Source organism: Aquila chrysaetos, chromosome 14 (assembly GCF_900496995.4).
Source record: "Aquila chrysaetos chrysaetos chromosome 14, bAquChr1.4, whole genome shotgun sequence".
NCBI lineage: Eukaryota > Metazoa > Chordata > Aves > Accipitriformes > Accipitridae > Aquila > Aquila chrysaetos.
In genome coordinates, this window is record NC_044017.1 from 6,333,343 (window position 1) to 6,442,238 (window position 108,896).

Genomic DNA, 108,896 nt, shown 5'->3' on the forward strand with positions numbered 1-108,896 from the left:
GGTGTTCATTCCTATCTTATGTTCTGCCAAAACACCAAGGTCAGCAAATTTCACACTTCAAAGAATTTTGACTACAAAGTTAAAGTGTGCATGTGTGCAACATTACCTCTGCCTGCTCTAGCAGACACCTCCATACTCTTCTTTCGTAAGTAGGAGTTTCCTGTGTCTCTTAAGCAATTATTCAAGACATTTGGCAAAAGAGTACCCCTCATGCACATTTTTACAAGCATGTAAGCCATAGCCATGTGATGCCATCTAGCATCCTCTTTTACGCACCCACCTCTGAATCAACAGTCTTCATTTATCCTCCAAGTGCTAACAGTCCAAAAAGGTGATAAAATTCGCCTTGCTGATGCAGCAGTGATGGCCTGAGGAAATGAGGCATCCTGCATCTCTCTTATGACCAGATATCCAGAGGCCAAGCAGAGGAGATCATCTATATACATTGCCCTTCCTCACATTCACAGGTTTGCTCCAGCTAATCCTTTTTGCCATTCAGTACATCAATCTGCAGACAAGTGCAGCCTAAGGAAGAGCTTGTGTACATCCTGCGGAGTGGCTGGTATGTTGATTAACTCTTCATTTCCTGGTTTTCAGAAATTAGAGTTTTGCTGCATCCAGGACTCTGAAAAGTCCTGAAGGGGCACAAAGTCCTAAGGCATGTGCTTAAATTTTGAGTATCAGGATTGACAACGTCTGAAAAAAAAAGGAAAGGGGAAAGAGATTGCCCTTGTATGCTTTATGACTTGAGTTCTGATAGATGGTAGTTCGTTTTTCTTTTTCATACAGTTTATTTCCTTCCCACAAAAATGATTGTGTCCCAGTCAGTGTAAAACTGCAATGTAGTTGCTAGAAAAAGAACAAATATCTAATGTATGCCATTAAAAATTCACCCAGAAGTTGCTAAGTATTAAAAACTAAGTCCTTGATTCGGTTTTAATGTTCGGTGACCTTCATTGCTTCAACAGTATCAATGGTTTCTAAATACAAAAAAGTTAAATACACACATCAGACAATGGACAGTGGATGTTTTTCTGAGTGCAAACCTGAGCTTGGCTGAGTGGAGCTCACTGGGTGAACCCGGTGGGTTGGAAGAGGGTATCTACCCTGCCCGGAGCTGCAGACCGCCTGGAAGCAGTGCAAACATGATTCCTGTTTCAGCGCTGTGTCTCAAGCTCAATGACAGGGCTCTGGGGTGTGCTGACTGCTGAGTTACGGCAGACAGTGAGCCAGGCTGAGGCTGACATCACTTGAGTTGCTCTGCTGAGTATCCACAGAGGCTCCCGGTCAAACTCTGCTTGGCAAAGGAATGGCCGGAGCCAAGGGGAATCACAGTCGTCCTGGCTGAGGTCCTGCCTGCAGCCTTCACTCTCCTCATCGCACAGAGGTACATCGTGCGTGCCCTGAGACTTGGCCATGTGAAAATTATGACAGGTCAAGAAAGGGGTTTGAATGGTCAAGAAAGTATCCCTGTGCTAAAACTATGGTAACTGTAATTACCTTATTGTTCACGTACTGGGAAAGAAGTTAACAGGAAGGCAAAAAGTCTTCAGAAATGAGACAGAAATTTCAGGTTACATTCACCCAACAAGTGAAAAAGCTTCACGATGCTGTTCTTGGCATATGACTTAGGTGTTGACCACAAATAAGACAGACAGGACGCTGTTACAATATCTATGTGTAAAGTAGATGAAACTCACAATCAGTGAGTTTACAGACATGTCTTTAGAGTTAAGTTGAATTCCCTTCATGTTTAGGAGAAAGGAAGATAAATGAACTGTGTGGTCATCTCAGTAAAATCCCGCTAGATTCGTTATGTGAAGATAAACCCTTAAGAGAAGCTGTTTTATTTGAAGAAAAGAAGATTTTGTTGGAGAAGACTCTGAAGTACCCAAACTTGAAAATGAAATTCGTTAAACTACACGGGGCAGTGTCTCTTCAAACTGCTTAATCACAGCTAGTAGTGTGTGTTGGAATGAAGGACGTGGCACAGAGGAGACAGGAGAGTGGCTCATCCTACCTTTATTTTCTTTTTAATGTTTTGTTTTCCTGTGACAAAAATATATATTTAAATAATTTCCTCAGGTAAACTAAACAATGGTAAGATTGAACAAATGGAAGTATTATAGGCATTAATATTGAAAAATGTGCAGTGGAGGGAGTTGGCAGGAAGGAAAAGATTAAATAAGCTGAGAATCTGGCTAGACTTATTATTATACCTGTACCATGCTACTCAAGGCATCTTTCCACCAGAGTGAATGATTACTGGTATGCGTCACTGAGAGTGCTGTAGGAGAAAGATTACTGAAGAGTCTATTTCTCAGTTCCCAAGACAGTTTTTCCCCTGCCCTCTCAAATTAAAACACCTTGCAGGACATGTATGGCGTCCTCCTCCATTCCACAAAACACGCAGGTAATTTTTTCACTGAACGCACTGCATCCGGGCCCCGAGAGCACCGCCCGGCCTGGCTGTCCCTGCCCAGCCGCCCCCACCTTGCCCAGGGCCCAGGACCCCATGTCATCTCCCCCGGGGTCCTCAGCCCCTGCCCTGGCTGCGGGGCTCTGCCCTGCTGCCCCATGGGGAGCAGCCGGCCCACGACACCTTCCACAGCTACCCAGGACATTTCCCAAATAGCCATGGCCGAGATGCCATCATATTTCACCCCACCGTCAGAATAATCTCTCCTTTTTCTGTTCTCCAGTTGCAGGTACCCTCTATAAGCCTCACAAATACCTCACCCCAATCAATATCCTAGGTTTGCTTCTTGCACTTTAACTCGCCTTCCTCATCCCATCTTAATTCTTCCTTAGCTCTTCTCACCAGCTTTCCATAAAAATCTTTCTACTTCCTAGAAACCTCAGTTCTTCCCTACTCCTTTTTCCTGAATTCTACCAAAAAACCCCCATATTCATCGTCGCACTGTGTCAACAGAACATGAAAAATCCTCCTAGAACAGATCATAGTTTCATAGTAGTTTCATAAAACTGTCATGCACACAAACTACCTCTAGAGGACTCTGTTAATTGCAAGTCCTCTAAGTAGAGGACTTAAGTAGTAAGGTAGACCTAACATATTTGATAAACTTGGACCACAAACTGGGAATGATCTTCATTCAAACCATTCCTTGCAGTAGGCTGCCATGTGGAAAATAATGTGTTAGTGCACAATAATGAGACATACAGGCTAGAATAGGAAAAGTGTGTAAAATTTGAAGTGTGACTGGGTAGAAGAAGCTGGGAATAAAAAAATACAAGGGGAAGAAAAGGCTTTGAGTTAGGACTCTAGAAAGTCTTAAGTGCCTCAATGCAAATTTAGATTCCTAAAATTCCCATTCAGCTATCGCCTATTACTGTAAAAAAAAAAAAAAAGGTTGGTAGCTAACTGGAGAATTTAGTATCCCACTGTCGCCTAGGCACCTAAAGAAAAAAATACACCACCTTGTCTGAAAACACCCAAAGCACCATGTCTTCAAGAAATGAGCTGCTGAGAGTCTTTCACTGTGCGCAAGGTGGGCATACCTTAAGCTAGTTCACCAGAGGAGCATATCCCACACGTTCTCACAGTACGTCTGTTAAACGTGACGGCTACTGAACTTCAGAAGGCGGCTAGTGGAGAAAGTTTACCATCTCTCAAGGCAGCAATTCAGAAGGTACATCACCTGCATGGCTGGGTATCAGCTGAAACCTTCTAGGCAGATGTAGGTGCACGTTGGATTTATGGTGATTGCACACCACTGCCTGTTTATGCACGGACAGTAATCACCTGTCTGCTTCAGCCAGACTGCGGGCTGTCCTAAACCTCCTGCATCAAGTCATGCTGATGGGGAACAGCTAAAATGCTCTTGGTCCTCTCCTAGTAAATCCATGCATGTTTTAGGAAAGTATTTTTGTCTCCAAGCTATATGATATAAGGCGAGGAAGGAGGAACCAGGCACCAATGTGGGTTAACGAATACCTGCTATTGCCAAGTGAGGCTTGCAGCAAGTAATTAAAGATTAATTGAGCTCTGGAAGGAAGTAAGAGGGAAAGAACAAGACACTGTCTAGCAGACCGGGTGATGTCCCCACCCTCACAAAATAGAAAACTTGGTTCTAGCTCTTGTTCCAAGAGCTGCATGTGTATGTAAACAGGTAAGCGACCAAAATCCAAGTGTTTCTGCACACTCCATACACATCTCCCCTCATCAACTGATGAGAATCTCCAACATTTTCTCACCCAGTTAGCATCTACTTTGATATAAAAACCAGCTTCAGCAAGAGATCCTTTGAAGGCATGCTGAACAGACTATGTTAGGGCATTTGAAGAAGGGCATGGGGTATAAAACTTCTTGGGCACAGAAGGGACTGCACTTCCACATCTTGCTTTCTGAGTGCTCCAACTATGCACATGTGCTCATCAACTTGTTTTGCCTTTTTGCCTCTAGGCCTGACCCAAAGAGGCTGTGACTGTCACATTGCTAGTTTTAAAAGTCTTCTCTTCATCATTAGTGTTAATTAAGGTTTACCACACTAAAGCCTTGATATCTCCATCTGCCTCCGGCAATGCCTACTTTAGCAATTAGTGCAGCCCAACAGGAGCAGATCTGCAGAAACAGAAGTCAGTACTGAGGGCCTGACCTCCACATTTTACACGTGTTCAGGTTTTCCTTCAGACTAGCTCTAGCCTGATCCTATGGACTGAACTCCCATTAGTGACTGCAGCACACTGAAGTACCCTTAAGACATTAAAAACTGGATTTACGTATTGATTACTTTTTTTTTTTTTAATCTGGTGTACACAGCATGTATGCCCACATCAAAACTGTTGCAACAACATTTTGTGGTTCGGGAAGGAAAGTTGGCATCTTGGTAAGTCTCTGAACATGCATGTTGAGAGCCAGAAGTTTTCCAGAGCTTATTGCCTGTGTACTTTGGAAAAAAATGGTGTCTCCCTGACTGAATGGAACTCCTAAATGAAGATTAGGTGTCCTAATGTGCAATGGTCATCTCCTCCGCAGAATTTGCTGGCATGTTTTATATCAAACACAAACTGAAATTTTCCTCCTTGCCACAAAGACTGCACAGCATTTATTTTGGAAAACACACAGTTCAAAACCTTGCAGGGAAGAGGAAGAAAATCAGGAGGATCTGATGTAATCTGTAGCCATTGCACTGATTCCACGGGCACGATAGGATGCGTTTTTTCAGTGAACCCGATCTCTTCGCGTAAGGTACCTTCAGGAAAGCATACTCCCGCCTTACGTTCTCACTGGAATTCGGTGTCCTCTTGTTTTGGCACACTGCAGGACACCACTCATGAAAGAGCCATCCCCCGGACCCCCCCATGGGAGTTCGCGTTCCACTCGCTGCAGCCCCCCGAGGTCCCCCGGCAAGGGACTCCCCCGAGGAGGACGCCGCTTCGCAATTTTAAATGCATCGTCTTCGGCGGCTTGCGTGGCAAAAAGTGCCTTTAATTTCAAAAGGCAATCTTTCAAAAGCTTCTTGTAACTTCCCTTCTATTTTAAAGAAGAAAAAAAAAAAAAAAAAGAAAGAAAAATAGGCTGCTTCTGGTCAGAGGGGGTCGGGACGCCGCTCCTGGGTGAGGACCAAGCCAAAGGACATCCCGCGTGGGCATCAACATCAGCCGAGAGCCGGCGAGCGGCCCCCGACTCATCCTCGGCGGCCTGGGGGCGGCGGGAGGCGCAGGGGAATGGGGACGGGGGAGGCGAGGAGGAGGAGGAGGAGGAGGAGGAGGAGGAGGAGGAGGAGGGAGGCGAGCTTCCTCCCTCTGCGGCACGCACCAGTAACCGCCCGGGTCGGGGGCGGGAGCGGCCGCAGCCCCGCCGCCCCCTCCGCGCCCGGCGGCGGGGGAACCGCGCTCCGCGGAGCTCCGGCTCGCACTCCCCCCCCGCCCCCGCCTTGCCGCCGCGGAGCAGCAGGCTGAGGTGAGCGGAGGGTCTCCCCGCTTCTCCCGCCCGCCGCGGGGCCGGGCGGCCGTTGGGGCGCCGGAGGGTGAGGCGGGGGGGAGCGGGCGGCGGGGCCTCTCCTCAGGGGAAGGCGGGAGGGAGCGGGGAGGGAGGCCGCTCTGCGGAGCGGAGCCGGAGGTTTTGGCTGAGGAGAGGGAGCCCGGCTTGGGGCCTCCCGCAGGCCCGGCCCTGCTCGGCCGGCTGCAGCGGCACCCCGCCGAGCGCCCGGCCGCCGGGCCCGGGCCTGGCTTGCGGGCACAGCCGGGGTGAAAGGCCGCTTTTCCCCCGGGCCGCCCGTCCCGGTGGGAAGGGGTGTCCGGGGCAGCAGGCCTCCGCCGCCGCCCGCGACCCTCCGGTTACGGCGGTGCCATCCCTAACCGAGAGGGCCCCGCGGGTGGATGACAGCCCTACCTTCGGCGTGGGCACAGCTCCGTACTCCGAGGACGGAGTAAATCTGAGAGAACGAAGGGAAAAAAGCGATCGAAAAGGGCCGTCTCAGCCCGTACGTGCTCTTTCTGCCTCCAGTGAGATGCCTGGGTGGCTTGTGGCCTCCCCTCAGCTTCACGATGCACCACTGCGAGGTCACTTTCAGTTGAAGCAGCGTGAAACTCTATGGATATTCCTGACTAAACATATTGGTCAAGGAGAGTAAATGTATGCAGGGGTTTGGTTTAACTTTTTTGGCTTTAAATATCAGGGTTTTTTATTAAACCCGTGCATCTGTGAGTTAAAGACCCTTATTGCATGTGTGCTTTTTCAGGCTCCTTTTGCTTGACACACAGATTGGTAGTTTACAAAATTCATGTGCTTTCTATGGAAAGAAGTTTCTGCTGTATCAAATGGATAAGCATATGTTAGGCTTAGATCTTTGGGAGACGGATTTCATGATGTACAACTTAACAGTTCCTTTGACTAGGAAAAATATCCAAATAAAAGTTTTCAAGGTGTTTTAAGGAATTCAAGGCGTGAACATTTTGGACAGTAGTCAGTATTTGAGCATTTTTTAAAAATCTAAGTCCTTACAAATGAAAGTGTACTTATACACTGTAAATGGAAGTAAGTCTGCAGTATATTAGAAATAGCTCTAAAGGAGATTAGCGGTGTATTTTCTTACTACTTGAGAAGTCAGAGCAGTGCAAAGTTCAGTGGTAAACCAGGCAGATCTATATTTAATATATATCAAAAATGTTAAAATACATTTCTTTGAAGGCAGCACTTGCTGGAGGCCCTGGTCGTGGAAAATGAGGTGGCAAAAATGTCATCCTTGCAGGAGATGACTGCAATGTTACAAACACCCCACAGTATCTTTCTAAATTAAAAAAATGTGGCAAGTGATGGCAGAATCTGGGGCAAGATGTAGTATTGCTGTAACGTGTGGCCAGTGAGTTTAAGGTTAAAGATCCAAAAGGCAAGTTGTAGTGCCAAGTATTTTGGAAGATTGCCTTCCAGGGTGGCTCGAGCCAACAGGCAGGAGGGCTCACTGTCCTGTGTTCATGTTTTAACTTCTCTGTTGAAGCTTCCAACACATTGAAATTAATTTTATAGATCAGTGAAACCTTGTGCTGGGCCTAGATACGTTCTTTGAAAGGTTGATTTTCAACCTTTTTACAGAAGTGGGGAAGACAGAAGGGTGTAACTTTTCCATATGTGGATAAAGTAAGAGAGAAGTTGTGGTTCTCTGTGGGTATGAAAAGACAGGAATTTTCTCCAGCTTTCCCTTTGTGCGGGAGTAGATGCGGGTGTGGAGAACGGGAGAGGCTGGTAAGAGTTGGACCCTGGGTTGCTGAAGTGAGTGATCTGAGACTGATCTGGGTCTCTCTGACACTGGCTGGGGTAGGGGTTTGGTAGCTGAGGACTGGGGGAAGTGCTTGGGTCTGTGCTGTGAAGCAGAGGTGTGTCCCATGGTCATGATTTTGGAGTGCACGCTGAGTGTGCTGACTGCAGGAAGACACCTCTGCTGTGGCTGTTCAGGGCCAGACCCCCATTTCTCCCTGTCAGAGGTCCATCTTTTTGGAGCGTGAGTCTGCTATGTGCCTGGGTTTCCTTTAGGAGGAATGTGGATGCGCAGCCTGCTCACCTCCCAACGCCGAGCCAGAATGTAGCCAGCGTGCATATGGAGAGCAGAGCTCACGGAGGGTACCACAGAGTAGCTGTCCCAGGGGTTGCCCTGACCATAGGTTGGATGTATTTACTGGGGTGCATCAAACACAGTGTAACCAGCCGGTCAGAAGAGGTGATTATCCTGCTGTATTCAGTGTTGGTGCGGCCTCACCGGGAGTACTGTGTGCAGTTCTGGGTCCCACAGCTTAAGAAGGATGTTGAGGTACTCGAATGTGTCCAGAGGAGGGCAACCAAGCTGGTGACAGGGCTGGAAGGAATGTCCTGTGAGGAGTGGCTGAGGACTTTGGGCTTGTCTAGTTTGGAGAAGAGGAGGCTGAGGGGCGACCTCATTGCTCTCTACAGCTTCTTGAGGAGGGGACGTGGAGAGGGAGGTGCTGAGCTCTTCTCCCTGGTACCCAGTGATAGGACGCCTGGGAACGGTTCAAAGCTGCACCAGGGGAAGTTTAGACTGGACATGAGGGAGCATTTCTTTACCGAGAGGGTGGTCAAACGCTGGAACAGGCTTCCTAGAAAGGTGGTCAATGCCCCAAGCCTGTCAGTGTTTAGGAGGCATTTGGACAATGCCCTTAATAACACGCTTTAACTTTCGGTCAGCCCTGAATTGGTCAGGCAGCTGGACTAGATGATCATTGTAGGTCCCTTCCAACTGAAATAGTCTGTTCTGTTCTATTCTGTTCTATTCTACCTATGTCTGCTAATATAAGGGATATTAAATGAGGCCAGGTTTGTAGGAAGATCTAGTGTATTTTGTTATATCAATTCATATATGTGGGAAAAGCAAACAAGCTTTTCGGCACAACAACCAACATAAAAACCTACATAAAACTGAGAGCTTGTAATTTGTGAAGGACGTGGTCCTTGCATCAGTGCATATAACAACATTGGTATTTGCATGGAAGTAGACATATGTTGTGATTAGTGGTAGACATGTTACCACTTATACTGGAAAGGGCAATGTTAAAAATGCAGGCGAGAGGTGAGGTTCATTGCAAGTTCCTAGGAGGTGAATGGAGGAAAATATTAAGGGGGAGGCTTAATATTAAGAATGTGAAGAAACTGAAAGCAGACAGAGGAGGTCTGACAAGATGGTTAGGAGTCTACAGCACAGATCTACAAGAAGACGTTGAGGGGGCTGGGCTTGTTTAGTGTGGTGAAGAGAAGGCAAAGTGGCACTCTAATAGTGGCCTACAGTTACTTTGAGAATAGTCACAAATATGTCAGAATCGATTTTTTCTTGGTAACAGCAGATACTTGGTGAGATACTGGGAAAAATGTTTTCACCAGGAGGAGAGCACAGCCGTGCAACAGGTTGCCCAGAAAGATCATAGGCTGTTCATCTTAGAGCTGCACAAAAGCCACAGGTGATGTGAGCTAGTGTTGGTGATAGCCCTGCTTTGAGCAGAAAGTTGGACTAGATGATCACCAGAGGTCCCTTGTGAACAGCATTTCTGTGAGTCTATGATATACAATGTAGAGGTGCCTACAAGAGGAACAGAGTGTATGATCAAGTATATATTGTGTGAATGTTCTTCGAGAGGTATGTATCTGTGAGTGACCAGGAGGATGAGAAACTGAAGCGTGTGTAGAAGGGACTGAAAAGCCAGGTAGGTATAAACATGGAAGATGGCGGTAAGACAGAGGCAGCGTAGGGGACTGAAATATTAAGAAATAGTAACAGGAAGAGCAGGTTTTTGGAGAGGAGTAGTAAGGATGAGTGAGGAAATAGTGTAGTTTTGTATGATGGAGGGAAGGATGCACCTGCCTGGGGCCAGAGTTTGAAGCAACTGAGCAGGAGCAGGGAAATGGGACACACCGAGCTGGGGAGTACTGGGAAATGTGGTGAGGCAGGGAAATAGGCAGCGGTTATTGGTTGCCGTGAAGAAAAGTATTTGGGCATGCATGGTGAAGTAGGCGATGTACACAGGCCGTGAGGTGCTTCATGGGGATGAAGTGTTTGGGATCGGTGGAGTGAGGCAGGAATGACAGGCAGGCATGGTGAGGTTGTACGGTTACATGGTTGTAAGAGGTGGTCTGGTGCATGGTGATACCAGATGGAGGTGTGCTGGTGTGATGAGCGAGGAGAGCATCTGGAAGCGGCGTGCGAAGGGTGTATGACTGCGTTAGGGTGAGGAAGGTGTGTGAAAACGCCTGGCAGGAGGTTGGTGTGCAGGTGTTGGGAGGGTACGGAGCTGCACTGGAGAGATTGCGTGGAGCTAGCAGCTGAGGCACGGGAGGGCAGAGATGCGCAGAGAGAAATGGCATATGTACCGTGTGCTGATGGTGGGGGGTGACAGCTGTCACCACATCTGGGAGATGAGTAGGTGAGGCTGGAGAAGGGCGTAAAACAGCGCGGGGGCAGAGGAGCGTACCGTCGTGGTAGAGTGAGAAGGGTTTGTGAGTCAGGAGCAGCAGGGAGGAGGGACAGGCAGGGTGGCGGGTGGGGAGGCACGTTGGCGCAGTGGAGTGAAATGGGTCTATAGGGTGCCATGTATAGACTTCTGCGGTGAAGTGCGGGGAACGCGGAGAGAGAAGACGTACGCTGCGTAGCTGTGGCGAGGGTCCGTACGCGTAGCAGCGTAGCCGAGGATATGTTCGTTGAGGCGGGTAACGCGTGAGGACGGTAGAGGGTGCGTAGGTACAGGCGCACCGGGACCCGCGGGAGAGGGCTAATTGGCACGACGCTGCCGGGGGAACGCGGAGCCGCTGAGGGACGAAGACAGGGGGACGTGGACGGGGTTTGAGCCGAGCACGGAGCCGGGCCCCCGCCGTGGGACACGGGTGCCGCCCCGCCCGCCAGCCCGCCGCCTGTGCCGGGGCGCCGCCGCGGCGGGCCGGGCGGAGGGGGCGCTGCCGGGGCCGGGCGCTCGGAGGGCGGCGGGGCGGGCCCGGGGCGGCGCGGCCGGGCCTCACTCCCGCCTCCCGCCCCGGCAGGCCGCGGCTGCCATAGAGACGCGGAGGACGCCGGTGCGGAGCGGAGCCCGCGGGACGGAGCCCGGCCATGGTGAGCGGCGGGCAGGGCGGGGTGGTGGTGGTGGTGGTGGTGGGGAGGCGGGGGGGGGGGTGCGTGGCGGCCCGGGGCTGAGCCGCGTCTCTCTCCCGCAGCCCTTCACCGAGCGCGCCTACTACCCGCCGGCGGCGGGGGGAGCCGGGGCCGGCGCGGGGCCGGCGGCGTTTCCCGCCTTCCAGTTCCGCGGCCGCCATGAGGGCCCGGACTGGCGGCGGCTGAGCGCCGTGGACGTGGGCCGGGTGTCGCGGGAGGGGGACGTGGCGGCCCTGCAGGAGCACCTGGAGCACGTCACCTTCTGCAGCGCCGAGCGGGAGCGCTGCCCCCACTGCCAGGGCCCCGCCGACCCGCTGCTGCTCAAGCTGCTGCGCCTGGCCCAGCTCTGCACCGAGTACCTGCTGCACTCCCAGGAGTACCTCAGCGCCCAGCTCGGCAGCCTGGAGGAGGCCCTGCGGGCGGCCCAGGCCCAGCGCGACCAGCTGGGCAAGGAGGTGGCCCAGCGCTCGCAGGAGATCAAGGGGCTCAAGGAGGAGTGCCGGCGGAGGAAGAAGATGATCAGCACCCAGCAGATGATGCTGGAGGCCCGAGCCAGCTACCACCAGGTGAGAGGAGAGGTCGCTGCGGCCCCGTCGCCCGTACCCTGCCGGCTCCCAGCCCGCCGGGGACGGGCGGCAGAGCAAGGTTCCCGCAGGGCAGCAGAGCCCCCGCTTGCTGGGCAAGAGGCTGGAGCTGCAAGGACCGGTGACCCTGCAAAAAGGGAGTGCATCGCTGGCAGGTGCTCCGCTTCCCATCTGTGTTTCACAGATGTTTGGGAGAGCGCTACATCGTCTTTAACAAATCCTCTTTTTACTAACAAGGGCTCTTTATTCCTGGATTCGCTTGTGACGCATCTGAAGCGTCAGATACACACACACACACACAAAACCTGTGATAAACGTGTTACTACTTTCTGTTGTTGTCTTCCCTTGCCTCTCAGCTACATGGTCAGAAAACACAAAGGGCAAGTACATCAGAACTGGCGCTAAGCAGTAACCTACCTGTCTGCACGCTGTCACTTTCCTGCAGTAACGTTCTCCAGGCACAAAGTTTCTGCTTGTGTGTGTGACTCAGAAGTGACTCAAGCATGACAGTAAACAGCCTCAGTGGGGTAGCTCATCCCTAACTCCACAACAATCTGTTCCTTAAGGGTCTTCCCTAAGAGCCTTAGTACATTGCTGTTCTGACTCTCTGTGTCATGGCACTGTTTTGGGGGGAGGGGTTTTTGTGTTCTGGGCGTAATAGTTTGATTTAAGTATTTTTCAGCTTCAGCATTTTGCAACAGGTCTCAGGAATGCGGGCTGCAGCTTCAAATGTAGTCTGAAGTCTAGAGAGTATAGTGGACACAGACTTGACATGATTTCAGGCTAGCTCTTTGTGTCTAATGTTTAAAGTTATAGTTTTCTTTTTTTTCTTTTTTTTCTTTTTTTTTTAATTCTTGGGATACTAGCAGTCCTGATTGTTAAAATTCTCCTTAATCATGGAACAGTTGCAGTACAGAACCAATGCGAGTTTTCTTATAGTATGTACCAACTTATTCCACAGTATAATACCCATTTCAGCAGGCCGGCAAAGTTTAATTTTTTCAGACATCAGCTAAGTTGGCTCAAGCGTTTCTGTAAGGGAAAAGATACCTTATGCCCCAAGAGCGGAGCTATACATATAGTAGACTTCATGGGAACCTTCTCTCAATGCGTTCATTTGAGTGTTAGTCTTAAGGACAAGCTGCTAATGTTGTATCATCTTAAAAAGCATTTATGCAATTTACAGAGCAGTTTGTCTGTCCTGTGTTGCAAAAGAAAACTGATTGCATGCATAATTTTATGTGTCAACTTAAGTAATTATCATACCGTGACTGCCAGTTAAATGTTACCAAGTTTTCCTGAAATATTTGTAGGATACAACTGTCTTAGTGGAAGCTGAAGAACATGGTAGTGAACTTGGCTCATCACTAATCTTCTGTTCAGTAGCATTTACAATAAAGCAGGAATGGAAAGCCATTTCCCATTTCTAGTTTAATTTCATATAAAGTAAACATCTGCCTCCCCTCTTTTTTCCTCTCTGGTAGTAAATTCTTGTCTCTAGAAGTTATTTAGGTTCCCATGGGAAAAGTGAGGTCAGGGAGTGATGTTGAACAGTTCCTGCAGTTCCTACAGTGTTTTCAGGATTCTGTGTGAATGCCAGAGATAAACTCTTCCTAGGGTTTGTAAATGCAGGGCAGCAGTGTGATCAGTAAACACTAATTTTGTATTATTTATCTGTACCATGATCTTGGCTGATCTGCAGTGCCAGCTAATAAGGGTTTTGCTGGTGTTCCTGAAAGGGTAGTTCAGGTTTCATCCCCTTTAAGTTTTGGCAGTTTAGCAAACACGCCTGTAAGTAGTTGCTTGCCTTTTTTAGTGGGGGCATACTTTATGTCTGATGTAACCATGCTTTGGAATTCAGATTTAATGCCTTTAACCCACCACCAATTAAGCTCAACCACACTACTATAAAATGGTACTGGTACCTACAAATTTAAGACTCGTTGGTCAATATTTTCATCTGACTAATACAAACTTAATTTTAAATAATAATTTTTAATCTTACTTTCTCATGCACAATGAAGGCATAAAGTGCATATTGTGTCTAACACTGTGAAAAGTAGTTGCAAGAATAATGTTACATAATTCAAAACCTAAATATTGCCTGTGTTAATCCTGTCTCCTGCAGTAAGAGCTTTCTTCTACTACCAGCAAGTCAAACTGACATGAAGTTTGTGCTTGAATGGATAACATTATTTCACAGCCAATTTCATTTCATAAATCATGTGCAATCTGTTACACTGTAAGCTCCCTCTTGGTTGGCAGCAATGCTTTGCTACCATACTCTATCTCCTTACTTTTGTTTTATGTTAGCACTTTTTTGCATTTGTCCAACAAAATTTGTCTTAATAATTCATGGCTTTAGTGTTTGCTGAAAGATAACCGTGTTTAATAGCCTACCTGACATATCAGTGGCAGTATTTTAAATATTAGATGAAATCTGGGAATTTGATTATGTGACAAGGTCTTGAATCTTTTAAGTCAGTCTTTTACAGTCATATCACACTGATGAGGAAAAAGGACTCAGCTGAGTATTTGTGGCTTGTTAAAGTATATTTATTTGAGAAAAAAAAAAGTATAAGAAAGAAGTAACAAGCAACCCTACCTAAAGTGATTAGGAGCTTTGATTCACAGTCTTACCAGTATGTTGCAAAATCTGTGGATGTAGTTTCTGTCCTTGTACTACCCATCTGTTTTTAATACTCTGAACATTAGTTGAATGTACTTTGAAGTTGAAGAAAAATATCTTTTAAAATGGGTAGGATCCCAGTTTGACTTAAAATATAACTTAAAATACAAATTAAAAAATAATAAGTAAATTATAGGAACAGTAATTTAAACAGTTTTACACTTCAGAAGCATGCTAGGTAGCACAGTAATGTATGTACGTACCTTTTCTTGCAAAATTGTGTATTGTTACCTTATTTTGGTTGAAATGTCTGACCTTTTTACATATCTATGGTCCTTCTAGTATTGTCATCTTACAACTTGCTTATGTATATTCAAATCCATCTTTATTGGTTTTTTTTCCAACTGTATGGTGCTCTCTTTTGCTGTGACATAAGTCTTAAGAATACCTGAGCAGCTGCTTGGCTGGAGCTGGTGTGTATTTTGCTGAATAGTGTTGTCTTACCTTCTCCTTGTACTTCTCTACCTACCTATATTCATCTCTTATCTGCGGTTTATATCTGAATTTAAACTTACTTGATCAGAGTCTTTTTTGTTCAGAGTTTGTATGGTGCTAGCACAATGGGAGTCTTGCCCATGAGCATCACTGAGAGACATTAAATAACACAAATAATAACTTTACAGAAATTTGGCATTGTGAGAGTTTTAGTCACTATTCTTGTGAAATGGAATTTTATTAGTTACCTACTTTTGACATCTGGACAAAACCTAATAACCTTAACCACTATACTTACCAAACAGATGTTACTAATAATAACTAAAATGTTTTTATCTGGTTTTTGTAGTGTCAGTTTTGTGAAAAGGCTTTTATGAACTACTCCTTTTTACAAAGTCACATGCAAAGGCGTCATCCTTTGGAAGAATCTCAGATTGGTATGTAATTTAATGTTATAAAAAAAAAAGATAAATAGTTTAGAAAAGTGTAAATATAGTGAGGATGTGCAGTCCATGCTTTTGTGTAACTGGGAAGAATGATTTTCGCATTCCATTTTTAGGTGGCAGATACCAATTTGTGTGAATGCAAGCAACACTGACTGACAAAATGTATTGGGCAACATATGTTTGAGTCTCCGAAAAATAATTAACAAAAAATTGTATGCCATATTTACAGTACTTTTTCAAACTAACATTTTCATTGAATACTTTAGTCAGCAGCAGAGTTCAGAGCACAGTTTCTCTTCAGGTATGTGTGTTGTGAAGGTGTGGGTAAAAGGAACTAGTTGCCCTAAGGAAAACAAATTTTGTGAATATATGTGAATTATCAGTACAGAAATAATCCAACTCGCCTGAAATCAGATTGAATAGGATCAGGCTCTTCTGAACTAAACTAACTGTAAAATATAGTGAGAAAAAGAAACTGTCAAGAATAATTTAAATTCATGTATCATTATAATCTTGGTTGCTATACCACTTATTTATATACTTTTGTCTCTCTTAATTGAAAAATGTTTAGTTTGAAAAACATTGCTCTCAAAGGTTGTTTCGTTCATCTCTAAATTCCCTCCTTCCTGTTAGGCTGCATGCTTATGATTTATTGCTAAGGACTAACAAGTATTGACAAATGGCAGTGATTAGAAATGAGTTAGGAAAAAAGAGCATTTGGGAGGAGAAAGAGTGGGAAGAATCTAGCAAGGTCTGAACTGTAGCTTGTCAGACAAATAAAACAGCAGGAACAGTGAGAAGGGTCTGATTAAGCGTCTGAGAAAGTGTTAATATATTGGAAGAAGAAAGAAGCTCTTGTGCACTTTACACTTGATAAAAATCATAGTGGAAGATGCTGCAGAACCAGTTGAACTAATTATCATATAAAGAATTCGTCTGAAATGGCTGAGGGAAATACTCCATGCAGTTATTTCTGAAATAATATTCTGCATTATGCTCAGATTCCCAGATGATGGGCTAGTAAATCCTTGGTAAATTGATAAAATGTTTCACGATTAAAGATTATTATAATTTTTGCATATATTAACATGTTTTATTACAGTGACATTCCCTCTGACTCATTCCAGATAAATAGTGAGTTGTATTCCAAACGGACTTCTTACAAAAGTTATTTAGAATAAATTAAACTTAACCAAACTGAATAATTGAGGTTCACTTTGTCCTTCATACATCCTTTTTTGAGCCTGTGTTGCTTAGATTCCTTTGAAATTAAGAGTATATAATACTTCTTCTTGTAAATATTTCATAAACTATTTCACATTTCAGTAGTATCAGTATTTTTCAGTCTTTGAGGATAATGTTAGCAGTCCAGAGAACATATGTATTTAAAAGCGTCTTTGGAGAATCATGGTAGTGGAAGGGAAAATGGTCTACGAGAGTCACACTTCATGAAGATGTTATTGAAACATTATAGAAACACATTTGCAGTATCCCATTTCCAGAAATCACAACAAACATTTTTAAAATCTGTGTTTCTTTCAAACAGAACAGAAGAGGAAAGCAAAGACAGACAAATTGCAGGATGAGATTGATAAACTGAAGGAGCAGTTGCAGCTCACCAAGTCCCAGTTAGAGGCTGAACAACAGGCTAATATGGTCAGGTTTTCTAAGGTAATATGTAGTAAATAATATGAACCTCTCAAAACAATTAGTACTTTGAACTGTGTTCGCTCGTTTTTTAACTGGAACAGAACAGCTTGCATGCCTGGCAGCCATGGTGCTTGGGCATTAGATCCTATCTCCCCCTCGCCGCCTCATAATTTTGAACATCTGCGTTCTCCTTCCTTTTGTTTTAGACATACTTTAAATGAATACTTAAGACAACACTTCTTTTAGCACTTCCCAGTTCATAAGTGTGGCCTGTTATTGGAGCAGGTAAAATTGCCTTGCTGTGGTGAAGTATAAGCTATTTTTAATATTATGATTTTTTTAATGATTAAATGTTTCTTTTATATGTCTGATTTTATATGTGGCTTCATAAACTGAGTAAGATTTATTCTTTGCTGTGAGCAGCTTTACTGTCTAACAGAGGTGTAAAGCAGTCAAGGAAGAGAGATTGATAAGAAACAAAGCAATCTAGACCTTGCATGTTGGTCTTTAAATGCTTAGAATTTGGTTGACCAGAGAGCCAAAGAAGAAAGTAATCTTAGCTACTGCTGTGTGAATAAAAAGGCTTAAAACAGAATGAATTAAAAGCAGTAATTGTCTGTTTGTAATCACATGCAAGGCTATAAGATGATATTGAGTCTTGTGGTAGTGCTTACTAGCTCATAAAGAGAAAAAAAAGTCTCTAAGTTACCTGGTTTTGTTTTTTTAAAAGCTTGGTTATTTCAGATCATCTCACAGGTTTCACTTCTGTTTAAATACATACAATCAGATAATTTTCTGTCAAAATAGGGATGGAAATTTTTTTAAAGAGGGGGGGTTTTGTGATTCACGAAGGAGAAAATTCTTCGCATAAGAGACAAGATACTTCTAATGATTCATTTAGATGTTGATCTTGGTATTGCAGTTTGCCCTGTATCACATTCAAAAGCAGCGGTTTGCGGCTGTTAACATAACCTGTGAGAACCTTGTCTTAATATATCACCCAATATTCAGAACTTCTTTGTGGAGTTTGAGCACGTTCAAACATAAATCCGACCGCTAAGTTTGGAAAGAAACACTACATTTTTAATTTAAAGGGAATCAACAAAACATCGCCATCATTAATTATTTTCTTCCTTGTTTTCAGAGGAAAAGCTCGTCTCCTGTAAAACATGCAGTGTTTCTTTTCCTGAACACAGCTTCAGACTCTCCTTTCTTCAGTCCTCCTGTTCCCCTCTCCCAAGATCATTCAGCTTCCTGTTTTTTTTCTGTTTTCAAAAGTAACTGGATGACCAAATGAAGAGCGTGGTTAGAGTTTCACCTAGGAGTGCAAGCAGGGTCAGAATAATGAGCCTTGGCCCTATGTGGACATCTGCTAGGTATTCTACTCATTTATTCTGTGCCTCAGTTTTGAGAGGTACATCTATAACATATTTCTCCTGCCCCTGAAGCGTTGTTTTTCTTATGAGATGGAACTTGGAGTATTCATAACTGCGCAGCATAGATTTTTTTGGTGCCTTAGGGGCCTATTTTGAAGTCACTTGTCTTAGCTGAGACTCCTAACTACAAGGGGACTGCCTGAAATGTCCTGAAGCTACAGCCTGCGGTGTTACACAACAAGAAGCTTTCAAAGCTTCTGTGTTTTTTCTGGGATGTCAGGGAAGATAGAAATGTGAAGTGTGACTGGTGTAGTTTGTCTGCCATGACTGACATACACCGTCAATTGAGGTATCTTCTTGTCTTTTGATTGAAAGAGCAGGAGATCTTTCCCCTGTGTTTTTCTAGGAGAACCACTACTGGAGGGAATTTGGATAAAAACTGTCATGCTTCCAATTCTTGGTGCCTTCTACTCCTTTGAGGTGAAAGGATACAGAAGAGCCTATTCTTCATAAGTCTATGATGATTGCTTGTTATAGTTAGTCAGAGAACAAATTCAGAGTGAATGCTGTGATGGAAAGATGTAGGGGTTGCCTAAAAAGTGAGTATATTCTAGACAGTGAAGTGCAGGACTTTGAACAAGTTGAGGACTATACAAAAATGAGTGACTAGGTAATGGAATGGTAAAAGTAATTTAACAGATAAAGTAGGGTAAATGTATATGGGGAAAAATATTTCTAAATTCATCTACAAAATGATGGTTTCTGAGCTGAGTGTTATTACTGAAGGGCAAGATCTTAAGGTTGTGACACATAGTTCCAGGGAAATGTCAGCCCAGTGATTAGTAGCAGCCAGCAAAGAAAATCAAGTATTACAAATTATTCTGAAAAATCACGATGCAAGCCACAGCCTAAATACTGTGTGTAGGTCTAGTCCCTTCATCTCAAAAAGGATACGATAGAATTATAAAAGTTATGGAGATGGGCTCCAGGGATGATCGTCTGTATTTAGAATGACTGAGCATGAGTCGTCAGTCTGAAAAAGAGACAACAGCTTGGTGGGGATGGAGGCTGAGATACTGGTGTCTGAGAAGTCATGAGTGACACAGAATGAATAGGTATCAATCATTCACTCTTTTTTCCAGTTCAGGACCTAGCATCTATCAAATGAACCTAGCAGGAGCCAGATTCAAACAAAAATAAAGTACCTGGATCTTCTTGCAACTTGTAGTAGACCCTGGAGCTCATTGGCAAAAGGTGTTGCAGTTGCTAAAAGCTGACACAGCCACAAGAGACCACTGCAAAAGTATATTGGGAGAAATGTATCAAAGGTTACTAAGTTTACAAAACTGTATCAAGCTGAGGAAGTCCTCTGCGCTGAAAACAACTGGCAGCTTGGAGACTATTAAGGGGAACGTGCATGTTTGCTTGCCCTGGTATTATCCTTTCCCACCAATACGCTTATGGTCTCTGTGAGAAACAGGATGCTGAACTAGGTGGACCTTTGATATGACCAAGAAAGGTCATTCATGTGTTATTCAATGAAAACTAATGAATTACAAAAACTGCTTGAAGGGTACTTGTTTTGCTAGCAAAATATATAGTTTGCTACCCCAGAATTCCTCAGAAACTGGTGTTCTTCCATGTTTTTTGATGTCACAGTGTTGGCCACTGAAAGCGACTGCTTCCCACACATAGATTGGGTGTTTGAATTAGTATTGCATGTAGGGAAAAATAACAAATAATGTTTTAAAAATAATTTCAGGAATGTGAACAGCAAAAATCAAAAGAAGAAGAAATTCTACAATCATTTCACAGATGGAAAGAGGAGGAAAAAGAGAAATTGGCTGATGAAATAGGAAAAGTGAAACAGATGTTTATGAAAGAGCTTAAGGAGTTATCTTCAAGAAATTCAACATTAGAAAATGTAAGTGATTTAAATTTTCCAACATTTTAAGGCATGAGTCCCTTACAGTAAATGGTAGTGAACTTCACATATTTGAAATGTGATGTCATCTTGGAGGTCTTATTACAAAACTTTAAAAACAATGGTTGAATGATAGCCATAATTGTATCTTTGTATACTGGTACTTTATTAACATAATTTCAGTTCTTTTTTTAATAGCATTGTTTTGGATGAACGAATTATGTGTTCAGCAACTAAGTCAGTTTTTTCTTATTCCTCAACCTATGAGTGCCTGTTTATAGATTAGTAGATATTGTTAATTGTTGCTGTCTGTTAGGCACCCATTATACTAATATTCTCATAACTGGCATGGGGACTAACCTCTTCATTATAGTCCTGACAGCAGAACTGCATACATTTTCAAAAGATGCTCTGGAAATGCTTTCCAGAGTTTTGACTAGAAAGAGAATTGTAAAAGCGTAGGTGGGTCAGAAAGCAAATACGTAAGCCATTACCAGAGCAGCTTATATTTTGTAGCTGCTAGTTCCTGTGTATATTTGCAAGGTATATTTGTGTTAGATGTATATATTAATTATTACATGGAATTTGATAAATGCTTAATTCATGAGAAATGTGAGAAGTGTCTGATGCAATCTGTGTAGTTATGTTTAAAGAAAATTTTGTATTAAATGCAGTTTTAGAAAACAAAGTCTGTATACACATTCAGGTCTTCATTTTTCCCCCCCCTCCTTTTAGCAACTGTTAGAATTACAAAAATCCAATATGCAACAAAAATCCAATTTAGGGACGCTGAAAGACAGCCAGGAATTTACAGAAGAGAAACCTCAGAGTCCTCAGGATTATCACAATGTGGTTAAACTTCTTGAAAAACAGGTAACACTGTAACTTAATGTATTGCTTTTGACAGACTACTTGTGTTCGTTTCATTTTTTTACATCTCTGAGTAGGATTTTAAATCCGTAAGTAGAATTCTCATCCCTCTCAATGTCTGCAATAGCTGTTTTTAAAGATTTATTACTATTTAGTACAATCTCTATAATGAAAATCAAGGAATTATTTCCCTTATCCTTTATAAATAAATTGTTATTTATTGATTGATCTTCTCATATTCTTTATTATTAAATATATTTAGCTTTACCAAGTATGATTGCTGTTCAATTCCTGAAGGCTCTAACAAGCCATTTATGTCTGATGATCTGTGAGGCCACTCATGGAAAAATTGGAATTTTCCATTTTCCAAGACGAAAAAAAATCTTAAGAAACTTTCTGACAGGATTTGTCAACCTGTGGCTTTTGAGCCATATGAAGCACTTGAGCTTGTCAGGTGCAACTTCTGTATTGGCACTGTATCATCTGACGAGCACAGATGCTGGCGCTAGTGCAAATCTGTTGGACAATCCAAAGTCCCACCTATAGGAAAGACTGAGCTAGGAAGGGCCACTGAGGCCAAGGTCATCGCATCGTTCTGAGATTTGCCTGCATATCCAGGTTGTTCCTATTAAAAAAAAAAAAAAAAAAAAATTAGTTCTGAGGCCTTTGGAAATACCCACAAACCTTTTTAATCCTTTTTTTTTGATACTTTGAGACACGCATTATATATTTCATGGTTCTTGGGATGTGAAGGTTTTTGTATCATCATTGCTGGTATCATCCAGAAGTTTAGTCATTTCTGCTCGAAGATGTGGAAAACTTAGTGAGTTTTACTTCATGCTTTTTATTTCATCAAAGAAAATTCCATTCAGTCTAAAACTCATATATTAATACTTTTTTAATCATCATTACACAAAATACACTGTTAATGAGTGCTTGAAATGACATTATTTGGGGGGAAAAAACCCTGCTCTTACAACTCTTATTGTTAATACACAGAGATGTGTCAAAGTACTTGTGTATTTCTCACTCACAGTCACTATGTATACAAATCAAGGAGCAAATGCATAGTTTCTAGAGTGATTGGTAAGAAAACCACACTCGGATGTATAAAACATGCTGATGACTGTTCTAGGTCTTAAATATGGGGTTACTCAAGTTTCATGTCAATAATCTTTCCAGTATTTACGCTTTATTTAGAAAAATAAAGCTGCATATATCGAACTAAATGTTAAAGTGGTGTTAACAGGAATTAATACTGATTTCCTCTATACAGGAAAGTAAGTGGACGTCTAGAATACAAGCCCTTCATCATGACCATGAGACAGAAAAGGCCCTGGTAAGTGGCACAGCAAACCACTTAAACTAAAAGGAGATTTTTTTTTTCTTATTTTCTTACCCATTCAGTAGTTCTTGATAAGCTGTAATACACCTGTTGGATTAGAAAGCCTAGATAACCAAGAGTTTATTAGAGTGTGTCCTCTTAGATGTATTTATTATCTCTTTATTTCTGGTATGATAGGATCTTGACGTTTCAGTTAAGGCCAGGGTTGAAACAGAATTTTTCATTTAAGAATCTGGCAGGCACCTGAAACTGTATTTCTCTTTTGAAGATCTTACAACTAATTCTGTGAGCCTTGTGTTATACAGTGTTTTTCTGTGTTATGCAGATATGCTGGAGAGTTGAGATATAACTTGCTGACGTGTAGCTTTCATCTATCCCGTACCTTCTGCTACCATGGACCTATGGCATATGTCTCAATCTTTTTTTCTCTTTTCTATCATTTCTTTGCTGCTTTTTCTGTTCTAGCTTTCTAATGCAGGATCTGTTCAGCTTTTCCAGGAAAAAACACCATGGCATTTTATTTTGCATCAGTTTATATATTTTACTATAAAAGGCTTTATTCCTCAGATTTTTTTTATGTCTGCATTTCTTTTTAATCTCTTTCCTGCTTTGTTTCTCTTGCTTCTTTTCCTTTCATTTTCCTTTCATCTGCGTGACCATGTAAGAACTGAGCAGATCATAGTGGTCTGACCAATGCTTCTCCTCCTCTGGCAAGAAAGGAGTGGGGAGGAACCATGGAACGTTCCCCAAAAAGGATGTAGTTAATGATACACCCACATACAATGCAAGAATAGAATAAGGGAGGAGTAACGTAAGTATTACTTTTGGGTTGGTGCACCTAAAATATTGTTCCCTTTCTTGTACATTCAGAGCTAATATATTAGGTTTTTCATGCAAATTCACATCTCATCTCCTTAAAATATCATTATTTGACACTATAACCAAAACATTTTTATAGCGTCGTATGCTTTGTCCTGCAATCTTATTTTTAGGCAATCTCAGGAATGTGTTTGTATGTCGCTTTCTTTGTATTGAGATTTAGGTAGTCTTCCTTGTATAAATGAAAAATGATCCAGACAACTGTTTTGTAATATATGCAAGTCCCAATGAAATCACAGGAGACATTAAGTTTTTGCTGAAAAAAATGTTAAAAATATTTAAGCATGACACTTGCTTGTTTAAACTTTATAGCATTAAAATATTTTATATACTATTAATATGAAGTTACTTTTCTTCTGATTGCTTTCTAGCTACTGTCACAGATTGAGAAGCTTAAATCATCACTGAGAGAAGACCTGAATAAAAATAACACCTTCTACAAGAGGAGGATAGAAGAATTAGGGCAGAGGCTTCAGGAGCAGAACGATCTGATTATTACTCAGAAGAAGCAGGTCTGTTTTGTGAAGCACTCTTGTGTTTCAGAGAGCATAGGACACAGAGAAACATTTTACTAGCATTTGGTCTTTGATATCTCTCTGGTTGCATATTTAATATTCCCAATTGGTAATAATCTTGCTATAGTATTTTGGTTACATTTTGGAAATTATGTTGATAAATAAGAATAGATCTGGAAAAGAGACACAAGAATGTAAACCAGGAATTAAAACACAATTGAGAAGGAAAGGCTGAATAAACCGAATGTTTTTAATAAGTTAAACACAAAGTTAAAAGATTACTGGGTCGCAGTCACCAAAGGCCTCTACAGATGAAAAATTTCTGATAGTGAACAGGATTTAATCTGCCACAAAATAATCGTAATGAGATCTGGTGTTTGAAATCTGAAAATACATGACCTCTCACACTAAAAATAAAGTATCGTATTTATCACTGTGAGAATAATTAATTAAATTATTACCATATGAAATTTAACAAGAGCAAGTGTCAGATTCTCCACCTGGGACAGGGTAGTCCTAGTTATATGTACAAATTGGGTGACGAGAGGCTGGAGAGCAGCCTTGGGGAAAGAGATCTGGGGGTCTGGGTTGATGGCAAGTTGAATACGAGTCAACAATGTGCCCTGGTAGCCAAAAGGGCCAACCATGTCCTGGGGTGCATCAAGCACAGCCTAGCTAGCCGGTCAAGGGAGGTGATTGTCCCACTCTACACCGCAGTGGTGCGGCCTCACCTCGAGTACTATGTGCAGTTTTGGGTGCCTCAGTATAAGAAGGACATCAAACTATTAGAGTGTGTCCAGGGGAGGGCGACCAAGATGGTGAAAGGTCTCAAAGGCAAGACTTGGAGGGAGCAGCTGAGGTCACTTGGCTTGTTCATCTTGGAGAAGAGAAGGCCAAGGGGTGACCTCGTCACAGTCTACAACTTCCTTAAGGGGGGATAGCAGTTGGGGAGGTGCTGATCTCTTCTTGCTGGTGACCAGCTGTAGGACACAAGGAAATGGAATGAAACTGTGTCAGGGGAAGTTCAGATTGGACATTAGGAAAAGGTTTTTCACTGAGAGGGTGGTCGGCCACTGGAACAGGCTCCCCGGGGAAGTGGTCACAGCACCAAGCCTGTCAGAGTTCAAGGAGCATCTGGATGATGCTCTTAAGTCATATAGTTTAGTTTTAGGTAGTCCTGCAAGGAGCAGGGAGTTGGACTCAATGATCCTTATGGGTACCTTCCAACCTAAGATAGCCTATGATTCTGTGAAATTATTTGTTTGGAAATGAGTTGTTTTTTCTTAAAAATATGCTTTTGTTCAAACATAACTGTAGAATTTTTGAGGTGATGGATGGGTGAAGATCTGGGTGGTCTGGAGTTTAGACAATGGCATGATTATGCAGTCCTTACAACCTATTCCTCTATTAGATGGTGTGTTCTTTACAAATCAACATCTGATTTTACACATTTTTTTGAGATTAATGTGAAACCTATACTTAAGAGCTTAAAGAGTTGGAAAGACAAATAATAGCTTTTACATCTCCACCTTAACAAATATGATAGCTGGAGCAATAGAGGACTTACTGCAAGAAATTTATCTAGGACTAAAGTGACCTTTTAAAACAAAACAGTGTGACAACAGATGTAAAATAGGTTCGGAGGGATCCGAGTTTGGTGTTTGTGAAATACAATTGTGAAGATCTGCATTCTCAATCCCTAGAAGCTGGAAGGGCTTGAGAAATAGCTAACACTTTTGTGGAGTCCAAAGTGAATGGACAATGTATTGAGGCACTACTGGCTATAACCAAACTGATAAATAAAAGAGGACCAGGGTCCAATATCTTGTGTCAGCTCCAGCTGACATTGACTGTGTGTCTGTATGGTTTGGGTTTAGCTTCTGCTTGGGGAACTGGAGTGCAGAACATTGTTTTAATGATACAGGATTCACAACTTTCCCGTTTCCTTTAGATCAAATTACAGCCAGCTTGTTTCCTCTATGCTCTCAGTTTTGTTCAGTGCATGTCTTGTGTGTCAAAGAGACAAAACTGTAGAGCAGACAGGAGAACTGTTCATACATTTAAAATCAATGTGTAATTAAGTGTTTTCCTGGAGTGGAGCTAGACTTGCAAAATGAACATGAATTGCTGAAGCAGAAAGTATTGAAACTGGAAGTGCTGAAGTGGCCCATAACCCCACTCTCATTTCACTTTATAGCTTGTAATAACAGGGTGTACAAAGCATGAGTTCACATAAGACAACAAACAGAAATAAGTCTTCAGCATTCATTAAGCATGAATGAAATATACACTAAGCAGTAGAATAGAATTCCACAAAAGTAGTATTTTTATCCCCAAATCATACAATAATTTCTGTTATGGAATAGTACTGAAACTAGGTATTATGTACTAAATGTTCATTTCTAGATATTGATTGCTTACTTTTGTAACTATTCATGTATCTGTCTTTTCTCTTTTAGATAAAAGAATTGTCCACAAGATCAGTTGCAAGCATTAAACCATATGATGGTAAGTACAAACTGTAAGAAAAAGCAGATTTTGTTTCTAATTTCAGCAGCTTGGCTGAAACAAATGTTACAATTCATTAAAAAGTATAGACATCAACTTTACTAACTGAATATTGAAGTCAAATCAGTACTGGCAATTTATTTGTGTTTCACAGGGTACCTACCTGTTTCCATGCCATGAATTGCGAAGTTCATGTTTTGCAGCTGTAAGGACTTCTAATGTACAAAGCTGATCGCTTGAGTAGTGAAGAGATGTGAAATATAGCAACTTGTCCTGGTTTCAGCTGGGGGGGGAAGTGAGTGAGCGGCTGTGTGGTGCTTAGTTGCTGGCTGGGGTTAAACCACAGCACAACTCTATTTTGTATTATGTAAACAACTTTTGGCTTTGCTTTATGAAATGTAATTTTAATTGTTTCTTTATGCTTGACTGTCCTTAGGCTGCAGAACTCACAAAGAGAAAATACTGAAAGAGTAGACAAACTTGATTAGTTTGTCAGTTGAGATACAGACGTTCAGAGAATTTTAAGAACTCTGATATTTTTGTCTGTGCAATGCTTTAACATCTGAAGTCCATTACAAATAGCTAAACCTGATAATAGTGTTTTAGGATGTAGTCCTGTACCACAAATAGTTGATGCTGCAGTTGAAATAAGTTTATTGCAATAGATGACAGCTGAATTAATTCTAATCCCAGTTTGGAAACCATCTTGCTCTATTAGCAAAACGTTTGCTTGAACTGAATCTAACAGTAGGGAGTGGGTTAGTTTTAGGAAAGCATAGTAATAGTATGGCTGTATGGCTTTTCAACTGGAGATGGTCATATTCAGCCATGCTGAAGCACAGGCAAGTATAAGACCATGGCACAGAAGCGAATTTGCTTCTAGGCCCCAAGGTGATCTGAGGAATGTAGAACTGAAGTGATAATTCACTCCAAAGCTACACTCTATACATGACATAGATAAGGTTTGTGCAAATTGGTATGAAGTGTGGATGCAGCAGATCCTCTCTGGGGAATACATGCGTTCATCAGGCTAGGCTTGATTAAGTAGGTTTGGGCCAAGTCGTCTTCTCTGGGACACAAAGACAGCATGATCACATTCCAGTTCAGTGATGATTTAATTTCTAGTTTCTTTTCCTGGTTCTAGAAGTATTTAAAATGTTAAGCATAGATAAAGACATAGTTTTATGTTGTGAAGGACCTTTTTTTTACTTTGTAAATGGTTTGTTTAATTTTTTCCCTGTTAAAGCCAAAAATGACGTAATTTATAAATATGATTAAATATTGCTACATTTAAGAACCTGTATATGTCTGTTATTGTTTACTATAATACATTTACATTATTTTTTACTTTTATGCCACTTCAGTGAACACTACTGTAGAGCATCTTGAAGAATCTAAACCAAGTCTACCGGTGATGCATGGTAAGTTTTTTGATAGGTCCAGATCCAGTACTTTCGAATCTAACAGTCTGTCTTCTCAAATGTGTTGCTTGTCAAATCATAGCTGTAAGAGTAGTTCTATTGAAAGAATGTAATTTGAATTGCTTTGCTGTATGTCAGCACTGAGAATTCCTATCAAGTAATTGTAAAGATGCACTATTGAAAAGGATAAATGAAAACAAAAGAAAATTTGAGAATAATTCCTAGCACGTGTATAGTATTGAAGCACCTTAAGGTAAATGAAACTAATTGAGGAAATAAAATTATGTTTTCTTATAGGAAAATATGCTTATCTGGTATATGCATATACTAGATAGGCACATGCATGTACTGGAATTTGTATAGGGAAGTATGTGAAGATGTTTGTTTATAAGTCTTGAAATACTGTATTTTTCATGTGACTTCAAATGTCAAGGAGGAAAATATAGAAGAAATAATCAAAGTAGACAATCAGCCCATCTAGATAGTTCTTCCAGAGTGTATCTGTAGTTACATATAGATCATTATTTAGTTATTTTAACTCGCTGCATTGTGATACTGTTTAGAAAGGGAAGGAATAAACCTGTTTACATTGTTTTGTACTTTGTGAAAACAGTTGTCTTTTTTTTTTCTCAGTATGCAGAGTAATGGAGAGTATTGTTACCATGCCAATATTCTGCAATTAATGAATTCTTTATTTTCATTTTAAGCAGGAAAGTAATGAAAAATGAACTTTGAGCAAGCAAAACGTTTAAATGTTAAAAACCAGTGTATTAATTTTAATTATTGAGTTATAATTATATAATTTTTTAAATTATTATTTCTCTTAGTTTTAAAACCTGTCAAAGGGAGACAAAATGGAATCTGTCTAAGAAAAATGTACAGAATTTTTCTTTTTCAACAAATTCAAAAAGTTATGAAAAGGCATATGGGGAGAAGGGGCAGTATACAACAGAAGCTTTCGATAACTTGATGAGGATTGGAAAACTGATGAATATGAAGTGTTGATTTCAAAATATTTGTTGTGACAAGGATTACTAAATTAAGGAAAACAGATTTTATTTTTTATATGGTAACATTATTTGAATGATACAGAGATTTCTTTCTAACCTATGCAACGCTAGTAGCTCATTGCTTGAAGCTTTTTAAGTGAAACTATATAGATGAAATGTTATGTGGAGAAAAGTAATAATATATTTAGTATACATTATTAGGAATAGTATTTTAAATAATCTAATTCTTTTTCATTCAAACCAGCTTCATTGCACCAACACAGTAGTGCTGCTTCTGGCTAAGAGATCTGGCAGCAAGTAGCTTAGCTATTGCCCTGAATTTAAGAAACAAGTTTTATGAAGAACATTGCTGCTAAGGGCTTACACACCAAGCTTGACAAGCATTGCTTTCTTAGTGCATTTACTTTCACTTGTACTGAGGAGGAAGACAGTTCTGTGAACATTAGTATTTTCTGTACTCTGACAATTTAAATCACCTCATTCGGATCTTTCCTGATTTCTTGCTGCTCCAAATATGAAGTTCGTGACACCTTGTGAAACCTCTCAAGATAGAAAAAGCTGTTCCTGCAGTTGATATACAAAAGATCCACTATCAGTTTATTATGAAACCTCAAAGAAGGTGTTTCCTTCAGATTCCTTTGCTGATGATTATTTTATTTATTTCTGCAGGTCTCTCTGTCCCCTTTCTTCCCTTCTGGATTTTTTTTAAACTTAACCTACCTAATTTCTGGATATAAAGGTTAGCAGAAGTTATAGTGTCTTTCCCAAAATTTGCAGGACTTCTCAAGGGATTGACTTACATACTGAATTAAGACATCATGGCCGCATCTCGTGCCATTATGAAAATGAAAGCGCTTGCTGGTAACTTCTGTACGCAAATTTATTTAGCACAGAGCATCTCTGAAATCACAAGAGCTGTAGTTTTCCTACCAAACAATTGCCTGCATATGGAATATCTTCCTTCTTTTTTTTCTGTTTGAAAGAAAATCTATTCTGGAAAAGGCTCTCTAATGTGAACTTAAGGACACTTTTCAAAGTTGCTTGGAAGCTTTTGCATCCTAATATTCTGCACATCTTAAATCTGTTCTGAAAAGATACCTGAATTACAAATGAGGTATCTTAGGTGTAAAGTAGTGGAATAACTGTGTTAGCCTGGTGCCTTTGTGTTAACGTTCCTAATTTCTTGTGAGAGCTAATAGTGTGCCTTGAATTCCATCCTGGCTGACCATTCTTCTGTCCGTTTCTAAACTAGCTGTAGGGTTTTGTGCAGATACAACTTAAGTCTTATTTTTAAAGATTACTTCAGTCTCACAAAAAGGATTAATTATGATTTTTTTTTTAAGAAATCATATTTTAAAATCAGGCTTTGGCTCCTATATTACTCTTGAAATGTTGATACTTGTTCAATATTTGATCTTTGTTAGGTGAATAATACTAGGTGGGATTGATGACAGTAGTTAAAAAGCAAAGATATTAATTAGATTGTCCATTAAAACCTATGCCTCAGTCTTCAAACATGGTGTGGACTAAGGCCCAGCTGTCATCAGGACATAGCTGAAGCATCTGAGGAAAATTTAGTCAAAGTAGTCTTCCTAGACAGTTAACAAAGAAAAGCGGCACCTTCAGAGTTTGGTTCAGCTGAAATAAGATCTGAATTGCTCTTTGAAGTTGCTTGTGTCTCTTCGTTGACTGTAGAAGGAGTCTGAGATGACTAGGCTCCTAACTTAGAGGCCTCAGGTAAGTGTCAAAAATTTATCGTATTTAAGAATATTGGTTTAAAATTAATATTTATGCTGCTTATGTGCAGTATATGGCTTCCCATTGATTAGTTAGGAGAAAAATATATGAAGTGCATTAATGCAAAGATGACAGTCAAAATTACAGGTATCACAGATTAAGTCTGACAGCTCTTTGGATGTGAAATTTGAGTATAAATTAAAAGAGTATATAATGACTATAGCCATGGCTTACATTCCTTACATTTTTGAAGAAGTGCAGCAATTTACAGCAAATAAGTTTTACATTTTATCCTGGGTTTTCATATTGCAAGTGCAAAGTGCTTACTGTAGGGTGATACTCCACTATAGATAATAGTAACACTTCTGTTCAGGCTAAAAGTTCTTTAGCATTTCATATTTCAGAGCAAATAGACAGGATTTCTCCTTTAAATGTTGGCCATACTACTGCTTTTCTAATAATACTGTCAGAATATTGGGGGTTTTTAAACTAGTAGATAAGAACAGACAAACAATATATGATATGCTTGAAATATATACAGCCTGAATTCTTCATTATTGTTAAATACATTTTCCTATTCCACCTGCACAGAAATTGTCTCCAGATATTACTTAAAACAGATATTTAATGTTTTGTCAAAGTATGCCGGGCACATAATTTTTCAGTAGTATAATTATCCACTGAAGAAATTAAGGCAACCTGTACTTTCGATATCTCTCATCTATCTGTCCACACATATTAGCTGGCAGAAGAGATATTCTGGAAGGTGTGGGACGACAGACACATAATTGTGGAGGTCATCTCAAGGTTGCTGGCCTTAATGATGGCTAGTATTAATATGGCTGGATTCAGGCCAGTGAGATATAAATACGACCAGCCTGCATTAAGACTGGTGTTGGAAGATGTCATTTAGTTAGGTTCAAGCCTGAGGCTGACAGGAACCATTTTTCTGAGGATAAAGGTAGGGCTCGGTTTGGGACTGAGGCTGGCTGATGACACACGGGGAGGATGGTTTGGAATTTGCCACTGGGCTAGGTATAGGATTTAGCAATAATACTGTTTGATTAGCGTCAGGTGTGGGACTGTTGAGGGGGACTGAATGAATTGGGTTTGGAGTTAAGGTGGTTCATGCCAGCAGAAGAAGAAGGGTCTGGCACGGTCTGCAAAGGGCTGGTATCACCCAGAGACGTCTGGTTATTGCTGAGCCAAGGTTTTACAGAGATCACTAAGCTTGGGTTAGGGTTAGGATTGGGTTTAGACAGACGTCGATTGGAAAAGAGAGTTATGGTCAAGTTAAGAAGGATCAATTAAGGAAGGTAGCAGCAGCAGAGCCTGACTGAATAGGTTTAATATGAAGCTGAAATTTATCTCTATTTTATAGCCAAGAAAGGTGTGGAGATGAAAGCCAGGGTTCAAATTTGTCAATGAACAAAGTATAATTGAGGTTGCAATGTAATCTGGTGTAATTTCCAGTTCAGATGCAACCTCACTTATACTTTGTTCATTGACACAAGGCCTCCTGCCTTGCTTCAGCCTCCTGGAATCCACTTCCAGTAAGGCAAGAACACAGTTGGGGTGTTCAGCTGGAGTGGGGAACTGGGAAGTGAGTAGGAGCAAGTAATTTATTTCTGGGTTTGAGTCCAAAAAGGAAGGTAGCAGTCTGTCTATGTTCAACACTCAGGCCAGGATGAAAGCTGTAAGATCCTTGCCAGCAAGTTTCTGATGTTGAAAATGTTGATGTAGAGCAGTGGTTTAGGTTTAGGGCTGATAATTGACAGGAAGGTAACTGGCTCTACTTAAGTCAGAAGTTGTAGTGATTACTTGTTTAGGGCTAACATTGGATTGTGGCTTGGTGAGATTTTGGGCAAAAAGGTTGGATGAACTAGAGGAGGTTACAATAATGTGGAGTAGTTAGGATTTCAGTCTGCATCAGCAGCATTATTTTAGATTTGAAGTTAGCAAAAACTACTTTGTACAGTTTTGAGGTCTAGTTGGGTAGTCAGACTTAAATGATTCCTAAAAGTAAGTGTGGTAATATTTAGATGCTGGTGATTTCAAGGATGTGCACTAAGGTTAAGAGGTGAGAGGTCTGATCAGATAGCTAGAAAAAGCACATCTTTAGTAAACGTAAGGAGAGGGCTCCTTAAGGGGGATGATCTCCACACCTGTCTATAAACCAGAGGAGTGGTGAACCAAGCCGCTTTTTCTTACATTTGATTCTAACGTGATGGTTAATAAATATCTCTTAGAATATGTGTACAGTAAAGAGAAAGAAAATGCCTGCTTACATTGGAGAAGTTGGTGTTTCCAGATGTCGCACTCCCCCATGTCTTAGCATTCTATCTCCTCTGTCATCATGCAGTGAACAACAATATTGCACGTAACAGTAATACATTTTGGTTTTGCTCTTGCAACTATTCTTTTACTGATTTTTAACTTCCTCTGTTTCTAGTATACTGAGGAAGAGAAGTATGTACCTTTATACCAGATCTGCAGATTCTTTTCACGTCTGAGTTCTGGGGACTGGGCTTTTCCTCTTAAATTAAGTTACTTGACAAGGGCTTGTGCAGAGATGAGTCAGCTCCTCTAAGCAGATTGCATTTGAGTAAAGTACAGGTAAAACAAGTATAAATTAAATCCAGTTACACAGCAACTGGCTTACTGGCTAGAAGGTCCAGCCAAAAAACTCACACACCTCAATGCCCATGCAGCTAAATTAAATTCCCCCAGAACATCTCATCCGTGCTTCAGGCTCTGTCCTCCAAAACAGGCTCACTGCAGGCTTTTGGGAATGATCCCAAACTGTGCCTGAACATTGTTTAGGAGAATGTTGGTGCAGGGCAACAGTGTGCCAGGAGCAGTAGTGTGGAGGATCATGTTCCGGTGCCCAAGAATGCTCTGGCCACTGTTAAATCTTACAGCCTTAGAGACTGAAAGACCAGAAGCCTATTTGTCTCTCAGAGTTTTGCTTTTAAGTGTTTCCATAACATATATTGACATTTGCATCTTGTTAGCATCTTGTGATGGTATAAGAAACATTTTTTTAGAACTTCTTATTTAGTGCAAGTTACATGGGAGCAAATCTTAAAGTCTGGTAACGGGCTTGGAAAAGCAGGTGTGAGGCTGAATATAGTCACAAGTATGGAAAGCATGGAGAGAGCAGCTGCCATAACCAAGTATTTACACCATCAGTTTTAGTCTCCTTCACATGGGGAATATTGGAGATGTGACAGTAAGTGTCACTTAGCTCCAAGTGCTCATTTCTTTGTGTTTACCCATCGCAGTGCATCCATGGTTGTACCTAATTGTACAAGAAGTGCTGAAGCGCTGAAATCTTTAATGCAAAGTCACTTCCTCCCCTTCTACCTATACAGTGTAACAACCATTTATAGTGCCAAAGGTTTCTTGTGAAGGTTGGGGCAAATGTATGTTGGCCCAAAATATTGGCCAATAAAATGTTTTCTCCTATACTGCCAGTAGTTGAATATTTAAAGTATAGTTTGCACATCTCTTTTTTTATCGGAAACCCTAGAAGAAACTAAATTTCTAGTTTTCATTAAAATAAGTTAATTTATGGAAGGTAAATATTAACATTTTTAAAACCTGAATTTTTAATAGTCTACATATAAGCATTTTCATGCATCTCGTATCTGAAGTCTATAAAGTTGTAAATAAACTGTACTTTGGCTTCACTTATGTAAAGCAAATTGTACCTGACAGCCTAGAGAATGATAATTTCAATGTGTTTAGGAAGCTGTTTTCAGCAGAGGACATTTCAAGATTTCTTTAAAGCACATGATAATAATGAATCTCACTGTATTGGAGCACTTGAAGATTTTTTAAATTGGTTTTGTTGGAAATTATCATATCTATCTATATATATATAAAATTTCTGTCTTGCACATATGGACTCAGTAATTAATAATTCTCTGGAATAATGAGTTAACATTTTTTCCATATATTTTTGAGGATTTCTATGTCTGACCATTTCACTTGCCTTTTGTAAACTTTTAGTATCAAATTGCACATAAACAATATTTTTAAATAAATTTAAAAATTAAAATGCTTCTTATGAGAAATGAATGACAGTATTCATTTACTTAATCCTAGGTGGCCTTGTCATTGTAGGTGCCTAAAAACATCCCACCTGGCCTCTGCCTGCCATTCCAGAAGGGCATGGATTTTTCTATAGTTCTGCGACGTATCAGCCAGCCCTGTGCTGATGGCTTAAAACTCTGATATATCTGAGATGACCCTAGACACCCATGTTTGGGCAACTGAATCACTCCTGAAGTGACTATTGTATTAGGGTGTCCTCTACAAAAATGTACCAGCAAGGCAGCGAAGAGGCATGTTGCACTGGGTTTGTGATTGTTAAGCAGGTTGTCAGCAATCAGGAAAGTTGACATCAGTGTATTTTTTTTGCCTAACTTCCCACTCTGGACCTTGACCTTCTTCTGTCCTGTTTGTCTGGTGTTCCTGTTCTTCCTCGTTATTAGAGCAGGCACCCTTGGTGCATATGCTGGAGCCCATAGAGGAGCTTTCAGAAGAGGAAAAAGGTAATGGTTGATTCAGCTCAAAATACAGTGGCATGTGTTTCTTGAAAATAAAAAGTAAATATTATTTGATACCTACAGTATTTTTCATTGTATTGCAGTATGCTTATGTGATTTGGGTGGGAACATTCCTTGTTTGTGTCAGTCTTCTGTTTGCTATTGGTGCTTGTAAATATTATGATTTCCCTATCCAAATGTAATGTTTTTCTGGCTAACTCTTTAAAGCAGGCATATTCCATATGTCTAAAGGCACTTGAGCTAAGCAGAGCAAAAATGTTTTATGGGGAATACCCCTTACTAGGAAATTTTTAGTGCTGATGCTATTGCAATGTGTGCTCACTTCTTTTTCAAACTCTGCATAAGAGGATAAAGAGTTCAGATAGAAGGAAGTTGTTGGTGGACGTTGAAGCTGCCTACTTTCATAAATGCACCAAAGATACTTTTGCAAGTAATCTAAGTTACACCTGCTTCTAAGCAGCCACAGCTCCAGCCAGAGTTGTGCAATTCTGAATGAAATTATGTATCCCAGTGTTGGCAGCTGTTCTTCTGCTCCATCTGAAGAAAACTTGAAGAAGGCCACATTTACAGTGACAGAACAGAAAGCATTGGTTCATCCTGCATGGTATTCTCCTGAAGAAGGCTAACAGTGCTTCAGGTTAAACGCCAAATAGCTGAATAGCATAATAATCTGTACTGTGGGCAAAAATCAAAATCAGTCTTGAACTTTATAGCTAATGAGTTTAAATTTTGAAGGAGTGATGCTGTTTTGAAAACAAAATTGTTGCTTGAATACATCTGTGCATAAGTGAGAGGTTTCCCCAGGGAAAATCCAGTGACTCTGAACAATCTGAAATAAAGACTGCTTGCATTTTTGCCGTTCTTTCTGCTGTTTCTCTTGCTTGCCGTCTTCTCTCATGATGGATTGTCTTTGATTCTTCTGCTGTGCCTAAAGGCATGGCCTGCAGTACAAAAGAGAGAAAGAAAGAATGTGGTCTGAAAAGATAGACCAAGATTTTTTTGTTTTCGGTGGCAGTCATTTGTAAGGGAGAGTGTGAAAATTCTTGACTTGGCACATTATTTCATAGGATTATGTAGGAGCTGAGACAGTGGACCAGACTTAAGGTCTATTGTCTCCAAAGTTGTTAAATCTAGTATTTAGGAGTTTTTTAAAAAACAAAAATGAATAAGAAAACAGTTCCTTAAATAGTTGTCTCTGGCAAAGAGGATTTATCTTGAGTTAATTAGCAAGAATTAATACTGTCATTAATTAGGATAATGCTGGATAGTCTTGTTACCCATATTAGTATGTAGTAATTATGAATTTAAGAATTATTTTAGATGAATCTATTTTATTGTAAGGATTAACATCTGAAAGGGACAGGATTTTCAGAAGGCTCCTTGGAGCCTTCCACTTTAAAATGTCTCATGTCTAGCTTTCTGGAAGGATTTCATACTGCATAATGCACCTTTTCCTGACTGGGGATAGTCTGATAGCACTGTGTTTCCTCACCGACCAGTAGCTTGCCTCTTCTAGGACTCAGGTCTCCAACCAAATAATTTTTAATCCCACCTCTGTCAGGGACTGAGTTGTCCACACAGATCCCCAAGCCAGATAAGATTTCAGCCAGATTCTGTCCTCTTCAACACAGATCTGTTAGTATGGTAGCTGGACTCTTTCTCAGAAAGTTTTCATTACCTACAGTTCTTTCCAGGATCCATCGGAGGCCACTCTCAAAACAACCTAAATATCATCTGTGTATCTTGAGGCTTTTTTGGGTCCTCTTCAGGGTGCTTATCTTTCCCTTAAAGAAAAATGAAAAGTAAATGGAACTGCTTTTTAAGCAATCATTGTTTAAAAATAGGAGAAGTGGCACTTTTGTTTTGAAAGAAAGCATTTGAAAGTCACAATATGGAGTTACTCCTTCATTTATGTCCTTGTCTGTGGGCTGGCAAATGACTCTGCTGCCCTGTAAGGCATACTGGACAGAGACAAACTCCTGCCCAACATTTAGCTTTTATTTCATGGGACGAAGTTGGGAGTGTGGTTTACAGCATGCTTTCTTGGAATGTTGTATACCCCTCTGTGTATGCTTTGCCAGCTTTGCTGACCACTGCCAGACAGGAGCAGCTACCGTGGTCCCACAGAGTATTGGTTCTCTTGGTAGAAGTGGCATTCAGTAAAATTTTGTCTTGCCAGGGACACGTTATAGGCAGGTTCCAAATGGGTATGTTTTGCTTCTTTACTCCTCTGTATGACCCTATAATACTTTGGCCTAATTTAAATGTCAGTCTTTAATTTAGATGGAAGAATCTGTCTAGATGATTCTTTATTTCTTGCATAAGAGTTCATGTCATTACTGACGCTTAAAGCAAGGGAAAGAGACACTTAAAGCCAGGGAAACTTCTTTGTCTGCTTTTAAATATGTGTGGTGTCATAGACCTGCATAGAAGAAAACACGACACTGAACTTTGTCCTTGAAAGAGTTTTGATATAAGTATTATCCGTCATGTATTTTCTGTGAAACTGTCTGCCTGAGACTAAGGTTTTGTCTTTACCAAGACTTTTGAAAGTTTTAAAACTTTCCAAAGATTTGATTTCAGTGGGTGTTTTTTAACAGAGAACATTACGTTGTTTTAAGCTTTTCTTGAGAACAAGTTTGTCATATACCTGTTCTAATTCCTGCTAGAGTTCAGCTTTGATTTGAAATACCACTTTTAGAGAACTTAATTATCAGAAGATAGTCTTTCTTTATCAGAAGTTTCCAAGTACAGTTCTAAAAGCAGAGACCTTTGTTGCTAGATATTCAGGCATGTATCTTTACAGTGGTTCTGTAACGAGAAAAATAGAAGATACTTGTGATGATGAGTACAAGGTGCTGAGCTATAGATTCCAAGTGGGCTGACTTTTGTAAGCTAGCCCAAGATTTTAAAAAGAATACAGTTCCATGTAGACAAAAAGCGCACATGGCTGTCTATGGTGTTTCTAAAAGATGCATGCTTCAGTGCAGTTTTTAATTGTCTCATGTACTGTGGATTTTTCAAATGTCTCTTAAATGCATTTTTCCATTCTTATTTCAGAAATTGAGAAAGGTGATCATAAAACAGGTAGAAGTAACCACTATTTAATAAATGCTTTGAAGACTGATCCTTCTTTAACTAAAGAATTACGAGTTGTTTTGGAGCAAGCCCTGGAGGAGAAGCTGGAATCCTTGGGAATTAAAGCAGTAAGATTATTTTGAGTTATTTAAAAGAGGGATAATCTTTGTCCCACTTTTTTGCTATTCTCTTTCAGTCTTGTACCACAACCCTCAACCTATAAAATCCAAAGGTGAATTTCCACATGTTATAAATAAGTGTAATTCATTAACCTGAGAGGATGTCCATCAAATTACAGCTGTGGATGATATGGCTATACCTGTGGGCAGTGTTACCAACTTCTGTGATTTTTCTACAAGCTTTGTGATATTCGAAGTTTAAAAGAGTGTATATGATTGTAGGATATAAATCCCAGAAATAATAACCCCTGTGTTTACAATACTATTTGTTTCCTTAGGGTGTTCGCGGTATCCCAAATGATCACTTAAATAAAATTTTGCGTGCTATTGAATCTGCTAGAGAATGCAAACAGAAGCAAGAGCCTGACATTCACCGAATTCGAGAGCATCTTGAACGCCAAGTTAGCTTTAGGGTTGAAGAGAAATCATCATCTTGTAATAGACCTGTTTCCTGTCCTCAGCTTCCTTCAGAAGGTTAAAATGGTTTTGGTTTTTGTTCATTCTCTTACATTTTATAAGTGCTATTTAAGGTTTTATTTAGCAACGTTTCTCTATAGCTGCTTTCATAACTTTTCATGGAAATATTCTATATAGTTATGGCCAACTAAACAGTTTCCTTTAAAGGGTTCTTGACATTGTGTTTAACTGCAGAAATCTTAGCTCCTATATTGGCAAGATACATGGTAACTCTGAACTGCTTTGAAGAAAAAAAATACTTTTTTTTTCTTCTCTTTTGTAAAACTATAATCTACAGCAGAGACATCTTTAATTTTAGAAATTAAATATAAAAGATACCAAACATTGCTTCTAGTAATGAGATAGATAACATCTCTTGTAGATAAACAGAAGTTCAATCAATTGGGAATTTCATCATTTGCCACACCACGAAAACCAGTAAAACGGTCTTCAACAGCTGTCCGCCCAGCTGAACAAAGAACCGCCATCACTGAGAATACATCTACACCAAAGTAAGAGATGCTGTTCTCATAGTACTCATATGGGTTTGGGTTTTTGTGACTGACGTGAACATTTCCTGCTAATATTGTAAGAACTGAGCAAAGAATTCACATTACTTCTATATAAACTTTATGCTTACTTAGTTGACTGTCAGTCTTGAAATAACTTGTCTTGTTGTTTTTAGATCCAGGAAGCTTTTTGGAAATGGAGGTTCCAGGAAGACATCTAGCATCACGTATGATTTGTTCCCTTGTATTTTTGAAGAAAACATTTCTGGTGACTGAATAGTCACATGCTTGCCACAAAAAAGCTATTATTAAGCTAAAATTATAAACACTTTCTGGACTGCGTATTTCATATTTTGTTTTAAAGTATTATTCCATTTGAGTGTGTTGTTATAATCCCTGAAAGATAGCATGTTTTCCTTTCAGCAGATGTATTCTTTGTTGTGGACAAGAGAGGGACTTCCTTTAGTTTCTTTCTCAGATGCTTTTTCTGACCCAGTTAAAAGCAGCTAAATACTTTGGTGACCTAATTTTCAGTTTATCGATATCTTCTTACTATGACCAAAATTAAACACAATATTCCAGATTCCACTCACATTAGGTACCTTACTTTGTAATTTCCTGCACTGAAAAATTCCTAAGTTATTTTCATCTAACAAAATGTCAGAACAGACTTTCTGTGGTGCAGATTCCTTGACCCTGAACTTTGCTCTCCCTGCTGATCCATGAAAGCCTATCTTTGTTTGCCTGGCAAGACTTGTTATATATTGGTCTAATGTTTTGTAAAGGTAGTTGCATAGATGGGAAATAGTCATGTCTATATAAGAGATCATTTTGTGATAACTTCCTGAGTTTACTTAGCAGCGTGATTTCTTTTAAATAGTTTTATGGATAGTTAGAATTTATGGGAGCTCCTGTTTTTTTCACATAAGAAAAATGCACGTTATTGGAAAGGAAAATACAAGGAAGCTTAGATATGTCTATAGCAGTGCAGTCACTGAAATGCAGTAAGTCCTTAGGTTGTATGTGTTTTTGCTTAGAACTCCACCATTCAGTTCAGAGGAAGAAGCAGATGAAGATGATATTGAACAGTCTTACATATCACCAGAATTATTGAAAAAGCAGTCAAAAACATCAAGCAACAAAGTCAGTGCTTTTCAGAAGGCTTCTGGCAAAAGCGATATGGATGGGACGGAGGAAAGTGAAATTGAAGAAACTGGAACACCTGCCAAAACTCCAAAAGGTTTTTTCACTACTTTTGTATATGCATGTTGTAACAGCTATGCATGATTTTGCATTTCCTGATATATTTCTGTGTTAGAAAACATAATGAAGGCAGACTATCTCGTCTCGAGTGTATATATATTTGTGTGCACTTTATATTTTTGCTAATGTGTTTATATTAATATAGTACTTGGAGATGTCAGTTCAAATTAGATGTGTATCATGCTGTTTTATATAAATGCAGAAAAAGAGAGAATCTCTGCCTCAGCGAGATGACTTTTACTTATTTTTACTTTGTGGAAGATTTCTAGAGGGTTTACAGTAAAGTCTCTTACTTGTGAATGGAAACTGTCAATATCATTTTTTATGAACTTTAGGAACAGTTATTCAAAAACTGACCGAACAAGTTGGAAAGAGTCTTTCTAACCATGGAAATAAGAATAAACCAGCTGGAGGGATTAATGTTGCGCAAGCATTTATTAAGAAAGAAGAGGTGAAAGAACTGAAGGTATCACTTTTAATAGTCATTATTATTTCATTAAGTAATCGAACTATGTGTATATATATATATATGTTACTTTTTTTTCATGCTGAAACCATCTTGGTGCAGTGAAGAACTTAATTCTGAAAGAGAGTTTTGGAATTACAGAGCTAAGTAGTCTTTTTGGGTACGTCTGCACTGGTATATAGAAAAGTGCTGGCATGTGAGCTGTGGCAAGTGACCTCTTCATCCACAATGCTTATTAGCTTATACCGTGACTGTTTTGGATCACTACAGCTAGCCCAAAGTTTGGGCACAATTGGTATCATTTTTATCTCCTATTCTGGCAGCATAGAGAAAGCCCTTCTTTACTTGCTTTCCTAGTATCTTGTTAGGTGGAGGAAAAAATGAATTTGCTTATCTAATATTTTAAGATATTTTTATTTCTAGAACTTTATCTGATATGGAACAGATGCATTTTAATGAGGGGAAAAATTCAGTTTTTTGAGTATGGTCTTTCTTCTGCTGCACCTATTTACAATTGTATGCTGTTTTCTGACTGCATCAGATCCATCACTGATGTCTGTCCATTGAGTATGGCATGTGTTCACAATCAGAATACTAACACAAATTATTCTTTACCCCTCAGGCTCCTAAGGTCCCAGTCTTCCCCTCAGTTTAGAGTTTTATAATTGGTAAGCCACTTTGATGCAAATTGATCTTTGCCTGAACAATTTTTAAAAGGAACAAAAGCTATTCCAAATCAGACGTCAACAACAGACAGTGCTTTTTATTTCAGTTTTAGTAGTTGTTATTAGATTGAAGTAGACAGCCAGATACTAGTTCTAGTATTCAAGAAAGTATTTTTTCACTTAAAATAATAATTACTGAGAATCCTGTTATCCATAGTAAAACTGATACTTTAGGGCTTCCTGACTGCCTGTTAAATCTGAAATGTATCAATCCTCCCAGAAACAGTGACACTTCTATTTCGGTTTCCAGAAAGGGGTGATTGTCTTAATCAACTTTAGCTGTAATGGTAGGGTAGTCACATTTAGCCTGTGTGCTTTTAATTGCCACTGGTGACACCTAACTTGTCTTGACTAACTAAGTTGACTGTGTGGGAGCTGCAAATCACACCAGACTCAAAATTATCGACTCAGAAATGACTATTACAGTGTAATTTTCTGTCCAAATATTACTTTCAAATTCTCTGCAATGTCAGATGATACAAGGCTGCAAAATGTTCACAGTTAAAGTTAGTGGATGTTACATTTTGTAAAGAGCTATAGATGGTGGACCACTATGTTAAGGAATTTGGCCTTCAAGAACAAAGAGCTGTAGCAAAATAAGCCTTAAAATCTATGCTTTAAAGATGCTGTACTTTTCACTGGTAACCTCTCTTCCCACATCTCTCAAGCCCCTGAACCTCAAGGCAGGGACTGGGGGAATGAAGTCCCTCCCATCGTGGGAGAAGATCAGGTTCAAGACCACTAGAGGAACCTGAACATACATAAGTCCATGGGACCTGGTGAGATGCTGCCCAGGGTCCTAAGGAAATTGGCTGATGTAATTGCCAAGCCACTCTCCATCGTATTTGAAAAGTCATGGCAGTCAGGAGAACTCCCTGACTGAAAAAAGGGAAACATCAAACCCATTTTTAAAAAAAGAGTAAAAAGGAGGACCCTGGGAGGTACCAGCCAGTCAGCCTCACCTCTGTGCCCAGTAAGACCATGGAACAGATCCTCCTAGAAGATAGGTTGAAACATATGGAAGACAGGCAGGTGATTAGAGACAGCTGACATGGCTTCACCAAGGGCAAATCATGCCTGACTAATCTGGTGGCGTTCTACAATGCAGTGACTGCATCAGTGGACAAGGGAAGAGCTATGGATCTCATCTACCTGGACTCTGTAAGGCCTTTAATACGGTCCCCCACAACATTCTTACCTTTAAATTGGAGACATACGGGTCTGATGGATGGACTATTAGATGGCTAAGGAATTGGCTGGGTGGCCATGTCCAAGGAGTTACACTCAATGGCTCGATGTCCAAGTAGAAACCAGCAATGAGTGGTGTCCTTCAAGGGTCTGTATTGGGACCAGTACTGTTGAATATCTTTATTAATGACATAGTGGGATTGAATGTGCCCTCAGCAACTTTGCAGATGACACTAAGCTGCGTGGCGCATTTGATGCACTTGAGGGATGGGATGCCATCCAGAGGGACGTGGACAGGCTTGAGGAGTGGGCCCCTGCGAACCTCAGGAAGTTCAGTAAGGCCAAGTGCAAGGTCCTGCACGTGGGTTGGGGCAGTCCCCCAATATCAATACAGAGTAGGGGTGAAGGGATTGAGAGCAGCCCTGTGGAGAGGACTTGGGGATACTAGCGGATGAAAAACTGAACGTGAGCCGGCAGTGTGTGCTCGCAGCCCAGAAAGCCAACCGTATCCTGGGCTGCAGAAAAAGCAGCGTGGCCAGCAGGTCGAGGGAGGTGATTCTGCCCCTCTGCTCCGCTCTGGTGAGACCCCACCTGCAGTACTGCATCCAGCTCTGGGGTCCTCAGTATGGGAGAGACATGGACCTGTTGGAGCGGGTCCAGAGGAAGGGCACAAAAATGGTCAGAGGGCTGGAACACCTCTGCTGTGAGGACAGGCTGAGAGAGTTGGGGTTGTTCAGCCTGGAGAAGAGAAGGCTCCAGGGAGACCTTACAGCAGCCTTTCCATACTTAAAGGGGGCTGATAAGAAAGCTGGAGGAGGACTTTTTACAAGGGCATGTAGTGATAGGACAAGGGGTAACAGCTTTAAACTGAAATAAAGTAGATTTAGATTAGATGTAAGGAAGAAGTTCTTTACTGTGAGAGTGGTGAGGCACTGGAACAGGTTGCCCAGGGAGGTGGTAGATGCCCCATCCCTGGCAGTGTTCAAGGCCAGGTTGGATGGGGCTTTGAGCAACCTGGTCTAGTGGAAGGTGTCCCTGCCCATGGCAGGGGGGTTGGACTAGGTGATCTCTAAAGGTCCCTTCCAACCCAAACCATTCCATGATTTCTATGAAAAATATTTGTGCTATAATTCATTTAGAATACATCGTGTCCCTGATGTATTAACACAGTGGCATGTTCCTGTGTGGACATGATGAGTTCAAAATGAGTTTATGAAGCTAGGGCAGGCATTGCTGCTTTGTTTCTGGAATCTTTACAGAACAACACACTATCTTGTATTCTTTGCTAATTATATGAATGTGCATATATTCATATCCATATTTGTATGTTTAAATGTTAGCATTTACATTATGTTACATTGTGTTACATTATGTTAAATGTAGACATTCGAGTTAATTCTTTAAATTTTAGGTGGGATTTTCAAAGGTGCCCAAAGACATAAGCACAAAATGCCATTGGAATAATGGTTTCTCTGAAAAGCCACACTTTCTAATTAGTTTAAATACTAATATCTTAAATACTTATAGCTGCTAATGGTCGTTCTCAAAACCCACAATACCATAAAACCTTTATAAGGCATCCCATTGTCATATGTTTTATAAAGGTCACATTTCACAGAAGTTACTTCAGAAACATTTTTAGAGAAAATTAATTTTGTGCTTACCTGAAGCTGTATTACCTGAGTTCACCTGTACCAGACATTGTATGGATTATGGTATTTCTTTGGAGTAAGTCTTTGAGTTAATAAAACTGCTTAGCAGTTTTGATTGGTGCTGTGTATTTACATTTGATCAAAACTGAATTCTGTTTGAAGTTGACATTTTTCTCTGTATTTTGTACCTTAAAAATCAGTTGGGACTTAGTGAATGTTTGAGGAAACTCTTCCTCCAGCATTTCTCAATATATGTGACTCTGACTTTCCCAGTACCACACCCTCCCACTGCAGATAATTTAAAATAGCAAAATGTTGAATCCTGGTATGTTAATAATACAGCACACTGAGCAGATCTGTCAGTTTTTGAAAAACAGTTTGTTTAACATTGTTAACAGCAATGTTAAAATTGAACTATGTTGCAAGATAGAGCATTACTGCAGTCTTTTCCCTTCTGTCGAGAGACAGGACACGTTCGTATTTGTTGATTTTTCTCTAGTATGTACATACCTTACGTTGTTCTCTAATAGCATCTGAATCTTTCCCCTGTGCAATAGAAGCACCTTCTATATCTTGCTGTAATATTGAGTGACTCCAGTGAAATAAGGTTTTAGCTTTGTGAGAAACCGTCTTTCACTTTCCACAGTTAAGCTCTCTAATATGGCTCGATTCCATTGAACCACATCTGATTGACAAATAGGGAAATGCTGTAGCTCTTCTTTCAAAAGCTGAATGAAGATATTTAGTTCTCGGGCAGATGAGGTAAGAAAGACCATAGACTCGCTGCCTTCAGGTTCATCTGTTTGACTCGACTCTCACTTTGTGAACTCATTATGCAGATCCACCACTTAATTAAAAATATGCTTGTACATGCTGACAGTGAGTCTTAAGAGGAATACATATTTTAACTTTGAGCACCATGTGGTTTTTTAAACTTTTATTATTTGATTTTGTCTTTAAATAAATTAGTTTTCAGTTGAAAAGGCCTTTATTGCAATATTAGATTTTTCTACTGTGAATACAGAATGCTTATATAGCAAACTAAACTGCCAACTTGCATGATAACGTCATGTCTTTATTTTCATGTAAGTAATATACATTCTAATGCTTAAAGGACTTTCTGTCTCATTGGAATAGCTAATATCCCAGAAAAGACGATCCTTTTTTAAGTTAAACATGTAATACCTGAAAACATAGGTTTCTGCCAGTTATAGAACTGGCAGAACTTTTAAACTTTTGCAATTCCTGACTTAAAAAAACCCCACTTTTAGTTTTGGAATTGTAATAGTGAATTAATATAATTCAGGTAATTGAATTACGTGGATTTTAAAACTGTGGTGATAGATGTCATAAAGGCCATGTGCCAGTGCATTTGTCTTTAGCAGTTTTACATTGTTGAGTTTATGGAAGATTTCAGCACAACTTGAATGGACAGAAGAAAAATGCGTGTTTTTTCTTCTCCCTGTTAGTTCACAGAAGTTGATGAAGATGATTGGGATATATCATCAGTAGAAGAAGACTTTTTATTGATGAAAGATGATAGAGGTCAGAAGGCATTGACAGTTCAGAAAAATGAGTCAAATGCTGCATCTGTGGTACATGCATGGGGTCTTCCGAAGACAAGTGTACCAAAGGAGGAAGGTAACATACTCATACTTCTACGTTATAAGCCTTAAGCAACTGACAGACCTGGAAGAGAACTTAAGTATAGTGTATTACACATTGTAATTCAATATATGGTATTTTGTAAGAAAAGAACAAGTAAGAAAAACTGTGTGCTTGGTTTTATGTCATATAAATATCATATATGATATTTATGATACATACTTAAACGTAAACAACACACACACATAAATATACAGAGGTGCCAAGAAACTTAAATTACAGATTTTAAAACATACGGTACTATCGGGCTTCAACCTCATCTTAAAGATTTATCATCCAGGATTTTTTTTAATCCCTTCCCACAATTAAGGGAGGAGGGAAACTTTCTTACTTTGTCTTGAGAATAATAATAAAATTTCAGGTTTGTTCAAGATGTCTAAGTGACCTACCAGGCTGAGATATTTGAACTATTGGTAAAGTAATAGCCTCAGCCTTACATAGAACTTATATAGCAGTTTCTATCCCTAACATTTCAATATACATAAAGGTTAAAGCTGTGTCAGTTATATAAACATACTTCAGGTTATTTTTAAAGGCAAAGTAATATTGACACTGACTGCTTGTCCTGTGCATTGTATTCTGTGACAGAAACAGCCTTCATATTATCAACACTTGTAATTTCCTCACTGGTTGAAATTCTGGACTTCCTGAAGTCCACGGGTGTTTGCTCACATAGCATGAGATTCTATCTCATAGATAAATACAAAGTAAAAATACCCCCAAAATAGTATTAATAATTGTTAATATTTTTTTGTTCCTTTAACAGGCCTTCATGAAGCTGATAATACAAGCACGTTAAAAAGCAGCTTAGTCACTGTAACAGATTGGAGTGATTCTTCAGATACATAATTGTTGCATTCCTGATGGGAGGCACTGCTTTGGGGTTCTGTTGGGGTTGAAAACGTGGTTGAAAACATGAAGTATTTCGTATTAATTTCTCATATTGGTCATGTAATAACAAGGAATACTGTTTACAGAGCTCTTGTGTCTTTCAGTCCTGAATTTGAAAAAAGAATATTCATATATGCATTACTGGCCATGTCTGTCTGGAAATTGAGAGTTAATGCTTCTTTCTCATGAATTCAATGGTGAAAGTCTCTTTGATTTCACTGAGGTGAAAATTTTGCCTCTAATGTTTACATTAAAGATTGAAACTGGTCTTGCAAGGAAGCCTGTTAACCAATGAACAGAATTTACCGCAGAGTATTACTTTATAAAATTTTTAAATGCATATTTTCTTGTATTTTATCATAAACTTTATATAAAATTTTGAACATTTTAAAGAAAATATTTCCATGTATTAAAATGTTAAGTTTCTACCATGGTTTACAATAAACACCAAATGAAAAGAATAAAAGGCCTCAGCTATAAAACTAGCTATTATTAAATGCCTCCTATTTGGGGAAGTTATTCTTTTTTTTTTTGTATTGGAGTTGAGTCTTAGTTAACAGAAAAGCACAAAAACTGGAAAAAAACCCATCAAGCTAAGGTGAGGAAAGCACTGGCCTGCCATTGTGGAAGTACTTTTAAATAAAAGAACCTTGAATGGCTTTGTAGTTCTGATGTATTTCAGATGGTATCAGATACAAAACCTTTTCTATCATACTGTGCCATTACTAAATAGGACTATTCCTTTTTTATGTTTACGCCTTTGTCCCAAAATAACCAATGTATTGAAATTCCAAGGGTCCATCAGTTCAAACTGAGTTTGTGCCTGATTTTAGGGTCTCAGTCTAGAAAGCGTTTTGCGGTTATTCATAATCTCTGATCTCATTTATTGACTCATCGTACAAATATTCCCTCAAAAGCCATCACGTTTCTATGGACAGGTAAAAAAAGTACTGGCTGAATTTTTGAACTGTTGTAACTAATTCAGGATTATCTATTATTGCCCGATTTTATTTGGTCAGCCCTTCAGGAATGTCACTGGCAGAGCAGGCCAGCTGGTGTTGCCTGGGGTTTTTCCTTCCCTTTCGTAACCCAGTGGCTCGGAGCCATTCTGGAGCCGAAGGTGTCCCGGGGCCGTGCCCAGCGGGAGGGAACCAAACCAATGCCCTGGAAGGGTGAGTGCTGAGGCAGGGCGGGAGCCCAGTGGCACGAAGCAAATGCAGAATGCAAGAACTGTCTCCGAGCCTCGTCTCGCCCGCCACAAAACTCCCCACGGGCTGTAGCCTCCCTCACCCTTTGCTCTCCCCGCCATGCACATGAAAGCTCACGAGCAGGCATGCATTCTTCTTCACCCAGTCTCTTATTATTATTATTATTCCTATGGCACAGAATTGACAAGGTTGCACGTTCTTCCACCCCACCAATGTGACGAGGAAGATAAAAACCTGCCGATTCCCACTGACTGGTGTCGTCTGGTGCTGCAGTTATGATGTGCTCTGCAATTCCAACGTCACTGCTAATCAGTGGTGAGATATTTTACATGTTAACCTGCACAGACGATGGCTGTTTTGTCCAGTACTGAACCCATTTCAGAAACGACTGCCGTGATGCACTGCAGTCAATATGATGCGTGTGATGCCATTCCCATAAGCCATTGACATACTGAATTGTTAAATACCTCATTTATTTTTTTCAAGAAAGCAACATCAGTTCATGATTTCCAGGTATAAACTTTACAATACCAACATCAATCTTAAAATATTATATAATAAAATTTACATCAATATGTAAAAAGCTGCAGTTTAATGTTTTAAAAAGCCATTGTCTTAGCGGTAAGTACATTGGGGTTGGGGGGGAAATCACTCTGAATGAAACATACAAACTCATTTTTAAAACGCTTTGAATCTTCCAACAGTACAATTAAACATAAGCATTCTTGTCAAAGTGCTTTGGTGGGGTTTTGTCTGGGACGCTGTTGTGGACCTTTGTACGAGAAGACATCACAGATGTGGCTCCATTATATGCATACCCCCTCCTGAAAAGAAATCAACCAGTTACAGCTCATTGCACAGACAGGTAACATCTCTGCATCCAAGCATTATAGTAATATAAAACTAGAAGAAACGTATAGGAATGTACCTATAAATTTTAGGGGAGGGGGCGGGGGGACACCTTCCTTCCCTGTGTGCTCTCATTCTGGTTTGACATTCCCCCTCCAGCATCTCTCTTTGCAATTTGCTTTTCTATAAAAGCGTATTCCTTGTTTACAGCTAAGTAAATTAGGGCCCAATCATGAAATATTTAGGCTGTGGCAAGTCCTAGGTGAATAGTTACTCCCTCCAGCGGTACCTGTTCATTATCACCCCTCTTCTGCTGCTGGAGGTCCCACTGCCACCACCGCTGTCCTTCACCTCTCTGACTTTTGATCTGATGATTTGGGATTAAAGAAACTTGTCTGTTCACACCTGTAAAATGACCTGACCACTTTTCCTGCATCAGTGAATGTGTTTTTTTCCAGCTGTAGTAAATTTATGAATTTATGAATAACACAAGTATTTGTTCTGAGTCAATAGCTTTTCTTAATTACATTAATGATGGACAGAGTATTATCCTTAAATGCCATTATTTTCTCTCATCCACACAATCTTTTTCTGAACTTCAAAGTATTTTGGAAAAGGAATCAAACTGCATACATATAGCGGGTACAAATGCACTAGTACTGATTTCTTTCAATAAGTACAACTTGTGTTTTACCTTGGAGAATTACTATTTTCAGCTATTGAGAAGCAGAATATACTGCCACCAATTATGCAGAGTGAAGCTCCAGCCCATCCAATGAACAAAGCTGCTCCTAATTCATACCTACAGGAAGTTAATAAATGGGTTTAACAAAAGAGAGCATGGATTTAACAGGCTTTTTTCAGAATAAAAGAACTAAATTTTATTTTTTCCTGAATTACTTTCCATTGACATACACATTATTCATCACAAAATCAGCAGCTCTGCCGTTAACCCACGTTCTTTTCATTATTTCCCTCTTACTCAGGAGGCAAACTCTGTCCCTGCAGTACGCTTAGGCAATGCTTATCTCCCCGCGCAGCCAGCCGGTGTGCCTGGCTTTTCCCCCATCTCCTCCTGGATTGCTTGGCTGTGGGGTTACATGATTCTTTGGCCCGTTTTCCAGCGCACAGCTCCTGTCCCCTTGGACCGTTTCAGGTTCCCCTTGGCTCCCAAGCTGGACTGGGGCTTTTGCTGAGCCGGTGACTAGAGCTGCTGCCTACACCTCTCCCTAACTCTCCCCTCTGGCTCTCAGGATCTCTCTCCCTCTCTAGCCACGCTCCAGCCTGCTTAAAACATGAGGGTTTTGTACATATATATAATAGGCATATGCAATATACATATATATACACAAACATGTGCGATATATGCATATACATGTGCAATATATGCATATACATATACAGATGTATCTGATAGATGCATATACAGATATGTACGTACATGCACGCATATGCAGATGTACATGTGTGTACACATGCACACATGCATGTGCCAGCGACTTTCTGCTTCCCTAGTCCCTGTGGCTGGATTCAGGCTGGAAGACACCGCTCCCCTCCGAGCCCTTGGACACTGCTCCACGTCACCGGCAATGGTGCCCTGTGCCGCTCGGGGCAGTCACAAATTGTTTGCAGCCAGAAACTGTTCAGTTTGACGCCAAGAGGAGATGGTGGTGCTTTAGGAGCATTATCACACAAGGGTAAGTCCAAGTTTCTAATGCAACAATAGTAAATGAAGGAAAAGAAGAGATTCTTTTCCCTCCCCTCCTCGAGCTTAGTGCCCATAACCTGAGCTCTGGAGCTTCAAGATGAGCAGCAAGCCATGGCTTGCTCCATTCCTCAGCTCTTTGCCTGAGGTACCGCTCTTTAAAACGCTTTCAGGATGACCTGCATTAGACCGCAGGCCCAAAAGCCTCCAGAGTCTCTCACTCCTCCCTATTAGGACAGTGTGTCTCTTGCTCCTTCTTCTTTGCTCCAGTTCCTCCTTGAGGGAACCTTGGTCTCCTCCTGACTCCTAGGATCCTGCACTGAAAACACGGGCCCCTGTCCCCCCACCCAGCCGCAGTTATCGGGCAGGTGGCTGTGCTGTTCAAGCCTTTGTTAGGAAGTTTTATTTTTTCTTGTAAGCCCTGGTGAGGAATGAAAGCCTCTGCTTGACAGCCTGCCTGTGCAACTGAAAGACTGTGCAGTCACACACTTTTCAGCTAGTTCCGAACATTTCCATGTGAACAGATCCTAATTTCACATTAGCTGAAATACATAACTGAAAACACCTGTAAGCTGTTCTACGGAAATTGTATCTTTACAAAGATGACTCTGCGAAAACACTCAAAAATTGCCTGTGAGCCCAGACACCCAGAAAATGATATAGCGACTTCTATAATAGGTCACAAGAGGGTGAACACTGGCTGGAGAAGAAAAAAATCACTTTTCCATGTTTTCTTGAGACTCTAATCAGAGGTCAAGCACAGGCTTAAAGAGAGTCACACAAGAAGAAAAAGCCACACTTAGGATATCAGTGCTAGATGCTATGGACACCCAGGTTCAAGTCATTTCTGACTCGGGGACTCACTGCCAGAAAGAGGTGGAGACATTGGAGCTCAGAGGTAGGACACTGTGAGGACTTGCACCTGACTCTTCGTGGCCCCAGTAGTGCTCTAACTTCTAGGCTTCTTTTTCATTTTCCATTCACGTCATCTAAGCAGAGTTTTTATTTATCATCCCTTGCTAAAAAAGGATCAGATTCCCCCAAACGTTCTCTATACCCAGTGTGGGACTTACTTAGGCACCCAACTCCCAAATTAAACTGCCAGAAACCACAGCTCAGCTGCCTGTTACCCTGGAAAACTCTGCACCCAGCCCCATTTGACTTCAAAATCTGCCAAACCTGTAAAGCTTTAATTCTAACCATGCTCACATTTTCCAGCCATGTGCTACGGTTTTCACAAGACCTGAGCAGATTTCTGTCTGTTCAAGGTCTGGGGGTTCCCTGATTAGAAGCAAATATCTACATCAGAGCTCATCAGCTAGGATCCCGTTACAGTCAACACGCAAGAAATACACACAAAGTACACTTCTAAAACACCCTCAAGGCACATTTTTAACAAGTTGTAAAGGCAGATCAAAGTGACTAACTCCAATATGAGGTAAGCCCCATCCTGGGGATCCCTCCATCCCCCCAGGTACTGCCAGAGCACATCTAAGGTACATGGACCAGGGTTAGGCTCCCCACAAAAGTCAGCACAGACCACCGCCATGCTGGAGAGCACAGCTGGACCAAGACCCAGGAAGGCTGTCGCTGTAACAACTTACTTGCCAACAACATTTGCCTAGAAAGCGGGAAACACAAGCCTGTTTCCACATTTCCATCTAACAACATTAAATAGTTGGCCAGAGGCTAATGTGAGAGGGATAAGGCAACCAATTGCCATCTCCCCTCCTGAAGCTCTTCAGCTGTATAAAGAAATCAAGATTACATTGGGTTTAACTGGGTAGAAAAGGGTTACCTGACTGTTTCCTACTAGTTGGGAAAGAAGACATGGGGTCCAGCCTTTGTTCTTGTGATTGTTTGTCTTTTTACTTTTTGATTGTTACTGATTTAATTGTTAACTGTAATCTGATTGTTACTTTTTAAGCAACATTTGTTACTATAACATGTATAAACAATTGCATATATGGACCCTTCTGGGGTGACTGCCATGCTGCTAGGTTAATAAGTTGCAGAGCTGGCCTAATTGGTCTTTCCTCCACATCTTTAAACAGATCAAAAAACTTTCTGATTTATACTGGTGCTTATGAGGAAAACTTTAAATTTTCAATTGCGTATCAACCTGTGTATGGCTCCCTGGATTTTATCCAATCCATCTTTTCAGCATTTAAGAAGCCAACCCTAAACTCCCATCAAAATGCAATATGTAAAAAAAGCCTTACCATATGAAAAAACCCTTACATACATTGGTACCTCCAGAAAAAAAATGGAAAAAAAGGAGATAGGCTTTTTTAGAAGAAATTTCTGCACTTGCTGTTTTTCCCTTCCTACTTTATCATTAAAATCTTTGCAGGAAACACACTCTTCTCTTGTCATAGTTCTTTGTTGCAAGAACCAAAGCAGCCGCTCTCCGAAGTCTGTGGGTGCGTATCCAGGGTCTCCAATCAGTGAAATCAATCTGATTAGAGATCACTTGGAGATCACTGGAAGCTCAGGGAGGAGCGCGACATTGATGAAGAGGCTTAAAGGTGGTGACCACTGAGGACTATGAGAATTCCACTGCAGAGAACTGAAAGCCACATTCAACTACGCTGACCAAGCAGGCTAAAAGCAGATTTTTTTCTGTAATCCAGGGAGGCAGAATTCAGTGAAAGAAAGAAAGAAAGTACAATATCAGTATAGATAGAAGAAAAATATTCTAGTCGTTACATACATTGGGACCGTGAAGTAAACTTCCAAGCAAACCAGTGGAAGCCTCATTAGCTGGCTGGATGTCAGCATATGTAAAGGACATACCAACCTACTTACTGAATCAGCACAGCTACCCAAGGGAAATACACATTTTGAAGGTCTAATTCTTACGATTCTTGGAAAATGAAAAATAGATTCAAATGTAACAGCAGGACGGTGGAAAGAGGGCCTGTGTGAACTGTGCAGAAAGACAAAAGGCAACAATTCTCTATAAAAGAGAATGGGAAGTTAGTCAGACAATTTGGATAAACTAACCCTATTCATCAGTAAGAATGATCATGACGATGGAGTTCAAACTGTGGCAAGAGACAAAAAGGATAAAGACTATAAGAGGTTTTTTTTTTTTAATTAGAAGTAGTAAAGTGACAAAATAGTTTCCTAAGAGAAGCTGTGGGAGCAACATTAGCAAGACAGCAAAACTGAAGCACAGATTTTCCCCTATTAGAGGTATCTGAAGAAAAATGAAATCCATCTTGGCTGCAAGCACCAAGGCATCCCGTGCTGTCCCCAAGATTCTGCCTGTATTATTATGTAGGGTCAAGCAACTCCTCTGGAGCTGTTTTAAATTGGCAATGCAAACTATCACATCGGGACATAAAGTCCAGCCTAAGATTTCTTTCTAAGTAAGGCAGGTTTTAGGGTGTTCCCGTGGTGCCTGTCATTCCTCACTTAGGTACATAATTCAAACCAGAAGTCTCTTGGGCAACAGCTTCGGGCAGGTCTCTGATTCCTTCTGCACCCATACATAGTCAGGGTGCCTCTTCCAAACACAGAAGGCTGGAGGGAAATTCCGACAGCAGAGATGATGCTAAACATCTTGTGTCATTTGTTTTTCACTAACAGTATCTAAAGCATGTCTTTGACACTGCCAGAATAACTTCAGGACAGAAATGTGCAGTAAAAGGTGAATGGTTGAAACGCTCTCCCAGTGAAGAGCCAATGCCAAATTTCCACAGTATATGAGCAAAGCATATTAAATGCTTCTGCAATGCATATCGAAGTAAGAGTTCACAGTCGGCAACGAAATACATTACTCCAACCTATTTTACATTGTTTTAGAGAGAAAGGAGTCGAGTGCCACCATTAGCTTAATGTGACACAAGGTCATTGCATGAGCTACATACACTGTGCACAACTCAAATTACAACTTCTGGCTTTCCTCTCTGCCTTTACCTTTGCAGTCGTGATTATGTGTGCCCACAGCTGAGCTATGCTGGTTGTTCAGGAAAAAGGTAATTTCTGCAGAGGATGTTTTACTACCTTTATTTCGATATTTAAACTGGATTTCTCATTCCCTCACAGTAAAACTCCGCTGTGAGGTCTGCCTGCTCTTTTGCAGCAGAAGAGTGTAGGAATACAGTGTAGGAAAGGGACTTCTGGCAACAACCATGGTATTTTTCACTAAGAACAGTAAGCCTGATGAATAATTAACTTCTGGCTATATAGCCAGGCTCCGTTTTCTTCACCTCACATCCTTGTTTCTTTTGGAGGCCTTTGGATCCTGTCCCCACCGTATCAAACAAGCAGAAACTGTAGCAGAACTATGGAGGAAACTAATAGGAACTTGTCTTCAAGACAGGAGGAGCAGTGTCAGCCCTACTGCAAACATGGATCCAGTTAATGTTATTTATTCAGACCATTTTCTTTCTATCAAGGTGAAACGGAAAGGCTCAGGGTTCCTTACTGAGCCCTTACTTGGGTCTCAGGGAAATGTATATCCAATGCTTGACATATCCCAGAATCACCACCGAGAAAACTTTGAAATCCTTGCCTTTAAAGATAACATTACATTATGTAAGAAGCCGAAACAGGAATGTTTATGCTATAATTTACAACCAACGTTTTCAGACTTGGTAGTTAAGATGTGAATCCAAAATCCAAGCACTAGTTTGTGAACTGCTGCCTTTGTAGGTCCTGAGAACTTGCACAGCTTTAAAGGGAGTCTTTAGGGATGCTCATTATTTCTGGTGTGGGTCCTGCAATTCTATAAACACTTGCACCCTTAAATTAAATTACAAGTATAGTCAAAGCATTTATGTTAGCGCTTATAAAATTGCAGGTTACGATAAGGTTTATGACCCAAATTTCAGTCATCTGGATTTGAAAATCTGTCAGCAAAAAGTCCATAGAGCCTGCAGAAACCTCTCTTCAGGAGGAGTCAAGATTGCGCAGTGCTCGACACCTTCGTGGAAACCACCTTCTATCAAAAGCTCAAGGAAATAATTTTCTTCCTTTCCTACCAAATGATGCACCTAATGAGCGCCTCTGTCTTGTGCAATCCTTTTGCTGCATCTCTGACATAAATGCAAGCTTCGCTCCTGATTAACCCCACTGGCTCTGTGGCAAGCGGGACAAAACCCTGCCGAGCCGCAATAAGCCTGGGCACAAAGATTACAGAGCAATCACTGTACAGGAAGGTGTTTGTTCATTAAATTTCAGCACACGGTTAGTCCAGTTAGAAAATATGATTAAATAAAAAGGCAGCCCACTCTCCCTCTCTGCCCAACAGGAGAAGCACCTGCTTTCTGTCTAAACGGGCTGTGGTGCGCAGTATGAAACTTAATGTCTACTTCTTTGAAAGATTTATGGGTATAGGAAAGTACTTACTTTTGTGCAACAAAAGAAGGATCAAAGAACTCAGACGTAATCCTGTTTGCATACAGGGAACAACTAGTCATAGAGCACAACCCTGAAAAGCATAAGACAAACCATTCAGTGGAGCCAGCAGAAGAGCTTTGGGGCTGACCCTGAAGCCAATGAAGTCATGGTGAATTGTGCGCGGATTTCTGCGGAAAAGAAGCAGTTCTGGTATGACTTCAAATATGCAAACTTAAGAGAAATAAGGTATATTTACCAGAGAGTATGAAGATCAGTCCAGCTAAACAAGCTATTTTTGCTTTAGTCTGATCGGAGCCTCCGACTTTTGTACACTTCATGCCAACCAGTCCAAAAATGGCACCGAAGAAGCCCAGGCAGACAGCGGAGATCATCAGTCCTCTGCAGGCTTGGATGTAACCTGAGGTGAGAAAGAGTAAGGCTAATGTGAGAGCTGGGACCACAATGGGTTTCGCTGTAGTTCCTCCTGCTCTGCGCAGCGTTAGGCGTTCACTATCACAACCAAATCAGACCTTGCCTGGAGTAATGTCACCTTACCACTGAGTGTATTCTTCTAGGTGATGTATGCTCTTCACAGGGCATCATCACCTGAGCCCAGCTCATAAGAAACATACTATGGCATTTAGGGCTGCAAAAAATAATCCCGTGGCATCGGGTACAGTATCTGCAAGAGGTTGTACCCATGAGGTTCTGAAGAGCAACTCCATGTGGTCCACACAGCGGCTGTTGCAGGTTGCAGAGCCACTCTGTGCACGCAAAGCAAGTCTTACACATCAGTCTTGTTGCGCGTGTGTGTCGCAGATGCACTACGACTGGCAGCAGGTTGGCATCACTGACCCCGGCTGGGATCCTGGCCCTGCCTGGACATGCCACTGATTTGATCTGGATCCGCCAAGAAGGCCCTCATTCTGCAAGGAAGTCAAACGCGTGCTCAGCTTGATAGACAGCAGTAGCCCTTTGAGATAAAACAAATCACCGCCATACTTAAGCCTGGACAAACGGCTTGCGGCTGGCTTTTAGCCACACACAATTTTGCTGTGCTGGCTGAAGCTGCTCAGAGCTGGACCTCCCAGGGGCAGGGCCTTTCAGCAGGACAACGGGTTGCTTGGCCTCTTCTCCCTTCCGAGAATATCTTGTAATTGAAAGACTGGGGTAATCTCGTATCGCTGTTTACTGGGTGGAACACTGCAATCATACACAGCTGAATAACCATCACAAGATGTTTTTCTTTATAACCTGTTGTTACATCTCATTTAAAATCAGAATGCACTTCCACTATTAGGGTATTCATTCTTTCTGCTTTGATCTCCAGTGGGTGGAAGCGTTGAGAGCTAAACCATCTTTTCATTGCCTATTACACAAAATTTTATGTAACAGCAAATAAACAACAAAAAAACCCTGCATAGAAGTCTTTAATGTATAGGAAATGAATGTATTAAAACAGCAACTAGAGGACATCTAATGAAAACAGAAGGCAGGAGATTCAAAACAAAAAGTGCTCTTGTTCATGTAACGAAGTTGTGGAACTCCTTTCCACAGGCTATGTGGGTGTTAAAGGTTTACAGAGATTCAAAAAGAGACTGGATGCATTCATTAAGGAGAAATCTGTGTCTGGCTGGCAGGTCCTTGAGCTGCAGATGGCTACCACTGACGCTTGGCCGCCTTCCACTCTCCGTACTGCCACCCGCTTCAGTCACTGGTGGAGGTGTACCAGCTCCAGGATGACCGCTCTGTGTTTGAACAATGTTTTAAAAAAGCCCACTGCTTCACAGCTTTGTGCAACAAGCAGCACACAAGAAGCAATTTGTAGCACGTAACACCCCGTTTTATCAGTCCTACCAAACTTAGGTGCTGTGCCGCAGGTCTGCAAACGCAACCTGCTGGCATTTATCTACATCTGTTGGCATGCATACAGCCTTCTTTCATTTGCAACATGCTTCTGTAGCCCACCTGCTAAAGAAATACAATAGTCACTGAAATAACTGTCGTACGACTTGCATGTTGGAATATAAGAGAGCCATTTGGGCAAGACCCAAGTCTGAAGAAAGCAGTCTTGCTTTGTTAATTTTTGCTATAGGCATGGAAAAGTTGGCTTTTACTGCTTTCAGTGGTGCGTAATGTATTTCTTGTAGCACACAGGTAAAGCGGGAGATGAAGACTGGCAAGGAAGCTATTCTTGTTGACAGATCCAATTTATTGACACTGTTAGTAGCTAATTGACACATTAAAGTGCTGAACCATGAACATATTTACCCGGAGGTCCTCTAAACTTTTATTTATGTCTGAACTTCCTAGGAGAAACAGTAAATATTCACCCCAACCAAAATAACAAGCATATGCTAGGAACCACAGGGCTGAAATTCAGCTATTCCTGAAGGTCAATACACAGTTTTAGAATAGGTAGAGGGTAGTGAGACAGCAGGAAATAATTAACTCACTCACCCAGAAATCATTTTCAATTATAAACAGCATGAGGGGGAGGACTGCTTAGTTCTGCTGAATGAATAACCTTCCTCACTAAATATTTCACTGAATTGGGCAGGCCAGCCATGGCGGGACTTGTTTCAGTTCACCACAGCAGTCATCGAACTGGCACACATTTTTAAAACAAAATGTATGAAAAACAATCTACACCCGTAATGTGGAAGAGCAGAAGACTCTGTTAGTCCCACTAGGCTGACTGGAGCATTAGGAAGCATGAAAGGGTGAAATCAATCTTTTCACCAAATCCAGCCTCCTACTGATGGACCCTAGGTTAAAACTATGTATAGCATTTGAGTGTAAGAGTAACTAAACTTTTTCTTTGCTTCCTAGAAAGCAAGAACATTATATTGCTTACCTAGGCTTATAATGCAGAGAAGTGTAAAGGGGAGCTGCCTATTTCTTCACGCTCCTCCACTCAAGACCAAAGACCATCCCCTTCCCAAATGTTTATTGTATTTGCAACAACTCCTGTAGGAAGCTTGTCATGTACACATTAACCACCCAAATGAAGCTCCCAAGCAACAAAAAGCCGTATGTTTTAAACAGACAAGCAGACAAACATGCATTACTCATAAAGTCATGTTTAGCAGCATTCCAAGAGAAACCTATTTCAAGGTGGTTGGGTTTTTTTTAAAACAAATGGGTTTTGTCTTGCATTCAAATTAATCTTGTTAGATCTTCATCTTTCTCGCCTCACTGCTCTCACACTTGCCTCTGATGCTCACCAAGAGTTAGGAGGAATTCATACATTCATGTCATATGACACTCATAAAAAAATATATATGCAAAGTTCTGGGGACTGTCACTTTCACAATAAATGCCTCCGGTGGCACCTTGCAGTCTACATCATGTGAAGTATAAGAGGTTGCCTTACAGATACAGCGCAGATTCCTTCTAAAAGTACACACCCATTCCTTTTGTATGTTTTTCTAAACTCTAATACCCTCTTTTAGCTCATTAGTAATTTTTTGTTCAGCTCTGTTCTTGCAAAAAGTCATCAGATCCACCGCTGGAAACAAGGAAACTGATATGTCCTCTTTTGGGGAGGTAGTTTCATCACCAAGTTTCCACCTATGACCAGTAGCGCACAAACGTAAACCCGAAATAACTGCAAGTCCCACAGACAGCAAGAATATTTCTGCTTGCATACCGAATGTGGGAGGTTGAGCCCTTTAACTAGTGCTGGCCAAATTAATTTCTTGTATAGGAATGCATAAAGGTAGAAGGGCATCACATGCAATTTTCTCTGGTGGCTGCTCGTGTGGAGCCATGGCCTGAAAGCCGTCGGGGCAGCCCCGCTGCCGTGCCACCCGACAGCCATCTGGGGAGCACAGTCCAAGACCACTCCCTGATGCAAACCAAACCAAGGGTAACGGGGAGCCATCTCCGGATCACTCCTGACCCAAACGATGACACTGCTTCTGAAGAAGGAAGGACTTCTCCTGCACCCACAGGAGAGCCCCCGCAACATGAAATCGGTGCTACCCCGATTTCTTACCCCCTCGTTTTGCCTCTGATACTCTGGCATCCCTGCGCAGTCTCTCCAGACAAGAAGTCCAGCAAAACTCAGACGTTTCTGATTTGACAAAAAACCATTTCCATAGAAGAGGAACTGCTCTGCGAGGCAAATCCTCTCCAGCTCTGTGAGGAAGGAGTGGAGCGGAGCCACCTTTTGCTGGGATGACAAAAATTTTTCTAGCAATTTCCCAGTCCTGCCCTACCATTTTGAGGAGACCAACATGTTATCACTACCTATATCTCTACAGGGTTATTGTTTCTGCTCACAAACACTTCAGGGAAAATGGGAAGCCAGATCTGCCCCTTTTTGTGTCTTCTGAGTCTCCCACCTGAGGATGGAGTGAGGAAGTTCCCACGTTCCCGATCACAGGGAATGGGATCCAGCTTAACCATGTAAGTCTGTGCAAAGAGAAAGAGGAGGGAAGGGAGAGGCTACCTGAGGGCTGAGGCAGATTCAGTTTCGTGCTGACATACAAACCCTTCTAAGCTATGCGTGACGCACTGCAACCCCAAAGTATGCTCCTGCGCCGGGGAAGGGTTAAGGTGAAAAGGGGACATACACAGCCACTGTCAGGTGCTAATGGGTTCCGTAACTTCGAGGAGGCGAGTCTGGGCTAGGCTAGCTACTGAAAGCACCTCTGACTGTGGTGGCTGCCCCTCCGCCCCATCCCAGCTTGCCTGGCCTGTGCTGTGGGGGTTACGTTACTCTCTCTCCTTTCACTTGCATTATGCCTGGGTACCAGGATCTGGCCCCATGGCATTCAGAGGTGTTATTGAGAAACACTGAAGCCAAGAACCTTCCAGTACTGATAAGCAGTCTGGCCAGGAGGATGGGATAAGGCCCTTCCAGATGTGCATTCCAGATTCACTTCTGTCCAAAATGAGTTAGTGCTCTGATGGCTGTTTCACTGTGCAGAAGGTGCCTCAGAAACTCATTCCTTGGGCAAGTGGAACATGTTTACCCAAAACACAAGGTTTCAACGTACAAGAGTTTGGAGGAAGGGGCGGTAAGGACCTTGTTGTCAAGTTTCTTCTTCTTTTGGGAATTTTATACGTTCCCAATTCTGCACTCTTTGTATGTGACTATGCTTTTCTTACTCCGAAAACAGATTAACACAGAACTAAAAGAACAGCTAAACAATAGATCTGGTGGATGCGAAAGGTTACGCACTGGCAATCACGCTGTGCCTGCCTGCACACAGACCACAGCTCCTTGCCCAAGCCTGGAAACCACATTCTCAGCTGCTACGCTTGGCCATAGGGTGACTGACGCTAACAGAGGCCAGCCAGCTCTCCCACCAATTTGGAGGTACCAGCAAACCCCTCTGCCACCACGGGGCTGGGTCAAAAGAATGTCTGGGGAACAGTACTTCTCTATCCAAGGGAAGCATCCTGCAATAGTGATGCTTAAGGGTTGCCTGCGTTACCCCTTTTTAGTATCTTGACCTCTTTTAGCCCTTTGTACATACAGAGGTTGAAGGTTTCCAGATACTGGTATTAATTAGCTTCATGATAATATTAATCCCTGTTATGATAATATCGATCTCTGTTAGGGATTTGATTAACAGACTTTCTTTTCCTTTTAAACAAACCTTTCACACCAAAATCCACTCTCAGACTCTAATGCAAAGGGAGTATCTGGCCTCCCTTTGAGGGGAACAGTAGGCCTGAGGTTTTTTGTGAGTGTCAAAGCCACCAGGACATTGTATATTGTGTTTGTTGATGACTATAAAAACTTGGAAAAGGTGCCATAATTTTAAAAACCTTTCCTCCCTTTCGTTTACAGTCACTCCTGAGGCACTATAAACTGATGCCGTGCACGCTTCCACTGTTTCTACCAGCCATAATCAGTGCAGATTTATCAACTAAAAGTTGAGTCGTAAAGATTCCCTGCAGTGACCCAGTTTCCCAGTAGGGCTTCCTTAAAGGGCAAAAATGTTTCCCCTTAACCAGGGAAGAAACGCAGCACCCACTCAGTCTTTGGTTTCAGGCACTACAGCAAAACTCCCAGCTTTGTTTCAAAGTAACACTGCCCTAAAACCAAGCCGAGCTATGCATCGCTTTACATACCTTTGCATCCCTCACCGCCCCAAGCTTTTACACTGTCATTTATCAATGAAGCAATTACATCCCAGTTAATAACCGCTTAGCAAAAAAAAAGCAAAGGCACGTTAATTAAAACAAAATGACGCCAAGGCTTGTTCTTTTCCACCGACCGTTGCACGGCTGGCAAAACCATAAAAAAGAGGAATGTCCCGGCAGTCGGAAAATAAATCGGCACGAGAAATTTGCCTGCATTCTTCTTGTGTCAAACCCACACGCGCGGAGTCTTCCGATAAGGGGGGGGGGGGGGGGGGGGGGGGAAGCAGGTAGCGACAGCCAGAGAGGCCAAACGGGACACTCGGGCACCGAACGCGATCTCAATCAGCGGGTTTTAGGGGAAAAAAACCCACCAAACCCCAACCACTTCCACGGGTGCGCGCAAGCAGCGCGCCGCCGCCTGCCAGGGCACGGCAGGGCACTTCCCCACGACCCCGCGTGGGAGCCGCCTCCGCCCGGGTCGTGTCCCCCCCCCCCCAACCCCGGCCCCCGACCCCCCGCCAGCCCCGCCGAGGCGCCTGGCCGGCCCGGCAGGAGCCCCGGAGCCCCCCCACCCCGAGTCCCGCGGACCGGCACGGGGAGAGAGAGGGGGGAACGGGGGTGGGTGTCGGCGGGAGCCTGACCGTCCAGCGCCAGCATGGATGGGAAGTCCTTGCAGTTGGAGACGCCGGTGGAGTCGGTCACGCAGGTCTTCCAGAGGTTGGCCCAGAAGGTGGCGGTGGTGATGACCGTGCCGTCGATGGTGGACACCTTCCAGTAGTCGGTGGGCAGCGTGGAGGAGACCAGCACCCAGCCCGAGATGGTCAGCAGGAAGGCGATGATCTCCGCCGACGTGCTCGCCATGGGCCCCGGCAGCAGGCAGGCGGGCGGGCGGGTGGGCGGACAGGCGGCGCGGAGCCGCGGCGGGCGGAGCGGGACGCCTGTGGTGGCGGCTGGGGCGGCGGCTGTGGCGGCGGCGGCGGCTGTGGTAACGGCTGTGGTGGCGGCTGTGGTAGCGGCTGTGGTAGCGGCTGTGGTAGTGGCTGTGGTGTCGGCTGTGGTAGCGGCTGTGGTAGCGGCTGTGGTAAGGGCTGTGGTAACGGCTGTGGCGGCGGCTGCGGTGGCGGCTGTGGTGGTAGCGGCTGTGGTGGTAGCGGCTGTGGTAACGGCTGTGGCGGCGGCTGCGGTGGCGGCGGCTGTGGTAGCGGCTGTGGTAACGGCTGTGGCGGCGGCTGTGGCGGCGGCCGCAGCCCGCGCAACCCAATCAGCAGAGGGAGCTCCCGGCGCCACCGGGGCCGCCCCCGCCCCGCCTGGCCCGGCCCGGCCCGGCCCGGCGGCCTTGGCGGGAAGGGAAGGGAAGGGAAGGGAAGGGAAGGGAAGGGAAGGGAAGGGAAGAAGGGCTGCCCTCGGGGCGGCCCCCGGCCCGGCGGGGAAGCGGGGTGTGTGTGTGTGTTTGGGGGGAGCTGTGAAAAAACCCAGACCCGAAAAGAAAGGGATTTCGTTGCGAGCTGTAATTAGGGTTTAGTTTCTCCTTCCCCGGCGGGGCAGGGGAGAGGGGGGCAGCGACTTGGCAGATGCTTCCTTGGCCTTTTCTCGGAGGTTTCAGGTTTGCATCCCTTTCTGCAGGCGGGCACCCCCCTACCTCCCCCCCCCCCCCCCAAAAAAAAAAAAAATAGCCTTGCCAGCGGCGGTAGTTTTGAGCAGTGCTGGTAGAATACAGATGTGCCGACCGTATCGAGCGCTCCACAGTCATACACGGAGGTGAGCTTTGGAAATACGTAGCAAGGTTGTTTAATCCTCTGAGGTTCAGCTGGCCTCCTGTTATTATCCGGCCACAGACGATAACAGCTTTTCATACCCGGTTTTGCAATGTGAGGTGATGAACTTGGGATTTTCTACCTCAGTCCTAATGCACTGGCATTCGAGCCTGCAGCTCGCAGGGGTAAAGTTATCTGCTGCGGCTTCTCCTCTTGTTCGAAGCTGTTTACTTTCCACATCAGTAGTGTATTTGCCATTGATGTGGAAAGTACACTGCCGGTCTTTACTTTCCTCCTATTTATTTCAAAACTATTGTTACATTTTCTAAACCTTTTTGCCAGACGGGCAATCACTGGAGGATAAGAAGCCACATTTACATCATTATTCTTCCGACAAATGCTCTTTGGTTTTGTTGTGTGGACACAAACCCGGATGTAATCACCTTATAGACGTAAAAAAAAAAAAAAACCAAAACAGCTAGAGTTAGGTGTACCCTTGGATGTGTGTCAGAGCTCAGTGGGAACAGGCTGTTTGTTGATCTGTTAATGCCCCGGCAGGATAAAATGGGGTCTGCAGCTGCATTTATTGACCTGGTGGCTCTCTGCCCACTCTCTGCCTCCTTGGTACCCTCCGTCTTGCAGGTGACACACACGGACACACTGGCAGGGAAGAGGGAGAGGGGAAAGCAGGCAGTAGGCTTGTTTGCACAGCGGCATTGGGCATGGAGTATGCTACAGCTCCTGTTCAACCTCTGTGCCAAGATGTCCTCTCCTCTCCTCTCCTCTCCTCTCCTCTCCTCTCCTCTCCTCTCCTCTCCTCTCCTCTCCTCTCCTCTCCTCTCCTCTCGTCCGGAGGGAAAAGAGAGAGGAAGGGTCTGGGTGTGGGTGAGCCATACTCTGCTATGGTGTCAGGCTGTAGCCGGAGCTCACTTGCGGACACAGAGAAGTGCTTCTGAGTCAAGGAATAGGGGCATGAGCCTAGATCCAAGTCTAATCTACATGACATTATGATCTATTTATTGTAGGCCATGGCAGCAGAAAGGAAAAAATCATAGCACTTTGAGGTCTTGTAGACTGGATTTCTCTTGGTGGTGGAAAGCTAGGTCAATCCAAGCAGCTGGGATCTAATCCAGTCTGAGGTAGGAGACTTGAGTACAGGTCTAGGTCATCGTATTTTCTTGATGTGGGGAGCTCACCTATTCTTTTGTTGATAATGCTGCTTTGGTTGGTGTAAAGCTTGTTCACTCCCGGGACTGGTGTCTGGGCAAATTTTAGCCAGGGCCCATCAGAAGTTTTCAGTGTGCTGCCACACTATAACCAGAAGGCTGGAGCGAGTGTTGAAGGATAGGAGCACAGCCTGGGGACTTCTAGGTCTGAGTCTGAGCCCCAAAGAAGAAGAGGAAGAAGAGGAAGAGGAACTTCCTGACAAGCATAAGCACCCCTTCCCAAGGAAAGGCTCCTCTTTTCTACTCCTGACACTTCTGCTTCTGAGGATGTTAATGTTACTAGTCCAGTTCTTACGATCTTTCTCATCTAAAATCAAAGCAAGACATTGAGCTTCTGATCTCATCTGTGGTGGTGTAAACGCAAAATGACATCGTGCATGGCTGAGTATTCACCCCAGGTTGAAAAGTAAGGGAAGTTGCAAGAGATACTCTTCCCCTGTGACATTTTCTTTGTGTTGGATGGGATCTGCATGGATTAGACATTGGAAAACATTCATCTGTGAGGCTGTGTTTCTCCCCTTATTACATTTTCAGCTTCTCTCTCTTGTGCAAGTGCAAGTCCCTCTGTCATGAGCTTAACTCACACGTCTTCTAGCTTCCAGTTTACCAGAAAACAATGGTCCCTTTTCTCCCCGTTGCTGTGGAAGGAACTTAATATCCATATGAAGACATGCCTATAACTCCCTTCAACCTCAGTCTTCCTGCCACCATAGGTCTGGCTTTGGCTTTGCTTACTTGGCTTTCTTAGCTATTTTTAACTTGTAGAGTGAAAGACTTGGCTTTTGCTTTGTTTCTTGTTCTGGTGTTTTGGGACAAGCTATGACTCGGGAATTTTTTGAAATTCCTCAGACCACTGTGGGACTGATTCCTGTTCTTTTCTGTACATAAATTGATCAGATCATTGCGTTAACACAGTTTTGTGCTGGGTCATTTGAATGAGTGTGGATTTATTCCCTCAGACTGGGACAGAAAGGTGCTCACACCTTTTTGTAAGAAAACCAACCCTTGTGGTTCATTTTTTGTGGTAAGTCTCATTGGCTCTTGGCCATAAAAATGGCATTTTAGGGGGAATTATTAGTAAGTATTTAGAATAGACTATTTCAGTTGGAAGGGACCTACAATGATCATCTAGTCCAGCTGCCTGACCAATTCAGGGCTGACCGAAAGTTAAAGCATGTTATTAAGGGCATTGTCCAAATGCTTCATAAACACTGACAGGCTTGGGGCATCGACCACCTCTCTAGGAAGCCTGTTCCAGCGTTTGACCACCCTCTCGGTAAAGAAATGCTCCCTCATGTCCAGTCTAAACTTCCCCTGGTGCAGCTTTGAACCGTTCCCAGGCGTCCTATCACTGGGTACCAGGGAGAAGAGCTCAGCACCTCCCTCTCCACGTCCCCTCCTCAGGAAGCTGTAGAGAGCAATGAGGTCGCCCCTCAGCCTCCTCTTCTCCAAACTAGACAAGCCCAAAGTCCTCAGCCACTCCTCACAGGACATTCCTTCCAGCCCTGTCACCAGCTTGGTTGCCCTCCTCTGGACACATTCGAGTACCTCAACATCCTTCTTAAGCTGTGGGACCCAGAACTGCAGACAGTACTTGAGGTGAGGCCGCACCAACACTGAATACAGCAGGATAATCACCTCTTCTGACCGGCTGGTCATGCTGTGTTTGATGCCCCCAGGATGGGGTTTGTCCTTTTGGCTGGCAGGGCACACTGCTGACTCACACTGAGCCTGCTGTCGCCCAGCACCCCCAGATCCCTTTCTGCAGGGCTGCTCACCAGCCACTCCTCTCCCAATTCATGCTTGTGCCTGGCGTTATTCTGTCCCAGGTGCAGAATCCAGCTTTTGGACTTGTGTAAATTTCATCCCATTAATCATAGCCCAATGCTTCAACCTATCTAGATCCCTCTTCAAGGCCTCCTGTCCCTCAAGAGAGTCAACAGCACCTCCCAGTTTGGTATCATCAGCAAACTTGCTAATGGTGCATTCAACTCCTGCATCCGGATCATTGATACAAATATTGAACAGGACTGGCCCTAGAATTGAGCCCCGAGGAACACCGCTGGTGACCAGTCACCGGCCAGATGTAGCCCCATTCACTACAACCCTTTGAGCTCTGCCCCTCAGCCAGTTCTTCACCCAGCGCACCATGAACCCACAGTTGGACAACTTGTCCAGAGGGATGCTGCGAGGGACAGTATCAAAAGCCTTAATAAAATCCAGGAAACTGCATCCGCTTCATCAGCTAGGCAGGTGACCTTATCATAGTAGGATATCAAATTAGTTAAACAGGACTTTCCCTTTGTGAACCCATGTTGACCGTGCCTGATGATTGCATTGTTCTTTAAATGCCTTTCAGTAGTACCCAGTATAATCTTCATAGTTTTTCCAGGAACTGAGGTTAGACTAACAGGTCTGTAGTTCCCTGGGTCTTCCCTCACACCCTTCTTGTACATTGTAATAACATTGGCTAGCTTCCAGTCAGCAGGGACCTCCCCAGACTCCCAAGATTTGTAAACTATATATATTTTACAAGTCAGAATGGAATATTATTCAATAGTTGGATTTTTATAATGTAAAAAATTTATTGTATTACTCTGTACAGCAGAGTCCTTCAGAAATGGTTTTGCTCTCAAGTCTGAAATACAGGATATTATTTTAGCTTTTGCAGGATCAAAATCACAAGCTGTTGTTATTGCCTCATAAGTTAAACACCGGATGACAACAGCATTTGTTCTGCAGCCAGGATAAGCAGGCTAGGGTCGTCATGCCTTTGTCCTGGAGTAATTTTTCTTGTAATTTTACCATGCATAGGTTGGGCAACTTGAGACTCTTTCCTGCCTCTGTTACGATTGTTCCAATTTCCAGGGTGCCTAGAGCACTTGTGCAAAAGAAAAAAACCCCAACTTCATTTTTCTAAGGCTGAAGGACAACTTCCTTGTTTGCTAGGGTTTCCCTGAGAGTTTGAATATTGAAAAGGTAAGGCAGGCATGTGGGGAATATAGGCAGGCTTGTAAGAGTGTCATCACCTGGGCAAGGTCAGGTCTGCTGTCAGTGATAGATCTGGGGACTACACCTCAAATTGGTGTGTGCATTAGAGGAGATTAACACAACTGTAAAATGAGGAGGCTTGCATGGTGTTCTGCATTGTGCAGAACAAAAAGTGCCGCCTAAAAAATGAGCAACCAGATCCTCTTCTCCAAAGGAGAGTAGACAAAGGAATGTTTCTGTGTCGGCTAAAAAAAATCCATCAGAGTGGGAACATCAGTTAATAATCACCAGTCCTTGCTGAGGTTGCCACCGTTGTTTTTCCTAAGCTATCAGAAATGGAATTAAATTAAATTACTGCACGTCTTTTGTAAACTGCCAGGACAAGAACGATTTTAAGCTATGCGGTTCATATATTACGTAACAAAAAGTAAAAAATTAATTGGAAGTGACAACCCAGAGCATTTTAAAGGAGTGAAAAATTGCATTCCACGAGCCGATAAACTTTCCCATTCTGTGCAGCGCGTTCGGACATTATAGACTTTGTTTCTTGACACTGAGATTAATGCATTATTTCTTTTTTTTTTTTTTCAGCTCGGCTTAATTTTCTTGAAAAAAGCCTGTGTTGTTCCCTGCAAGTTTGTAATACAATGCTTTTAAAAATAGATATAACCTGTTTAACAAACTGAGCAGGAAATGTGAAGAAGTGCATCTCTGACTTTACTGGAGGTGCATTCCACCTGGCCAACAGCACAGGTGCAGCTCTTGGCGTTCAGAAGTTGCCTCCACATCACATTAAGTTTTGCTAGACTCAGGTAGGTCACAGCGGAAAGGAGGGAAACTTTTTGGACTGATTTTTAGAACATGCGGCCCTATGTCATGCGATATAGAAAGTGTTTGCAAAATAAAAGAATAAAATAAAAGAATCTAATGGAATTTAAAAGGATTTAGTTGAGGTGAGAGGCATATAAGCAAATATATTTCCAAAGCAGCCAGTGTTCAGAAGCGATCCTTGCAGAGAGCCATACAGATGCAGAGGTTGAGTCCTGACCGGTGGCTGAGCTGCAGGTCGGGGCTGAGACCCTGGTGTTCCCGGAGTGGGAACGCTTTCCCACTGAGCGCGTCCTCTGCCCTCGTGTGCCACAGCCGGGCTCTGCTGTTTCCCGAGCACCTGGTAGGTCTGGGCATGAGGAGTCTGTCATCTTTTATGGGCACCAGTATAGCTCCCGGTTGGAGGACTAGGAGAAGCTGGAGCTGACCCTCTGCGAGGAGCACAGCAACAGGGCAAGGGGCGTGAGTTGGAAGGTGGAAAATTCCCACCAAGTATTAGGAAAAAATTGTTTACCATGAGGATGGTCAAGCACTGGCGCAGGCTGCCCAGGGAGGCTGTGGGATCTCCCTCCTTGGAGGTGTTCCAGACATAACTGGACATGCACCTGAACAAGCCCATCCAATTAGTCGTGTTTTGGACTAGGTGACCTCTGGAGGTCCCTTCTAACCTGAATTATTCTATTACCCTATGATTTTGCCACCTCACTGAGCAAATAGAGTAGCACTGGGATGCATTTGACTTATTATTGCTCTAAGTGGTACACGGGTGCACTAATGGTTACATGTTATATGTTATGCTCAGAACATGATTGCATGTGGTCCCTGCTACCCTGTTATTTAGCCCACATGCTGAAATCTTCTTTTCACAGACAGGTGTATTTCAGTTCATAACAGCAGTACATTTAACTACTTTTCCAGCTGTTTACATATAAGGAAATTTTTCCAGTGGTGATCCTTTTGTTTTTTTCCAGGATGTGTGTCGATATGCCAAAGAAAACCCGAAGCGGGGAGCATGGCACAGAGACCTTTAGCTCTGCCAGTGTAACACCCTTCCCGAGAGAGCTGAGTGGGGATGACAAGACGAGCTTCTGGAAAAGAGGGACTCATTTCCCAAAGGAGTGCAAGGATCAAAGCTATTAAGTGTGAGCTTCAGCTAACAGGGGGTGGTAGCAACTGGAGACAGTGGTCGAGGAGATGGCATGGTGTGAGGTGGCTGGCAGGCATGGCAAAGGGCCTGGAGGAGGCAGAAAGAAGCTGCAGGAGAGCATGGGTGAGGGGTGATAATTTACACCGCGCTCTTTGTACCTAGCCCTGCTTAGGTTCAGCCCAGCCCTCAACACAAATTTGTCCCAGTTTGCAGCTGGGAGGAAGGGGAGACAGGTGAAGGTGAGTGTCTGCCTTACACCTTCCCACCAGTATCTCTATCTGCAAGGAAGATCTGCCCCATGCCCTCCTCCAGTTCCTATCCCTGATTCCCACAGCGGCTCCTTATTTACTCAGGGAAGGGTTGTTCCACGAAGAGGGTGCTGTGGTTTACTGTCTCTGGCCCCACTGTTTATCAGGCACCAGTTGTCCCAGCCAGTGGCGTAGAAAGATTTCATTTAACCGAGAGCATGAAAACCACAACCTGGAGCAAAGCGGCTTCTGTAGCGTGACTTAATTTGAGAGCAAACGGGCTGGGATCAAAAAAGGTCATGGTGACAAAGCGGAGTTAAAAGCTGACTTAGATCAACATGCTCAAGCAACTCAGAAACAAAGGGAATAAGGAAATAATATGTGACTTTTTTTTTTGATTGGTACAGATTCAAAAAAATTTGATAAACAGGTTGAAATTAACATGCACTCGATCCATCAGCTTCTTTTGATCCTACTGGTTTGATTTGGTTTCTGAAGTGGTGTGTGTGTTTGAAAGAGGAGTGATAGCCAGACTCATTTGACAGAAGTGGGTAAAACCTTCCAGCAAAAAGGGGGGCTGCCTGCAGGTGCAGAAGCTCTTGGATAAAGAGGGCAGATTTAAAATAAAATTTAAACTTGCTGAGCTTAAGGAATCACAAAGAAAACTAAGAGTAATGAGATCTGAGGAGAAAAAAACACCTTAAAAACCTAGATGCCAATGGGAACGTGCATGTGCTGAGGGACATGATCAGGTTCCCCCTGTCCTCCTGTCCTCTGAGAGCACTGCCTTGTCAAAAATCAAATGGATCAAATGTAGTAGGAAACTTTTTAGTGTACCGAGCTGTGCTTCGGCTCCTTTTGTGTGCAATTTGTATGCAGCACGGGGTCTTCCTATTCCTCAGTGCAACGTCGTGCCCCCACACTGACTCTCGAGAAAACAGTCTGCCAGTGTCTACTGCATGTAGTAAATGAAGCAATATATTACCTAGGAGAAAATTCATTTGGACTGCTTATTTTTGCTGGGTCACAGTCCGGAGTAGCCAACAAGACGTTCGCCAAGGGCAGGACACAATGTGCTCTGCCTGTTATGTTAATGCTTTCATGTTCCCATACTGAAAAGATTTTTCTTTCTTTACATTGCAGTTCTACCTTGCCATTGCCCTTGTAAAGAAATAAAGCGTTTTCCACTGATAATAGAGATTCAGGTATGCACTGTGTTTTTCTGTTTTCCTCTTTGCTCAAGAGTCTCTTCTCAGCTGACTGTTTATTTTAGTGGCTCATTTAGATGTTCATTCTAGCTTTTTAATTCATTTTAGCTGCAAGCCAGGTAAAGAAGGGCAGAATCACTTTTGAGTGATTCTATGACTAAGACTATGTAAAGTTTTTTTTTTCATGTCAGAAATGCATTTCAACTTTTAGAAAAGGAGAAATTCTTAAAGAGTTTTGACTTAAGTCCAGTTTGTAAGGGAAGTTTGCAGCACTGAATGATGCCTCATGCACACAGTCAGTGTTTCTGATTTTGGTGGCAGGGCTTTTATGTGGATTTAACTATTGCACTGCACTTTTTTTCAGTAAGCTAAGTTGTGAAGTGAGAGAAAATGGGATAATGAAGCAATCTCTTTACTTTGTGTCAGCGCTGGGAAAATTTAGTTTCTTTTTCTTTCCCAGTGTCTGGTGCAGTTACCTTACGTGCTATGTGTATGCAGGAATCGGAAAACCTTCCAACAGCAAATTCATAAAGTTCAGAAGTCTCCGTGTGACAAGGTAGTGGCTTTTGATTGTAAATTGCTTGACAAATACCAACAAAATAAAAATGCCAGTGGATGCCAAACGGTGAGGTTGGAGACACCCGTGCTTATTATACTGACTACTCTTTGTTTTGCTATGGGATGGTAGACTATTGACAAAAATGACTTTCGGTGATGGCTGAGGATTAAGGGTTTATTTGGAAAGATGGCCTGGAGCATTTTTCATGTGGCATTCTGGGAAGTGTTAACTTTTCTATGTACATACGGGAAAAACCTGATTTGGTAAGCGAGAGTTAGGACATAACCTGGCATGCAAAAGCTACAGGTTTGCTGCATCCGTTAAAGAACCTGAGACAAGTGTTAAAATTCAGCTGGAGGAAGTGTTTTTGTTATTGCTGGATATACTGTTAATGCAAAATACCATACTTTAGCATGAAATACAAAACATAATTATGCATGAAATTAATTTCCCAGTCATAAATCCCGCTCCCCCGCCCCAGTTTACACAGTCCCATTAAATACAGGGCATCTTTGGGAAGATGTGCAGATTTATGGGAGGAATTTTCTTGCCTGTAAAGGAAACCTAGAGGGACTGCCTAAGTCGCAGGCATCGGGTGCCCGGGCGCAGGCTGGCCAGCGGCGGAGCGCACTAGAGCCTTGCGGAGCTGCGGTCCTGTGCCAGCCATTGTCCTCGCCGCACACTTTCCGGTGACACGTCACATGCCCTGAGCTGTGAAAATATTTATTTTGGGATCACATACCTGAACCAGTTTCAGTTTTCCTGCCATCCCAAACAGGAGCTAACTTCAAGCTGGGATCGTTGTCAAGGCGGTGTAATGCCCCAGAGGTAACTCCAAGCCCTTTTGCTGGCCTGTACTTTGCAGGAGGTTTCACCCACCTCTGCCACAACTGGTTTCCAGCTCAGACAGCACAAGCCCCAGCACTGGACACCTCCACAGGCTGAGGTTTGCTTAAGCGTGACCCAGGGCGCAAGTCCCTCTCGCCCGCCTGCGGGCTCTCTCCACAGAGCCCCACGGCAGCTCTGATTCAAGCCACTGATTCTGAGGGGGGATGCTGGCCGAGGGTCACCAGTCCCAGGCGGGCATTATGCCCCAGCTCTACACAGGGCAACCAGAGAACCGAAAGAAAGGATGGGTTCTGAGTATTGAGTTTAAAGCATAGAAAGGAAAAGCCACAGTTAAAACAAAGGGAAAGTGCAATCCTCCCTTGTGTTACACAAAAGTTATTTGTCATGTTTTTGTAGCAAGCCTCACTCCTGGAGTGCTGATCGAGCAGCCTCCGCTCGCTCACTCCACCAACCCAATATTGTCCTGGGCTCTTCCAGGCCTCCCACCTAACCATACACATTGGCTGCCTGCTCTCATCCCGACAAGTTGCGGCATGAGTTGCTCAGCAAATGGGCATCCTTGAGTTTTGAGCCCTCACTCTTCTGCCCCTCTCACGTCTCCATCAGCGGCTCCCGCGGGCAAGCATCTCATACAAGCAGAAGCTGCACGGTTGCCCAGCAAACCTCACGGGCGCTGGTGTTTTTCTCAGCTTTTGGCAGGGACCGGCGGCACCCTTGGATGCACGCCTAGAGGTTGACAGGCTCTTTGCCCAGCTGCATTTCAGTGATTAACCTGCTACCTCCATCTGTCAGCTATGGGGTTTCTACGCCACACCAGAAAGACAGGAAACTTAAAGATTTGCTTGAACTCTCTGGGGCTGGTATGATGCCCCAAGGGGGCATCTGCCTGGATATTCAGCTAGATATCTACCGTGTGGTCAGAGCAATACGAACAGCTGTAAATAAAGTCTGTTACAGCTCATGTTGCAGACCTTGCTCTCCAAACAAGGCTTGGAGAAGCCAAGGGAATGTGTTTTCTGAGGCAGGACTTTAAGAGGTCACTCTCCTGTTTGTGCTGCCCCTGAATTCAACCCCTCTTCTGCGAGACACTTCTCAGCACGCCAGTTTCTGTTGGCTTGGAAGGAGGGCCCCTGCCAAGTTTTTCAGGCATGGAGCAGGTCGTTCTCTTCTCATTTTTAAAGTGTTGTGGTTAATTTCTAATGAGAAGTGCCTTTGAACTTCTGAACTTTAAACTCAGCAGAGTAAGCCCTCCCTTGAGTACATCAAAGTCTGTAGCTGTGCTTAGGGGAACGATTCATGCCATGTACTCATCATGCCGAGAAATTATCCCTAGTCCTTTATGTGGCACATGCATCATTGAATATATTAATATACATGAGTAACTAAAATAAAGCCATTAGACTAGGATGCACATCCCTGAGAGCAGAATTTGCTCTGCAGATTATGAAATGGACTGAAATACCAATCACTGATCTTTCACAAAGAAAATCTCTCACATCTTAGAACAAAGCAAGTGAGCACACTCAAAGAGATATATATTATTTCTATGTATTGAAAGAATGTGATACAAAGACTTTTTTATATCCCTACCTTATATTATGTCAAAGAATAGAAAAGAGAGATCAGGCTTTTATCAAAACTGCTATTTCCTAGACATAGGAGAAAAATTATTAGCCAACAACCACTTTTTCATCTTTTCTTAACAAAATTAAATGCCTATACAGCTCAATAAGTAAGCATTACCACTACAAACTGATGAAGCCAATTCATAAAATAGCAAGAGAGAAAGAAAGATTTAGGATAAGTAGAGGAGACTAGAGTAACCCAACCCCACCTTTGCAGATAGAAATGTTCTTTTCCCTCTCCTTACAGAAATCTACAATTAGGGACCACAAATCACATCTGATCACAGGGCTTCTCTTTATTCACAGAATTTCTTCTGCATTAGATAGTCCTACATACTACCACCCGCCACCTGTATATCCCTAGGATTTTTCATTACTAGAAGTGGGATGGGCATGTAATAATTACAGCAACTCATTAGCCTTATCAGGAATTATCTAGATTTACTTGCAAAACAGAGAGGTACTTGCTTTGTAGTTTTGCCTTAAAAGCCCCTGGCCTAAAAATGCCCGTCAGAATGTTAATTTCATTGGGATTTTGCTTTTCATACTCTCCCCCCAACCCCCCCCGCCAGCTTCTACACTATTTGCATTCTTGCTAGTAAGAAATTGCTTTAGTGTGTTTAATCCATTAAGGAAGATTTCCCAAATGAGCCATTTGTGAATCACAGGCCACTGTCTTTCATCAGCTCCACTCAAACAGCGGTTATGACGAGGTATGACATTCTGGCTTTGTTGGTTTGTGCAACAGCTGGGATTTTTGTAATGGGGAAATAAGGTACTTGAGTAATCTCCATTTGTTTTCAATAGGGCTGCAGTAGCCTTGAATGGAGAGGTGTTTCTGAGGTTCTTCCCCTGTTGGTTTCCAGCATTTGATGCCAGTTTCACTTTTTTCTTTTACGGCAGAAGTCACACCTGGCTAGATAAGCTATCTCAAGCCCTTCTTGATACTGCTATAGGTAATAAGGATAGTGTTCAGCATTTCTGTGGGCATGCTCTGTAGTGTTACAATGCAGTATTTTTCACTTCAGAGTCCCATCACCTTCAGTGACTTTACCTTTACTGTCCCAATATATTTGTAAGCCTGGGAGTAGCCAGAGCTTTGATGGTAGCCCTGTATAATCACCCTCTCATGTGTGTAATTTTGGAGTAATTTGTACTCATCAGTAGAGCTTGCCAGATTTTCTATTAAAAGGATGAAGTTGCCAGCTCACGTAAATTTGCTGTAGTCCTGCTCTGCCTAGTGTCTTCCTTCAGAACAGCCAGCCGTTGGTTTGCACAATTATTTCTGCACTGTGCATCCGGTGACTTACAGCCTTATTTGAACCATGTCTGCTCACAACCAACTCATTAAATAGTTCACATCCAAAACCAACTGCCAGTGGTTCTTTCTTCACTATGAGCCCAATCCTGGTGGGTTTTATTATTATTTTGGGAGCAGTAAAGGATCAACACAGTAAGAGGCAAGTCAGTGAGGGATTTACTTGTTATTATGTTAATATCAAGAGTATTTTAATGTAGGTGTGAAGCAGCTGTAAATGCTGTTTCTCTGGCTCCCAAACCCTTATCTGACACCCATTTCAGGAAGGATAGTGATAGGGTTGACCTTGCCTTATGCATTAGCATGCTCATGAATTTCTCTTAGACTTGTGTTAAACCATGACAACTTGCTTTTGTTGCTTCTTAAACTAAGACAATGCTACTATAAGATTATTAGCTATCCCTGTTTGCTGGGAGCAAGGGTGAGGTTAAAATGCGTTTGTGGCTGGGAGGCAATCTTCAGATGGGAAACCCTAGAGAAATGCAAAATTTTCCCCACCTTTGTAGGCTGAGACAACAGGAGGGCACACTGTGTAACCTCCCTATTTGGCTGGACCACGGCTAGAAATGTGACGCTGGCTTTGCACCTGAGTATGCAGAGACACCTTAACAGAAGTGTTTTTGTGTGATGACTGCTTTATATATGCTTAAGGGGCAGGGTTACATCTTCGAGCTGAAAGCAACTCTTTGTGAATACATAAATCACAGAAGGACTGTGTTTGAAGATTGTATCATATCCAGCGGAGGTGATACAATCTTCACAGCCTATACATCTCTGAAATGAGTCATTATTTTGGATAATGGTCCACGCTTGTTCATTTTCATGTGAACAGTTATAAGGAAGGCTTAGCAGGAAGGGCTTACTTCAAGCTTTCAGTCTTTCCTCAAGATCTGCTGGTCTGTGAAGTTTAAAGAGCACTGACAAAGGCCGTGTGAAATGGTAACAGGCATTGATGGCATGTGAATAAACAGAGCTATTGATCTGTGCAACAGCTGGCATAAGTAACAGTGTGGTCTAACCGCAGTGACACTCCTCTCCCTTCCCTTGCCAGCCATTTTCATCATGACTTCTTTAGCGATTCTGCAAGGGGCCCTTCATCCTGGTCTCTATTGCAACATTGACAACAGCCCCACAAATGAAGTAATCAGAACTTTCCATAAGTTGACTTAAATTTGCAATGAATATGATGTAATATGACAGCTGGTGTTTACCAATAAGCACAGTATGGGTACCCCTGTCCCACACTGCCACTGTAGAGTGTCACCTGGCAAATGCAAGAGGTGGGAGTGTCTCTAACTTAGATGTCCAAAGTGCAGGTGTCCACATCTGGGCTAGTCATTGGAGCTCCAGGCAATATAGTCAAAGGAGTCTGGAGAGCTACTCAGCTGATCAAATACAGGGTGAAATGGGAAGAACTGTGCCCCTGAAGTGCCTGTTCTGTTTTACTGACTGTAAAAGGAACCAAGACAGACAGATTCATATGTATTCATCTATATTTTAAATGTCACGGGATGGGATTTTTTTACTATGTTTAGTGTCAAATCCCATATTTACAAATGGAGATAGAAACAGTCTGAAAAGGTTTTGGCATTCACAAGTAACAGGCTGGCAGCACCGTGGTTCTTTAGTATTGCTGGTAAATTCTGCGCCCTCTTCTGGAAAAAATGTTTGGCACATTGATGTCATAAAATATAAAAAAAGGATGTCTGTACAGTGAGGTACTCTTCGTTTTCCTAGAGCAGACTTAGCACAATGAACAACTTGTTAGATGATGACTGTTCCTTCAGTTCTGATCACTTACAAGTACCGGTACATATGGCTCCTGATTTGTGAATGTAACTGCTGATGAAGTTAATAACCAGACTGTGGTCTCTTGTGAAATATGACTTCCAAGTGAATACACTGAAGCTCAATGAAAACAAAGATATTTTTTTTTTTTTTTAAAAAGTCTATTGGTATCTGTTCACCTGGAAAATCCAGGGCAGAAAACAACCCAACAAGTCTGAATATGATCTCAAGTACGGCGGTTTTACAGTGACATCACTTGATTAACATCTACACTGTTAAGATTTATGCAGCTCTGAGTTCATAATCAGATCCTATATCCGGTCACAGCAAACAGCAACTATTATTTCACTTCTTAGAAGCAATGGCACTTTTCAGGGCTACATCACATGCCTTATCTCCCTGAACAAGCCGAAATGTGGCAGACGGATAATGCAAGCAAAAGAAATGGTTGGACCTAGAGTGTCTGACCCTGGAAGAATGGTAATTTCAGCTATCAAAAAAGAGAGCTACGAGCTCACCCACTTACGTGGGAGGTTCATTGTCTGAAACTTGAAACATTTATGAAAAGGGGCATGAGAAGAGTATGGACAACTTTCCAGGTGGGATCTGCACATTCTTGTCTCTGAGTGGTTTCATCCGATTCAGCTGAATGACACCCCTTCCAAACTTCTCGTTTAAACAGGATAAACTAAAATGGAGCAGGCAGTTACCAGTGTGCCCAGTCTGTATGCTTTCAGCAGAAGTGTTTGCAAGGTATTTGGTTTCTGCTGATACTATGTGGTCACGTGTTGGAGATGTGTGATTGCTCAGAAGCTTGCTGCATCCTGCCTAGGTATCAGCAAGTGAATAGCAAATAAACACATGAACAGATGGATTTACTGTGTTACAATTGCAAAGATCACAAACTACTCTTTGTACTGCTGACAGACCAATAATGTGTATTAACCCTGGTCATAACACCTTTGGCAGAGTCTTAGCCAATGGTCTGAAAAGAGTCACTGGAATAATCAGTTCCCTCCAGTCATTTTGAGCTTCAGAAAGAAAAGAAGCTTTGCCAGGGAGAAGAAATGAGATCTGTTTTGCAAAATCAGCTGTCCTTCAGGCCAGTTCTCTTCTCCAGTCTGGATAAGGCAGGATCAAGTCAGACGCTGGCCTGAGTGTTAGCTTTGCTTTGCTGAGCTGTTAGGTGTTAGTTTTGGGCCCCCGCTATCCCCAGAACCATCATCTGATCCCCTGAAATGGAGACCTCGCAGCTCTGGCCAAGCTCTGCGCCCAGGGAGCGTGCCTGCTCCCCACTCCCAGCCTTGCCTGGGCAAACTGGTGGTGGCTCCCACCTCCTGCGGACCTGAATGGCAGTTCAGCTTCCTGCGTCCCAGCTGATCTTGGACCTGAACAGGTTTTGTTACCGGGACCTCGCAGCGACAGGGCACCTAGGCTTTCCAAGGATGGGAAAAGTCTGTTCTTTGGGAATTGAATTTCCTGTGAGTTCCCAAATTCCACTCTGTGGTGGAGGGATAGGTCTGTTCACACTTTGATACTCTGCAAGAGCAACATGGGAGCATGGGGATGCAGAGGCTGCAACAGGAGTGGAAGGTGAAAAAAAGTGAGAAAGCAGAAGAAAGAAACAAATCTGTCTCAAACAAACCTGTCTCCTGTGGACCCAGGAGATATGGAAATGTGTGGCATTTCAGAATATGCTGTCCTTGGCAAGGGAAAACATAGGCATGAAAAGTAGCAGCAAGCCCGGAGGAAGAACCAGCACTTAGGAGTGTTTTGGCATGGAAGTAGGAAGGCACAGCAAAATGAGATATATGGTCATTTTGTAAAAAAGACTCTCCACGTAATAGGGCTATGAATATGGAGGAGTCCATGAGGAATCTGTAATACATGAACCTCGGGTCTCACCTACAAGCCACAAGCCTGAGCCACCTACTCATTTTGGATGGGATTTGTCTCTCGTAACTTAGAGTTTAGAATTTAGCCTAAGCCACTGACTATACTCTGTGTCTAGTGGATGGACACTTCCAGAGGGTGATCTAGCCCATTGACTTCATATGAATTGCCCTCTGGGGATGCCCGTCTGTTTTCACTGATTGCAGAAGGAGTTTAAGATGATTACCTTAGACAACCCCTTTAGTCTGCAAAAATTAGTGAGGTGAGTCCCACCTCCTAAGCACTGTTCAACTCAAGAGGTAGTGCTGCTGAAATGGGTGACTGTGTCTGTGCGCCTTTGGAAGAGCAACTTTCTGGACTGGTGATGAACTGCACCTACTGCTCACAGTTTGGTGCCTGTCTGCGTCATCTCCTGTCTGTGGACAGACCCTGTGGTCACACTTGGGAAGGATTTCTCTCCTCTTAGATGATGTCTGCTCTAGCTGCGGTTGGATGAGCCTGACCGTTGACTAGTAAGGTATAGACACAATCAAAAAATTTCAGCATAACAAGTGGGTTGGCTTTTACATGTGTGGAAGGGTATGGCCTCAAATTATGGTGGAATCGAGGTATTGTACTGCAGACAGCTTGAACACAGCAAAAAGGTCACATCGGGAAAGGGGAGGGAATACATCTTTGTTCATTGTCTTCCCAGGAGCTGCCGGTATTTACGTAATTCGCTGGCTGCGTGTGCCCTGGCTGCCAAAGCACGCAGCTTTTGAAGCATCTTTCTTTACCCAGGCCGGCAGCAGGTGGGATCAGTGGCAACATGGTCATCCTCCCAGCAGGAATCCCTCTGATCTGCCTTTCAGGGCTAAGGAGCAGGGATGCTATGTTTCCTCCATGTCTGCTCCATAGAGAAAAGGATGTGTCTGACCTTAGGAAACACAACAGTCGCATTTACTGTGTTATTTATGATAGGGTGAAATTTCACACTGTGTTGCAAGTCATCTGGAATGTGTTTGCCTTGGCATGTCCTCTTACTGCCCTCAGTTGAATTACAGCCATCTCTTCAGGTATCTATTCACATAGATCTCATTCATCGAGTCAGTCACTACCTCTGGGAGGAAGACATGGCAGGATGCTGCTGCTCCAGTCTCCGGTACTGGGTCCTTCTGGTGCTTGGTGGGCGGTGAGGGAGGGAGGCGAGCAAGGGCTTTACCACTTAGCGCTTGCAGAATTGGGAGCTGATTAACATACACCTGCAGAGGTGTATACATACAAGCTGCAGAGCAATGCACGTGTTAAATGCCTGGCACTGCTACGATTCATTTCCCTAACCTTGAGCACTTCACTGAGGCACTTCTGTAAGGAATATTTAAACCCTTATTTAAACTCAGACTTTTTCCTCAGGTGAGGGAGGGGAGCTCCACTAGTGGGATAATGTTTGTGGCCCTGTGCTAGCTAAAGGACTTAGCTGAGGCAAGGGTCTTGGTGGCCCTGACTTGGTAGTACTTCAGCAGTTCTCAACTGAGGCACTTGTTGTGACACTTTGGGTAACCGATCTAGTACCAACCGCTCCCGAGGTAACCAAACTGTGCCTGTATGAACTTTCTTCTCAAATTTACCAAACCTTTTTTTGGCTTGAGTAGAGGCAATTTTACTCCTTGGAAACCTTTACTAAAATTAAGCTTTGCAACTCCTTTGTATTCCATGCTCCTGAGATGCAAACTGTCTGGGAACATAACATACAGTCTCTACAGCTGGTGCTTTCAGATTATGGAGATAAAATCACCTGCACAGGCAGCTATGGAAGTTGCACAGGTACCAAATGACCATTACAAATAGCACACACCGACCATCTGCCAGTGTCACAGATAGGTAACTAAACCTCCCTTTCAAGAGGTGGTCGTCCTAGCTCCAGGATGAAGCACAGCTGAAGAAACTTGCACTGTTAAGATGTGTCTCATCTAGCCCACCTTGAGGAGACTAAAATTTCAGGGGGTAGTTTATGCCAATTCTCTAGGCTGTCTCTTTAGGCAAGGGGGAGGGACATCAAATCCAAAAATAGTTGTCTGGGGTAGGGGGGGTGAGTTGCCTCTTTCTTTCTCTTGACAGTAGGGAGAGCGGAAACTAGTTATTTAATTCTTATTGTCCTCTTTGCATCCATTTTTTTGCACATCAGAGGATTTCCTTCTTCAGCTGTGACAACCTGATACCTCCAATCATACCGTATTTGAAAGAAGGTAGTATCTTTTTCATTATGTTTGCAGGATAGTGATCTACCTGACTGGGGAGAGATAGGCTTAATTATTTGCACTTTCTGCACATTTATGTGGACAAGAAATTCCTGAACGGCTAATATTCTGTGACCTTGAGGTCTGTCATATAGCTTTGAGAACAGCTTTCCGCCAAGCCAGCCATACTCTGAACAGTGCTTTCTAATGAACCTAATTACTAACCTGTTTATCTCCTCATTCCACTGCATTCAGCTACTGTTGTAGGGAGCTTTGGGTCCATAAGTGATTCAATCTTACTGGTTTTATATAACTTCTTTTTATAAATAACTTCCTGGTAGAAGATTTATCTTATATCCTTCCCCATTTTAACACCTCTTTGTGCCCCCATCAACTGCTGAAGAACATAAAGTTTTCTGTAAATAATACTTACCTGTATTCAGGATATCTCATTTTACTGTATTTGTTCTCTGTTCTCACAGAAGTGTCTCACAGAGGTTTGGACTCTGCAGATACTCTGGACACAGTTCTTGCAAAACTGGTTATGTCTAATGTTTTGTAGCCGTTCCAAAACACCTTTGGCAATATCTGCTCTCTCACCTATTTTAACAATTTCTCATTTATTAAGGTTGAATGTTCTGTTGCTTGTATAGGCTTCATATTTTTGGGCTGACCTTGGAAAGCGTGAGGCATGTGGCAGCACTCTCATTAATAGCAGGAGTTCAGTGCTGAAGACTGCAGGGCGGGCTGCATAGATGCAGAAAGCAAAGATGAGCAGTCTTAAGAAGCACTGAAACTGGATTCAGGATCAGCTTGAAGAGCAAAGGAGGTGCACCCTCATAAAGCGATGCAGTAGCTCAGGATTCACATCTAGTTCAACGTACCTAAATCACCAAGGTGGCTTAATTTTGAATTTGTTCTGTCTGCTTTGAAGAGGATAAAGATCTGCAGAGGCGTTCCTTCGTGATTAATACCTTCAGCAGGTCCCTAGTAGCAATGGCTTTGCTATTGACTGGGAGAGCATTGTTGTGAGCTGCAGAGTCAGCCAGGCTGGCTGCTGTGAATGCTGCATTCATGCACAGCTTTGGTACCTTCCTAAAGGCGTAAGAATTACGGGCTGCCTCCGCATAGCTGAAGGCAGCTAAAGGCACTCCTGAGCATGAGAAGATGCTCTCAGACCAAATTTTACAGGGTGGCTTATATCTGCCCGCTAGCTATCACTAAAGCAAATTGTCTGGGATCTCATTGTATATCGTTTGGTTTGGATCTCTTCCAGATCTGACATGATAGCTCTAAGACATAATTATAAATTTTAAGGTGTTTTTTTGCAGTGTTTTCATATCATGAAACTGAATTTCAGGTTTTACTTCCCAGTATAGCACCTCGGCATGTGTGGGAGAGGGTACTGCCTATTGGTAAAGCCAATCTGTGGAGCCTGCTGTCCTCAGAATTACATCACAGTTTATGTTTTGGTCAAATTAATTAGTTCTCTCCAAAAGAGATCCTGGAAGTGGACTCAATGACATAGCGTGGACAATGATGGGGAGGATGATGAAGGGCCTGGTGAAGACCCAGTGGCATTGTGGGCAACTCTGCACCTGGAGACTTCAGTCCCTAAGAACAGGACCCCAAACAGCCAGGAGATGTCTGGAGTCACTATGTTGCATCTGGTGGGAGCTAAAGCACTAATAAGGAGCCCTGCTGCTGCTTCCTTCTATCGGGACAGGGTGCAGCTCAGCCAGGTTTAGCTAAAAGATTTACCCCAAATTTGTCATGCATTCTTATAGTTTGCAGAGAGAGAAAGAGGCAATCCCAAAGGACAATTCCTTCTCTGGTTAGGGCAATTCCAGTAGACAAACCAACTAAGGAGCAATGCAGGTACATAAACACATGTGGCGAGTGCCATTTTAATTGCCCTAAGGTATCCTCCAGTGCCCTGACTGCGGGATATGGGTCTCCTCTATCATATTTGCCAGGTCTGTGGAAAGTCTCAGATATTTTAAGGGCTTTTAAGATGGCCTGTGTTTAAACACCTCAGTTGTTCCCTTCTCTCTAAGTTAGATGAGCCCTCCTCTTGAGCCCTGATTCATCTGATTTAATTCAGGAGTGTAACAACTGCCCTGTAGCTCTCCCTGCAGAGATGACTTGAGAGGGGTTCTCAATTTACCTAAAATTTGATCCCCTCCCCTCTGGAGATGTCTATACAGTGCTGAATTGCTGGTTGACAATGTTTATTACTCAGATTACAAGTATGCTTAGAGATTATCCTATTTCTCATGGTTTGCCCAAATAACAAACAGGTAAACTTTAAAGGCCTCCTTTTTTTTCCTAACCAAGCGGACAAAATGACCAACTTCTTAGCGTGCAGCTCCAGCTTGGGCTTCTCTTTATCCGCTGAGTGCAGTGGGAGTCCAACGCCTCAGTTAAAGGTCTCAATCTCATGGCATATCTGAGCCTCTCAGCTGAAGGAGCAATTCACCTTTTGAGGTAAGACACAGTCTGCCCAAACTCTACTATACCAGAAAGTTCCTTACCTGGGATCATGCAAAACTGCCACAGTACTGCAGCTACACCCGAGAGGTTCAACACCCCAGCATGTCTGGAGAGAATCACTTACTCCTCTGAGCACAGGGCTGGGAGCGAGGATGGCCAGATCCCGGTTTCTGCCTGGGACAAGCCAGCTTTGTGGTTCACTTTACTGTGCAGTAAGGTACTACTTCAAAAGCATGCATGCTTCAGACTCCATTTTAGATAAATTTTATCATTAAAACCTCTGCTTGCTGATAAAATCTATGACTTAAATCTTATTTCTTTTAAGCTCTCTTACAACAAGAAGTAACACTTAAGGTATTTATTCCTCTCCTTCATAGAGCTCAAACACCTCTCCAGATAAGGAATACATCTGAAAACTGATTTTGCGTTAAGACTTGATTGATGTTCAGGGCAATACCATAATTCACTGAATGGCCTTTAGAGGGAAGCAGATCCAAAGAATCCATGCAGAGAGAGGCAAGCATTTTGCAAGAACAGATTGCCAGGTCTTGGGAAACAAAACCCCCAGCTGAGACACTCGGCTTGTTCTCTTTGTCCCTGCGTAGTTACTGGGTGAGATTTGAACACCCCTCACATTATTCCAGTCCGAAAGCTCTCATCGAACAAAGGAAGCCGGGGCTAAATTATCTTAATCTGCTAGTGTCAAGAGACCTTTCTGCTTTGTTATCTGGGCAGTCTTCCTTTAGCCTTCAAAAGCTGCCTTGAGAGTAGGATTTGGGGATGATACAGAACCACAGGAGCATCCAGAGCACTATGCAAGTGGTACTCATCAAGTCTGGAAAGAGGTACCTTCCTGTCCGACATTATAAGGCATGATTTGAAGTAAATCTGTGACCTGAAGCTCCCTGACTTCTGTTTGCGCTCCTGTGAGGGATCAGGCAAAAATGTTGTCTGAAAAATACCTAGACACAGACTTACAGCCAAAATCTTAAAGGGTGATTTTAAAATACTACATATTTGAAGGGCTGTGACATGTGTGACGTTGTAATTCTACCTGTTTGAAGCATTCCTTTTACACTAAAAAGTTTTTTAAAGACAGAAGATTACTTTAAAGATCTTTAAAGATCAGAAGTGGCAGCAAAATCTCTATGGGTAAAGTTCTCTGCCCTTGCTATGTCCTCTTTATGTCTTGGTGGCACGTTGATGGGGCAGGAACTCCCCAGTGGGCGTTCAGCCAGGGCAATGTGCCCGTGTGCCACACTTCTGGCAGACCAGAGCTCTTGTTTTATGAGGAGAAGGCAGATGTCCTATATATAGCCTGGAATGAAATAATGAGTTTGAAGCAGTCTTAGAGAAGTTCACGCAATTTTCAGTACATGCATACTTCTAAAGAAAGAAGGTCCAAGCGATCAGCTCTGGCGTTGGACTTCTGATTGCCAGTTGTACAACTTTATGGCTCAGTTTAGGCCACACCAACTGGCTCTCCCCAAGACATATCTGCTCTGGAGTGTGCCCTGAGCAATCCTGAACACCAGTCTGGCCTGTTTTATTCCGTGCCATAGGTGGGGCCTTCACAGGCTCATGGAGGATTTGTAAATGGCAGAAGCCTAGAAAAGGACAAACAGGCCCAAACTTAAAAATAAAACCAACACAACAGAAATGTCAAGGAATTAAAAATTCATACACCTAATGTCAATTGATGTAATTTTTTGGAACAGTGAAATAAGCTATTTGTAAGTATCTGTAAGACAATGAAGAGATGAGTAACAGCCAGTACAGGTAAGTCATGTCAAATCAATCTAATTTCTTTCCTGATAGAGTAGAGGCCTTCTGCGTAGGAAGCTGTACTTAAATGTTGTATACCTTGAGTTTTCACACTCAATAAAAACAATATGAGGTTTGCTGAGGTCACCTTAAGGCAGAGACTCCAAACACCCTCTGACTCGTCAGTGGCTTTCTGTCCATGATGCCCTCAGAAGGGATCTGCAGGGATCCGTGCTGAACGTGCTACTTTTCGGTCCTTCATTAGCATAGCTAGCAAGTAGGAACTCTGCTACTGCTGGCCAAGCTACAACGTGAGCTATTGAAACTTCACGCATGTAAATTAAAGTATTCCCAATTCTGTCACATTATTTGTGAGACTATTTCTAGACTTGCGCCTGGCTCCCTGGTAGCCCCAGCTCTCACTGAGTGCGGGTGCTGCCCTAGACGACACGGGGCCACAATGCTCCCAGCTAAGGCTGCTCTGGAGTTCCCAGGCTTACGAAAGGAGGTGCTAGCCCCTTTTTAAATGAGATGTCATGCCCCAGACTTACGTATACCCAGGTTAATTACATCAAGTTTGGCGTATACCTTTTCACTGGTGTTGCTGAGGGAAGCTATAAGCAGATTAACGAGCGCTGGGTGTAAGTTTAAACTTTAATCACATATGTTAACATCCAAGGGTTATGCAAGATAGCATTTCAAATGAAACACATAAACAATGTGCGATAATGTTCGACATGTTGTGGAAACGTTACCGGGTTTGTATACTCTTACATGTCTTAGTCATAATTGGACAGAACTATTTTAGGTTTTTACCAATGAATTTTTGAATGTCTAGAAACAGGAGTTAAATTCATAGGAAAAAACCCAGACAATCAACAAGGTTCACATTCTTGGGTGTTTCAACGACAAAAAGGATTATCCACCATAAAACCTCTCCTCTTTCCAAGTATAGCCCAGTTGAACATGCCAGCATAAAGAGCAAGAGAAACTGGAGAAAGAAGAAACACCTGTGCCTGGGTAATGTGACACTTTCCTCTCCTTTTTGTCTGTAGGTGAGGAAGATTTGGTTTTCTGTGTGCACAGTCATTTGGAGATCCCAAAATCAAATTTTTAGACATGTTTATTCCAGAGGATCACATCAAAATTTTTAATCCTGCCACCAAGCCAATTCTTGATGCATTTACATGAAGTTCTTCCCCTAATGGTTGTTTCTTGGACCCTTACAGTTTCAGCTGTAACTGGCTGTACAAGATCTTCTGTCATATACATGTTAATGTACAATGATAAATGAATTATTAGCACAAAAGCAAGACACAAACTTAAAGAAGTCATCTGTTTCTTCTTACATAGAACACAGAAGCTCGGATAAGTGGCCAATTCATTCCTGCTCAGATGATTAGGAGCAGACTGGTGTCTACATTAAAACCTACTTCCCATGCTTGCAGATTAATTTCTCTCAACATGTATAAAAAAAGAAGAGCACAGTGTGAGATACGTGAACTGTACTGAAGGGGAAAATCCAAATTGTTTTATGGGATAAAGGTTTCAAATTATGCAATTAAGAGCACATTATTGATGAGGACTACTATCTTTATCTCTTCCTAGGTTATATCAACTGACAATTTCCTCGATCTTTTTGGAGGAACAGCAAGGGGAATCTCCACTACTAGCACTTTTTGCCTCCGTGGTGGTTACTGAGAATCTGTATGATCAAGACATCAGTCTTTATCCAACTGTATAAATGTTCTCTACATACATGCTTCTCAGCCTCAGATTTGTTGTTTGAATAGAGTAAAAGTTAGAGACATCTTTCTCCCAGGAAATCTCTGTTGTCTTATGTCCTCTCCTCAAGAAACTCTAATTATTTTAACCCAAACCCCCTCTTTAAATGTAATCTGTGTAAAATAGACTGGAGCTAAACAGTCAAACCCTTTATGTATTTAAATTATTTCTTCCTTGGAAAACAGATAAATCAATTTAAAATGTGAATTTTCTGAGGTGGTGAGTGGAGGTACCATTTGAATCTTTTTTGTACTGGTACCAGAAAAGTATTCTGGTGCTAATACCAACTCAGGAATCACTAAACAGTTTGAGAAAGTGGCCATGGGGTTTCAGAGCTGAGTTTTTCTCTCTTTCATAATTAGTCCCTTTTCCACAAGCTTGTTCTCTAGCTCCAATGTTGATCAACCACCCCAAACCACCGTCTCATCATGCAGGCTATGTTTTGCCCTAAGATGCACTAAGGCTTTGTGTGAAACTCAAGAGTGGGAGAGGACTGGATGCAGTTTCCCATGTCTAACGCTCTGTCATTCACGGGCTGGCCACCTGCATGGCCCAGCAGACGAAGGTGCCCTCCGCAGCCCCACGGGTGCTGTAGAGCAGGCGGGGGCCGCTGACCCCCCGGCTGCCGGTGTTGCGGACGCGGTTTCCTATCTGGTGGTCATGCTGCAGCGAATGGTTCTGGGTCCCATCTCATTTCTGGGCATGGTCTGACTGTACATTTTGATCCTTTTCTTCAAGATGCCGAAGAACTATAAACTATAAAACATTTCAAAAGGAGAGCCGGGGTGCTGTACATTCTCGATTTTGACAAAAATGATTCCAATCTGGGAAACTCAGCAGCGACTGGTGGAGTAACTCCCAGCGCCTTGGAGGAACAGCCTGACAAAGAGCCTACCAACCCCACCAAGCCAAAGGATTTGTTTCTTTTGGTTTTTGTGAAGCAGCATGATCAAACAAGCCCAATCTTCCTCTTCCACCTCCTTCTTCCTCCTCCTTTATGGCATAAACCTACTCACTTCTTTTGAAGTTTGCTCCCTAGATTATAAACGCTTTGGGACAGAGCTGTCCTTTGTGTTCTGTGTTTGGACAGTGCCAATTACAAGATGTACTCCTAGAAGCCAATAATGATAGTAATAATAAATAATAAACATTTGTTCTGGTTTCAGTGGTTCCCGATAAGTGCAAACAGAGCACAATGCCTGTGTTTGGTTCCTTTGTGGAGCACTGCATGAGAGACATGTAATCCTCAAAATATGTGAATATAGCTGACCATCAGCAGAGCAGTGAAAATATCTCATGAAGCAGAATCAGATTGACAAATGCCCTAAGCACCCTACAGAGCAATATTTTCCTTCTAGTCCTTGTCACTTCCAAGAGCTGTGTGGTTTATGGTAATAATGAAAGTGGCACAGCCTTTCCAATGCAAATACAGTATTGACTTCAGTTTGATCCTCGAAGAGAAAGAACGCAACATTATTGCTGGAATTAAAGCGTAGATACAGAATTCAATAGTATACAAGCAACTGTAGAAGGGAAGTAACGTCAGTCAAACTTTAGCACTACTATTGGCCACATTGCCTAATCTCAACAAGGCTCCTACATTTCCATGAGGAAATGTGAAATTTCTCTGCTTTGAGGATATTGCACCAAAGAATATACATCTGAAGCTTGTTCCCTAGTCTCTTTTCAGTGGAATTTGGCGAGTGTGCACAGAGGTGTTGGCCTGTCCTTTCTTGTATATGCACGTTGCATACAACACTAGTGAACAAATGTGACTAAGGCTGTTACTTGTAGGATATGCCCTACTAAGGGACTTGGTAAGTGAGGAGAGTTTTTAGATTTTGGGAGAGGTATCCCATGGAAAGAAGTGCTCAGTAATGGAAAGGAGGGGAAATCCTACCTCTGAGAGACCTCTCTGTACTGCTTCTGTTAGGAATCTCATCATCAACCTGAGCTGAAATATACTAATTGCTTTACTACCAGGGTCATCCATACTCAAGCCATCTCCTCGCAGGTCTCCTTGCCTGAAGGACATGGTCACCAGCTGCACTTGGCATAGGGACGATCGGAGCAGGACAGAGGTGGCCACAGCTGCATGGGAGGGGAGCGCCGGCACTGGCACAGGGAAGCATGGGGTGGGAGGACAGTGGCAGACTCATGTCATAGCTGCGAGACTCGATGCATCTCAATGCACTCCGGGTAAAGGAGAATCTGCCCCTGAACCCTTCCGGATTTGATTTCAGAGGCTCGGATAACCAAAGCCGGTGAGAACTGCATCCTCTACGCACGAGGCTAGTTAATCTGCTTACTTATCAGACATTAGGTACCCAAAGTATAATATTTTGGGCTGAGATAGCAGCTCTTGGGAAACAAACACTAACTAGGTAAGAAAAGCTTCCTCACAACATATTTAACTTCCTCAACCCATTTAAAAGCAGTGCTTCTTTCCTCCCAGAAGCTGCTGCCTGGTCACACTGCTACAACCGACGGTCTCTTTCTCATGTCCTACTTCTCCTCTCCCAGGGCTTGGGCCCTTTGCCAGACAGACAGGCATCCCAAGGAGTGGGGTAAGGACACTGGTAAAAGAAGGAGCTTTTAAAAAGTATTTTATATGAAAAGAATGATTAATATATGAGCTAAACATAAGGATAGCTGGAATAATTATAAAGGTATCACTGTTATTATTTTGTCTGTATTTTAGGACAAGAAAAATTTAAAAAAGTTCAGATTGTTTGTGCATTTTAGATGTAGTAAGGTAGATTACTTAAGGCAACATGTTTGGGATAAGGCAGTCACATTGCCTTGTCCCAACTCATGTTGCCATGTGCTACACACCCCACAAATTTTGTTGTTGTTGTTGTAGAATGTGACTTCTGCAAACTTATCCTGACATTTTCTTTTAAAAATACTTGACAATACATTTTTAATAGGACTAAGTTCTGTTGGCCCGATTCACTCTCAGTCTGATGTTAACACCATCAAAATCTGTGGAGTTTCCCTGGCATCAAAACTGCAGTAATTTAGGAATGACTCAGGCTTTGAATTTCTTGGATTTTGCCAGTAGGAACTTGGAACCAGCAGTTCAAAAATTACTTTTAATCGCATCCGGAGATCCCCATTTACTTTCAAAGATACAATCTTCATCGTCACATACTCTGGAACAGCACACTTGCATTCATGTTTAGAAGCTTAATTATGCATCAATTACACGGGGGAATTTTAAATAAGATTTGCTGATCCTTTTGTTTCATGGATTTGACTAAAACATTCTGTTTATTTTGGTATCACTCTCATAGCTGGCATGACTGATTTATCTGATGACTAATTTATTTGACTCCAGCCAGAGATATGCTGCCAAAATTTCAACAAAGGCCTCCTTTGGAAAGGAATATATTGTCTCAGTGCATTCTAACTATTAAACACTTTATGAAAATATCCATTGATTCCCAAAAGCTGCCTGGCAACGATATAGCCTTAAACAACTGAGCTTAACCAGCCCTTCCTCTTGATTAGCCTTTTTGCCCGCTGTAACTACTTCTCCACCAGTCTGGTATTAGTGAAGCATCTTTCAAGAAGGATAGCATTATTTCTGCACAAGGAAAATGAGGGACAGCTCGACTTTCTGTACGCATGTGTGCGCACAGAGCATGTTTTATGTAAAAGCTTGATCAACAGAATAAACGACAGGCTTAGTTTTTGAAATAGCTGGTGTTATGTCTTGCGTGAGTGAGATCCCAGCTGTCAACGAACGCCTATCAGCGACTTGTTTTCCGTACTCATGCCCATCACTGCGCTATGGCTAAAGAAGAACGTGGATTTCATTGGGGCATCTAGGCTCTGTGGAAAGAGAGGGAGACAAGGCTTCGCACCTCAAGGACAGTTTGAGTCCTGGTCAGCTAAAGCCCTGGTAAAGCTAAATGAAGACTGAATAATGTGGGATGGAGAGGGGCTCCTCAATCTGAGGTGACATTTTAAGGGCTGCAGTTCTTTACCCCTGCAGCAGCTTTTGGTGAAAGTGTTGCTTCCTTCAGGCACAGATTGGGAGGGAGGAGAGATGTGAGATATGGGAAAATTAGCTGCAGGAGGAAAGAAAGAAATTGCTCGCCATGTGCACTCTGGTTTGGATTGAAAGTTGCAGCTATACATTACGTCCAACTGATTTGAGGTAGGGTAGGATTCACCTGCAGGTGTCTGCTGAGTCAGGGTGGGATTCAGTTGAATCCTGCCCAGTATGTCCGTACCTTCACTGATCGTCCATCTGCTTTACTGTCAATTGGCATGTGTAGACTGCTCCTCTGACCTGGTGTAGGTGTCTCCCAGGGATAAGATGGATCGTGTCCTAGAAGGGGACAGAATCCCCTGTTCCTGTTGACTATAAGGTGATCACAGGTGACTAGCTCACACACAGCATTTCACACCACAGATGTCTAAAGTGGTCTGGGATAAATCTTAAACCTGTGCTTAAGATCCAGCACAGCCATTTTAGCACCTCATCTGTACTCAACTGCAGGTGCCTGATGAAGCAGGACAACATCTCCCAAGCAGGAAGGAAGGAGAACTATGGGACCGACACCATTCAAGATTACTAATGTGTGAGTTTCTGTTCTGCACACAAGTTTACAATCTCATGGCAAATCTCAGCTGTTACAGAGGACATGAAGCTTATTCAAAGCATTGCCTCTCCCTGCCAGCCTCGCTTGACTCTTACCTGAGCTGGCCATTAACTGAATCATTTTTGTTTAGATTCCAGTCTAAATGCTGTTTGTGTTTGATACAAGGAAGATAATGTACAGCTTGAGAACTTCAAGCATTTTGGCCTACATTGTCTCCCCACCTCCTCTGTTCTGGGCTGTTTCAGATATGTTAGGAGAATATTGTTTGGCAGTGAAAATAGCAGAGAGAAGTGAAATAGGATGATTGGGAGTGTGCTGCGTTTGCTCAGGGCTGTAGATCTTTCAGCAGTATCTAGGCCAAATCATGGGCATCAAATGTCTTACACACAGCTACGTGCTCTGCAAGCACAGAGCAAAACGTCCACTCCAAATTCAGACAAAAAGTAGGAAATATATATAGAAAAGCGCAAGGGGATTTAATACCAACCAACCTTTGCAGACCAATAGTCCCCTGAAAGACCTTTGTAGACCAAAGGCTACTATCAAGTGGACCTTAGATACTTTACAAATTATATTTTCTGAATTACAGCTTTCCACCTAAACAGGCTGCAAGGGGGAGTCCAAGAGAGAAGATGTGAGAACTTCACGGGGCACTTTTCACTTCTGGCACCTAGAACTGACCATGGGGTATAAGGCTGAGCTGATTCAGGTAACCACAGAGTAAAACAACCACAGAGTAACAAAATTAAGCTAAGGGTTAGAGGTAGGTTGTCCATAGACAGACAAAAAAGGACAGTTGATTTTAGGGTAGAATGCTAAAACTGCTAATAACCTTTGTGGTAATCCAGGTTCACCATTTCCTGTGGTATTGCCACTGGACTTGGGGAACTGATTATGCTCTTCCTGTCTGCAGCCAATTCTTATGTATTTGAAGGCTAATTTTGTGCTTACAGTTAGTCTACTCTTCTTTAGACTAAACAGTCTTGACTCTTCCAGTCTTTCGTCATAGGTCATGTTTCATAAACTTGAGAGATTCTAGTTGCTCTTATCTGTGTGCTCTTTCCAAGTAAGCTCTGCATCTTGCTTCAAGTGTAGTACCCAAACTGGACACAGTACTGCAGCAGAGGCTTTGCTTGGGCCAAGCAGAAGCCATCTCACATCTTACAGACAAGCTATTTTTTATAAAGACTTGGGGTTTTTTGCAACACAGTACAATCTATATGCATGCATTGCCTGATGCCGACTGAGAGGATCCTGGATACTGGATTGATCCCTGCTGGTCCATCTACACAGACCCGACAGCTGACCACAAGCTTCTGGGAATTTTTTCTGTTGAGTTTCCAGTAAGTTATTTAGAAAGGAGAAGGTAGATAATTAGAGGCAAAGGAGGGGATAGATTATAAAAACTTAACATTACTTGAGCAAAAGTACTGGGTCAGACTTAGCACTGTACTAATTTATGATCCTGTCCTTGCTAGTGGCATAAAGGAGACAGTAAGGCTGCAAAGTTGTTGAGAGAAAAGAAAAAAAAAGGAAAGAAATCCATTTAGAATATACTGCTGTTGGTAGAATTGAGTGAAAGCAGATGTAACCCAGTGACCTTCAGACCTTGAAGTAATGTTATTTCTTTCGCTGACTGAGAAAAGTGAGCAATTCCAGTGAAAAAAATCTCTGGCTCTTAAAAACCACTTTGTATGACTCATGCATAATAGAAATGAGTCTTGTTTGGAAACAGACTTTTCTTCATCATTCCTTCTTCTTTTAAAGAGCTACTCAGGAGCCTTCCACACCTCAAATACATTTCTTTGCTTCCTAGTTCCTCTTCCTTGTTCAGCAGTGCTTTCCCTTCAGTATTATGAACTATAACCACCTTGCTGCAAGACTGTGTGAACTAGCGGGCACAACACGGAACTGTTGCGGGGGACAGATTTTTATCTGAAATGATCCAAGGTGGTAAAATTGTAAAGAACAGGTGGTTGAAAGCACTCAGGTTCCTTAAATAAGAGCTGCCACTCATTCTTTTGATTAAAATGCTAGAAGTTTTTGGAAATGATCTCATTTCTCCCAGTTGAGCAGTTAGCCTTCACTGAGATTGCGAAGAACTTGGGCCCAGTCCCTCTTGTACTAAAAGTGGTGGCTGAATTGTTACCACCAGGTCAAGGCAGAGCCTTGCACCTCACAAGCTCACTTTCTGCTTTCCTAATGATCTGCTTCCATCAAGCTGTCTGATGTATTTTGGGTGGCTGTGACCTATGTGTTTTGTCAAGAGCTCTCTCCCTGCCCCGTGCCCCAGCTGTCGTGCACCAGACTTGCTTTCCTTGCCTGCAAGTGTTTTGCCTCCTTGCAAACTGGTCCCAGAAAAAGGGAGTGCAAGAGAAAGCCATTCCTATCTCCCTGTCTCTCCTTTCACCGGCATGCATCTGCGTCTTGTACACTTAGATCTTGCTGATTGAGTGCAAATCCTGTCAGCAGGCCCAGACAACCAGTCATGCCTTACTCTGCCCTGGGCTTGCCCTTATGTCTCTGCAGTAACTGGAGCAATCGCCACACTGCAGCACAACTAGCAAACAAGTGACCTTAGGAAAGGCTCAAACTTTTGCATATTATTGCAAACATAAAAATAGTCATAAAAATCTGTGGGGTGTGGGGTGGTGTGGAGTATCTCTTATCAACAGGCTCCACAAAAGCTCCTTCTTTTGTTTATAAGGAACTGCAGACCAGAGATGCCTGGGTTTGCAGACAGGAAGGGTGAGGGGGGAAAACACCCCCACTTGTTTTCTCCTTTGAGCAACAACATTTCTCTTAACCTTAAACAAAGAAGGTAGTAAAGCCACTTGGCAAACAGACTTGTATTAAGTACCTTGGCTGGAAATGTTTAAGCTTGTTCCTGTTAACACACACAGCACTCTGCTCGGTGCATGCGGAGGGGAGGGAGAGGAAGGACTCACCACCCCGTGCAGCCATGCCCCTCGCAGCCCACCGCCGCACGCCTGGGCAGGAGTTTGCCCGCAGACAGTAACTGCTGCCTGCAGGGAGGGATGCTGCCTTCAGCTGCCCGTCTCTGCTCGTGCCTCTCTCCCCAGCCGTGCTAAGCACAGCCCCTCAAGAGGGACCACCACAACCAGCTAGGGCCAGGGAGCTTCGCCGCTTGGAAGGAAGTTAGCTGAGCCATGGGTTGGGGGTGTCTGCACCCCCAGTGAAGCCCAGGCCAAAGTATGGCTATGGCAGTGCAGGATGTCCTAGCCACGGAGACCCAGCTGGCCATCAACCCTCTGAGAGTGAGCCCTGTACCACAGTCTGGCAAGTGGCACAACCCCTTCGCTCCCTGGTATGCCCCTGCACTGAACCCCACCATCTCCAACCACGCTGCATCTCATTTGCTTTGGGGGAAGGTGGCTCTACTGTATGTGGCTTCCTGCTCCCTCAGGGGCACATATTTCCATCTGTAGATTATTTCTTTGCCTTTGACTATCCCACCTTCAACCTCAGCTGAGCTCCCTGCACCTTCTGGAAGGACGCACCCATCTCAAACATCTACACAGAGGCAGCTGTAACGCGATGGTCCCTCTGCAGCCTGTGCTGTTGGACTGCACTGTTGGCCAGAAACACAAGAGGAGCCTTGTGGTGGTCTCACCTGGAGATGCCCTTGGGAGAAAAGTGCTGAGGGAGAAAAGCAAAGAAGATGAAGGCTGTGAGGTTGGCAGGGGATGTGCAGGGTGGCCATGCCGTGTTCACAGTGCCACAGGCAGTGACCTCGCTAGCAGAGCTCGGTGAGCAGTGCCAGCCCGTGGTGCTTGCTCAGCCTCTGGGACCGTGGGGGCGAGAAGCCCTGGCTGCCGTCAGCTGGCTGGGACAGCAGCGAGTCTTTTTGACTCAGCAGAAATTGACCCAAATCCCTGGCAGGGAGGAAAACAAATTTTCTGCTTTCCACTCATATCCCGTCCCTCGCTGCGGTGGGTGCCCTTGTTTTAAAAGTCGAGGTCCAGGGCTCTGACTAGGAGACTGGGTGACTTCTCTGCTGGTGGGGCTTTTTGGTCAGGTCACATCACCATTTCAACAAATCCCACCTCTGGGTACACCCAATGCGGAGATTTTGTAGCCTAGCAAGATGACACCCAGCTCATCAGGAAAGCTGAATAAGCTTTTGCACTGAAAGGTCATCTTTGCAGGGAGCTTCAATCTGGATGGGGATGCACTCATGAGGATCAAAAACCCTGTTGTGTGCCAGCCCTGCAGCAAGCCAGGCAAATAGGTCTGCTCGAAGGGGACCTGACCCTTGCTGTGCACAGAGGCACAAGAGTCACTGGCACTTGAAAATGCTTAATTTCTGTGAAGAACTGAGTTTCTAGGGGCAATATTAAGTAAACATGATATTGGAGGTTTTGTAATAGCTACTGAGTAAAGCAAAACTACTTGCGGCATGAAGATGTTGAAAGGTGGTGCAAATTAAAGGAAAATTGGTTATTGCATTGGTTTTGCTGGAATATAATTGTATCATCTGTTTCATAAGGCTGATCATTTCCGCTAAAAAAATACACTATGGAAAAGCCAGATGCCATTAATGATTGCTTAGTGAATTAAGTTACCTCTTTTCCCCACTTTGTGAGATAACTACCATTATTAACAAAAAGTGGCTGACTCAGGGCCCAGTGTGTGGTGTGATGCTTGCTTGGGATGGGATGCCAGCCTGCAGCAGCAGCTTGGGCTCATGGTGGGCTTGTAGTGGAGAAGCTGTTTATACCTGCGGAGAGTCCTGTTCTCCTGGTCACCCAATTAAACGCCGTACTGACATACGGTTAGTGAGTCACTTTCACTGTTTCTTAGTGGCTGGGGTTTGGTTTCTGCTTTTGCTGCTTACAGGATGAAATATCAATAGAAAGGCTTTTATGTGACATTGTGTTATTGTTTAGAAATTCATTTGTGAAGAAGGAAAAGGCAGTCTCCAAATAACAGAAGATTTTGGCAGATTTCCATATACAGCGGAAATTTAGAACTTCTGAGCTCTCATTTCCTTTAGAAATATGAATCAGCTTGCGTTGCCCTGAATATGAGCTCAAGACACATCTTTGTGTCTGACTGGTATCTGCAGAAGAGTAGCCTCACATCTTAGCTGGATACAAAAATAATAGCAAGTATAAAAATTGGTAGAGTGGACCTGGTAGAAAACTGGTATATATTATTATGAAAGCAAATTCATGAGAATTTTCAAGTATTGAGTTTTGCTTCTCATTTTGACTGTCAGATTATGTAATTGTACTCTTTCAAATACCAGTAGAGTCTGTGTAATTAAGTTTTGGGAAAATGGGGGACTAGAAGGGAAATTTTGGAATCTAACCTAAAATAATCTTATAAAATAAGATTAATGACATATCCAGTTGATGGTGTACAGTCTTAAAATCTACCACATGGAAGTCTTGGTTTGTGGAAAACTGTTCAATAGTACAACATAAATCTTAGCTCAGGATGTGGAATTTAAAAATTCTGTCTTTAAGCTGATTAATCCTGAGGACTTGTTTTACTAGAGCTTGGTTAATTACCTCCAGACTAACATATGTTTTCTTTAGAAAAGTTAACACAGTAAAAAAGAAACATAACTGTAAAATGACTGTTGGGCATGGTCTTTAGAAGTCTTCAATGCCTTTGCTTTTTTAACTGTTTCAGATCCGTTTTTAGAAATTTAAAGGGCAAAAATCTGGGTGACCAATAGAAGGTATTTAAGGTGAGAGATGAAGGAAATATTCTCAGGAGACTTTGCATGTGCCTGAATTTCAATATGTGCTTTGCTTAATTAAGACCATAAATGTTTAAGTTCTAGATTTTTTAATATTTGGGCAGGCAACAGTGTCTCCCATCATCCCATAAGAGGTCATTGTAGGGGCAGAACAAGAATCTGGCTTTTCAGCTTTCTCTCCAGGCCAGCACATTTGCTCATCCTCCTGTCAGTCCTGCACTGGGCATGAAGTAGATATAAGGCCATCTTGTTGTACGGGCCCATCCTATTTAGCCACCATCCTTGTTCTTGAGTGACCTCAGCTAGCTAAATGCCAGTTCGTAGGGTCTACACTAATAGATTCGGGTAGATGCCTGCTCAGTGTTGTTGGTTTTCTGTGCCACCTCATCAAGTGACTCTTTTTATCATCTCTTGTTCTATTTCGTTTGACCCTGGTTTCATGCATTTCTGTTCATTGCTCTCTGACAAAAAGCATCCCTTGGAACAGAAGGACTTTGCTGATTTCTTATTAACAGTGAAACTAATGAAGATTTGAATGCTTGGCTTTGTGACTTGAATTTTGTTTTGAATATATGTGTGTTTTAAAAAAAGAAAAGTAATAAAATCCAAGGAGATTTTAATGACACAAAACCATTATTAAATCCTGAATACCATCAAAAGGGAGGCGCTGCTTCTTCACTTCAGTAGTGAAATGTCGTCAGAATTGCCGCTTTTCTTGCCAGGTACCCCACTGCCAGGCCTGTCCATCTCATACATTCAGCTTGGGACCCTTCTCAGCTGCCCAGCTTCCAGGTCTCTCCCTCACCTCCTGCATCTCTGGCTGCTCACCCCCATGTTAAGATCATTTGGTCAGCCGGTCCATGAGCTGCTGCGCGGCTCTGCTGGACAAATGGTGCCATGGACTGAGAGCCATGGAGTGGGAAAAGAAAGTGCCCTTGCATATAACAAAGCCCTGCTTTAAGGCACAACCGTCTGAGCTGATGTGCTCTCTCCTGTGGTAGGAAATGCATCCCTGGAGAGGAAAGCCATGCAGGAGCCCTGGGCTTCAATGTCCAGTCCATAGAGAGAAGATTGAGTGGATTGGAGGCATCTGCCAGGCACAGCCAGAGGTCCCTCACAGTACTGCCACCAGGAATAAAGGAATAAAAAATAAAGGAATAAAGGAATAAAGTGCCCTGAAGAAGTGGGAACCTGAAGACCTCAGTAACACCCCTGGTAACATCTCTGCTCCAAGCATCTGATTTCATTTAAATCACTGTAACACCCAAGACGATACATCAGTCAGCCTCTAAACCACCAGAGAGTCCCATGGCACGCACTCCAGAGAAGGCTTATAAGGATAACCAGACACTGTAGGACTTGATGCATGTGGGGTATGTAGAGGAATCCCATGTGCACAGCTCTATTAAAATGGCTGCGCTTATCTGGCATCTGGCTTGACATTGCAAAACTCTGTGTAAGTACCATGAGACATAGAATAACACCTGCATTGAGGGATTTAATACCCCTATTGTCTGTGTAGTGATTTGTTTTCTCTACCAAATTGGCCCTTAACGTACACTTGCCCAGCCAACTCCATATGGTATCCACAGCAGAGATTTTTATGTACACATATTTATTTCTCTACAATTTCTCATCTCATGATCTACATGGGCTACACTCATTCCCCCATACCCATTCCCAAGACATTTGCTACTCAGCCTCTCTCTTTCCCCCTTGCACCACTCCCTGAAAATGTCATAGGTGTTAGAAGGCTACAGATTTAAAATCTTAAATCTCAGCAGTGTGAATTCCAAAATCATCAGCTTTAATGATTTGTACGTCAGTCTCCTTCTCTCACCCATCCGCCTTCCCCGGCTGTTTTTGCCAGGTCTCCTCTCCCTTCCTGCCGCAGGGACTTGTGAAAATGAAATGGGTTATATCTCTGTAACTTTGAATGAAGCTCTAGTTGTAGCACGACTGCTAAAAAGATTACAAGAGGTACATTGGCCTTCGGCTCCTCCGCGCACGCTACAGGGAAGCTCCCCTCACCCACCTCAGCGCTCGCAAGGCAGACCAGGGTACAAAACCTGTTTGAACAGAGGTATTTTAAGACATTGGCTGCATACCAATTGCTGCTGAGTCCTATTCATTTTGCAGTACACTCTCTGCTGCTACGTAGGAGTAATCAAAGAAAGCTAAAAGCAAAGCAGAGATAACAATCTATCCTGGTGTATTAGAAGATGAAAGAGCTTTGTTATTAATGCCCCAATAACAAGCTTTGCATTCCCATCCCTGCACCAGCTGCATGGGAACCACACTAGCAAATAGCAGCACTTTGCACCTTCCAGGTTTCCTCACTGATTTTCTGCAAATGAAGACCACCTCTGGGGGATTGTCCACCAGGCAAAAATCTGTAAGGACAACTGAAAAGAAGCACAAGCAGCATTGCTCTTGTCCTGGTCTTGACAAAAGTGAAAAAGATCTCAGCACTGTAACCTCTGTCCTTGTACGGAGATGGGAAGACAGAAGGCTTATAGCACAAAAAGAGGATTGCAGAGATGCTGTCAAATTGCCAGGTGTAAACAACAGCTAAAAAGGAGGGCTGGTCTGCAATGCCTTATGTTTTCCTGGAATCCTGCAGATTCTAAAGCAGTGTCGGAGTCTGCCCTTTGTAACCTGCCATCAGCTTCTCCTCCAAAACTGGCAGCTGTCTGTGAAAGCCTGCACCATCAGTGTTTTCCAGCTGGCCCCGTGCAGTCTAGTCCTGCAGTTCTTGGACTCCCTTTGTGTATCTTTCTGGCTGCAGACCCCCCAGTAGGCACACCTCTTTCCAGTCTGCCCCATAGCTCTGGACTATTCTGGTTCAAGTAATTGGCCAGAGCCAGACAGTCTTCATAGTAAATAGCAGTAAATAGTGATTCATTGTGGTTTAGATTCATGAATTTTCAGAGCTTATAGATTAAAATCTTGGAAACGAAAAGCTTGAAGAGAAAACAAAATTTGGCAGCAGGATTCCTTGTGAACCACTTCAAAATCTCTAACCTATGTCTCAGCTCTGAGGTCCAAAAATCCAGGCTTCGCAGAGCTGTCCTGCCTCTTAGGGGATTCCAGGGCTCTGGATGCTTCCTCTGGAACTTAGCATCCCCATAGAAGCCCTGGGTTTTGCTCTGGATCTACTGCAAATCTGCTGCTGGAGCTCCCTGGGGCAAAGTCTCTTGGATACTTGGGAGTTAGCCCCCTCCTTCAGTTCATATCTGCTCTGCCAGGGGCTGCTACGTCAAACATGGATCTCTGCTTCGTGAATGGCTCTGCTGCGTATGAATTAATTCCTTCCCTTACTTGAAACCACCTTAATGAGACCCGTTATGTCTCAGACTAACTCCTCCCTGGGCTGAACTGTTTAATTTACTTTCTTCTTTCACTTTCGGGGGTGGGAGGAGGGGAGAGGGTGGCAATAATATACAATATAACAGATTCCAAAAACATTTGCTCTGTGTTGTCATGATGTTTCATGACATTAGTGCATTACCAGCTTCCTCTAGGGACCAAATATGCATTTCAGGCTATCTTGTTTGAGTGGAGGGCAGACCTAGTCACCTAATGTCAGAATGGAGGCCATGAGCTTGGAAAGAGGCATGCTACAATGGAGAGGCAAACTGTGAGAGTGGAGATCCTTTCGTTATCAAGATTTAACAGCCTATTTCTCTGCATACACAGAAGTCCCGGTGCTGGAATCAGCATTTCAATCAGTCCAAACAGCGACCTTCTGCCTGCTGAGAAATGGAGAGTACTTTGGAATCAAGCCATAAAATTCTGAGAGGAATTCTGGCCACGTCTCCTGGTCACCATTCCCAAATGTGCACTATTGATCCTAGTGTATATTTCTTTTTATACTGATGCAACTTTGCCAATGCTGGTTTGACTTTGCTTTTCTAAATCAGCGAATGGATATTGTGCTCATTGGGCAGAACAACTTAATGGAGGGGTGGCTCAGTCTGCCGAACACAAATCAGCCGTACCTCCCTTCAGTAAGCACTTTTCCTGGAAGGATTTTGTTGCTACAGGAGAGTTCTTAGACACGGTTATCCTCTAATATCGGACCCTCCTGACTCTGTCCCTTTGACCACCCGAAGTATCCCTCAGCAGAGTCCTCTGTGGCCGGCCATCAGCCTGAAGAAAACCTCCCCGACGGATTCCTCCCTTCCCGCTGACGGCCGCAGCCGTTCACCCCGGCTGACGGCCCGGCCCTCTCCCCCTTCGTCCTCCCAAAAGCACGCTCCGCTTTGCAGGCGGCCCTAGGTGCAGTTAAACCGCTCCTCTCCCGCGGCCGCTCACCCGGGGGAAGCCGGGGGCGAGCTACTGCCTGGCCGGGACCACAGCGACCTTGTTGCCCCCACGCCGGCGGCGCTCGCCCGGGGCCGAGCCTGCAGCACCATGGAGAGAGGAGCGGGCGGGCAGCGGCCGGAGAGCGGGCAGGGAGCGGGCAGGGAGCGGGCAGGGAGCGGGCAGGGCACCTCCTCCTGCCCCCCCGGCCCCGTGCAACCCCGCTTGCGAGGTGTACGGAGCAGTGGCGTTGGCCGCTGGGGGACTGAGCACCGAGTTCCCTCCTCGTAGGCTCAGGAGAAGGCCGGCCTTGGCTGCCACGAAGGAATCTGGCTGGCTCGCTGTCGACGGGCAGCGGTCAAATGGATGGTGTGTTTCGCCTGGCAGTAAGTTTCTGTCTAGTGAGGGGAACTCTCGTCAGTCCTTCCCTGTCCTAGGTAGAGCCCTCTGGGAACGTTGCTGGTGTCGCCCTGAAGCGAGGCTGGAATTGCTCTCCACAGCCCGATGAACTCAAACGGTGTTTGACTATGCAAGGCGGTTCTGGGTACAGGTGCTGCAGTAGCAGTCGCCTTGTTTCAGCTTCCTTCCACCCCTTAGCTGCATTACAGCGGCACCTTCATGAAATGGCAGCTCTGAATCTGTCTGCTGATGCGACCCAGAACGCCTGGGCATTGCCCCTTCCGTATTGGCTACCATCAGGATAGCGCTACTTGCCCCACCTGGCTCCATCAAACAGGCACTAGCAAGACTAAGAGATGCCAGCAGAAGATCTGAGGCTCAAGCAAGCAAAGGTTCAAGGAAGAATATTTCTTCTACTTTCTGGTATACCTCCCTGATGCCTGGCATGGAAAACCAGAGAGCGCAGAGGAGTCACAAAACAGTGCCGTAGGCTAGGCGTGCCGAATGCTGAACTAATTGTTTGAAGAAGCCTAGTAGCTGCCTTGACAGACTAGGGGAGTGTCATAGGAAAGGGACGTGGGCACAGTGCGGTTTACTAGTTACACTTCTGTATTTTATGTGAACAAAATAGCTCTCTGTAGCATCACCAAAAGCAAAATATCTAAATAAAGCATCTAAGCAGTGCTAGACAACTAAAAGCTAGCTGTCAAATCTGGATAATTCTGGGATTGTAAGAATTCAGGATGATAAACATGAGAGGAATGAGAAGAGAGGTAACTACTGCCTGTGAAGCACTGAGGAGTTAGCAGGAGACAGGATGGGTGGAAAGTCTGCCATAAAAAGTCAGTACCTTTCTGGAGTCCATGGCAGCTCTGACTCCAGTGGACTCAGGAGCTTTAGTTCCCAGGCTCACCCTTTGAAGGGTCTTTGTGGGTCTTTCTTACTGATAAGGACTGAGAGGTTAATCAGAGGATAGTGGTTTTGTTAAACAATATTGTCTCTCTGCTAGTTTTAATTTGTAGCATTTATTGACTGTGTGAGTTTATGCTTGTGGGTAATGGTCCTTGGTTTTTATCATATAATTTCCATCAGTATATCTGGTGAACTGATAATCATAACCAAGTTAACTGAAGAGACAATGTTCCCAGATAATATTTAGCTTGAAGCTTGCTGTATTTGTGTCAGATCTGATGAATGATTTCGTTGCGTACTTCTCCCAAAGCAGTTGATTTAATAAAAGATATTGCTCCTTCCCACAAACATTGCCTTAAATGACTGTAGCTACAACACTATTACTATTCATGCTACAGTAAATACGTCGTACCCCTCCAGGATCTTTCACTGGATGTTTCAGTCACTGCGGTGGAGCACACTGTGGCTGTACACGTACATTTGGCAACAGCCCAGCTAGCTTGGATACGGTTAGCAGTGTGGCCGTGCTAACCCAGACTTCCAGAAACATGAACCCCTCAAGATCTCTAGGTGGGCTGGGTTGCAGAAACTGAGCTCTTACTGCCTTGCCTATTCTCCTATCAGCACAACTAGTCCTTTAGCTGAAAGTCAGTTCTGGTAAATACCTCCCTACTGCCTATGACCGCAGGGTAATCCTGCTCAAAGAAAGACCTCTGGAGTCTGTTTTTTGTTTACTGTGATTTAAATAAGAAAAAAAATCTTAAAACTTCATAGAGCTTATGTAGAAGCCTCTCCTGAAAAATCCTCCCAAAAGTACAATCAAAACTTTAATGATCAAATGAATCTGCTTTGGAGTAGAAGTGACTTATGTTATTTACTGCTAATACTTTCTGTGGCGTAACCTGAAGACAGATAGGTAGGAATGGAGTGAGGAGCTTGTGTAACAGAGTTATCTTTGGCTATAGGACAAATTGCAAATAGATTCCATAAAATCATAAATGTGCAGAAGAAAAAGTTATATTGCCAGCACACCCTGACATCAGTATGCCAATAATGATGACATATTGAAGCTCTGAGGACAGAGCTTCTTTAATCTGAGTGTTTTATTGTTTTACAATGTAGGACGGAGTGAGAGTGCAAAGCTCTTTCCCTGTTGAACTCTTGTTTTCCTTGGATTACCAGGAGTTTATGTTTAGCAGGTTTTCCAAACAAAATACCTCACTCTTTCCCAGTCGTGTTTATGCTACACGTAACATTACCCTTTGCTGGTACGTGCACTGGCAGGTTAAAATTAGACTTCCTAAATGTCAGGACAGCAGCTTGCTACTCTCTTACTTCAATAAGAGCATGCTACTTTAATTTGTTGTGAATTTCTTGTCTGTGTTACTCTAAACAGCAAATAAGCAAAATCTTACTCAGATGCTTAAGTATATATTTAAAGGATGCACACATAATGATGCGTATTCTGTTTATTCAAGTTTCAATCTGCCAGTGATCAAAATAATATAACAATACAAAGTGGCAAATGGATTATAGCTGATTAGTCTGGAAGCAGCTTTTGTACTACTACTAAGAGCAATAATGGTAGTTTCTAGTTACTGAGGTACTTTGCATTGCTTTAAACAAATTTGATCATATGTGCCTGAGGAGAAGAGTTGTTGGTTTTTTTCTTTAAATCTCAGCAGAAATAATGCATAAATGGTTATTTGCAAAGATACCAAGATTCACTTTTAAAGTGTACGTGTGAGTTTCTATGTCTTTAAATCATTTTTGATGAACAGCGTTCTTTAAAAGAGGTAAAACTATTCTTATCCATTCACATCCCTCGTGTGATTTGTGATGGTTTGGAGCAGGGCATGATAAAATGTGTACAAAAATGATGCTGAGTTTTATCTCAAAATCCTCTGTACGTGTAAGCATCGATCTGTATGTCCCAGCACACAGTCTGATGTGGCAGCGGCATGAGAAGCAAGGAAAGGTACAGATCTGTAACATCCCTGTGTTTCCATGTTTCCACGTGTGTGGAAGGGGTGTGTGTGTCTATGACCCTGTTTATGTAATGTGGCAACAACTGTGCAACGGTACATTTTATGTCTTATTGAGCCACTGGCTGTTAATATCTTAGGATTGTGCTTCTTTCTGGTCTCTTAAAAGCTTTGGAAGACTGGTTGTGTCTAGCCTGGATTTATTTTCTGGTTCCCTAAAATACCAGTGTCATAATCCATTTTTTCCTGCCCTAGCCTGACTCCATCTTGCTTGTGTGCTGCCCACATCCAGGAGAGAGCAGTCCTTCTGCCCTTGCCCTTGTGAGTACTTATACACAGTTTCACTGAAAACACTCTCTTGCCTATTGTCTCAAAGCTTAACAGCAAATAGAAACCAAACCTCTACATTTACTGCTTTACACACAGAGCAAAACAGAAAACACATTGCGTAGTAAACTTTTAGTTAGTCCGTGCCTCTGAGGAAACCTGTTCCTGATATAAGGCAAGAAGACCCCGTTTGTTTTTATGCTCTGATAGATGGCTTCCAAATCCAACGCTTTCCATTAAAATGGACATTCTGAAACAGCACACCTTTGATCTTTAAAGTTAAAATATTAGCCTGTGATACAGCAAGTATATACACACACACTTAATTCCCAGCATATGTATATTTGCATGGTATTTGTGGACGCGGTTCTTTGCTATCTAATTTCCTTAGATACTAAAAAGAGTACCGATAGCTGTCACAGACCCTGCTATCTTTCCTCCTTTACCCATCCAGCAAGCAGGATGCTTATTTTTGCATGGAAATTAGAGCTGGAAGACAGTTTAATCCATCTCTCTGCTAACAGTGGTTTGTTACTGATAGTGTACTTTACTGGAACTTTGTCCAGTATACTTATCACATATTACCAACCACAGAGTAGAGCTTACTGTCTTTCTTGGAATACATATCATTCCTACAAAGTTGTTTCTGAAATTCTGCCTACAATATCCTTCACTTATATTCATCACAATGCTTTAATCATAATCTCTTGCACAAGCCAAAATAATCTTTTTCTCCTCAGGCTCACATCTTGCAATACACATAGCTCTCCATATGTTCCAGTTAAATTACACTTACTTACCTTCTACTTTGAAGATAGTAAGGTGAGGTCTGCAGTGAAAAGCACCCAGTGCGTTGCCGGCACAGTTCATCCAAAGACCCTGGAAAACCCAGGTTGCAGTGATAACAGATGATGCTCGACTAGTGACTTTCCACTCATTCGATGCAGTAGCAGCAATAGCAGCTCCCAGCCCACAGAAACAAAATATGAAAGCTATAATCTGTATTCCTAGCATGTTTCTCTGTAACCCAGGGACTTAGTAATGCCACTGTGTGGAGAGAAAAGTACTTTAGTCATGTGAGTAAGCAAAAAGGCATAACATAAGCAAATTATACTTGAACAAGTTCAGTAACACTTGCTACAGAAAGTTAATGTGGCTGAAAGAAATTGTCATGCTTGAGTGATTTAAGAAAGGCCCTAGGCATTACAAATGTTTAGAAAGAAAGTCAAGGTACAACTTTATTGGAGCTAATTACTAGTGCTTACTTACTAATTTATAATTGCAAAAATTAATTAAAATGTTTTCATATTTTTTTTCAATTAAGGTATTCCAGTTAATGCTTAATTTTTAGTTAATTGGAAACTTACAACCATTGCATCTAGCAAAATAAGTTCAGAGTCCAAACTCAGCGCTATTTAACAGATTACCATAACATTTTAGAAGGATCACACAACACTGGAAAAATAAATTTTTAAAAGCCTGTGAAATTAATTCAGCCATAACTAGCCACCATACCAGCAGCTCTAAACCAGTAGCATCTTGGAGGCAGTGTCTGTGGAAGTATTTGTAGAATAGCAAATCTAGAACAACAACAGCAACAGCAAGTGGTGCCTGAGCAGTGATGCAGCTGCAGTAGTCAGCAGAATAAACCTTGTGTAGCCCCCATTGAGACTTCTTCGGTCAGTGTAGAAAACTTATTGCTTCTTATGGTGTGCTCTGCATGACGAACACAGCCCAGAAACGTCTGTCCCACCAGTGACTGAGCTCCTGCAACCTCATGCCATGAAAAACCCTCAAAGAATATCATTGAGTTAATAAAATGCTATCTTTGAAGTAGTAGGCACTGACAGCACCACACTGAAACAGCTATTCTACTTCCAGTTCCTGAATGTACTATCATTACTGGTGTGGAACCTGCACACGGTTTTGCAGACGTGTGTGGCCGTCACTCTTTTAAGATGCCAACTTCCAGCTTTATTCATGTGACAACTCATTCTCTGGTCCTTTTGGCCTCCTCTCTGAAGAAGGAGCACGCGTCTCCTCTTTGGTCTTACTGTATGCCATTTGGTGACATGACATCACTCTGGATATTGAGCATACATCATCACTTTTGACAATGAGTTTTCTTTTCCTTTGGGTGCTTCTATCGTTGCTGCTCCCTGTTACAGCTGTGATAAACACCAGACTGAGCATCGGCTTCGGAGTTTTTGTAGGCTTTTCAGAGCTCAAGGAGGGGTAATCAAGGATGCCAAAACATCACTGACATTCCACCTAAAGAGCAAGACGAGTTTTACTGAGACTGTCCTCTTGAACCATCACCTGGTACTTCGCTTTAACCAGCCTTTGGCTCAGCGCTGAGAAGAAGGACCCAAAAGGATGATTATACAGACCAGAGAATTACACTACAAGAAGGAGTTTCTTTTCAGAATAATTACTAGGCTCACATCCCACGCATCAAGGGCAAATAAAAAGCTTGTTATTAACACAGCCAACTTGAGAGACATGGAAAGTGCTTTTGCTACGGAGCAACACTATAATATAGCAGGTTGTTTTAACAATGAGGACAATACCACACAGAC

The 108,896-nt window shown here is 42.8% G+C and overlaps 2 protein-coding genes across 4 annotated transcripts; one reads left to right on the forward strand and one right to left on the reverse strand.

The window, feature by feature from the left end:
* The first annotated feature begins 5,758 nt into the window (after positions 1-5,758).
* Positions 5,759-47,799, forward strand: DZIP1 (DAZ interacting zinc finger protein 1). 2 transcript variants are annotated; one of them, XM_041128706.1, is made up of 19 exons: positions 5,759-5,923; positions 10,997-11,066; positions 11,168-11,671; positions 15,163-15,250; positions 16,806-16,930; positions 20,048-20,209; positions 20,945-21,082; positions 22,356-22,418; positions 23,675-23,815; positions 26,278-26,326; positions 27,691-27,747; positions 38,129-38,274; positions 38,604-38,799; positions 39,164-39,293; positions 39,467-39,517; positions 40,328-40,530; positions 40,889-41,019; positions 41,642-41,687; positions 46,054-46,150. In XM_041128706.1, exons 2-18 carry the CDS (start codon positions 11,064-11,066, stop codon positions 41,672-41,674), a joined length of 2,220 nt encoding a protein of 739 aa, XP_040984640.1. In that variant the 5' UTR covers positions 5,759-5,923; positions 10,997-11,063; the 3' UTR covers positions 41,675-41,687; positions 46,054-46,150. The 2 variants fall into 2 exon arrangements, with proteins under 2 accessions (XP_040984640.1, XP_029892447.1); XM_030036587.2 differs by lacking the exon at positions 41,642-41,687 and adding an exon at positions 47,016-47,799 and having other exon boundaries at positions 5,763-5,923; positions 46,054-46,225.
* Positions 47,800-48,804: 1,005 nt separating this feature from the next.
* On the reverse strand, positions 48,805-107,352 carry CLDN10 (claudin 10). Of its 2 annotated transcripts, none has more exons than XM_030036712.2 (5): positions 107,118-107,352; positions 56,508-56,669; positions 56,261-56,342; positions 49,892-49,999; positions 48,805-49,172 (listed from the first exon to the last, which is right to left on the reverse strand). In XM_030036712.2, the coding sequence occupies exons 1-5, from the start codon at positions 107,329-107,331 to the stop codon at positions 49,058-49,060; spliced, it is 681 nt and encodes a 226-aa protein (XP_029892572.1). In that variant the 5' UTR covers positions 107,332-107,352; the 3' UTR covers positions 48,805-49,057. The 2 variants fall into 2 exon arrangements, with proteins under 2 accessions (XP_029892572.1, XP_029892571.1); XM_030036711.1 differs by lacking the exon at positions 107,118-107,352 and adding an exon at positions 62,995-63,224.
* Between the last annotated feature and the right edge of the window lie 1,544 nt (positions 107,353-108,896).

Coding starts and splice junctions, on each gene's coding strand:
- DZIP1 (XM_030036587.2), top strand. Junction 16,931..20,047: donor ATATGGTCAGGTTTTCTAAG/GTAATATGTAGT, acceptor AAATAATTTCAG/GAATGTGAACAGCAAAAATC. Junction 23,816..26,277: donor TTATTACTCAGAAGAAGCAG/GTCTGTTTTGTG, acceptor TTTCTCTTTTAG/ATAAAAGAATTGTCCACAAG.
- CLDN10 (XM_030036711.1), bottom strand. CDS start 63,214: ATGGCGAGCACGTCGGCGGAGATCATCGCCTTCCTGCTGACCATCTCG. Junction 56,343..56,507: donor ACTGATCTTCATACTCTCTG/GTAAATATACCT, acceptor TATGCTTTTCAG/GGTTGTGCTCTATGACTAGT. Junction 50,000..56,260: donor CCTTCTTTTGTTGCACAAAA/GTAAGTACTTTC, acceptor AACTTCCTGTAG/GTATGAATTAGGAGCAGCTT.